Source organism: Dysidea avara, chromosome 4 (genome assembly GCF_963678975.1).
Source record: "Dysidea avara chromosome 4, odDysAvar1.4, whole genome shotgun sequence".
Classification (NCBI taxonomy): Eukaryota; Metazoa; Porifera; class Demospongiae; order Dictyoceratida; family Dysideidae; genus Dysidea; species Dysidea avara.
Genome location: NC_089275.1, coordinates 39646309 through 39765871, shown reverse-complemented (window position 1 = coordinate 39765871; position 119563 = coordinate 39646309). Strand labels below are relative to the sequence as shown.

General features: G+C 38.8%; 2 protein-coding genes and 5 long non-coding RNA genes across 10 annotated transcripts; 1 reads left to right on the top strand and 6 right to left on the bottom strand.

The window, feature by feature from the left end:
• Nucleotides 1-1615: 1615 nt before the first annotated feature.
• On the bottom strand, nucleotides 1616-83090 carry LOC136253982 (uncharacterized). The gene is made up of 3 exons (XR_010700228.1): nucleotides 83068-83090; nucleotides 4291-4455; nucleotides 1616-1791 (listed from the first exon to the last, which is right to left on the bottom strand). It is a non-coding gene; the product is annotated as an uncharacterized lncRNA (long non-coding RNA).
• On the bottom strand, nucleotides 29720-30807 carry LOC136254290 (uncharacterized). Of its 3 annotated transcripts, XR_010700420.1 has the most exons (6): nucleotides 30454-30807; nucleotides 30295-30405; nucleotides 30198-30245; nucleotides 30093-30143; nucleotides 29959-30043; nucleotides 29720-29902 (listed from the first exon to the last, which is right to left on the bottom strand). It is a non-coding gene; the product is annotated as an uncharacterized lncRNA (long non-coding RNA). The 3 variants fall into 3 exon arrangements; XR_010700419.1 differs by having other exon boundaries at nucleotides 30198-30405; XR_010700418.1 differs by having other exon boundaries at nucleotides 30093-30405.
• A 9592-nt stretch (nucleotides 83091-92682) lies between the features above and the next one.
• Nucleotides 92683-97370, top strand: LOC136252104 (uncharacterized). Of its 2 annotated transcripts, XM_066044477.1 has the most exons (10): nucleotides 92683-92786; nucleotides 92834-93023; nucleotides 93077-93340; nucleotides 93389-93509; nucleotides 93627-93758; nucleotides 93874-94110; nucleotides 94165-94335; nucleotides 96450-96602; nucleotides 96840-96901; nucleotides 96960-97370. In XM_066044477.1, exons 1-10 carry the CDS (start codon nucleotides 92698-92700, stop codon nucleotides 97170-97172), a joined length of 1632 nt encoding a protein of 543 aa, XP_065900549.1. In that variant the 5' UTR covers nucleotides 92683-92697; the 3' UTR covers nucleotides 97173-97370. The 2 variants fall into 2 exon arrangements, with proteins under 2 accessions (XP_065900549.1, XP_065900550.1); XM_066044478.1 differs by lacking the exon at nucleotides 92834-93023 and having other exon boundaries at nucleotides 92699-92786.
• A 3692-nt stretch (nucleotides 97371-101062) lies between these two features.
• LOC136252102 (MARCO-like protein) lies at nucleotides 101063-107464 on the bottom strand. Its single transcript, XM_066044476.1, has 14 exons — nucleotides 107447-107464; nucleotides 107369-107395; nucleotides 107289-107315; nucleotides 107209-107235; nucleotides 107129-107155; nucleotides 102187-102213; nucleotides 102107-102133; nucleotides 102027-102053; nucleotides 101947-101973; nucleotides 101860-101886; nucleotides 101783-101809; nucleotides 101703-101729; nucleotides 101624-101650; nucleotides 101063-101384 (listed from the first exon to the last, which is right to left on the bottom strand). Exons 3-14 carry the CDS (start codon nucleotides 107311-107313, stop codon nucleotides 101251-101253), a joined length of 429 nt encoding a protein of 142 aa, XP_065900548.1. The 5' UTR covers nucleotides 107314-107315; nucleotides 107369-107395; nucleotides 107447-107464; the 3' UTR covers nucleotides 101063-101250.
• Nucleotides 107465-108637: 1173 nt separating this feature from the next.
• Nucleotides 108638-110035, bottom strand: LOC136252296 (uncharacterized). Its single transcript, XR_010699452.1, has 4 exons — nucleotides 110007-110035; nucleotides 109847-109953; nucleotides 109767-109793; nucleotides 108638-108669 (listed from the first exon to the last, which is right to left on the bottom strand). It is a non-coding gene; the product is annotated as an uncharacterized lncRNA (long non-coding RNA).
• Nucleotides 110036-110799: 764 nt separating this feature from the next.
• On the bottom strand, nucleotides 110800-111151 carry LOC136253007 (uncharacterized). Its single transcript, XR_010699892.1, has 3 exons — nucleotides 111043-111151; nucleotides 110965-110991; nucleotides 110800-110911 (listed from the first exon to the last, which is right to left on the bottom strand). It is a non-coding gene; the product is annotated as an uncharacterized lncRNA (long non-coding RNA).
• Nucleotides 111152-111275: 124 nt separating this feature from the next.
• LOC136252103 (uncharacterized) lies at nucleotides 111276-112673 on the bottom strand. Its single transcript, XR_010699356.1, has 4 exons — nucleotides 112645-112673; nucleotides 112485-112591; nucleotides 112405-112431; nucleotides 111276-111307 (listed from the first exon to the last, which is right to left on the bottom strand). It is a non-coding gene; the product is annotated as an uncharacterized lncRNA (long non-coding RNA).
• Between the last annotated feature and the right edge of the window lie 6890 nt (nucleotides 112674-119563).

Genomic DNA, 119563 nt, shown 5'->3' with positions numbered 1-119563 from the left:
TCTAGGGGACATAACATGTGGCACACAATTCATCAATAAGACTGTCTTATAGGGCACTAAAACAACAATTCAGATATTAAAGTAAAATGGTCTTTGTAAAGAGGTGATCTTTGTTAGAAGGTAGTCTTTTAAAAGAGGTGACCACTAATTGAAATTACCTACGTACCATTCCATTCCACTATTCCATTCCATTCCACTATTCCATTCCATTCCACCATTCCAGTCCATTCCACCATTCCATTCCACTGAATCCAGACGCCCCTCCACTTTAGTTGTTTACCTTTATAAGTTGTTAGCTTGATGTTTTTACTTGCTTGAGATAGCCACTTACCTATGGGTATACACCATTGTATTGAGAAGTGTGCAGTAGGTGAAACATATTTGCTCACCACAAAGCATACAAAGATCGCTGAAATCCGATAACATCTGAAGTTACTCTCATTACCTGTAAAAACTTGCAGCTAGAAGCAACTGTAGTTTCAAGACATTCCAGATTGCTAGATGGCTTCCTGATTCAATTGTGCCATTTTTCCCTTTAAAATGTATGGGAAACCCCAGAGAAAAATGTACCTTTTTTCAGTTTTAAAGCACTGTGCATGCCAAAGTAGTTAATTCCAACCCAACTAACTATATATTTCTGAGATCGGCAATCAATACTGTATCTATTGAGCATATAAAAGTCCAAAATTTAAAAATCGGGCTGGAATGCCTAATAATAATAATTACAAAACGTAGTCATCTAGTATATACTGGTAAAGCTCCTCGTCCTCCTTATCAACATCTTTATCACTAGCATTGTATTCCTCTTCATCACCATCAAGCATTACCACATCACATTCTGACATACTTGTCTCCTATAACTTCTCTTGGACATTCATGTAGTGTGCTCTGCTGACCAAAACACTGCAGAGTGGACTGCTAGCCTACAAGAGATAATAGTTAGTTACCACTAAAGTGGTACACCCTCTCTAAGCAAGCCAGCCTTAGCCGCGCACCTGTATTGCAAGCTAGAATTAACATTAACTTACCAAATTTCCCAGTTTTCAATAAATAATATAATGCAAGAGCAATACGAAGAGTATGCGCAAGCAATTTCCCATACACAAAATTTGGCACTTGCCCAATTGTCTCGCACCTGGTCTGACTTTGATCGATTTGCAATGAGTGTTTCACAGCAATCCATATCCGCATGTGGAAGGCTTTCCTTGTAGTACCACTTACAGTAAGTCATTTTGGCAATGGATAACTAACATTTGTGGCTTGGACACTATGTCCACACAAAGTTATACATTTGCTAACATTGTAATATTGGTCGGAAATTGTCCAATATCCGACCGTAATTTCAAGCTCTGTATATGTACATACAACATGCATGATGTTGACTCACAAAAAAGTGACATAATCTGAATCAATTTTCAGTTGTGCTGGTGAATGCGGCTTAGGGATCATGAGATAGCTAATCATGTTGTGACTGACAGTGGCAGATCCAAGAGGTTAATTCATGGACAATGATGGAGCCGCGCCTTTTGGAAAGGCCCCTATAGCTAGCTATACTTAAAACTATGCTAGGAATTTTACAGTATTATGTACTCTTGGTAAACAAATAGTGCCAGTCAGTGCTATCATAATAGTATTTCAAAAGTTGCAAATACATAATCACAGTATAGTTACGTCATACATCTATATTTGACAACACTATTATACACGCATGCACAATAGCTTATTCTACACTACTAGAATAATTGTACAGTGTAGTGTGTGACTTCTAGAGGATGATGGACTATCGTCATGCTATACAATGACAATAACCACAGGATAACAAAACCACAAATACATTTGTCAAGAGTATAATGGGGACGGAGAGTGTTGAACTGCGCTACACACTGTGAAAAATAAGCCCATAAAGTCTTATGGCATGACTCCATGATTTGGTGACTAATTATAAGCACAGTGGGCACACTTTGCATACGTGACTACCAAGTGAAAGAATGTTAACGGTGTACTTGAGAAAAGTATGGCACAGAGGAACATACTTGCTGCACAAAAAGAAAGGCACAAGCAGTTAACCTGGAAAGCAAACATCAAGGTTTCATTATGGTCGCCATCTCCTGCCTCGACAGTTCTACTAGTGAAAGTGACACGTCTAGATGGAATTTCAGCCATTGTGATTCCATGCGGACCACCTGTCAAAAGTTTTAAGGTGTTAATTCTAAGCAATCAACAGTGGTCAGGTTTATGAGAAGAAACAAAGGCATGCGGGTTACTTTAAGGGCTCATTTTTCACAGTCTATAGCGCAGTTTGACACTCTCCCTCCCTATTATATACCCTTGACACAGTATATGAGTATGACAGGAATTTTGATGGAAGTAAAAGTCATCAACGTTGATGAAGTAAACTTTGAAAATAATAACAATAACAAAATAAAATCAAGAAAACTTACTTTTAACATTTTGATGAATTTAACTGATTCGTCAACTTTTTCTTTCATCAAAATTTCCTGCCATATGGCCATGGTAGCAGTGTGAAAAGCTTGTAAGCAAACATGAAACCAATGTTTTTGTGTAGTTACACCCTCTGCACAATCTAGTTTGAGGCAGGTGGAACACATAAACACAGGTAAGCCCAGCTCACACATAGCTCATGTTCCAGTTATCATTACCATGTTTTTTTCGCTGCACTTCCACATGCCCAATACTTTTGGCTCACTATGCCCCAGGAATACCTGTAAAGCAAACAGCTTAAAATTGCTGTACAGTGTTTTTGGACTGTTTCTTCCTAATAATGATACTGGCCTGATATAGAGCTTGCTTTACTCAAGAAAGTACTAAAAGCTCTATAAAAGTTCTTCATATAACTTGACCACCTCATTACAGTGCCCTAACAGGTGTATTTAATAGTCTCATTAATATGCTACCATAACTATAAGGCTTCATTATTAAGACCACTTCATTATAGTGACCATCACAAGTACCTTATAGGGGCACTCTGATATAGGGGGGAAGTTTTGATGGGTGAAACCTTTGTGGTAGAGGCCAAGCAATATTATTCTCAGTTAAACATTGTGGTAGAGCAAAGTATGACAATAAGAATAGGCTTAGCAATTTATGTGTGCAAGACACATTCCCAACAAGTGGGTGTGGCTTACAAAAGAAGCTGTACTGTTGCAAGGCATAGTCTATATGTGACCAGATTTGTGAAAACCCGACACAATTGCACAAGCCTAAAATTACAGTATAAAGCATTGAATACAATGGGTGAAAATACTTGTGTATTATTTTAAAAATCGAATCCGTAAAAATTTTGAACACTTTGCTCTTATGGCTGCATGAAGCTTCTTGAAAAAAAGCCACCGAAGTTTCGGAGCTTTGTTGATTATGTCATGTTAGTAATAATGATGGGTGTACACCCATATGGTCTCATGCTTTAATCTGTTACAGCTGTAGCACAGGCTCTAGTACAACTGCTTTAGACTACAAATATAATCATGATTTTATCAATGATTTTGTAAGAAGCACATGGCTTTTTGACTGATTACACATGGAAATATCCATGGTTACAAAGCTTTGGAGGGGTAAAACCACCTCCAAAGCTTCCTAACCTTTATTCCAGACCTAGAAGACAGGGATTTAGATATCATCTTTATTTGCCTACTCAAGAAGAGCATGAAAATCTTTGTTTTTGTTGCAGTAGACGAAAGAATATGGAAATTATGGGTGTTTGTTTATGTCACATCGAAACGATAGTAAGCAATTGATCTTTCTTCACTAATTTCACCTTTGTATGTAAAAGTAAAAGCTTACCCAGTAATCAATTCAGCTATTCATGGCGAACATGATGATGCAAATTTCAGCTCTGTGTGTCATTCTGTTTATAATTAAGTTACAACCATTTTAGTAAGCACCTGTTAATTATTTTCCCTATACTTGCTGTACAAATCAATTTTTCTGTTGTTGTTACTGTACCTCTCAAAGTTATTGGCATATCAGGGTGAAACTTTGCCAGAGCATGCGCTTGGCTAAGTATATTATAAATATTTAATGAGTTACAGAAATTCGAAAAATGCATGATTGTGTTGGGTTTTCATAGATCTGGTCACATATAATAAATAAAGTTTCACCATACAGTGGAGTTGTCCACTCTCCTACCTCAAATATCCAACTATAAAAAATTAATGACTGATTGTTACTGGTGCGTTCTAATATAATTATGATGAACTATATAATCTTAAAAACTTTACCAAACTCTGGGAACAGCCTTGAGACTTTATTGTATACATACTCACTACTCACCTTGTACTTATCATTCCGAGACTGCACCTCCCCTTCCTCCGGTCCCTTGATTGGGTCCTGCATATCTTGTTCAGCAGCACTCAGCCCCACCCCTCTTATCTCATCTTTTTCAGCAGCTGATGACTAACATTAGCCTTTTCAATATGATAATCCCAGCTGCGTCACCTAGAGTAGACAAGACACATTCATTATGTTCACTACACTGTATACAGTGTTGTGTAAATGATTCAGTAATATGAAGTTTGTAGAATGTACGTAGATACAATTCTAAAGCTGTCCTTAACATCCCATTTTATAATTGCACACTTTTTAAAGGTATTAAACTGTCCATAGCATCTAAGTGTTGTCCTATTATTCCCAAGGACAGACAGGATGGACAAATTGGGGTTGGAGTCTTTAGAATATAGGTGGTCATATAGTTAGTGGCATTCCCATTTATCTTGTACTCCCAATCTGTCCTTGAGTCAAAAATCAAGGAAGAAGTATCCTGTTTGTCAAAAAATATTGTTTGTATGTATACCACAATTGTACTTTAGTCACTATGATTTTACGGAAAAAAATTCAGCCAGATTTTTCAAGCACAAGTCAAGGGTCAAGGCAAGGACAAAGATCAAAGTACAATTATTATTTATTTATTACTTTGTCAACTTTGGAGTTTACTCAGGGGGAGAGGAATGTATTGGAATGCGACCCCCTTAACTTGTATACATGATGATGATGTCATAATTTGACAATAACATGTACAACATAATTACATTGGTCAGGAGTCTATATAGTCTCAGGGTTATTAAAAGTAATGATAACTGGAGCCCTGGAAAGACAAAAAAATCAAAAGCTACTTATCAAACTAAATAATTATATCAATTGTTCAACAGATAAACTACATCCCATGATGCTGAAGCCTGAGACTTAACCATCCTGTATGAACAGGAGATGACAACACAAGCTGCCTGCTGAAGTATGCAACGTATTGTACTCTTCAGTAGATGGCATAAATTGCTAAGTTTTGTAACGGTCACCAGCATGAAATGGCCAAGACAGCCAACTTCAACTGTTACAAGATCAACTGAAAATCTAGCATGTTGAAGGTCAAGCAGTAATGAACCATAGTGATCTTTACGGTTCCTTGCAGGCTACAAGTGATGCTGAGTATTAGTAACCACAGATAGTTCTAATAGGATGATGGAATCTGTGGAAACACGAGATCAGGGCTGCTAGATGTGAATCTGATATGGGGTGGAATAGTACTTGGGGGACTAACACTCGCCTGGTAGCCAGGAAGATCAACATAAAGCTTATTACAAGGTGGTAAATCCTTTGAGCAAAAACCTGCAAAACAGAGTCATGATGCCAAGTGTATCACTTTGATCAGAACGACCAGTTAAAATATGGTTGTTTGTAGGTTGAGTAAAGTGACAAGGGTAAATTCTGGACTAACGGTTATATTCCAGTGAGCCAGATTCAATGGTGTCGGTAAGGTGTCACAACTGGCTCACTGCAATAGGAAAGACAGTTGCTATTCAGGTAAACTATGCATTAATATATATTTTCCACTTTCTTGTTCTACAGTGACTGTATTCAGAAATTTATTCTGTATTATACAGTCAACGATTCGAGAGTAGAATTTCAAAGCTGCTCCGGTGTTATGGTAAGATGTGTCAGGTGTCACAACCGGCTCGCAATAGGAAAGAAAGTTGCTTTTCAGGTAAACTATACATCAAAGTTTTCCACATTCTTGTTCTAGAGTAACTGTATTCAGAAATTTATTCTGTAGCAATTCGAGAGTAGAATTTCAAAGCTGCTCTGGTGTTACAAAACTATGGTAGGGTGGGTGTGGTAATAAACGGACCACAGCTACGTATCTCTGGATCTACCTGAAAATGTATGGCTGGATTGAAGATCAAAAATTGTTGCTTTCTATTAGTTCTATTTGTGTTGGTGTTGTGTTTTGAAGTGGATTCCCCTAGAGATAGGGGTTGTTTAAACAAATATAGCGTTCGTAGTTTTTAATACTTGGGCATGCTTACTTCAGCTGTTTAGAATTTTCCTAATTATGCTTTGTCTACTCTTTTCAGTTTTATAAGCTCACAATACGTCTGGAAAGTCCTCAGTTAAGAAATATAATTGAGGTTTGGAAATGATGTCCGTGCATAAGTTATGAAGTCCGGAAATTGGCTGAAAGATAGCTACTGCTAATTACTTGGATACCGTCTGAAATCTGGACTCTTTTGTAGGCTTCCATGTTTTGCATTGCAATGTGTAGCTACCTATATAGCTAATATGAAACTTGTAGGTTAGTAGCTACGTATCACGTGTAATGTATAAGTTAGAGGTGCATTAATTCTTAAGTGTCCGACAACCCCCTCCCCCACCCTACAAATTTTAGAAGATACGTTAAACTGATTGCCTCTCCAATATCTGTGCTATACTAATTCCTGATAATTTTATTCCAAATAAAGAGCACCCAGTGGCAGAATTTCATTTGATTTGATACCGCGGATTTAAATGTTTCCACAGTCGAACCGGGGGGCTATGTAGGTGTACACCTAGCCCCCCAGTTGTAATTGTGTTATTTCATTGTATTGTACCTACGTATGATGTAAAGCCTAATAAATAAACGCCAAGTATTAAGGGCATTAGAGTAAGCACGACCAGTGAAGCCAGAGTTTTACCACTTAAACTACAATTTATAACAAAATACTTTCACCCTTTGTGATGCCAGGGTAAAAATTTTGAACATGTTATGCTTGACGTTTGTTTATTGGCAACAATTGATAGAAACAACACTTATCTAACCTAATATGCTGCTGTCATGTTTAGTACACTACACAGAAGGGGAGGATGATTCTGATGCTGTTGAACTACAGGAGAAGGAGACATATTCTAATGGTCGGCCAAGCTCTGAAGATGATGATGACATCAGTGATGGTGATGAGGTAGATGGAGAACAGTCCTCAGGTGTGCAAGATTGACCTTCCCATATTTCATGCATTGGATCAATGTTGTACAGCCAGGGTGCGTAACACAATGGCTATTTGCATCATCCTATACCATAAATGTACTATACTGGGTGGCAATTTTGTTTTCAGCCCACACATAATTAAGTTTGGTGGGCATCTATTTTAGTTTTGATAAGTACGCCATAAAGAACTTGTGTACCAAAAATGGTGCTTTTATCCACCCTGTAACAATAATTTTGCTAAGCTACCTCTATCTATGCCCAGATATTTTCTACGTACACTTCATTTTCAGTGACACAGATGGTCTTGAGAGCCCAATATTAAGGCTGATGATACCATATGACCCACTCAGCCATTTTCTGTTCATATATCAATCTACACACCACATTAAAAGAAAGAATGGTGGCAGGAATGTCAGAAAAGTAATTTTTGCATCAAAACGTATGCCTCCAACAATCAATTATGTAATGGAAGGGGAAGTGGCAATTGCACTTTGTTTTCAGCTATGTATGCTTCACCCGTTACACAGCGTTACAAATGAAGAACAGTATGAAAAGCGTCTCTGCAATCAATCCAGTTGCTATGGAAAATACAGGTGATAATCCAACGCAGCCACAGGGAAGGCATATTGTGCTATTGCAAATTGACACTTTGTGTTATCAGCGAAATGAACTGGAACACAAAGGAGGACAAACACAAGTCCATTGTTTGTGTATTGTAAAATACTACGGTTGGCAAAAAAGCACTTCTCGAGACAAAGCAAGATCGAACAGTGAAAAAATCAAGCCTTTAGCTTTATCCATTGTCGAACTGGAGGCAACAGTTAGTCAGCAGTGTAAAATTCTGTTAAGTAAAAACTTTTAAAAATTCCGTGAAAACTTTTTGAAGGGTTTGGGGTTGGTCTGTAGACATTTTAGGGCTTGGCTCTGCCTAACTAGTGCTGCCAAGTTGTCATGAAGGAAACTTGAGGCTGGTTTTAGGATGACATTTTTGGCTGGAAAAGCCCAGTGCTTCATGATCCCTAATATACAGTACAGTACTACAGTACAGTACTACACTCTACAGTACTGCATGATACACAAATTTTGACTCAAGCTATAGCTTATGCATGCAGTGCAGTTTGGTAATGAGTGTTTACGTTAGACCCGTAAAGAATAAAATATAATTTTACTGACTCATTTGACAAGTAGTACATATTGGATGCAAAATATAATTCAATTAGCTAAAATAGGAAAACTAACACTTCATATTCTAAATCAAGACACACGGTAGTGTGTCGTGCGGCCCAAAAAGCCGGCGCGTAACACCCGTGAGTATATTGACAGGAAGAAAGAAAACGCAATTTTCGCACCTCCGTAGCTCTGTGCTTCCTTGATGAAACAAGACGATTTTTGCTGTGGACATGCCCTCCAGCTTCAGCACTCCACATTCCAAATTTGAGCGAAATCACTTCAAGCGTTCCCGAGATATGCGACTTCACAAATTGGCTAAGTTTCATCGTTTTTTTTTCTTCTTATTTTTCTTCCTCTTGTCGCACACTTACAAAAACTGCTATAAAACGTGAACGCCATATCCGATTTCCTTGAAATTTGGCACACAGAAGGAGGATATAAAGGCGCATCTCGGTACCAACTTTGGCTGGAATACGATAAACAGGCAAAGAGTTATGAGCGATTATTCACGAAAAATAACACCAATATGTTGTCACGCCTACAGGGTAAACCGCGTATGGGAAGAAGCTGAAAATCGGTGGGTGAATAGGTTAACTATTGAACCTCAAACCTTTTGTGGTTTGAAAGAAATCGAGGTAAAAACCAGGAAGATACAACGAAAAAACCAACAGTGTGTAACAATTACGCAATCGAGATTAGTCAATAAAAAAACGACTGCTTGCCACGCCTACCAGATAAACCGCTTGGGGTAATGCTTTGAAAATCGTTGTACAGATGGAGTAATCATCTTAGAAAGGCTCATCAATGGTGTAGAAGTATCAGACGTAAAGCCACGGAGTTATAACACGAAATCCAACTTGGTGCAACAAGTGCGATACTCTAATAGAGCAGTCATCCTAATAGAGCAGTCACCCTGAAGAGAATTCAAGAGATCGGCTAGAAACAAGAAACCTGCATAGAGATCATCTACACACACGTCACCCTGTAGAGAGATCAGCTAGAAGAAGTTACCTTGTATGGAGTTCATGCAACTATGGAAAGAGATAGTTCAGCTAGAATAAATCACCTTGTAGAGTTCAGCTACAAAGAAACCACCATGTAGAGAGTCCAGCTACAAACAAATCGCCCTGTAGAGAGATCAATAAAAGAAGTTACCTTGCAGAGAGTTCAGCTACAAAGAAACCATCATGTAGAGAGTTCAGCTACAAACAAATCTACCTGTAGAGAGATCAGCTAAAAGAAGTTACCTTGTAGAGAGTTCAGCTACAAAGAAACCATCATGTAGAGAGTTCAGCTACAAACAAATCACCTGTACAGAATTCAGCTACAAACAAATCACCCTGTAGAGACATCAGCTAGAAGAAATTACCTTGTAGATAGTTCAGCTACAAACAAATCACCCTGTAGAAAGATCAGTTAGAAGAAGTTACCTTGTAGAGAGTTCAGCTACAAAGAAACCATTTTGTAAAGAGCTCAGCTGCAAACAAATCACCTGTACAGAATTCAGCTACAAACAAATCACCCTGTAGAGAGATCAGCTAGAAGATATCACCTTGTAGATAATTCAGCTACAAACAAATCACCCTGTAGAAGATCAGTTAGAAGAAGTTACCTTGTAGAGAGTTCAGCTACAAAGAAACCATTTTGTAAAGAGCTCAGCTGTAAACAAATCACCTGTACAGAATTCAGCTATGAACAAATCACCCTGTAGAGAGATCAGCTAGAAGAAGTTACCTTGTAGATACTGTAGTTCAGCTACAAACAAATCACCCTGTAGAGAGATCAGCTAGAAGAAATTACCTTGTAGATAGTTCAGCTACAAACAAATAACCCTGTAGAAAGATCAGTTAGAAGAAGTTACCTTGTAGAGAGTTCAGCTACAAAGAAACCATTTTGTAAAGAGTTCAGCTGCAAACAAATCACCTGTACAGAATTCAGCTACAAACAAATCACCCTGTAGAAAGATCAGCTAGAAGATATCACCTTGTAGATAGTTCAGCTACAAACAAATCACCCTGTAGAAAGATCAGTTAGAAGAAGTTACCTTGTAGAGAGTTCAGCTACAAAGAAACCATTTTGTAAAGAGCTCAGCTGTAAACAAATCACCTGTACAGAATTCAGCTACGAACAAATCACCCTGTAGAGAGATCAGCTAGAAGAAGTTACCTTGTAGATAGTTCAGCTACAAACAAATCTACCTGTAGAGAGATCAGCTAGAAGAAATTTCCTTGTAGAGAGTTCAGCTACAAAGAAACCATTCTTTAAAGAGCTCAGCTGCAAACAAATCACCTGTACAGAATTCAGCTACAAACAAATCACCCTGTAGAGAGATCAGCTAGAAGAAATTACCTTGTAGATAGTTCAGCTACAAACAAATCACCCTGTAGAAAGATCAGCTAGAAGAAGTTACCTTGTAGAGAGTTCAGCTACAAAGAAACCATTTTGTAAAGAGCTCAGCTGCAAACAAATCACCTGTACAGAATTCAGCTACGAACAAATCACCTGGTAGAGAGATCAGCTAGAAGAAGTTACCTTGTAGATAGTTCAGCTACAAACAAATCTCCCTGTAGAGAGATCAGCTAGAAGAAATTACCTTGTAGAGAGTTCAGCTACAAAGAAACCACCATGTAGAGAGTTCAGCTGCAAAGAAATCACCCTGTAGAAAATTCTGCCAGAAACAAATTGCCCTGTAGAAAGATCAGTTAGAAGAAGTTACCTTTTAGAGAGTTCAGCTACAAAGAAACCATTCTGTAAAGAGCTCAGCTGCAAACAAATCACCTGTACAGAATTCAGCTACAAACACATCACCCTGTAGCGAGATCAGCTAGAAGAAGTTACCTTGTAGATCGTTCAGCTACAAATAATTCACCCTGTAGATAGAGCATCTAGAAGAAGTCACCTTATAGAGTGTTCAGTTACAAAGAAACCACCATGGAGATTTCTGTAACTATGTATTATATATATAATTTGTACATTTACTGATAAAATATTTAAAGTACATCTACTTCATCTTTTCTTCTTCCTGTAGTAAAGAAAAAAAACATAGGTTAAAAAAGTTCCAAAGCTGGCCATAGGCCGTCTTTGGGGTATACAAATACAAAAATAAATGAAATCTAATCCAAAACAGCCAAGCTGTAAAAAAAGTGTGCGGCCCTCAGAAAGGCTATGGTGAAAAAAGATGTGAAATCCAAGGTGGCGGCCAAGAAATGGCTGTGATGGTAGTAGGTTAATGATAAAAATTTTAATAACGACAATTCAGGTGAATTTTTGTGCCGCTTGGTCTTGGCACAAAATTCACCTGAATTGTCATTATTAAAATTTTTACCATTAACCTACCATCACAGCCATTTCTTGGCCGCCACCTTGGATTTCACATCTTTTTTCACCATAGCCTTTCTGAGGGCCGCACACTTTTTTTACAGCTTGGCTGTTTTGGATTAGATAATAGTTATACGGGCACAATGTGGAGTCTATGAAATTTATAAACCCGAAGGGCTGGGCTGTAGCGCACGAGCGAAGCGAGGGTGCTACTAAGGGCCTGAGGGTTTATAAATTTCATAGACTCCACATTGTGCCCGTATAACTGCTTTAGACTCTATTTACATTAAACTCAGATCACTTACCTCATCCACGGCTGTTTCTACTGTAGGCTCAGCTAAAGCGGCTAGTTTTCTTATGATAATACTAGCGCCATGGCAACCATGCGTCCTCACGTGACTAAATAATCGCGCTTGTTAAATCACTGCACGTGAACAACGCATAGCGATTGGACAAACCCGATTTTGAGCATTGTGCTTGAATGCGTGGAGTATATTAGAAAACAAGGTGGAGTATATGAGATTTATTACCCACCCAAAACAGCCTAAATAGAGTCTAATGTATGATATACTAAGCTGGAGCTACTTGATAGCCATTTTGTTTTTGCCCCACACATAATAATATTAGACTTATGCATCTTTCCCATTACCTTTTCTAGTTTCCAGCAATGTGAAAGATTTAGTATTGCCTTTATAACGAGTTAGTTTAAAGATGCAAGGGTAGGTTGTTCAGCAAATGACATATAGCTGGAAACTTTAAAAGGTGTTGGGAAAGATGTATAAAATTGTTGAATCTAGACAGTTTTCTACTATAACTACACTTGCCACCAAATATACATTCTTACTTTTTTCCTTGAAAGGAAGTTAGGTTGTAATATTGGAAAATAGTCTGTAACATAGGCTTTTTTTCAAAATTGCCTCAATACTTCAGAAAATGTGACTGAATATGCGAAAAGGGATCTTCCACACACATCCAATTCTATGAACTTGGAAGACTGTAACTTTGTGTTCAAATAAAATACAAACCTGAAATTTTCCCCATCCAATAACCTGTGTTGATACTCACTACTGTCCAAAGTTCAAGGCAAAAACGTTTTCCAATCGGAAGTTATGAATTGCCAAAGTTCGTAAATTGGATGTGTGTGGATAAATCCATACTTCCTTTTAAAATTAAATTTTTTTATTACCTAGTGTTATAGCCATTCAAGTTTGGTATTGATTGGTATAGGTAGTACACTACGATTAACACCCATCATAATAAATGCTACGCTAGCAAAACTTGTGATACAACAGGCTGGAAAATCATATTCTAGCATAAAAGATGCATTATTTGCTTTGTTAAACATTAGCAACTGCAACTTATCATGTTTGCATGAAAAATTGAGATACTCTAATAGAACATTCACACACAAATGTGACCAGATTTTATAAAACCAATCCAAATTGCACATCAGGCAAAATCACACTATCACAGCCAGTGGATAGCTACGTACACTATCGTACTACTAGTTTGACTATCAGTACTACTCAAACTACTAGAAGCTGGTTTTAACAGACATATTTTCTGGGTGGTGTAGTGATCTCAAATGGCGGCTTCTGGCCTTGTGAAGGGTCTGGCTTGGCAAGAATCAGTGGTTTACTGGTGGATGGCCTGATAATGTTGGCCAGGCATTTTTTCTGTTGATTTTGCTACATATCAGCCACTAAGGAGCGAGCACAGCCCTGTAATTTCGTGTGTGGACTCCAGTCGTGGTCTGCCTCCATATTGAAGTCTATCGCTTGCCCACCCCGCCACCCTCCACTCCTTTGTGAGCACTCATGATATTACTTTGCTCCTCTAACTGCTCAGATTTTCTATCTTATTTGGCAGGAAACTCTACAAGCAGCTACAAGTACTGGAAGTGGTAATAGATTGATGCATCTTTTGTGTAAATTTCATATACATGCTTATATCTTTGGCAAGTTATGAGAACTTGATTTCTTTAAAACCATTTATCTCGAAAATTCTAATATGCAATTTGGATCGTTTTTCCAAAATCCAGTCACAGATAATTATAATCTAATCCAAAACAGCCAAGCTGTAAAAAAAAAGGGTGCAGTCTCCAAGAGAGAAAAAAATTGTGAAAAATTAAAAGTGGTGGCCAAGAAATGGCCGTGATGGGCAAAAAGGTTAATAACGAAAATTCAGGTGAATTTGTGCTGCATCCTCCCAAGTTTCACTAGAATTCAGCACGAAATTCACCTGAATTGTCATTATTTTTTTGGCATTAATCTACCACCACAGCTATTTCTTGGCTGTCACTTTTTGATTTGAAAACTTTTCACCCTGGCCTTTTTGAAAGTCACACCCTTTTTTACAGTATGGTTGTTTTGTTTTAGCTTTTTATATTGCAAGCCGCAAAACTGGCATTGGGGCTTCTTTTTAGCTTGTTATTTACTCTTCACTACAGACACATATACTTGTGTGTATAGCTTTGTGTCTAATATTTGTATATGTAAAACTGAATTATATCATTTAGGTAATAAGGTGACTTGTTACACAACTGAACTGTATAGCTGAACTCTCTACAGGGTTACTTGTTTGTAGCTGAACTCTCTACAGGGTAACTTGTTTGTATGTAGCTGAACTCTGCAGGATAACTTGTTTGGAGATGAACTCTACAGGGTGACTTGTTTGTAGCTGAACTCTCTACAAAGCGACTTGTTTCTATCTAATCATAGGCGGCGGAAAGGGGGGGGGGGCTAGGGGGCTAAAGCCCCCCCTAGGTCTGCTGAGGGGGGGCTTAGCCCCCCCTCAGAATGATATCACACCGAAATTATCTTTCTTGGAGTGGGGCTGAAAACCGTGATAAAGATCGAGATACTCTAATAGAGCAGTCACTCTAATAAAGTAGTCAGTGTGTAGCGAGCTATGTAAGGATTTTTATGTAGTTTATCAGCTAGAAATGGTAGCTGGTGAGGTGGAAAGCTCTTGTGAGTTGGTTGTGACCTTTCTTTTTTTTTTTTTTTTGGTCTCACCTTACCAAACTATAGAAATAAGTCTGGGTCAGCTCAGCGGAGCCCCCCCTCATATCAACTACTTCCTCCGCCGCTGATCTCTCTACAAGATAACTTATTTGTAACTGAACTCTCTACAGGATGCCTTGTTTGTAACTGAACTGACTTTTTCTAGCTGATCTCTCTACAAGGTGACTTGATTCCAGCTGTACTCATTACAGGGCGACTTGTTGTCTTGTTAGTAGCAGAACTTCCTGCATTGTCACTTGATTTTAGCTGAACTGACTTGCAGCTTACTAATCAATAGAATTTTTGGTTAACCCGGCAAAAGCCGTTCTGTTCTAACAGAGCACACACACTACAATAAATATAATACAAAATAGCTATAATTAAGTAAAGTTTGGTCTTATTGTGTATAACTAATTGATCATAACTCCATAAAATTAATGTTGTTCAGATTCTCACCAAAAATGGTACTAGAATTCGATTCGCTTTTATAACCCCTATTGTGCCAAATTTCAACTTGATTGAAGTACACGTTTGTGTTTTATAGTGGATTTTGCAAAATTGTAGGAAAAGAAGAAAACAAGTTGATGTTGTGCTACTTCTAAAACAGGCGCCATGCAGCCAACTAACTCATCTGGAATTAACCAACTATGTATTATTATTATTTTATTGCTATAACAAATAGGATTTTTGGTTGTGCAATAATACATTATTATTAGTGTGTAATTCTCGTATTTTGTAATTCATGAAATTTTCGTAATACTTTTAATTACATTGCTATGGACTGTTAAGGAAGCGCTTGTTAAAACCGCTTTTACCAACATATTACGCACAGAAGTATCTTCTAAACTGGTTAATTATAGTTTGACTATTGTGTTTTTTCCCACAAATTCTCTCAACAAAGCCTCAAAGCTGCTCTTCATTTTCGTTCACGTACGTATAAGGGTAAGGGGTATCTCCAAACTGATTTTGGTACGCTTAACGTCATAATGACGTTAGGGAGGGGGGGGGGGGGGGGGGGTCAGCCCGTGACGTTATAAATTTTTATTAAAGCAGTTATAGTGTAAACAGCTAGGAACAGAGAAAGTGACATGATTAAGCAGCAGTACTGTTTGTAGACTATGTTAGGGTCCGCAATCCGAAAAATCAACTTTTACAAATCGATCCCCCTACCATTGTGGGATGTTCATCGTGGTACCCCATTGCTAGATCCACCATGAAACCGGAGACACGATTGCTGTCTTCACAGAAATATCGATTTTAGTATTTCGTGAAATGCAAAAATTATTTTTAAAATTTCGTGCTCTGCACAAAGAACAGGATAGAACTTGCTGCTTAGCTAGATATTATCTAGAGTTAATGTAGTTAAAAAGTACGCACAGTAATAAGCAAATGATTCACTGGGTTCCCGGCACAGGGTTGCTTTCTCTCAAAAAGCAGAAAACGAAACACAAATTTTCGAATTCAAACTGCCCTACCGGCCAAGACAAGAAAAGCCAACTCTTCCTCATAGTGATGTGATAAGGTTGGATGCATAGTCTGTCTATGCTGTTAGTCTGGAAAGGATCTGAGACTTCTCACCATCTGGGTGAAGAGAGGCAAAATTTTCGTGCGTCATTTCAAGGGATTCTCTCAATGGTACCAAAGTGCTTTCCAGTACTTCTGATGCCACACTGGTCACTTAATTTTGTTTAGAATGATGATAAATGATGGATTAAAACGTTTGGTAGTAGTAGTAGTTGGTGTTTCTGTGATTTCATATGATGCAGTATACCAGCAGCTCACCAGGAGCTCCACCCAGCTCGAATCAAAAATGAAAGATTTTGTGCTTTTTTCGGTTTGTTTTTGGATGTTTTGCAGCATAATGGTGATGTAGGGTGATCTAGTGATGATTTGAAGTTGCTGTGGAGCGTGAGAGGTGAAGTCAAATTTGGACGATTTTGCTGCCTCCCTTGATGCATAGCTTAGAGCGAGACGTGGAAGCCGTGGATGAAATAATAATTGACAACCGCTGCTACCAAACGTTCAGGGACATCTTTTGCCATAGTTTTAGTTTATAATTGATGGTTGTTGTGGCTGCAGAAGCGCTGGAAATGGCTAGAAAGCGCGACACAATTCTTTGATGCTGCAGAAAATTTTGACGCTCGTCACCCAGATGGTGAGAAGTCTCAGATCTTTTCCAAACTAACAGCATAGACAGACTATGCACCCAACCGTATCGAAACACTATGAGGAAGAGTTAGTTTCTCTTGCCCTGGGTAGTAGGGCAGTTTGAATTCGAAACTTCGTATCTCTTTGTCTGTTTTTTCAAAGAAAGCAACCCTGTGCCGGGCACCCAGCAAATCATTTACTTATTTCTGTGCGTACTTTTCAACTACAACAACTCTGGATACGATTTGGCTAAGTAGCAAGTTTCATCCGGTCCTTTGTGTGGAGCACGAAATTTTAAAAATAAATTTTGCATCTTGCGAGATACTGAAAACGATATTTCTGTGAAGACAACAATCATGCCTCCGGTTTCATGGTGGATCAAGCAATGGGATACTACAATGAACATCCCACAATGGTAGGGGGATTGCTTTGTAGAAGTTGATTTTTCGGATTGCGGACCCTAACTATGTTATAACGTTTTGTGCTTCTATTGCCAATGCATTATTTTTATAGTGTGACGCTAGGGGGGGGGGGGGGCTGGAGTTAGCATCAGTATGACGTTAAGCGTACCAAAATCAGTTTGGAGATGCCCCCCTAAGCCCCCTTTCAACCAACTCGAAGGGATGAATATATATAAAGAACATATTGTTATAAAACACTGGTACAAATAAATAAGCAATAATATAGATGAACAAGTAAGCACAAAATTATACTGCAGGTTATTGCATAGATTCTTTTGCTTTGGTATCAAGACACACGGTAGTGTGTCGTGCGGCCCAAGAAGCCGGCGCGCAACACCCGTGAGTATATTGACAGGAAGGAAGAAAACGCAATTTTCGCACCTCCGTAGCTCTGTGCTGCCTTGATGAAACAAGACGATTTTTGCTGTGGACACTCCCCCCACTGTCAGCACTCCACATTTCAAATTTGAGCGAAATCGCTTCAAGCGTTCCCGAGATATGCGACTTCAAAAATTTGCTTAGTTTCTTCGTTTTTTTTTCCTTCTTATTTTTCTCTTTTCGCACACTTACAAAAACTGCTATAAAACGCGAACGCCAAATCCGATTACCTTGAAATTTGGCACATGAAGCGGGGTATAAAGGCGCATCTCTGTACCAACTTTGGCTAGGATACGATAAACAAGGAAAAGAGTTATGATCGATTATTCACGAAAAATAACACCAATATGTTGTCACGCCTACAGGGTAAACCGCGTATGGGAAGAAGCTGAAAATCGGTGGATGAATAGGTTAACTATTGAACCTCAAACCTTTTGTGGTTTGAAAGAAATCGAGCTAAAAACCAGGAAGATACAACGAAAAAACCAACAGTCTGTAACAATTACGCAATCGAGATTAGCTAATAAAAAACGATTACTTGCCACGCCTGCCAGATAAACCGCTTGGGGTAATGCTATGAAAATCGCTGTATAGATGGAGTAATCATCTTAGAAAAGCTCTTCAATGGTATAGAAGAATCAGACTTAAAGCCACGGAGTTATAACACGAAATCCAACTTTGTGCAGCAAGTGCGAGATCGAGATACTCTAATAGAGCAGTCATCCTAATAGAGCAGTCACCCTGAAGAGAATTCAAGAGATCAGCTAGAAACAGGTAACCTGTATAGAGATCAGCTACAAACAATTCACCCTGTAGAGTGATCAGCTACAAACAATTCACCCTGTAGAGAGATCAGCTAGAAGAAGTTACCTTGTAGGGAGTTCATGCAACTATGGAAAGAGATAGTTCAGCTAGAAGAAATCACCTTGTAGAGTTCAGCTACAAAGAAACTACCATGTAGAGAGTTCAACTACAAACAAATCGCCCTGTAGAGAGATCAATAGAAGAAGTTACCTTGTAGATAGTTCAGCTACAAAGAAACCATCATGTAGAGAAATCAGCTGCAAAAAAATCACCTGTAGAGAGTTCAATTATCCCTATAGAGAGATCAGCTAGAAGAAATTATCTTGTAGAGAGTTCATCTACAAACAAATCACCCTCTAGAAAGTTCAGCTCGAAGGAGTCACCTTGTAGAGAGTTCAGTTACAAAGAAACCATCATGTAGAGAGTTCAGCTGCAAACAAATCTCCCTGTAGAGAGATCAGCTAGAAGAAGTTTCCTTGTAGAGAGTTCAGCTACAAACAAATCATCCTGTAGAAAGATCAGCTAGAAGAAGTTACCTTGTAGAGAGTTCAGCTACAAAGAACCATCATGTAGAGAGCTCAGCTGCAAAGAAATCACCTGTAGAGAGTTCAGCTACAAACAAATCTCCTTGTAAAGAGATCAGCTAGAAGAAGTTTCCTTGTAGAGAGTTCAGCTACAAACAAATCATCCTGTAGAAAGATCAGCTAGAAGAAGTTACCTTGTGGAGAGTTCAGCTACAAAGAAACGTTCAGCTGCAAACAAATCACCTGTAGAGAGTTAAGGTACAAACAAATCTCCCTGTAGAGAGATCAGCTAGAAGAAGTTTCCTTGTAGAGAGTTCAGCTACAAACAAATCACCCTGTAGAAAGATCAGCTAGAAGAGGTCACCTTGTAGAGAGTTCAGTTACAAAGAAACCATCATGTAGAGAGTTCAGCTACAAACAAATCTCCCTGTAGAAAGATCAGCTAGAAGAAGTCACCTTGTAGAGAGTTCAGCTACAAGCAAATCACCCTGTAGAAAGATCAGCTAGAAGAAGTCACCTTGTAGAGAGTTAAGCTACAAAGAAACCATCATGTAGAGAGTTCAGCTACAAACAAATCTCCCTGTAGAAAGATCAGCTAGAAGAAGTCACCTTGTAGAGAGTTCAGCTACAAGCAAATCACCCTGTAGAAAGATCAGCTAGAAGAAGTCACCTTGTAGAGAGTTAAGCTACAAAGAACCATCATGTAGAGAGATCAGCTGCAAAGAAATCACCTGTAGAGAGTTCAGCTACAAACAAATCTCCCTGTAGAGAGATCAGCTAGAAGAAGTTTCCTTGTAGAGAGTTAACAAATCTCCCTGTAGAAAGATCAGCTAGAAGAAGTCACCTTGTAGAGAGTTCAGCTACAAAGAAAGCATCATGTAGAGAGTTCAGCTACAAACAAATCACCTGTAGAGAGTTCAGCTACAAACAAATCTCCCTGTAGAGAGATCAGCTAGAAGAAATTACCTTGTAGAGAGTTCAGTTACAAAGAAACCACCATGTAGAGAGTTCAGCTGCAAAGAAATCACCCTGTAGAAAATTCAGCCACAAACAAATTGCCCTGTAGAAAGATCAGTTAGAAGAAGTTACCTTGTAGAGAGTTCAGATACAAAGAAACCATTCTGTAAAGAGCTCAGCTGCAAACAAATCACCTGCACAGAATTCAGCTACAAACAAATCACCCTGTAGAGAGATCAGCTAAAAGAAGTTACCTTGTAGATAGTTCAGCTACAAACAAATCACCCTGTAGATAGATCAGCTAGAAGAAGTTACCTTGTAGATTATTCAGCTGCAAACATTCACCCTGTAGAGAGAGCAGCAAGAAGAAGTCACCTTGTAGAGTGTTCAGTTAAAGAAACCAACATGGAGAGTTCTATGATAAATATATGTATTATATATATAATTTGTACATTTACTGATAAAATCAGAAATATTTAAAGTACATCTGCTTCACCTTTTCTTCTTCCTGTAGTAAAGAAAAAAAAGACAGGTTAAAAAAGTCCCAAAGCTGGCCATAGGCCGGCTTTGGGGTATACAAATACAAAAAGAAATGAAATCTAATCCATAACAGCCAAGCTGTAAAAAAACAGTGCAGCCATCAAAAAGGCTATGGTGAATAAAGATGTGAAATCCAAGGTGGCGGCCAAGAAATGGCTGTGATGGTAGGTTAATGGTAAAAATTTTAATAACGGCAATTTAGGTGAATTTTTTTGCCAAGACCAAGTGGCACAAAAATTCACTTGAATTGTCGTTATTAAAATTTTTACCATTAACCTACCATCACAGCCATTTCTTGGCCGCCACCTTGGATTTCACATCTTTTTTCACCATAGCCTTTTTGAGGGCCGCACTGTTTTTTTACAGCTTGGCTGTTTTGGATTAGATTGAATTAGCAGGTATTTTTCTGAAGTTGTATAGCACTACTTTGTTTTAGCTATATGATCATCATTCTATCTGTAGATAAGAAGAAATTTGTTTAAAAACAAGCCTCAAAGCCAGTTTATGGTTGGTTTATTCATTGGATATAATGCAAAATGAAATGAAATCCATGCAAAAACAGCCAAGCAATATAAAAATGGTGTGGTCTTCAAAATCCTGGGTGAAAAAATGATATGAAATCAGAGGTGGCGACCATGTAGCCATTTTACCCAGGCTTTTGAAGGCCACACCCTTTTATACAGATTGACTGTTTTTGCATGGATTACATATACATGCCTGAAAATATTGATTATGGGTCAGTATCTGGTGCTTTTCAACTATGTTTGGCTATTATGAACTGATAAATCCATGCAGAATTTCAGTACGCAAATTTAATGTTGTAATCAATGCTTTGTATTTGAAATTTTTAATTAAGAAATAATTACACAGTTTACTAAAGGCCTAGATTGGGTAAGCTTGTTTGTAGAGTGTAATCAGTATTGTGGGTGTAGCCCATATTTGAAAACATGTGGAAGTGCTTGTGAATAAGCTGCAGCACTAGTTCTCACCTTATTAACATAGCATTTTTCAACTCATATAATATAGAACAGCTAAATGATTCCATCTGAGTGGTTTTAATGACAAAATCCAAATCATGCATACTAATCACCTAGTATTAACAAATTCTTACATGACAGACAACATATAAAGCCTTTGACATTACCCACAAAAAAATCTCAACACCTCTACAATAGAAATTGAGCACAAAGAAAGACAAAGGTATGCACGTAAGTCCATGGTGCATGCATGCATTGTACCTCCTGCGATATGCCAAATGGAATGTGTAGGCCCAAAGCAATATTTAACTGGAAAAACCAAGTGTTTATAGCATGAAGGTATCAGTTAGTAAGCCAGTCAGGACAAAGTTACATTAAAATTTTAGGAACTACTCATTTCAAGCCACTTTGAAGGCTTGACTATATCTATCTAAGGTGGGTTTTCAGTTGAGATTATTGGGGGAAAACCCAAACCCTACTATAGGTACCATACTAAATCTATATTATAAGACTGAAAAGCCGTCCGTCTGTCTGCATTCCATTTGATGTTAGGCATGTACTCTTGAACCGCTTCACGTTTCGAAGCGTCTTTGCGTCTAAATAAGCGCTCATTATCCAGCTCTACAATGACGGTTTCAAAAAGTTCGTGCGAGAGTTCGTGCAAGCTATCGTTTGTCCGTTACCGCTCTTTAAACGCGAAGGTGTAGAAGAAAAATGGCTTAAATTCTTTCTATAAACCGCAAGTAGACACCTATCTCAGTCCATTTGTACAGGTCTTTATAAGACAAAAATAAACATGTAGCCTCGGGTGTAGGACAGGTAGGTGAATGGGTTAGACAGCCGTCTTACTTGTAGACGTTGTGGGTTCAATTCCAGTTGGTGATAACTTTTTTCTTTCGATTTGGGCACCTTTTCAGTACACTTTTTTCGTTCAGGTACCTTTTCAGTGCACCTTTTAGTCACTCTGGGTACCTTTTGAACTATTGGCCATTGGAGTTTATTACGTAATTCTTAAATATAATTTGCACAATGCCGCTATTCACCTGGCGTCATCATTCGAATACATTGGAAGCAGTAAGCTTCCACATTCGAAAACATGTATAACCCCGATCGTCAGTACATAAATCTTCACGGAGTTTCAACTTGATGCAAGGAAAAACCAGAAACACGCGAATGTCTAAATGCAGTCTTCAAACCATGGATCAGGGAAGCCCCATGCTAAGCTGGCAGCTGTAAGGCAAGTAGTAGTATAACCTTAGGTGTCACTAAAGATTCATTCTTAGTTACATTTCTATTTTTTTTAATTAAATTAAGTATATCATTGACAATTATGCACTATCAGTATTTGCAAATTAAATTACAACAAAGTATGTGATTGTTTTGTTTATGGTGAAGTTTATGGTCTGCTAATGCTCTGGATGATTTCATCACTGCTGTAGTAAGTGGCAGTAAAAGGCCTTGCAGTAAGAAGTACAAAGGGCCTGTTTACAGCAGCTTCTGCTATTTCTTCCAAAACAGTAGTGAACGCTTTCAGTGTAACTCTTTTGTCACCACTTTTCACTATCAGCTGAGCAACCACTTCAGACTCACATTCCTCCATGCATTGTGCTGTGCTACATTTCCTACAAGTATCGTAATCATCGCTGCTGTCAATTTTCGCATTGCGCTTGATGCATTTCAAATAAGCTTCAAGTGACACCCAGCACTCCAATTACTTTAGCATTCTCAATGATACATGGGAAAAGATCTTGAGCTTCTTCACCAACATCCAAGTCAACATCTACGTACATCCTCAATTTCAGTGATAACAGTATTGCCCTGGACTGACAAGTACTTTTGTCCACGATATTCTTTGACAGACACCTTTTTAAATTGATAGGACTTGATAGCAGCAACTTTTTTCATGTCATCTTCCCAAAAGTTCATTTTGACAACACCACTTTGGTCAGCCACAATGACATTCTGTAGCATTTTACCACTGGATGTACATACAGGCTCATCCACTTGCAGTACTTTGACTTCACAGTTAATTTTATTGTACTCTGGTACATCATTCGGCTCACTTAGTGGCGTTATTGTAACATCTTCTTTCTCCAGGCCAACATTAAAAGTTTTATCAGTTTTCTCAACAGTTGTTCCTTTGCCAACTAACACCTATCACAGAACAAGGAGTATTATCTGTAATGTACCACTCTGCGTGGGCAGTTAAAAGGCACCGCCAGTGCCATAATTTGTATATTGCACTGCTGCAGACCGCAGCGAGTGCATTATAACTTATAACGCACTGGTTGCGGTTTTTTAGACCACAACGAGTGCATTATAAGTTATAATGCACCGACCGCAGTGCAATATACAGATATTGCACTGGCTGCGGTTTTGTGCAGCATAGCACAAGTGCCGGTGGCGAAGACCACTACGCCACCTCACCTAATAGGTGGAAAGACACTTCACGGATCACTCGAATTCTTTTATAGCCTGACATGTAAAGGTCGATTGTGGGCCATAACGTCACCAATACGTATAATGTTTACAAGCAGCCAATGGCGATCGAAAAAGCCAATACGGGTGGCCACAACTCTAGTCTACATATATATAAACGTACTTATACACCTTACTAGTCTGGTGTCATCTTAACCCAGATTAAACTATTGTCCACTTCGACAATGACTCAATAAAACAAATATATTCTAAATAATACTAACCTTTACGTTCGATTGTGGGAACCAGTTTTGTCATGCTACCAGATTCGAGTTTAGCCAGTGTGAATAGTAAGAATTAGACTAGTATCGTTTAGTAGTTAGGTTTTGTTTACTTAAAACGTCTATTTAGCTCCTTTTTTTCGCTCGAGGGAATCACTATGGCGATTAGTCTGGCGCTTAGTCTATATGGCGATTGAGTGATCACGCTGGCATGCTGAGCACTACATGATGAGAGTCGAACAGCGAATGCAGGTTAGTGATATAACCCATAGTGTACTAGCTTTCAATATCTCAGGTGGCTGCAGTACTGCAGGGGGAACGTCATCGCAACGTCCGGTTTGGTTACCCACAATCGATGTTAGAAACCTGGCCTTTATAAGTTACAGCTGTCTTGTGAGACTCTCCCCGCCTATTAGGTGAGTGGTACATAACAGTTATACAACGTGCACTCGTGCTCTGCCTGTATAAACGCACTTGCCTTCGGGCCTAACGGCCCTCAGGCTCATGCGTTTATATCAGGCAGAGCACTCGTGGCCGTTGTATAACTATATAATACATACTAACTCTACATATTTACCTCATAATCATTGCTGTAGCGTGCCTACTTTACTTGGCAGTTAGTCAGCACAACTGCATTCCCCATGTCTTCACTAAGTCTCTTTCTAATGGCTCCATCAAAACCATAAAGCCGTGCTCTTCGATTGTCATCCAGTATCTCTCCATGAGAATATGATGCCCCCCTTCCCTTTTTCATAGGAGAGATATCTCCCAAAACTCCAGTTATTTGAGCATCTAATGATTCATTCACAATACTGCTCACATCAATTTCTTTCGATGCCATCTCTGTGTCTTGACCAATAAAAATGCACACTACAACAGCTACGCTGCCTTTCATAGTGCAAAACTAGCTACGCTGGAGAGCTGGTGGAATTTCTACAACATCCTATTGTTGTTGACAAGTGTACTACATGAGAAAGTACCACCCATAGGAATAACTGAAACATCCTATTGTTAAAGTGTGTGTGTATGTGTGTGTGTAAACAACCCATACCAGTGGCCAGAAGTGTCAGAAAGTAAAGCCTATCATCCATGTAGAGTACTAAGGTATTGCTCCAACTTCCAATCTTACAAATTGTACTGTATGATAGTAAATGTAACATCTCCAACTGCATACGTACTATAAAGGGTTGCATTCATACTCTAGCCTATGTTTTCAAACTCCTTTGCCTATGGTAATGGTATGATCATAACTATCACATAATTACAAAGTCTTTAAGTAACACTATTCATTTGCCAGTTTGTTGACACTAATGCCTACTAAGCAATGCCAAAGATCAGAAGTTCTATGTAATGCTATATGATAAGTTGTACATACTAGCTATAAAAGTTCTAATGCAAATGACTTCAGGAATTCAAATTCACTTTCCAATTATACACTGCATATTACTTATTGCTTTAACCACACAATTTAAAGTTCTTTCATGCCAACAACACAAACCATCTACCACAGCACACCATCTGTTAGTGCTTAATAGCTTAGTCAGCATTGATATAGTATAATACTTAACATTGCAGTGCTGGTGTTAATACTTGATGGCACTGTGCTGGTGTAACATTGCAGTGCTGGTGTTAATACTTGATGACATTGTGCTGGTGTAGCATTGTGGTGCTGGTGGTAATTCTTAATGGCATTGTGCTGGTGTTAATTCTTGATGGCATTGTGCAGGTGTAGCATTATACTGCTGGTGTTAATACTTGATAGCATTATGGTGCTGGTGCTGGTGTTAATACTTGATAACAATGTAGTGCTGGTGTAGCATTGTACTGGTGTTAACACTTGATAGCATTTTAGTACTGGTATTAATACTTCATAGCTTAGTTAGCATTAATCCACCTATTGTTTCTTTATGTCTGAAGTATACATTCCCCTATAGCCATGTTTTTTCTGTGTCTTTGTCCCTGTGTGTTCAATTAGAGCATAAAGCTCACATGTATTGAATAGTAATGCTTGATTCCCTTTCATCTGTGAATTGTAGTTACTATAGAAATGATCCTGCACGTAGGGCAGGTATCAATGCTAGTGATGTTATATGTACAGCTCAGCAGTAATAGTGTATATGCCTATGTAAAAGATTACACACAATGTTATGTCAGTGATGCATGTGTAGTAGATATAGCTCCACACAAGATCTTCAAGGATAAAGGTATTCACACATCATTTGTTCTTTTACAAGATAGTTTTATCAAGACACTAGATCAGAATAATGTAAATATTTCCATAATTGGTTATGTTAAGATTTTTTTTGTGAGACACATTTTGGTGCTTCTCAAGAAAGTTATGATGTCAGTACACTTGCTAACTTTCTTACCTAGATGACATATCACAACTGTTTAAACTTGAATGTGTTGGAGAAATTAGCATTTGTTTGTGACATAATGTATCTTCATGAACTTTTACAAGAATATCAGGAGACATTTTTCACAACAAAACTTTTTGATCTATTTCCAAGTAGAGAATTCAGACAAATCAATGTGAAAAGTGCTGATGATGTTTTTGTAATTGAGTCACATGAATCCAATAATATCCTAAAGAAAGATGTGACTATTAAAGATCTTGATGATTTTATCATTGAATACTCTAATCTAATCCAAAACAGCCAAGCTGTAAAAAAAGTGTGCGGCCCTCAGAAAGGCTATGGTGAAAAAAGATGTGAAATCCAAGGTGGCGGCCAAGAAATGGCTGTGATGGTAGGTTAATGGTAAAAATTTTAATAATGACAATTCAGGTATATTTTGTGAAGTGGCACAAAAATTCACCTGAATTGTCGTTATTAAAATTTTTACCATTAACCTACCATCACAGCCATTTCTTGGCTGCCACCTTGGATTTCACATCTTTTTTCACCATAGTCTTTCTGAGGGCCGCACACTTTTTTTACAGCTTGGCTGTTTTGGATTAGATTTCATTTCTTTTTGTATTTGTATACCCCAAAGCCGGCCTATGGCCAGCTTTGGGACTTTTTAAACCTATGTTTTTGTTCTTTACTACAGGAAGAAGAAAAGATGAAGTAGATGTACTTTAAATATTTTATCAGTAAATGTACAATTATACATATAATACATATGTGACCGGATTTGCGAAAAGGGGCCTTCCACACATCCAATTTGTCAACTTTGACAATTGATAACTTCAGATTGGAAAGAGCTATTGCCTTGAAATTTGGGCAGTGGTGATTTCTTTGCAGCTGAGCTCTTTACAGAATGGTTTCTTTGTAGCTGAACTCTCTAAAAGGTAACTTCTTCTAACTGATCTTTCTACAGGGCAATTTGTTTCTAGCAGAATTTTCTACAGGGTGATTTCTTTGCAGCTGAACTCTCTACATAGTGGTTTCTTTGTAGCTGAACTCTCTACAATGTAATTTCTTCTAGATGATCTCTCTACAGGGAGATTTGTTTGTAGCTGAACCATCTACAAGGTAACTTCTTCTAGCTGATCTCTCTACAGGGTGATTTGTTTGTAGCTGACGATCTACAAGGTAACTTCTTCTAGCTGATCTCTCTACAGGGTGGTTTCTTTGTATGAACTCTCTAAAAGGTAACTTCTTCTAACTGATCTTTCTACAGGGCAATTTGTTTGTGGCTGCATTTTCTACAGGGTGATTTCTTTGCAGCTGAACTCTCTACATGCATGGTGGTTTCTTTGTAGCTGAACTCTCTACAAGGTAATTTCTTCTAGCTGATGTCTCTACAAGGTGGCTAGTTTGTAGCTGAACTCTCTACATGGTGGTTTCTTTGTAACTGAACTTTCTACAAGGTGACTTCTTCTAGCTGATCTTTCAATAGGGTGATTTGTTTGAAGCTGAACTCTCTACGAGGTAACTTCTTCTAGCTGATCTCTCTACAGGGAGATTTGTTTGTAGCTGAACTCTCTACATGATGGTTTCTTTGTAGCTGAACTCTCTACAAGGTAACTTCTTCTAGCTAATCTCTCTACAGGGAGATTTGTTTGTAGCTGAACTCTCTACATGATGGTTTCTTTGTAGCTGAACTCTCTGCAAGGTAACTTCTTCTATTGATCTCTCCACAGGGCGATTTTTTTGTAGCTGAACTCTCTACATGGTGATTTCTTTGTAGCTGAACTCTACAAGGTGATTTTTTCTAGCTGAACTATCCCTTTCCATAGTTGCATGAACTCCCTACAAGGTAACTTCTTCTAGCTGATCTCTTGAGTTCTCTTCAAGGTGACTGCTCTATTAGAGTATCTCGATCTCGCACTTGCTGCACCAAGTTGGATTTCGTGTTATAACTCCGTGGCTTTAAGTCTGATTCTTCTACACCATTGATGATCCTTTCTAAGATGATTACTCCATCTGTACAACGAGATGATTACTCCATCTGTACAACGATTTTCAAAGCATTACCCCAAGCGCTTTATCTGGTAGGCGTGGCGAGCAGTCGTTTTTTTATTAGCTAATCTCGATTGCGTAATTGTTACAGACTGTTGGTTTTTTCGTTGTATCTTCCTGTTTTTTAGCTCGATTTCTTTCAAACCACAAAAGGTTTTAGGTTCAATAGTTAACCTATTCACCCACCGATTTTCAGCTCCTTCCCATACGCGGTTTATCTTGTAGGCGTGACAACATATTGGTGTTATTTTTTGTGAATAATCGCTCATAACTCTTTGCCTGTTTATCGTATTCTAGCCAAAGTTGGTACCGAGATGCGTCTTTATATCCCCCTTCTGTGTGCCAATTTCAAGGTAATCGGATATGGCGTTCGAGTTTTATAGCAGTTTTTGTAAGTGTGCGACAAGAAAAAGAAAAATAAGAAGAAAAAAAAAAACCAAGAAACTGAGCCAATTTTTGAAGTCGCATATCTCGGGAACGCGTGAAGCGATTTCGCTCAAATTTGGAATGTGGAGTGCTGCAGTTGGAGGGCATGTCCACAGCAAAAATCGTCTTGTTTCATCAAGGAAGCACAGAGCTACGGAGGTGCGAAAATTGCGTTTTCTTTCTTCCTGTCAATATACTCACGGGTGTTACGCGCCGGCTTCTTGGGCCGCACGACACACTACCGTGTGTCTTGATCAAATTCTTACTCTTAATGCGCTATAGTAGCAAAACCACATGCTTTTATATTGGAAAGTACTGACTTGTCTGATAAGCTGGAAGCATGCAGTATATAATATTGTGTAATTGTTTAATGTTTCCCAATTTATGGCATGAAGTGTTGTCCCTATTCCCCTTTAGAAATTATTCATCTACACTGTTAAAAATAAGGAGTAACTGTTACTCCCCTAGGGGAGTTCCCAGTGTAGGGAGGATTTAACACCCCTATTTTTTTGTGGAGAGTAACTAACACCCCACAAAGGAGTAACAGGAACCCTTTGAAAAATCTATTGTAGGGAGTTCTAGTTACTCTAGGAGAGTTCACATAAGCATGTGAGGCGTTTCCTTTACTCCATGAAATTCTGCAAATAACTCCGTATAAAATTTCAAATGATGTTAAAGACATACAGCAAAACTGTAACAAAATATTTACAATATCCAGCTTTATAATATTGGAAAGTCACTGAAAAAAAGAGACCAGTAGCAAGGCTTCATCATCAGCAAACGATGCTTCACTGCCACTTCACTGGAGTTACTTCCTGCCACATGACATGTTATCAGCTGTAGTAAATATAGCAGTATACTAAAGAAATATTCAACAATCATATACTTGTTACCTTTATGGCTGAAGGTACGTCACACACAGTTGCCAACAAAGTTGTAAAAACAATTCTTCCAGACCAGCAGCATTGGTAGTGTAAACTAAAAAGGTAAACAGTTGCTATCATGCAAAACAGCACTTTTTTGCTACCTGGAGTTCATCATTTTGTTTGTCTGTTTGTTCACTGATTTCTTGTGGTACCTGTAATATATGTTTACAAATTGATGCACAGTCACTGTATGTTAACACACTTACTGGATGTTGTAAAAATTCTATGTTCTCAGTGACATTGAGACATCCATGCTAAAAAAGTAAATATGTGCTTACGTAACTATAAACATTATCTCCTTACAGGTCAAGAATAACTCGGAAAGTTGATGAAGTTGAAGACACACAATGTACATTGTATCAAAGATTCTTGTTAACTGCAGACGATACATCTTACTAGTTAATTCCAGTGAATCTGCATGTAATTATGTAAAAAGACAATGGTACAGGCTACTGACCTTACCAGGCAATATCATTGTGTCTGGCTGCTAACGTCAACTGAAGGCAGACGGACATGATATGTAAGCCATGTTTAAGCTAGGTGGCTTTCCTCTCCTCCCTCAAGTCTTCAACTTCTTACACACTGACTACTAGTAGCTAGCGGTGAGCTTGGATGGGCTGAATAGTGAATACTGTACGTACCAGTCAGTGCGGATACGACTGAGTCCACCGAATTTTATTCTCTTTCCCTGAGTCTTGAACTATTTCTGCCGTATCACAATAAGGCGCCTAAACCCTCACGAGCAGTGGTGACTTCTGTTGGAGCCAGTTTAATAAACCAGTGTGTCACACGAGACGACTCCGATATGAGCTCAAACGTACCTAAAGAAACAACTGATGGACGAGATAGACTCTAGTGAACTTCCAGTAATTATTCACGAACAAGCAAATCACCTTTCAAGTACTACAATTCCTCAGAGAAGCAAACCGCTTTCAACTACTCAACACGGCTCTGTTGTTAAAGAAGCCGTTTCTATGGTAATACTCTTCACTCTAAGTAATGCGCTTGTAATAGAAATGGTATTTGTGACTGGGCCTGCGATAATAGGGCATGTGGGCACAGACTACACCCTGTCACACAACGGATCATATCTCAGTGATGAAGTAGAATATCTGCATTCTATAACTTGCATTATAAGGCCAATTAAATGCATAAAAGATGCTGAAAATTTCATGGCCATACCTTAATGGTATCAAATGTTATGAGCCATGAAAGCTTGAAAAATTAGGCAAATTTTATGTGCCCACATGCCCTATTTTCGCAGGCCTGGTCACATTTAATAATTATACATACGTATTTCAAAATGTTCTTGAGTAACAATTCATCCTCCTGTTTTCGTACTGTCTGTTTCCTTCACTATGTCTTGGTTAGCCTGTAAAATAAAACATGAGTAAATGGCTGCCATTGAAAAGGAAGCCTAAATAATTACTTTCCTTTTTTACATTGAGTGGCTAGAATTGAACTGGTTAGTTAATGGAGAAAATAACATAGTGAGACAGCTATAACCTGCATGTGGCTCATTCATATGTGGCCTCAGCCATACTGGCTCACTGAGTTCACCTTAGCTACTAGCTAGCTGGTAATGGGAACTCTTCAGTTTGGTGCCTTCACTTACTTGGAGTTCTCTTTACCCTTAGTGGGTTACTGTTACTCTCCTAGTAATCCAAACTCCCCTTTCAGAGTAAAATATTTCACTCCCCTAGTTACTGTTACTCCCCTGTTTTAACAGTGTAGTCTGTGTACTTTGTATTAATCCATAAATGGATTTGTAATGTACAAGAAACTGATTAAATTGCAATGTGTATACAGAGTCTCTTTTTATGTTATGTATTCAGAAGTTTTTTAATCTGTATGTTTTATGAATATAGGAAATGCAACCATCTCAAGGCAGTGATGATGAATTAAGCAAATTTTTGAATCATATTGATGATCAAACAAAAATTAATTTCCAACATATTAAAAATTTTGTTACAGGATCTGCAGCTGCAGGAAAATCATGTTTTCGTCATTTGCTTTTGCAAAATAAGTTTAATAAAAGTATTCAAGTTCAAAAAACAAAACATGCTTATATTAGTAGTGCCAGTTTGTTAGAAACAAAAGAAAGTGGTGATATAGAATGGTTTACAATAAATGTACAAGAACTAATAGATCATTGTAAGTCCTTATTAGAGGATCATCTTGCTAAAAAAGTAGTTCAGTCTCAAGTCTCGGATGATCCACCTCCTTCTAGTGAGGAGAAGGAGAGTGTTGTGGACAGCTCAACTACACAACCATTATCTATTTCATCATCTGTATCATTGCCATCATTACCATCATTGTCAGAGTCACAAGTAAAAGAAAAAATTATACAAAGTAAAAGTCTGCCTAAAAAATTAAAAATAGGTAACAGAATGAAACTGATCACAATAGTAGACACTGGTGGTCAGCCAGGCTACATCCATTTACTACCTGTTCTTAATTGTCCTACTAGTGGTGTTGTGAAATGTCCTACTATTAACTTTGTTGTTCATGATATGACCAAAAGTCTTAGTGAACCAGTTCTGGTATGATACAAGAAGGAAGGTCAAGATGAAGTCAAGCCATATGAACTACCAGACACAAACAAAGAGTTAATAAAGCAACTAATGTTGATCACTACTGATTTATTGCACTCCTAAAGTGGGTCAAAGTCATTCATCGGTTTTGTCGGCACTTGTAAAGATCTGTTGGAAAATTTTGTCAAAACAACCACTGATCTCAATCAACAATTGACTCCAATCATAAAAGATCATAATTGTGAGAGGATAACTATACCAGGCCCTAATAATTTTGGTTACTTGTTTCCACAACTTCTGGAACTAAAAATGAAGGTGATGTGGTCAAAAATATTCGTCAGAAAATACAAAAAATAATGGGAGGTGATTCATACCCTTTACCCCTTGTGTGGATGATTTTGGAACTTGAAGTAAAGGAGTATTGTAGGCTTAAAAATCTAACTTACATCTCTTGGGCTCAATATTGTGATATTGCTAAAAGCAAGGTAGCAATTTTAGATGAAAAAAGTATTCAATTATCCCTACAATACTTCCACTAACTCGGAATATTTTCAAATTTTGCCGAGCTTCCAGGTTGTGTGATTGTAGATCATCAATGGTTTTATGACCAGCTGAGTATAATAGTGCATATCACTCCCTGACAACAATAAAACATTAAGCATTTTTCAAAGTCAAGGGATCATACCTGCGGATGAACTTAGTGTTAATATGGAGGGTGATCTAAAACTGTGTGATTTAGTCAAGCTATTATGTAACATGAAAGTTATAGCTAAATTTAAAAGAGAAGGTGAAGAGTTTTGCTACCTACTGTGTGTTCTTCCTTACTGGCAACCTCATGAAGACAAATACAGATTTCTCTTATTTGAACCACTTCTTATCAGATTTTCATCTGATTACCTTCCAAGAGGCTTTTTCTGTTGTCTGGTTGTACATTTAATTCAAGCCCTTCCTGAACATTGGGTGTTGCTACATAAAGAATCAAAACAGCATTGCAGAAATGTGATAAATTTCTTATACAAGGGTGAATTTTGTGTAAGACTGCGTGATAAAACATGTCACTTGGAAGTTCAAATAAGACATCACAAGTATTACCAGTTGGAGTCTATGCATCCAGTATTTACTTCACTTTACCAAAGCATGGATAGTGTGTGCAAAAATTGGCAATTTGACTCCAAAAACTTCAATATGGTTTTATTTGCAGTAACACACAGGGTGACAATGATCACATGATGGTTGTACCCTCCATAAAGAATCCAGAGTCATGTAGTCTAGATGGTGTGAAGAAGGTTTTGTGTGATCAATACCAACTACAAACTGAAATTGGAAAACTCCACAGAATGTGGTTCAATTGCACTGGTCAGTAGCACTATACTTAATGTATTGTGACATACTGTTCAATTTTATACATACCTACAATTACCCACCTTCTGCATGTGTATATGTGACCGGATTTGAGATAATCTGGCTTCCACACACGCAAAATCAAACTCACATTTTAACTACAAATAGATTGTTGGCCTAATACTACTATCATATTACACTCTATCTTTTCTTCAGAACAGGTTTCTGTAGCAGCTTATATCAGACCCTGTGAAAGCCACGAGTGGAGTTTTGGTGCCATTTTGTGGCCATGGAATTGTTGGTATCTGTTGTGTAGTGAGCTGGGAAGAGTTCACCATTTGTGTTCTCCTTCATTTGGGAGTGATTTGAGTGGAAGGAGGGTCAATGTAGTGCCCAAATTTCCATTCATCTTCCTCCATTTTATACTCCTGTATTAAGCCTACCTACCTCCACCCTCTGCCCCTATTACTACCACCTGTGATATTATTACCCTCATTAAAAAAAGATGTCCAAAATGGCATAGTTTGGGTATCAGAAACTTCTACCACCACACAGTGATAGCTAATAAATAGATGAATGATTGGTGTAAATTTTGTTTGCACATCTTTAGGCACTGTGAAGTTTCTACACACAGTGATTGCCTAAAATCGCCATATCTACTAAAAAAGCTTTGTGCGTCAAAGCCAGGTTTGCGAATTCAGTCACATATGTATATGTAGTAAGTACAAGTGATGTACTGTAAGTATGTAGAGTACGAGTAACTAATACACCAATGACAATACTATGATGTGCAGTACACCTTACATGTTAAAGTAACACTGAGAGAAGACTAATGTATGTATCTGCAATTGTTTGTCATGAAGTGTAGCTGAGAGGTCGTGTAATTAACCTATAACCTATTACATACTTTTAGAGTCAGCATTATCACCAAAACCATCAAAGATACCTCGATTAGATGAAACTGTAGGAGTTGGTGCACTCTCCAAGAATTGTAAGTAGCAAAAACAATATTATTTGTGCACATGCTATATAGAACATTGACCATGACTTATGCAGTGGAACCTCTCATAGCCAGTCACCTTCAGGCCAAATTTTTCGTGGCCTTAATAAATAGGTAGGTGGCTATTTTAGACAGGTGGATTATATATAAATTTCTCTTTTTTGAAGGGGTAATCTTTAGATTTAGCTGCTAATACCCCTAACTTGAGTACAACATGACACGGTTTGAAATGAGTAGCAGTGTGAATTGATCAAGCCATTCAGCAATTATAATCAGGACACACAATAGTGTGTCGTGCGGCCAACGAAAGCCAATGCATTTAGGCGTGCAACAGACAAGTGTAGTTTTAAGAAAACGTGTTTTCACGCATTCACATCTCTGTAATGGCTTTGCAACATCTGTCTGGGTGCTACATTTTCCAGGAAACTTCAAGCCTGCAGCCATCCAAATAACACTCGAACACTTACAGGAGCAGTCAGGATGTTTTCTTCTTGTCAATTCCATGTATATGTATCCATAGGAACTCTAGAGAGTGACTTTTCATCTCAAAGTGCCCCATGGGAACCAAATGGACAAGAGTTTATTTATTAAGGCTTTACAGCACACCTTAGATAATGCTCTCAGTGCTTTCAAATCACAAAAGTTTTTTGCTATGTACACTATAGTCAACCTACCTGCATACCGAATTTTAACTTATTTCTGTCATTAGTTTACTCTGGAGGCATGACAAAAATTGCTCTTGTAATTTTTGAAAATTGCTTTAATATTGTGCCACTTCTATCAGTCTATTAGATAAAATAATGTGCTATAATATGCTCTTTATACAATCTGAATCTGAAAATACTAAATTTGAGCTAAATCGATCCAGCTGCCTTTGATATATGCTCCTTCAACATTCATCTTATTTTTTCATTTTCCCTCGTTTTTGCTGTTGTTGTTTTCATTTTCTTCTGCATTGTTTTTCTGCTTGCAACCACTTACAAAACTTTACCATAACTAGTGCAAGCTTTATTTGGATTCCAGGTCCAGTCATGGATTTTGTCTCCTTTCTCCACCTTTTCAAACATACTTTATGTAACAACTTTAAACAGGCTGTAGGACCAGGAGTCCTACAGATCTTCAGCAAATAAATAGGTAAGTATAAAGTAAATACCAAACATGTGAATCAAGCGCAATCAAGATAATCCAATAGAACAGTCACCAAGAAGTAAAAAGAAAATGTGGACAAAATATCAGAAAAAAATATTGTTGAGATTTCAAGCCATGGACCTCCACATCTAGACACTTAAACCCTTTACCACTCTGGCACTGTTGTCAGTTGTTCATTTTACTTAATTTCTACCTTATAAGCTTCCAGAAGTTCTAGTGTACTCCACCAGAATATAATTTTATCAATCTAGCTATCCATGGAAACTCTAGAACAATCTATGTGCACAGTATTAGAAATTCTTTGAAAAAATGTGCACTCTATTAGAGTACTACAAAAATAATCAAATAAGATAGACCATACACCAAACATATACAACAGTCACACCATCAAGATACTCTAATAGAGCACTCAGCCTCAGTGCGATTTGTTGTCATGTATACTGGCTAGGCTGCTTATATAAACTAGTTGAATTTTCTAGTACATGTCAGGTAACTACAGTATCAAGGTACAAATCTTTAGTAATGTAACAGAAATCTGTTTAGTTATAGTGTGAATACCAATCTCACATACATGTACCAAGTGTGTTTCAAGATCTCTTATAGAGCAGTCATATACATGCACGTGCAGCAACTAATATGAAGTAAAATTAGTGCAAATTGTCTCTTAAAATCTATTTCTTCTGTTTACCTGTAGGAAAATAAAAAGATAGACAGAAGCCAAGAAATGATATCTAATCGAAAACAGCCAAGCTTTGAAAAAGGGTGCAGCCTTCACAAAATAGGCTAGTATGAACAGGATGTGATATTAAAGGGTGGCAGCCAAGGATTATATTCTATATTATCAAGTTAAAAATATTACTATTCTTCTGTTCACCACACAATAACTATAACAAGGGGATGTCACCCCAATAGGCATTTCACTGTCAGGGCCGCCAAGAAAATCCAAGAAAATTTAGGGGGCCAGGGGCAAATCAAGAATGTGGGGGCCCTACAGTTAATGTGGCTTTACCTTGTTCTTGCTATATTGTCATACATTACTTGCTCACATAACTATGACTATGGTGGGAAAACAGCGTGATTGTTCTCCATCATGTAAAATCATCCTTGTTCATTGACCTTTTGCTTTGACCACAGTGGCAGATCACAGTACACAGTGGCAGATCACAGTACACACTGCTTGAAATTTCTTTGTTTACTAGAGTGGTATATCCCCAGTATATGGAACAGTTAATTGTTTGTTATTTTAGTAGTTTTTCAGTAAACCTGCATTCACTGTTGTTTTACTGAGAGTTTAAAACTTAGTAAAACAATTATGTTCCATATACTAAAAGTTACTGACATTTTACTATGGGTACAACTACAGTAAAGCAGCTTAACATATTAGTAAACTAAGAATCTTCAAGCAGTGACAGTGACTATTGGAGTGACACATCCTTACTGTGACATACCACAAGGTATGCCATGCTGCTGGTAGGCTTCCAATTGGCAAAGGATGCACCTACTGCCTAAATATGGTGGCTATAACATAATACAGTCATACAGTTTAGTCTTCATGTTGTCGGTAGCTAGTACTAAGTACCTAAACAAACAAAAAGGCTTATTGTGCATTGTGCTCTGGTTTTAGTTCATTGTTAGTCATACATACAATAATTTTGGGAATAATCTGTGGTAAATAAAATCGGGATAATTATGAAATAAAAGGATGATCTTCAGGAATAATTAATTAGAATTTGTGTATTTTTCTTGCTGTATCACAGAAAATTTCATGAAGGCACATCATTAAACATTGCTGTAAAATCAGATCAGTAATAACGTAGTCACTTACCCTAATAAAATAGTTACCCAAATGTTGTGTGACTGCTTTATTAGAGTGTTTCAATCTTTACAGATTTTGTCCTGGAATAATTTTGGGAATACCATATACAACAAAAGTTTGGTGTGACTTGAGTTTGGTGAATACATGCCAAACAGAATGGTGGATAAAGTTTTGTGAATTTACCTTTCAGCCAATACTATAGTGAACAATATAAACTAGCCAATTGGCAAATATAGTTTTGGCGAACATTTTTCAATTTATTCACATTAAACATTCTTTATTTACAGTAATAGATAAATATAAAAAGAATTTCCAGAGAGAATTTTTGAACCAGTTAAAGTACCACAGCAAGTGCAATACAGAACATATAGCATGAAGGTATGGTCTTAACATAGTGTAAGACAAAGCTGAGTGCTATATTTGCATGGCTCAAGACCACACCAGAGTGCTATATTTTCCGTAGTGCATGAGCATACATGGTGCTTTAACCAGATGAATTTATGAACAAGAGTTGCAATCAAGAAGTATTATTTATCACAACCAAGAATGCCACAATGGTAGTGAGAAAACTTGTGCCTACTCACTCGTGATTAGCAGAATGTTAATTTGTAGTAATCATAATGCTTAATTATCACATGATCAGATTCAGAATTCACTTACCATAGTAATCAATGGGAAAGAAGAATGACTGAGGAAGACTAGCTATTCCATATACTCACTAGAACATTTTAGTAGCATTTGACTTCATTTTACAGAACTGTTACTATCAAGTTGTTGTCACACTATGATGCACACAGAATAGCATCATATTCAATTTTGATTTCCAAACTTAACAGCAAGCTGTAAATATTAAAAATTATGACAATGTTGTGATGAATTTCTATGTTTCCTTGAAATTCTTTCTAAACTTCATAGGAAACATTATCTTTTTGTGCAGTAAGCTATGTACTAAAGTGTCATCTATTATTCAGTGGCCACCACCTTAAACACCAAATGATTGTATAGAAATTACATGCCAGATAATGAGCCTTGTTATAAAGCTATTGACATAAAGCTTTTATACTATGTACTATGAAGACTATATACAACAGTGGACATATTAAGGATGAAGAATCCTAGCTTGTTTTTTTTCTGTGTTGTCCCCAGAGCAGACATATTACTCTGTATGCATGTATGCATACCTAGTGTGAACTAGGGAAGCAAATGCTCAACTGTCCTTTTCTCATTTAGCACGCGCAATGTTGGAGTTGTTGTGGAACTTTAGGTTTCATCCATGAGACTTGAACAACCCTAGCTCCTGGTGCTGCCCCGGGAGGATCTGCTAGCATGAGATTATCTGAGTGGTGCACAGGCATTTTTTACTGGGCAGCAATATGTCTGTTTCACATGGCTTTGGGGATTTGATGTACATATTGAACCAATTGGTGCTAAGATTGCTGAATATGGAAGGACTATCCTAAAAGCTTTTTGAATGTATTATACATGTATAATGTGTATAGTTAACACACCCCTAATGTGAATAATATTAGAATGTATGTGTTATCATAAAACTGAAAATGTTCCGCAAACAAAATTTGCAAAACTTTTTACAAAATGTTTCAAATCACACAATTCACAAAAATGAGTGCATGCAATTTTCTGGGTTAATACTTATGGCATGGAAGATAGTATCTCAGCACATAAGTCCTTGTTCTTATGCATATCTATAGGCTTAGAGAGTAGCAATGCTCATCCAGTCAAAAGGAATTTCAATCCATCTGGTGTTGATACTAATACTGGTGAGAACAACATGTAGCAGTTTTAGTGTATTGATGTAAGAATTTTGTATTTATCTAACCTGTAGAACCTGAAATGAGGCATTTAAATCGCTTTGTTGTTCCAAAGATTCAAACATACTGGAGAGATGTTGCTTTTGCTCTATGCTATAAAGTTCCCACAGTTAATAACATAGAGGTAAAACATAAAGAAGATCCATAGAAATGCTGTAAACAAATCTTTGAGGATTGGATAACAACAGAACATGGCGATAATGCTGGTCCTAAGACATGGTCAACTTTGTTATGTGCACTTGGGGAAGTTGAAGAACTTACTGCAGCTAGAGAAGAAATTTTGAAGGATCTAGCTATAAATATCACAACTTTATAGCTATTATAAGTACACACACACATACTAAATCCAAACAACTATATTTGCAGCTGAACTCTCTACATGATGGTTTCTTTGTAGCAGAACTCTCTACAAGGTAACTGTCTCTACAAGGTCACTAGTTTGTAGCTGAACTCTCTATATGCTGGTTTTTTTGTAACTGAACTCTCTACAAGGTGACTTCTTCTAGCTGATCTTTCTTCAGGGTGATTTGCTTGTAGCTGAACTCTCTACAAGGAAACTTCTTCTAGCTGATCTCTCTACAGGGAGATTTGTTTGTAGCTGAACTCTCTATATGCTGGTTTCTTTGTAACTGAACTCTCTACAAGGTGACTTCTTCTAGCTGATCTTTCTAGAGGGTGATTTGTTTGTAGCTGAACTCTCTACAAGGAAACTTCTTTTAGCTGGTCTCTCTACAGGGAGACTTGTTTGTAGCTGAACTCTCTACAGGTGATTTGTTTGCAGCTGAACTCTCTACATGATGCTTTCTTTGTAGCTGAACTCTCTACAAGGTGACTTCTTCTAGCTGATCTTTCTACAGGAAGATTTGTTTGTAGCTGAACTCTCTACAGGTGATTTGTTTGCAGCGGAACTCTCTACATGATGGTTTCTTTGTAGCAGAACTCTCTACAAGGTAACTGTCTCTACAAGGTCACTAGTTTGTAGCTGAACTCTCTATATGCTGGTTTCTTTGTAACTGAACTCTCTACAAGGTGACTTCTTCTAGCTGATCTTTCTACAGGGTGATTTGCTTGTAGCTGAACTCTCTACAAGGAAACTTCTTCTAGCTGATCTCTCTACAGGGAGGTTTGTTTGTAGCTGAACTCTCTATATGCTGGTTTCTTTGTAACTGAACTCTCTACAAGATGACTTCTTCTAGCTGATCTTTCTAGATGGTGATTTGTTTGTAGCTGAACTCTCTACAAGGAAACTTCTTCTAGCTGATCTCTCTACAGGGAGATTTGTTTGTAGCTGAACTCTCTACAGGTGATTTGTTTGCAGCTGAACTCTCTACATGATGCTTTCTTTGTAGCTGAACTCTCTACAAGGTGACTTCTTCTAGCTGATCTTTCTACAGGAAGATTTGCTTGTAGCTGAACTCTCTACAGGTGATTTGTTTGCAGCTGAACTCTCTACATGATGGTTTCTTTGTAGCAGAACTCTCTACAAGGTAACTGATGTCTCTACAAGGTCACTAGTTTGTAGCTGAACTCTCTATATGCTGGTTTCTTTGTAACTGAACTCTTTACAAGGTGACTTCTTCTAGCTGATCTTTCTACAGGGTGATTTGTTTGTAGCTGAACTCTCTACAAGGAAACTTCTTCTAGCTGACCTCTCTACAGGGAGATTTGTTTGTAGCTGAACTCTCTTCAGATGATTTGTTTGCAGCTGAACTCTCTACATGACGGTTTCTTTGTAGCTGAACTCTCTACAAGGTAACTCCTTCTAGCTGATCTCTCTACAGGGAGATTTGTTTGTAGCTTAACTCTCTACAGGTGATTTGTTTGCAGCTGAACTCTCTACATGATGGTTTCAGCAGAACTCTCCACAAGATAACTTCTTCTAGCTGATCTTTCTAGAGGATGATTTGTTTGTAGCTGAACTCTCTACAAGGAAACTTCTTCTAGTTGATCTCTCTACAGGGAGATTTGTTTGTAGCTTAACTCTCTACAGGTGATTTGTTTGCAGCTGAACTCTCTACATGATGGTTTCAGCAGAGCTCTCCACAAGGTAACTTCTTCTAGCTGATCTTTCTAGAGGATGATTTGTTTGTAGCTGAACTCTCTACAAGGAAACTTCTTCTAGCTAATCTCTATACAGGGAGATTTGTTTGCAGCTGAACTCTCTACATAATGGTTTCTTTGTAGCTGAACTCTCTACAAGGCGATTTCTTTTAGCTGATGTCTCTACAAGGTCACTAGTTTGTAGCTGAACTCTCTACATGATGGTTTCTTTGTAACTGAACTCTCTACAAGGTGACTCCTTCTAGCTGATCTTTCTACAGGGTGATTTGTTTGTAGCTGAACTCTCTACCAGATAATTTCTTCTAGCTGATCTCTCTACAGGGAGATTTGTTTGTAGCTGAACTCTCTACAGGTGATTTGTTTGCAGCTGAACTCTCTACATGATGGTTTCTTTGTAGCTGAACTCTCTACAAGGTAATTTCTTCTAGCTGATCTCTCTACAGGGAGATTTGTTTGTAACTGAACTCTCTATAAGGTAACTTCTATTAGCTGATGTCTCTACAAGGTCACTAATTTGTAGCTGAACTCTCAACATGATGGTTTCCTCTCTACAAGGTGACTTCTTCTAGCTGATCTCTCTACAGGTGATTTGTTTGCAGCTGATTTCTCTACATGATGGTTTCTTTGTAGCTGAACTCTCTACAAGGTAATTTCTTCTATTGATCTCTCTACAGGGCGATTTGTTTGTAGTTGAACTCTCTACATGGTAGTTTCTTTGTAGCTGAACACTACAAGGTGATTTCTTCTAGCTAAACTATCTCTTTACATAGTTGCATGAACTCCCTACAAGGTAACTTCTTCTAGCTGATCTCTCTACAGGGTGAATTGTTTGTAGCTGATCTCTCTACAGGGTGAATTGTTTGTAGCTGATTTCTATACAGGTTACCTGTTTCTAGCTGATCTCTTGAATTCTCTTCAGGGTGACTGCTCTATTAGGATGACTGCTCTATTAGAGTATCTCGATCTCGCACTTGCTGCACCAAGTTGGATTTCGTGTTATAACTCCGTGGCTTTAAGTCTGATTCTTCTACACCATTGAAGAGCCTTTCTAAGATGATTACTCCATCTATACAGCGATTTTCAAAGCATTAACCCAAGCGGTTTATCTGGTAGGCGTGGCAAGTAATCGTTTTTTATTAGCTCATCTCGATTGCGTAATTGTTACACACTGTTGGTTTTTTCGTTGTATCTTCCTGGTTTTTAGCTCGATTTCTTTCAAACTACAAAAGGTTTGAGGTTCAATAGTTAACCTATTCACCCACCGATTTTCAGCTTCTTCCCATACGCGGTTTACCCTGTAGGCGTGACAACATATTGGTGTTATTTTTCGTGAATAATCGATCATAACTCTTTTCCTGTTTATCGGATTCTAGCCAAAGTTGGTACAGCGATGCGCCTTTATATCCCCCTTCTGTGTGCCAAATTTCAAGGCAATCGGATATGGCGTTCGCGTTTTATAGCAGTTTTTGTAAGTGTGCGAAAAGAGGAAGAAAAATAAAAAGAAAAAAAAAACTAAGAAACTAAGCCAATTTTTGAAGTCGCATATCTCGGGAACGCTTGAAGCGATTTCGCTCAAATTTGGAATGTAGAGTGCTGAAGGTGGAGGGAGTATCCACAGCACAAATCGTCATGTTTCATCAAGGCAATACAGAGCTACGGAGGTGTGAAAATTGCGTTTTCTTTCTTCCTGTCAATATGCTCACGGGTGTTGCGCGCCGGCTTCTTGGGCCGCACGACACACTACCGTGTGTCTTGATATACGTATATATATATATATAGCAGTCTATTAAATGTGATATTATTCTGCTTCCATGTTGTAGCCTCATCATCAGATTTTTATGAAGATGCTCAAGATGTATGGTTTTCATCCAAACAGACAAAAGCAATTGCTTACATTCGTATTAATGATGATCATGTTGTTGAAAATAACAAGGCTTTTAAACTGGAAATATTGATATCACAAGAGAAATATAATAGCGGTGTAAAGTATGGTGGACAAACTGTGGCAACATTTTATATAAAAGATGGTGAGTACTCACTAACTGACCAGTAAATTGTATCTTTATAGTAAAGTGTTTATTCTGTGCGTATAACTCCTCCATCAAGCCCTCCACTACCAATAAGTCATTGAGTAATAATTATTGTGTTCATCCCAATACCAGATAGAAAATCACAAGTTATTTGCAGTTGTACTGTTGCTGTTGTCTTTGCCTACTGCTAATGCAACTAGCTAGGGTACATGATGATTTATTAATGGTTGTATACAGGCCATATACACTTATACAGTAAGATATTGGTTGCCACACCTTTCATACACTCAATCATTTCTGTTTTGCAGGCCAGGATATGCATGCCCCTACAAATACACAAGCATATTACACTCTTTTTTAAATGGCACTTTGCTAGTAACTGGTATAATTAAGTAACTTCAATTGATTACTGCCTGTAACTGCAATGGGAGTAATACATGTAAGTTTAGGAGAAATGATATGGGGGGGGGGGGGATCTCTACATAGGCATTAGTGGAAGGTACTCAACAGCTAAGTCACACATAATGCCTGCTACATTTGGTGTTTATGTCATTAGGTTTATGAGCTACGATGATAATCGTCATAATTATGGTACAGTGAATTACTGTACATCAATGGTACCAAATTATGCATTATCATAATGCACTCTGGTATGCATGCATGCTACCTTTCATTAGAGACTGAGTGGGAATGTTTATAGCTGGAATAATATTCATAGAACTATAGGTATAGTACATACTGGGAATTAAAAATGCTGTTGGTTTACATTATCCCTTCACCAATAATTTTTGCCTTAATGACTGAGATAATATTTATTTTTAGATGAATGAAAAAGCCTTATTCATAACATACATTTTTATTGAGTCAGTAACATCTAAGCACACTTTCCTTATAAGGATCTATTCAGTAGAGCAAGTTGTCTCATACTTTCCACATCTCCATCTTGACAGTATATTTTTGTTACAAAACCATGCATCATATAATAATCTTATGTCCTAAATTTTTTTCTGCTTGTGCCTAGGCACCAGCCTATTATGCTTTTAATTTTGCCTATTATGCTATGCTGCAGTGCTCAAATTTTTTGCCTATTATGCTCATAATTATGTTCAAAATTTTTGCAACAGTTCCAATGCTTTGTTACTTTCTATAGATAATGATAAATGTTGGCTTATGAACAACTGGTTAAATGTAAAAAGTACGTATACTCATTGTGCAAGCACTGTAAACTATAATAACAGTCGTGTTAGATAACTACTTAATGCCATATCAGTGGCATCAACTGTTCTATTATTGTAAGTCAACCTTTTTCTATGGCATGCATTTTTGCTTACAGTATGACAATTATTCTACCTATTATGCTAGCATTATGCTTGATGCTTTCAGGCACCTATTATGCTCAAAATTATGCCAGCATAATAGGCTGGTGTCTACTTGTGCCTAAAAGGTGTAGCAAGCCTAAGAGTTGTAAATAAACAGAGTGCATCTATTATGATAAAATCATACACATTGAGTTATCCATTTTGCAAACTTAATGACATCATAAATAAAATGTGACCAGATTTTACAAAACTGATCCAAATCGCACATCAGGCAAAATCAAACTATATACCACAGGGCCGTAGCCAGACTTTTATCTGGGTAGGTTCTTTTAGAAGAAAAGTGGACCTTTTTATATGACATGTTTCAGATTATATTATGGTGTGCACACCCAGCATGCAAAGCATGCTGAAACTAGGAGGGTCTGGGGGCATGCCCACCCAGGAAATTTTTGAAAATAGACACTAAAAGGTTGAATTTAGTGGCATTTCAGTCAATAAAAATAGCATTTTTTTAGGTAAGCTGAAGACCTAGCTGTATGGATGATATCTGCAAAAAATATCTCTACTGCTACTGTAATTAGCTATACCATCTGCACATGTATGTGTCTAAATACAATATATTGGGAATGTCACAGTGAATAAGAATGGGAAAGATTGAGCACTCTGCCATGATCAACAGGGGCAGTGGAGCAGAGCAAAGAGTGTCTTAAACAATGAAATTTACATATTGCATGGATGCTATTCGTGGGCAGGGCAGCTTTGTCCACCAAAATCTTATATTTTAATGAAAGCTCGGTTTAGACAATCTACATGTAAATTAAGTAGCTTTAAAAAGAAATGTAATTGTGGCTGTTCTATTAGAGTGATTGTTCTATTAGAGTGGCTGACTGCTCTATTAGAGTATCTCGATCTTGCATTGCATTTAATACAAGGCAGTGGTTACTGAACCGAAAGTTGGTTCAATAACGCTGGGGCTATTGAACCGACTGTCACGTGAATCCCACGGAATTGACTTATACGAGCTATGAGAAGGGCCAGATGATTCCAAACAGCAAATCGAAACACTAGAATGGATGATTATTGGATCTAGTCTACTTCAATAATCACGTGATTCGTGCACTTCATCGTTCCGTAAATTTGATTGTGGGACTCGACATGAGGCTGCTCCACTCGTGCATCAGGAAATCCGGTGGAACCATGGATGGTCACGTCAAGAATTACAAAGTAGAGAAGTTAGAACATTGCTAGTCAAGAAGCCTGGCCACTGGTAGGGCTATTTGTAGCTGCTCAGCTATAATTCGGAAAGATCGCAAAACTCTTGGTGGTGGAGTAATGTTTGCTGTTAAATCTTCTAAACCATATCAAGTGTTACAATCCCCTACCAACCTAGAGATGCTAACAATCAGTATTGGATCTACTTTACCAACTGTGTATTGCTTAGGATATATTCCTCCTGATTCATCGGTCGATTATTGCCAAGAATTTCTGAGCTACATTAACACCCTCAGAGATCTTACTGGCCATTTAATTCTACTGGGAGATTTCAATCTAGGAGATATCAACTGGGATTCCCTATGTGGTCAATCCCCCTTTTCATCGAATTTCTGTGACGTTGTATTTGACCTTAACCTTGTTCAAATGATAGATGAACCTACTCATATAGCTGGTAACATACTTGACCTAGTCCTAACCAATGCTCCTGACAATATTTCGAATCTAAGAATACACTGTGATCCTCCTTTACCTATCCCATCAGACCATTTTGTCATAACCTTTGACTCTCATTCATCATTGAACAATGACAGTGACCAAAGGGCTACACCAATTCTAAATTACTCTAAAGGTAACTACAATGACCTGTGTTACTTTTTATATAACTCTGATTTCACACCTTGTCTCATGTCTGAAGATATTGAATTTGTGTGGTCATACCTTAGCAACACCATTAAAGATGCTCTACCACATTTTATTCCCATAACTACAATTAAACCTAATAGTCAGCCCGTGTGGTTCAATTCCGACATTAGACACCACATCAACTGTCTACGCTCACTTAGACGTAAATTTAACAACAACTCTACTGAATACAATAAAAATAAGCTGGAAACCTCCCAAAACCTGCTTCAAGCAAAGATCAGCAATGCTAAAATGACATATGAATCCAATTTAGTCACTACATCTGACAATCCCAATATATCAGAGGGTTTACAAAATCCAAATCTATCCCCTCCACTATGTATCACAATTCTACGACATTTGACTGTGATAATGATAAAGCCAATACTTTCAACAATTACTTTTACTCAATTTTTAATAACACTTCCACTGATTTACCGCCTTCTTTTAACTCCTATTGTCCTGTATCACTCTGTCATATTACAATCACTGAAGCTGATGTCTATGAAGCATTGGTAAGCTTAGACACATCCAAGGCCATGGGCCCAGACGACATCCCACCCATTCTACTTTCTAAGTGTGCTTCGGTCCTCTATAAACCTCTTCACTATCTTTTCGATCTGACATTAAAATTTGGTTATCTTCCTTGTGAATGGAAAGTTCACAAAATAATTCCTGTGTTTAAATCTGGTGACCCTACCCATATCAACAACTACCGACCGATATCCTTACTCAGTAATACTTCTAAAGTGTTGGAACGAATACTGCACGATAAAATTATTGGACATGTTACTAGCAGAATAAATCCTGCCCAGTTTGGATTTATTCAGAATCATTCATCAGTACAACAACTCCTTTTAGTTTTATCTGACATTTTTACCTCTTGTCATCAGCTGGATATCATTTACCTGGATATCACCAAGGCTTTTGATACTATTTCTCATTCACATCTACTTCACAAACTTCGTATGTTCAATATTGGCGGTGAACTCTGGTCATGGTTTCTGGCATATGTTACTAATACAATGGCGGATCCAGGATGGGGCATTTGGGGCAAATGCCCCCCCCCCTTCAAGAAATTGCGTACAAGATCGAGATACTCTAATAGAGCAGTCTATTATTCTAATAAAGTAGTTACAATGTTCATGAGGTAGTGTAGCTTACCCATGAAGTTATAAATAGGATTTTATTTTACATAACATACGTGATATAATATATTTGGTAAAAGATCACTAGCTATTATTGTTGTGACCTTTTTTTTTTTGCTCTTCAACTTTTTTCAGCAAAATGCCCCCCCTTTTTCCAAACTCTGGATCCGCCCCTGTAATAGGTCTCAATTTGTATCAATTAATGGCTGTAATTCCAATCTTCTCCCTGTTGAATCAGGAGTACCTCAAGGTAGTATACTTGGTCCTTTATTATCAAGACACACGATAGTGTGTCGTGCGGCCCAAGAAGCCGGCGCGCCACACCGTGAGTATATTAGCAGGAAGAAAGAAAACGCAATTTTCACACCTATGTAGCTCTATGATCCCTTATCCGATTGGAACCAAATTTGGTAGAGACGTGCCGCCCAGTTAGGGGAGTCTACATACCAAATTTGAAGAAAATCGCTCCAGCCATTTCCGAGATATGAGCGAACACAATTTCGTTTTAATTTCTTCGTTTTTTCTTCATCTTCTTCATTTCGCACACTTCGCAAAATTCGCCATAAAACACGAATGCGTGCTCGGATTGGGCTGAAATTTGGCACACGTAAAGGGCTCATTAAGGCGGATCTCGGTACCAACTTTGGTAGGAATCCGATGAACATTCACGGAGTTATTACCGATTATTTGCGTAAAATAAGGTTGAAGGTCTGTCACGCCTACAGGGTAAACCCCTTGGAGGAATCAGTTGAAAATTGATATGTAGATGGAGCAACCATCGTAGGAGTGCCTTTTTGTAGTTTGAAAGGAATCGGGATAAAGACCATGGAGATATGACACAAAAACCGACCTGTGTCAAAATTACGCGATCGATTTTTATAAATAAAAAAACTATTAGTTTTCGTGTCTACCAGGCAAACCGCTTAGAGCAACGAGCTGAAAATCAGTATGTAGCTGGAATAATCATCATAGAAAGTTCTTGCAGTAGTACAGAAGAATCGGATTACAAATCACTGAGTTATCGTGCAGCAATTGCGAGACTGAGATACTCTAATAGAACAGTCACCCTAATAAAGCATTCAGCTGCATGTATAATTTACACAGTTATATTACATTGCAAGTTATTCTGTAGGGAATTCAGCTACAAAAAAATCACCCTGTAGTCAGATCAGCTAGAAGAAGGTACCTAATAGAAAGTTCAGCTACAAAGAAGCCATCATGTAGAGAGTTCAGCTCAAATAAATCACCCTGTAGAGAATTCAGCTACATACAAATTGCCCTGTAGAGAGATCAGCTACAAACAAATCACCCTGTAGAAAGATCAGCTAGAAGAAGTTACCTTGTAGAGGGTTCAGCTACAAACTAATCACCCTGTAGAGAGTTCAGCTAGAAACAAGTTACCCTGTAGAGAGTTCAGTTAGAAACAAGTCATCCTGTAGAGAGATCAGCTAGAAGAAGTTACCTTGTAGAGAGTTCAGCTACAAACAAATCACCCTGTAGAAAGTTAAGCTATGAACAGATCACACTGTAGAGAGTTCAGTTAGAAACAAGTCATCCTGTAGAGAGATCAGCTAGAAGAAGTTACCTTGTAGAGAGTTCAGTTAAAAAGAAACAATCATGCAAAGAGTTTAGCTGCAAACAAATCACCCAGTAGAAAGTTCCGCTATGAACAGATAACACTGTAGAGAGTTCAGTTAGAAACAAGTCATCCTGTAGATAGATCAGCTAGAAGAAGTCACTTTGTAGAGAGTTCAGCTACAAAAAAACCACCATGTAAGAGAGTTCAGATGCAAATAAATCACCTGTAGAGAGTTCAGCTAGGAACAAGTCACCCTGTACAGTGATCAGCTAGAAACAAGTCATCCTGTAGAGAGTTCAGCTAGAAGAAGTTACATTGTAGAGAGTTCAGCTACAAAGAAACTACCATGTAGAGAGTTCAGCTGCAAACAAATCGCCCTGTAGAGAATTCAGCTACAAAGAAATCACCCTGTAGAAAGATCAGCTAGAAGAAGTTACCTTGTAGAGAGTTCAGCTACAAACAAGTCACCCTGTAGAGAGTTCAGCTAGAAGAAGTTACATTGTAGAGAGTTCAGCTACAAAGAAACTACCATGTAGAGAGTTCAGCAGCAAACAAATTGCCCTGTACAGAATTCAGCTACAGACAAATCACCTTGTAGAAAGATCAGCTAGAAGAAGTTGCCTTGTAGAGAGTTCAGCTACAAACAAATCACCCTGTAGAGAGTTCAGCTAGAAACAAGTCACCCTGTAGAGAGATCAGCTAGAAACAAGTCACCCTGTAGAGAGTTCAGCTAGAAGAAGTTACATTGTAGAGAGTTCAGCTACAAAGAAACTGCCATGTAGAGAGTTCAGCTGCAAACAAATTGCCCTGTACAGAATTCAGCTACAAACAAATCACCCTGTAGAAAGATCATCTAGAAGAAGTTACCTTGTAGAGAGTTCAGCTACAAACAAATCACCCTGTAGAGAGTTCAGCTAGAAGAAGTTACATTGTAGAGAGTTCAGCTACAAAGAAACTACCATGTAGAGAGTTCAGCTGCAAACAAATTGCCCTGTAGAGACAAACAAATCACCCTGTAGAAAGATCAGCTAGAAGAAGTTACCTTGTAGAGAGTTCAGCTACAAACAAATCACCCTGTAGAGAGTTCAGCTAGAAACAAGTCACCCTGTAGAGAGATCAGCTAGAAACAAGTTACCCTGTAGAGATTTCAGCTAGAAGAAGTTACATTGTAGAGAGTTCAGCTACAAAGAAACTACCATGTAGAGAGTTCAGTTGCAAACAAATTGCCCTGTAGAGACAAACAGATCACCCTGTAGAAAGATCAGCTAGAAGAAGTTACCTTGTAGAGAGTTCAGCTACAAACAAATCACCCTGTAGAGAGTTCAGCTAGAAACAAGTTACCCTGTAGAATGTTCAGCTAGAAGAAGGTACATTTTAGAGAGTTCAGCTACAAAGAAACTACCATGTAGAGAGTTCAGCTGCAAACAAATTGCCCTGTAGAGACAAACAAATCACCCTGTAGAAAGATCAGCTAGAAGAAGGTACCTAATAGAAAGTTCAGCTACAAAGAAGCCATCATGTAGAGAGTTCAGCTCAAATAAATCACCCTGTAGAGAATTCAGCTACATACAAATTGCCCTGTAGAGAGATCAGCTACAAACAAATCACCCTGTAGAAAGATCAGCTAGAAGAAGTTACCTTGTAGAGGGTTCAGCTACAAACTAATCACCCTGTAGAGAGTTCAGCTAGAAACAAGTTACCCTGTAGAGAGTTCAGTTAGAAACAAGTCATCCTGTAGAGAGATCAGCTAGAAGAAGTTACCTTGTAGAGAGTTCAGTTAAAAAGAAACAATCATGCAAAGAGTTTAGCTGCAAACAAATCACCCAGTAGAAAGTTCCGCTATGAACAGATAACACTGTAGAGAGTTCAGTTAGAAACAAGTCATCCTGTAGATAGATTAGCTAGAAGAAGTTACAAAGAAACTACCATGTAGAGAGTTCAGCTGCAAACAAATTGCCCTGTAGAGACAAACAAATCACCCTGTAGAAAGATCAGCTAGAAGAAGTTACCTTGTAGAGAGTTCAGCTACAAACAAATCACCCTGTAGAGAGTTCAGCTAGAAACAAGTTACCGTGTAGAGAGTTCAGCTAGAAGAAGTTACATTGTAGAGAGTTCAGCTACAAAGAAACTACCATGTAGAGAGTTCAGCTGCAAACAAATTGCCCTGTACAGAATTCAGCTACAGACAAATCACCTTGTAGAAAGATCAGCTAGAAGAAGTTGCCTTGTAGAGAGTTCAGCTACAAACAAATCACCCTGTAGAGAGTTCAGCTAGAAACAAGTCACCCTGTAGAGAGATCAGCTAGAAACAAGTCACCCTGTAGAGAGTTCAGCTAGAAGAAGTTACATTGTAGAGAGTTCAGCTACAAAGAAACTGCCATGTAGAGAGTTCAGCTGCAAACAAATTGCCCTGTACAGAATTCAGCTACAAACAAATCACCCTGTAGAAAGATCATCTAGAAGAAGTTACCTTGTAGAGAGTTCAGCTACAAACAAATCACCCTGTAGAGAGTTCAGCTAGAAGAAGTTACATTGTAGAGAGTTCAGCTACAAAGAAACTACCATGTAGAGAGTTCAGCTGCAAACAAATTGCCCTGTAGAGACAAACAAATCACCCTGTAGAAAGATCAGCTAGAAGAAGTTACCTTGTAGAGAGTTCAGCTACAAACAAATCACCCTGTAGAGAGTTCAGCTAGAAACAAGTCACCCTGTAGAGAGATCAGCTAGAAACAAGTTACCCTGTAGAGATTTCAGCTAGAAGAAGTTACATTGTAGAGAGTTCAGCTACAAAGAAACTACCATGTAGAGAGTTCAGTTGCAAACAAATTGCCCTGTAGAGACAAACAGATCACCCTGTAGAAAGATCAGCTAGAAGAAGTTACCTTGTAGAGAGTTCAGCTACAAACAAATCACCCTGTAGAGAGTTCAGCTAGAAACAAGTTACCCTGTAGAATGTTCAGCTAGAAGAAGGTACATTTTAGAGAGTTCAGCTACAAAGAAACTACCATGTAGAGAGTTCAGCTGCAAACAAATTGCCCTGTAGAGACAAACAAATCACCCTGTAGAAAGATCAGCTAGAAGAAGGTACCTAATAGAAAGTTCAGCTACAAAGAAGCCATCATGTAGAGAGTTCAGCTCAAATAAATCACCCTGTAGAGAATTCAGCTACATACAAATTGCCCTGTAGAGAGATCAGCTACAAACAAATCACCCTGTAGAAAGATCAGCTAGAAGAAGTTACCTTGTAGAGGGTTCAGCTACAAACTAATCACCCTGTAGAGAGTTCAGCTAGAAACAAGTTACCCTGTAGAGAGTTCAGTTAGAAACAAGTCATCCTGTAGAGAGATCAGCTAGAAGAAGTTACCTTGTAGAGAGTTCAGTTAAAAAGAAACAATCATGCAAAGAGTTTAGCTGCAAACAAATCACCCAGTAGAAAGTTCCGCTATGAACAGATAACACTGTAGAGAGTTCAGTTAGAAACAAGTCATCCTGTAGATAGATTAGCTAGAAGAAGCTACAAAGAAACTACCATGTAGAGAGTTCAGCTGCAAACAAATTGCCCTGTAGAGACAAACAAATCACCCTGTAGAAAGATCTGCTAGAAGAAGTTACCTTGTAGAGAGTTCAGCTACAAACAAATCACCCTGTAGAGAGTTCAGCTAGAAACAAGTTACCGTGTAGAGAGTTCAGCTAGAAGAAGTTACATTGTAGAGAGTTCAGCTACAAAGAAACTACCATGTAGAGAGTTCAGCTGCAAACAAATTGCCCTGTAGAGACAAAGAAATCACCTTGTAGAAAGATCAGCTAGAAGAAGTTACCTTGTAGAGAATTCAGCTACAAACAAATCACCCTGTAGAGAGTTCAGCTAGAAACAAGTTACACTGTAGAGAGATCAGCTAGAAACACGTCACCCTGTAGAGAGTTCAGCTAGAAACAAGTTACACTGTAGAGAGATCAGCTAGAAACACGTCACCCTGTAGAGAGATCAGCTAGAAACAACTCACCCTGTAGAGAGTTCAGCTAGAAACAAGTCACCCTGTAGAGAGATCAGCTAGAAACAAGTTACCCTGTAGAGATTTCAGCTAGAAGAAGTTACATTGTAGAGAGTTCAGCTACAAAGAAACTACCATGTAGAGAGTTCAGCTGCAAACAAATTGCGCTGTAGAGACAAACAAATCACCCTGTAGAAAGATCAGCTAGAAGAAGTTACCTTGTAGAGAGTTCAGCTACAAACAAGTCACCCTGTAGAGAGTTCAGCTAGAAGAAGTTACATTGTAGAGAGTTCAGCTACAAAGAAACTACCATGTAGAGAGTTCAGCAGCAAACAAATTGCCCTGTACAGAATTCAGCTACAGACAAATCACCTTGTAGAAAGATCAGCTAGAAGAAGTTGCCTTGTAGAGAGTTCAGCTACAAACAAATCACCCTGTAGAGAGTTCAGCTAGAAACAAGTCACCCTGTAGAGAGATCAGCTAGAAACAAGTCACCCTGTAGAGAGTTCAGCTAGAAGAACTTACATTGTAGAGAGTTCAGCTACAAAGAAACTGCCATGTAGAGAGTTCAGCTGCAAACAAATTGCCCTGTACAGAATTCAGCTACAAACAAATCACCCTGTAGAAAGATCATCTAGAAGAAGTTACCTTGTAGAGAGTTCAGCTACAAACAAATCACCCTGTAGAGAGTTCAGCTAGAAGAAGTTACATTGTAGAGAGTTCAGCTACAAAGAAACTACCATGTAGAGAGTTCAGCTGCAAACAAATTGCCCTGTAGAGACAAACAAATCACCCTGTAGAAAGATCAGCTAGAAGAAGTTACCTTGTAGAGAGTTCAGCTACAAACAAATCACCCTGTAGAGAGTTCAGCTAGAAACAAGTCACCCTGTAGAGAGATCAGCTAGAAACAAGTTACCCTGTAGAGATTTCAGCTAGAAGAAGTTACATTGTAGAGAGTTCAGCTACAAAGAAACTACCATGTAGAGAGTTCAGTTGCAAACAAATTGCCCTGTAGAGACAAACAAATCACCCTGTAGAAAGATCAGCTAGAAGAAGTTACCTTGTAGAGAGTTCAGCTACAAACAAATCACCCTGTAGAGAGTTCAGCTAGAAACAAGTTACCCTGTAGAGTGTTCAGCTAGAAGAAGTTACATTTTAGAGAGTTCAGCTACAAAGAAACTACCATGTAGAGAGTTCAGCTGCAAACAAATTGCCCTGTAGAGACAAACAAATCACCCTGTAGAAAGATCAGCTAGAAGAAGTTACCTTGTAGAGAGTTCAGCTACAAACAAATCACCCTGTAGAGAGTTCAGCTAGAAACAAGTTACCGTGTAGAGAGTTCAGCTAGAAGAAGTTACATTGTAGAGAGTTCAGCTACAAAGAAACTACCATGTAGAGAGTTCAGCTGCAAACAAATTGCCCTGTAGAGACAAAGAAATCACCTTGTAGAAAGATCAGCTAGAAGAAGTTACCTTGTAGAGAATTCAGCTACAAACAAATCACCCTGTAGAGAGTTCAGCTAGAAACAAGTTACACTGTAGAGAGATCAGCTAGAAACACGTCACCCTGTAGAGAGTTCAGCTAGAAACAAGTTACACTGTAGAGAGATCAGCTAGAAACACGTCACCCTGTAGAGAGATCAGCTAGAAACAACTCACCCTGTAGAGAGTTCAGCTAGAAACAAGTCACCCTGTAGAGAGATCAGCTAGAAACAAATTACCCTGTAGAGATTTCAGCTAGAAGAAGTTACATTGTAGAGAGTTCAGCTACAAAGAAACTACCATGTAGAGAGTTCAGCTGCAAACAAATTGCGCTGTAGAGACAAACAAATCACCCTGTAGAAAGATCAGCTAGAAGAAGTTACCTTGTAGAGAGTTCAGCTACAAACAAATCACCCTGTAGAGAGTTCAGCTAGAAGAAGTTACATTGTAGAGAGTTCAGCTCCAAAGAAACTACCATGTAGAGTGTTCAGCTGCAAACAAATTGCCCTGTAGAGACAAACAAATCACCCTGTAGAAAGATCAACTAGAAGAAGTTACCTTGTAGAGAGTTCAGCTACAAACAAATCACCCTGTAGAGAGTTCAGCTAGAAACAAGTCACCCTGTAGAGAGATCAGCTAGAAACAAGTTACCCTGTAGAGATTTCAGCTAGAAGAAGTTACATTGTAGAGAGTTCAGCTACAAAGAAACTACCATGTAGAGAGTTCAGTTGCAAACAAATTGCCCTGTAGAGACAAACAAATCACCCTGTAGAAAGATCAGCTAGAAGAAGTTACCTTGTAGAGAGTTCAGCTACAAACAAATCACCCTGTAGAGAGTTCAGCTAGAAACAAGTTACCCTGTAGAGTGTTCAGCTAGAAGAAGTTACATTGTAGAGAGTTCAGCTACAAAGAAACTACCATGTAGAGAGTTCAGCTGCAAACAAATTGCCCTGTAGAGACAAAGAAATCACCCTGTAGAAAGATCAGCTAGAAGAAGTTACCTTGTAGAGAGTTCAGCTACAAACAAATCACCCTGTAGAGAGTTCAGCTAGAAACAAGTTACCGTGTAGAGAGTTCAGCTAGAAGAAGTTACATTGTAGAGAGTTCAGCTACAAAGAAACTACCATGTAGAGAGTTCAGCTGCAAACAAATTGCCCTGTAGAGACAAACAAATCACCCTGTAGAAAGATCAGCTAGAAGAAGTTACCTTGTAGAGAATTCAGCTACAAACAAATCACCCTGTAGAGAGTTCAGCTAGAAACAAGTTACACTGTAGAGAGATCAGCTAGAAACAAGTCACCCTGTAGAGAGTTCAGCTAGAAACAAGTCACCCTGTAGAGAGATCAGCTAGAAACAACTTACCCTGTAGAGAAATCAGCTAGAAACAAGTCACCCGTAGAGAGTTCAGCTAGAAGAAGTTACATTGTAGAGAGTTCAGCTACAAAGAAACTACCATGTAGAGAGTTCAGCAGCAAACAAATCTTCCTGTAGAGAATTCAGCTACAAACAAATCACCCTGTAGAAAGATCAGCTAGAAGAAGTTGCCTTGTAGAGAGTTCAGCTACAAACAAGTCACCCTATAGAGAGTTCAGCTAGAAGAAGTTACCTTGTAGAGAGTTCAGCTACAAACAAATCACCCTGTAGAGAGTTCAGCTAGAAACAAGTCACCCTGTAGAGAGATCAGCTAGAAACAAGTCACCCGTAGAGAGTTCAGCTAGAAGAAGTTACATTGTAGAGAGTTCAGCTACAAAGAAACTACCATGTAGAGAGTTCAGCAGCAAACAAATCTTCCTGTAGAGAATTCAGCTACAAACAAATAACTCTGTAGAAAGATCAGCTAGAAGAAGTTACCTTGTAGAGAGTTCAGCTACAAACAAATCACTCTGTAGAAAGATCAGCTAGAAGAAGTCACCCTGTAGAGAGTTCAGCTAGAAGAAGTTACATTGTAGAGAGTTCAGCTACAAAGAAACTACCATGTAGAGAGTTCAGCTGCAAACAAATTGCCCTGTAGAGACAAACAAATCACCCTGTAGAAAGATCAGCTAGAAGAAGTTACCTTGTATAGAATTCAGCTACAAACAAATCACCCTGTAGAGAGTTCAGCTAGAAACAAGTCACACTGTAGAGAGATCCGCTAGAAACAAGTCACCCTGTAGAGAGTTCAGCTAGAAACAAGTCACCCTGTAGAGAGATCAGCTAGAAACAACTCACCCTGTAGAGAGATCAGCATCACCTGTAGAGAGTTCAGCTAGAAGAAGTTACATTGTAGAGAGTTCAGCTACAAAGAAACTACCATGTAGAGAGTTCAGCAGCAAACAAATCTTCCTGTAGAGAATTCAGCTACAAACAAATCACCCTGTAGAAAGATCAGCTAGAAGAAGTTGCCTTGTAGAGAGTTCAGCTACAAACAAATCACCCTGTAGAGAGTTCAGCTAGAAACAAGTCACCCTGTAGAGAGATCAGCTAGAAACAAGTCACCCTGTAGAGACTTCAGCTAGAAGAAGTTACATTGTAGAGAGTTCTGCCACAAAGAAACTACCATGTAGAGAGTTCAGCTGCAAACAAATTGCCCTGTAGAGAATTCAGCTACAAACAAATCACCTTGTAGAAAGATCATCTAGAAGAAGTTACCTTGTAGAGAGTTCAGCTACAAACAAATCACCCTGTAGAGAGTTCAGCTAGAAACAAGTTACCCTGTAGAGAGTTCAGCTAGAAGATATTGCATTGTAGAGAGTTCAGCTACAAAGAAACTACCATGTAGAGAGTTCAGCTGCAAACAAATTGCCCTGTAGAGACAAACAAATCACCCTGTAGAAAGATCAGCTAGAAGAAGTTACCTTGTAGAGAGTTCAGCTACAAACAAATCACCCTGTAGAGAGTTCAGCTAGAAACAAGTTACCATGTAGAGAGTTCAGCTAGAAGAAGTTACATTGTAGAGAGTTCAGCTACAAAGAAACTACCATGTAGAGAGTTCAGCTGCAAACAAATTGCCCTGTAGAGACAAACAAATCACCCTGTAGAAAGATCAGCTAGACGAAGTTACCTTGTAGAGAATTCAGCTACAAACAAATCACCCTGTAGAGAGTTCAGCTAGAAACAAGTCACCCTGTAGAGAGATCAGCTAGAAACAAGTCACCCGTAGAGAGTTCAGCTAGAAGAAGTTACATTGTAGAGAGTTCAGCTACAAAGAAACAACCATGTAGAGAGTTCAGCAGCAAACAAATCTTCCTGTAGAGAATTTAGCTACAAACAAATCACCCTGTAGAAAGATCAGCTAGAAGAAGTTACCTTGTAGAGCGTTCAGCTACAAACAAGTCACCCTGTAGAGAGTTCAGCTAGAAGAAGTTACATTGTAGAGAGTTCAGCTACAAAGAAACTACCATGTAGAGAGTTCAGCAGCAAACAAATTGTCCTGTAGAGAATTCAGCTACAGACAAATCACCTTGTAGAAAGATCAGCTAGAAAAGTTGCCTTGTTGAGAGTTCAGCTACAAACAAATCACCCTGTAGAGAGTTCAGCTAGAAACAAATCACACTGTAGAGAGTTCAGCTAGAAACAAGTTACCCTGTAGAGAGTTCAGCTAGAAGAAGTTACATTGGAGAGAGTTCAGCTACGAAGAAACTACCATGTAGAGAGTTCAGCTGCAAACAAATTTCCCTGTAGAGACAAACAAATCACCCTGTAGAAAGATCAGCTAGAAGAAGTTACCTTGTAGAGAGTTCAGCTACAAACAAATCACCCTGTAGAGGGTTCAACTACAAACAAGTCACCCTGTAGAGAGTTCAGCTAGAAGAAGGTACATTGTAGAGAGTTCAGCTACAAAGAAACTACCATGTAGAGAGTTCAGCTGCAAACAAATTGCCCTGTAGAGAATTCAGCTACAAACAAATCACCCTGTACAAAGATCAGCTAGAAGAAGTTACCTTGTAGAGAGTTCAGCTACAAACAAATCACCCTGTAGAGAGTTCAGCTAGAAACAAGTCACCCTGTAGAGAGATCAGCTAGAAACAAGTTACCCTGTAGAGATTTCAGCTAGAAGAAGTTACATTGTAGAGAGTTCAGCTACAAAGAAACTACCATGTAGAGAGTTCAGCCGCAAACAAATTGCCCTGTAGAGACAAACAAATCACCCTGTAGAAAGATCAGCTAGAAGAAGTTACCTTGTAGAGAGTTCAGCTACAAACAAATCACCCTGTATAGAGTTCAGCTAGAAACAAGTCACCCTGCAATGGCGGATCCAGGATGGGGCATTTGGGGCAAATGCCCCCCCCCCCCCACCCTCCCTAACCTAGTGGAGGAGCCAGCCATACTTCTGATTAAAATAGCAACTAAACTTTGTCAGGCCAAGAAACTCATGAAAATATGCACATTTTACTAGCATTTATTACAATTTCACCTGAAATCAAAACGAACCAAAGTCAAACTAACCGTGAAATTGTCTTTCAGCACCTTCGTACGTACTAAGCGCCTCTAAAAATAATTATCGCGTCGCAGTTATTATTATTATTATTATTTATTATTTATTACAGGTAATTTATAAGGCTAAACAGCCTGTTACACCTGATCAACAGGTAAAAAAAGTACAAGTAGACTAATTACATACATTTATACATAGTGTTAGATGAATATTGGTCAATCAATTTCTTAAAATCATCAACTGATGCTGCACATGCTACTTCTTGGGGTAAATTATTCCATGGTTCAACAACTCTTCTTGTAAAAAAATATTTCCTGGCATCTGTTCTTGAAAAATATTTAAATAGCTTAAATTTATGACCTCTGGTATGGGTAATGGGTGAAAAAGTTAAAAAATCAGAATGGTCTATATCATACTTATCATGTAGCATATTGTAGACAGCAATCATGTCACCTCTATAATGTCTATAATGTAATGATGGCAAGTTAAGTACTTTCAATCGTTCCTCGTAGTCAAGATTTCTTTAAGACATTCAGGGCCTTTAAAACAACTTGTAAGACTTTACAACTATCTGAAAAGGCCAAAATGGTAAAAATCAACAGTGAGACACTACTAAGAGGTGATTATATGCTACTTCAAAAATGCAGCACTGAACTAGAGAATCTGGCTCTCCCCAACCACTTACAACTTAGCCTGTTTGTGCCCCTCCCCTTGCCAACTCCTGGATCCGCCCCTGCCCTGTAGAGAGATCAGCTAGAAACAAGTTACCCTGTAGAGATTTCAGCTAGAAGAAGTTACATTGTAGAGAGTTCAGCTACAAAGAAACTACCATGTAGAGAGTTCAGCTGCAAACAAATTGCCCTGTAGAGACAAACAAATCACCCTGTAGAAAGATCAGCTAGAAGAACTTACCTTGTAGAGAGTTCAGCTACAAACAAATCACCCTGTAGAGAGTTCAGCTAGAAACAAGTCACCCTGTAGAGAGTTCAGCTAGAAGAAGTTACATTGTAGAGAGTTCAGCTACAAAGAAACAACCATGTAGAGAGTTCAGCAGCAAACAAATCTTCCCGTAGAGAATTCAGCTACAAACAAATCACTCTAGAAATATCAGCTAGAAGAAGTTACCTTGTAGAGAGTTCAGCTACAAACAAGTCACCCTGTAGAGAGTTCAGCTAGAAGAAGTTACATTGTAGAGAGTTCAGCTACAAACAAATCACCCTGTAGAGAGTTCAGCTAGAAACAAGTTACCCTGTAGAGAGTTCAGCTAGAAGAAGTTACATTGTAGAGAGTTCAGCTACAAAGAAACTACCAAGTAGAGAGTTCAGCTGCAAACAAATTGCCCTGTAGAGACAAACAAATCACCCTGTAGAAAGATCAGATAGAAGAAGTAACCTTGTAGAGAATTCCGCTACAAACAAATCGCCCTGTAGAGAGTTCAGCTAGAAACAAGTTACACTGTAGAGAGATCAGCTAGAAACAAGTCACCCTGTAGAGAGTTCAGCTAGAAGAAGTCACATTGTAGAGAGTTCAGCTACAAAGAAACTACCATGTACAGAGTTCAGCTGCAAACAAATTGCCCTTTAGAGAATTCAGCTACAAACAAATCACCCTGTAGAAAGATCAGCTAGAAGAAGTTACCTTGTAGAGAGTTCAGCTAGAAACAAATCACCCTGTAGAGAGTTCAGCTAGAAACAAGTCACCCTGTAGAGAGATCAGCTAGAAACAGCCACCCGTAGAGAGTTCAGCTAGAAGAAGTTACATTGTAGAGAGTTCAGCAGTTTAGCTGCAAACAAATCGCCCTGTAGAGAATTCAGCTACAAACAAATCACCCTGTAGAAAGATCAGCTAGAAGAAGTTACCTTGTAGAGAATTCAGCTACAAACAAATCACCCTGTAGAGAGTTCAGCTACAAACAAGTCATCCGGTAGAGAGATCAGCTAGAAGGATCACCTTGCAGAGAGGTCAGCTACAAAGAAATCACCCTGCTTCATCTTTTCTTCTTCCTGTAGTAAAGAAAAAATGACAGGTTAAAAAGCCCTAAAGCCGGCCATAGGCCGGCTTTGGGGTGTACAAATACAAAAAGAAGTGTAATCTAATCCAAAACAGCCAAGCTGTAAAAAAAGAGTGCGGCCCTGAGAAAGGCTATGGTGAAAAAAGATGTGAAATCCAAGGTGGCGGCCAAGAAATGGCTGTGATGGTAGGTTAATGGTAAAAATTTTAATAACAAAAATTCACGTGAATTTGGTGCCGCTTGGTCTTGGCACAAAATTCACCTGAATTGTCGTTATTAAAATTTTTACCATTAACCTACCATCACAGCCATTTCTTGGCCGCCACCTTGGATTTCACATCTTTTTTCACCATAGCCTTTCTCAGGGCCGCACTCTTTTTTTACAGCTTGGCTGTTTTGGATTAGATTCATTATTTACATGAATGATATCTCCTGTGCCATCACTTACAGTAAAATCTTTCTTTTTGCAGATGATACAAAATGCTTTAAACATATCAAAGTACCAAGCAACATGCAGCTCTTACAACATGATTTAAACTGCTTATCAAATTGGAGCACAACATCTCTTTTGTCATTTCATTCCTCTAAAAGTAACCATCTGTCGTTTAAATGTAAATTTACATCCACTTATAACATCAATGGCAATCCTATAAACACTTCCCATTTGCATAAAGACCTAGGTGTCCTGATTAGTGACAATCTCAATTGGAACGAGCATCATGACTACATTCTAAAGAAAGCCTATAAGACTCTGGGACTTGTACGTAGAACCTTTTGTAAAACCATTGTGCCTTCGGTTACGCTCAAACTATATATATCCTTAGTAAGATCGCAGCTCCTATACTGTGCACCAGTGTGGCGACCTCATCTCTTAAAAGACATCTTCAAAATTGAACAACTTCAACGTAGGGCAACTAAATATATTTTACAAGACTTCTCCTCAGACTACAAAACACGGCTGACAAAACTCAATTTGCTTCCATTAATGTACATCTTTGAAATATCAGACATAATCTTTTTTGTCAACTCTCTGAAACATCCCACTCCAAGCTTCAATATCAACCTCTACATTTCATTTTCCCATAGTACTACAAGATCCAATTCAGTCAAGCTACACCACAACATATCCTTTACTAATAAAGAGCGTCATTTATATTTCAACCGAATCTGTCGTCTTTGGAATTCCCTACCAATCATTGATATAAGTTTGCCTATAGAAACCATCAAAAGATGCATCAAATCTTTTCTCTGGAATCATTTTATCACAAACTTCAATTCTACTGACCCACACAAATATCACTATCTCTGTCCATGTGGTAACTGTGTCAGCAATCATCATGTCATGAACTTTGATCTCTTGTAGTTACATACTAATTGATTTATAATTAAATAAATAAATAACTTACTGTAGTTAAGTAATTAATTTTTGTAACATACTCAGGCCACTAGCACAGGTTGCTAGTGGACCCTCAGCATGGACTAATATTGTTTTCATGAATGTATAACCACTGTATCTGTATGTAGTTGCACCCATGCTGAAAAGCCTTATAAATAAATAAATAAATAAATAATACATAAGAGACTCCAGGACATGCTAGTACAAGGGTATAGTGGAAAGGCTCAAGAATAGCCTTGTAAAATATTCCTGTATTCATGGAGCAGGACTGGAAAACAGTTGTTAAGGAGCCAGTCAGCAGCTGGTCTAGCACAACAGAATGTAAATGTTGTGTACTGAGACATGTACGGTGAGATCACTTATGGTGCAGTATTTTAGTGGGTGAAAATTGTACTGTGCATGGCACTGGTTTGGATTGGTATGAATGTGGTGTGTTTGCAGTGGCGTAGCCCCACATCACCAATTGTCCATCACCAATTCAACCATTGTTTGCCCTTCCATCACAAACTCACCATGTAACTACGTGTCTAGTGCATAATAGTAATAATTATCTAACTTTTGAAACTTTATGTGCCCTGGCCAGTAGCACTAGCACCAAAGGTAGCTGCAACATTGACTCACTCATGGCATGTGACAAAAATATTAGTCACACATGCTAATCACTATTCTTTAAATAACTTACTCACGTGATAATACATTTTCAAAATTTTGTCTAATCATCTGAGACTGTCATTCAATGATGCTGCAGACAGCACTATGAGGTGACAAAGTGTCGATATTGAGAGTTTAATGTAAGAGCTATGCTTAGTTTAGTCATTCTTAGTGGAAGTATGCCAAGGTGTGCTTGTGGCATCAAAGGAACCAGACATTTATCTACGTCTATTTATTGTACTTTAACAGTTTGACCATTATCAAACTGAAGGAAGCAAGTTCTGCTTACTAGAGGAGGATGGGGGTTAGAGCTAAGTGCGGACGGAATCAGTGTGGCCAGGAGTGCAGCAGAGGCTGTGTCTATTAACGTAAGTAGCTACATACATCAGTAATTCTACTACAAATGTTTAAAATTATACAGTTATACTTATACTTGATTGTGGACAAATGTGTTTTAATATGTGAGATGAAAAGGCTCAATGAATATTACCTGTTGTGATGATGTAGATTATTCATAATAAAGTAGCTACGTAGTTATGATTTATTATTAGCATAATGTAACACTGTATCTCGGCTTGCCCGTGTTTGTGTCATTAGCCCCAATCGTTTTGACAATCTTGAACATTTTGTGGGTATCTGCCCCCACTTTACCTTTGGGCTGGCTACACCACTGTATGTTTGTATATTAATTCTCGATGAGGTGTTTGACAATGAATTTATTAAATTTATGTCTCTTAAGGTATACTGGGATACCTGTACAAATAGAAATCTGTCATTTTCTATCACTTGTTGGAAAACATTTTAAAATTATATAGTTATACTTGATTGTGGACAAATTCTAGAAATGACCTATACATCTACAGCAGAGGCAATAGGTGTAGGGATAACGTAGCAATGAAACTGACACAGTATAGCTTCTTGAAGTATGTAGGCTAACCGGAACACATGCCATTCTGGGGTACAAGCAGCATTGTGATTTTAAAAGGTATAGTGGATCCTCTGTGAATAAAGCAGTTCATACATGAATTACTTGATGATTGTAAGTCCTCAAGATAATGAATCTTGGTACAGAATTGCAATCACAGCAGGTTGGTCACACGTCATAACCCTATGACGTGTGATTACATAACCAAGCATTGTTCCTTGTGTTAAACAGCTAGGAATACAGCACGTTGTACTAAGAAAGTTTGTAAGGGGACTAAGGGCTCTGGAATGCTCTGGTATGTGCATATAATTTGTCCTTCAGAATATTAAGAGGTGTCAAAGTTAATATAGGTATGTAATAATCTTGATTATAAAGATATCGCATATGATAAGTTTATTTACCTAAATAGTAAACTTCCTTAATTATACTTGTATACCTAATGGTGTAGACACCTCCTGGGTGTTCCAACTCTCCCTCTACTTGGCATAGTGTTAAAACTAATATAACATCTTTTATATATACTCTTCAAATTGTAATTTGCTCACTTTACTGGTTACATTGACAAATAACTAAAACACGTATTTATTTCAATTTTCTAGATACGTTAGATAATTGAGATAAGTTAAAAGGAAATTTTGAGATATGTCTAAGTTTGTCATCACACACCTCTAATGTTCACCTGAGATCACAAGATGAATGATGCGTGACCAACCTCGTCTGATTTGCAGCACTGCATGTATGCAGTTAGAGCTGTCATCAAATGTTCAAAGTCCACTGAAAGAGGATATGTGCTTGCAGTGACATGCAACATAGAGTAAATAACATTATTTGTACCACTTGATTCATTACAACTGCACTTTTTCCATATACTTTGCATGTAGTGCTGGAATGCTTTATATGTAACTTGCATTAATAACACTTTCAATTTCAAACTCTGGGATGATGGACTAATATTATTAAATTAATGAATCAGAGAATTAAGAAGGCTTGTTCAGGATTGCAGAACACAGGTTTCTAACTTATTTATATATGTGACCGGATTTAGCAAAATCAACCATATGGGCACAAAAGCCAAAAATGAGATAACACCAGCAAGAAGCCTTGGCAGCTACATGTATGGATTTTTCAGCAAAGATGGAGCAATTCACAACCTTTAAGAGTAGCTAGTGGCCAAGGTAATCCCTGCCACCATTTTAGATAGGTTTTTTCACCAGTGTTGCTGTATCACGAGTCCTCAAAAGGGGTGGAGGGGCGGGTAAGAGATAGACTACAAAATGGATGAGAATGGCAATTGAAGGCACCAGACCACAAAACAGCCCGTCAGAGGTAGGGTGAAATCTCACAAAACAGACATACATCACACACAGCTGCTCATCTGTCCAGAGTGTATGAACCCCCCAAAGCACTTCCATGTTGTTCACAGACCTGTACAGACGTCTGGTGTGGTTATACAGGCCATCAGAGAACAGTCCACCAAAAGCAGACTCGACAAGTTGAAGGCAAGTTTGATGTGGAATTGCTGGTGAGTAACAAAGCTTAAAATACGTTTTTCTTTGAATCAACAATGCGCCCATAAGGGTGATTTTCCAAAATCCAGCTACATATATTGTACAAGATGAGTATATTGATTGTGCTTCTGAAGCATCTGTTCCAGTGGCATCGGTGCATCATGGAAGTACAAGACACACAAAGTGTCAATGCCATAAGATGCTAAATTTGTCTGTGAACATTCATATTTGTACAATGTATCATCCATGCAGTGATTGACAAAATTATTACTGAACTAAGCAGTGTTATTAAGCTAAAATACATTACATTAAAATCATAGCTACTTTTACTAAACAAATCAACTAATATATTTTATGATAATGTGGTGAATATTATACAAGGGAATATGAACATTCCAGACATTCTCAGCTGTATACAAGCGATTGCAAGAATTATCATTGCACTAACATATAATTAAAGCCAGTACTTTGTCAGCAAGGCAGCTATGCATGGATAAGTGTTAAAAGGCATGCTTCATTTCTATAATAATAAGTCACAAACATGATGGCACATGAGATATTTAGCAATACATTTTAATGCATAAACTGACATGTATACTACAATGTAGTATAGCCAGGTCAGTCAAGAGCCACCTCAGCCCACCCTGGCCTATTTAAATCATTCAAACACAATAACTTTCAGTAGAGAACCCGAGATCTTAGAGCCTGATGTGAATGAACTCACAACTTTGTCCACCATGAATGTGACGGCAGATGATTTCTTGAGGAGTATTACTACATAAGTGGAGAATCAGCTTCAAGGTTCAGTCATCTTGTATCCTGCAATTAAATTGATGGTTGATGTGATTATTGAATAGAAGACTAGAGACTCTTATTTATATAGATTTGTTAATACTCCATTCCCATAATGTTTACTATTTTTGGATTTGGCTCTTAGTTCTCAAACAAGTCAACCTAGTAAGTATTACGTGACTGGGCATTGTTGAACCAACTTTTTTTTCAGTGCTAATTGCCTTTTATGGTATCTGCCACATGTAACCGGCTGAGCAAAAACCCGACTAGTTTACATTTTCTTGAGTAATTTCTTTATGCAGTAAGCTATTAAATTTTCAGCCTCACCTGTTGAATATGGTTGAACTTATAGTGATATATAGAGAGTAGGAACAGCAAAACCGTCATTTAGTAAAGTGACTATAATTTATATTTAATCAATAAGTCACTAGTGCAACAGTCTATGGGGTTAGGACTTGACTCCATGGACTGGCAGATCCACCAAGGAATAGTTTTCAACCTAAATCTACCCATGCTTGCAAGAAGGCTGTTCAAACTTGGAAATGAGGACAAAAAGGTTACGTTTTATAACATACAGGCTAACACAATGGCATATCACTTATCAATTTGTGCCTTGCTCCACTGTTTACTGAAGCAACTACAATCACAACATGCTTTTTTTTTTGAAGAATGCATTGTTTACCCAACGTATTTATTACAAAAAATGCAAACTAGTCAAACTTTTGTATAACAGGCTAATAGAGAAAACATTTTAGATATTATTATTCACTGCTTGAAGTTTCTTAGTTTACTAGAGTGGTATATCCCCAGTATATCGAACAGTTAATTGTTTGGTATTTTAGTAGTTTTTCAGTAAACCCGCATTCACTGATGTTTTACTGAGAGTTTAAAACTTAGTAAAACAATTATGTTCCATATACTTAAAGTTACTGACATTTTACTATCAGTATAACTGGATACAACTACAGTAAAGCAGCTTAACAAATTAGTAAACTAACAACCTTCAAGCAGTGATTATGATTTGTCAAAAGAGACAGGGTGACACCAACGGGCAGGGCCTGTACAAGGGTGTTTCCCTAGAATATACAAAACTAAAAACAGAAGGGACAAATACAGAGAAAACACAGCTACAAAAACCAAGAAAGAACACATACACATATAAATTAATTACAACAAAACAGCAGCTTGGTGAAACTTAGACGAGCTGAGATCAAATACATCACACGGTAGAGTGTTCCATAAAAAAAACAGTGTTCACAAAGAAAGAGTGTCTATAAGAGTTGATAGAAGACTGTAGCGGAACAAGGGAGAGAGGATGCACTTGGGTACAAGATGTATTGAAATTACAGTAATTTGATAGCTTCAAAGAATCGTATCTACCTTTTATGATGTCATAAAGTATAGCCACGCTCAAATTATTTCTTCGAGATGACAGTGTTGGCCAGTGTAACTCTTGTAGACAATTAGTAGAAGATTTATTCCAACACTTATGTAATGGTGACCAATGAGGATATTGAACTGACATTGAACGGTGGATATTGAACTGACATTTAGCTAGCTACTGTATCAGACAGAAATTCATTGAAAAGCACCTAAACTGAACATACAAACACCACATGTGCACCAATCCAAACCAGTACCATACAATACTGCACTATAAGTGATCTCACCATACCTGTCTTGGTACACAAACACTTACGTTCTGTTGTGCTAGACCAGCTGCTGACTGGCTCCTTAACAACTGTCTTCCAGTCCTGATCCATGAGTACAGGAATATTTTACAACGCTATTCTTGAGCCTTTCCACTATACCCTTGTACTTAGCATGCCTCTGATGTATTATAACTGAGCAGCTACAAACAGCCCTATCAGTGGCCAGGCTTCTTGACTAGCAATGTTTGACGTGATCATCCATGGTTCCACTGGATTTCCTGGAGGAGCCTCATGTCGAGTCCCACAATCAAATTCACGGAACGGTGAAGTGGACGAATCACGTGATTAGTAAAGTAGACTAGATTCAATGATCGTCCATTGTATAGTGTTTGTTTTGCTGTTTGGAATTATCTGGCCCTTCTTATAGCCCGTATAAGTCAATTCTGTGGGTTTCACGTGACTGTCGGTTCAATAGCCCCGGCGTTATTGAACCGACTTTCGGTTCAGTAACCACTGCCTTAATACAAGCACTGAATGAGTTACTTGGAGCACTTGATTTAGCTTTTTATTAGTAGTATCTAGTAAACTGCAGCTAGTGGACTCTTCAGTGATCCTAAAAAATTGGGACTTGTATACTAAAATTGTGGACCTTTTTGGTAAAATTGTGGACCTTTTTACTGAAATTGTGGACCTTTTTACTGAAATTGTGGAGCTTTTTACTGAAATTGTGGACCTTTTTTCCAAGAGGGCGGTTCTTCAGAACCCCTGGGCTACTGTAGCATATGGATATCATGGGACAGACACTTGTATATAATATTGTAGCAGTGTATGTAGTATTGTATGGTGTGGTTTGGTTGGAATATTATTATTGTTCACGTGATCAACTACGCCGTACGCCACATGGTGTCAGAACAATGAACCTACAGCCTCCGACTCCCTTTTCGTTTGGAAAGAGTGAAGAATGGCCGAAGTGGAAGCGTCGCTTCGAGCAGTACCGCGAGGCATTCGGGTTAGCTGAGAAAGGAGAACAACGCCAAGTCAGCACCCTCTTGTACTGCTTAGGAGAGGAAGCAGAGGACTCGGCAGAGGAAGTGCTGGACACTACCCGCATATCAGGAGATGACAGGAAGAAGTAGAGAAGGTTATAGACGAATTTGACAAATGTTTTAAATTAAAGTAAAGAAAAATGTGATCTACAAGCGCGCCAGATTTAATCAGCGTAGCCAGCTTCTGGATGAGTCAGTAGACCATTTCATCACGGAAATACACAGATTAGCAGATAACTGTGAGTTTGGTGATATGAAAGACCAGCTAATCCGTGACCGCCTCGTTGTGGGAATCCGAGATTGTGCATTATCAGAATGCCTACAATTAGAAGCAGATCTAACTCTCGACAAAGTAAAGAAGCTTATCCGTCAGAGAGAAGCAGTGAGAGTACACCAAGATTTTTTACATAAATCCCAGGTCAAAGATGACACCTCTCTGGATGCAGTGAGGCAGAATACCAATGTGAGAAGGAAATTGCCAGGCATACCCCACACTTCCGCTAAACCACCACCGAGCAACTGTCGTAGATGTGGTAGTGGAGCACACCCTAGACACCTATGCCCAGCAAAGGAGGCAACCTGCTACAGATGTAACAGACGGGGCCATTATAGCTCACAATGCCTATCCAACACAGTTGCAGTGATATCAGCCACCCCCCAACCACCCCGAGTAGAATCAGAGATCAGGTTCCTGGATACATTCAAGGCAACATTTGGGAAGTCAAAGTGATGATCAGAGACAAGGTGGTATTATTTAAAGTTGACACTGGAGCTGAGGTCACCGCAATATCAGAAGGAACATGGAAGAGCTTAAGTTTGACAGAGCCCTTACAGCAACCTAACACATTTCTCTGTGGACCAGATCACACCTGAATAACAGTTCTGGATAAGTTATTACTAACTCTTACACTAAATGAAGTATGCTGCAAACAACCAGTTTATGTTGTAAAGAACATTACTAAAAACTTGTTAGGATTCCCAGCTATAAAAGCACTGAGTTTGTTGTCACATGTAGAATCAGTTGATAAAAACATTGTTTCACAGTATCCATCACTGTTCACAGGTCTGGGTACATTTGCACAAGGGTATAGGATTCAACTAAAAGCAAACGTACAGCCATTTGCTCTATACACACCCAGGAACATACCTCTAGCCCTTAGGCCAAAAGTTCATTTAGAATTAGAATGAATGTAGGGCTTAGGAGAAATATCTCGTGTTAATGAGCCCACACCTTGGTGTGCAGCTATGGTAGTTGTGCCAAAGCCATTGGGAGCAGTTCATATATGTGTAGACATGAACCCCCTGAATGAGAATGTCCTGCGAGAGGTACATCCAATGCCAGAAGTAGATACTACCTTGGCACAGCTTACTGGTATAACTATCTTTAGCAAACTCGATGCAAACAGTGGGTTTTGGCAAATCCTACTGGCCAAGGAATCCAGATTGCTTACAACCTTTATTACACCATATGGCCAGTTCTGCTTTAATAAACTGCCATTTGGAATATCTAGCGCACCAGAAGTTTTTCAGCGCCACATGAATGAAATTTTATCTGGCCTTCCTGGGGTGTTATGCCACGTAGATGACATTCTAGTGTTTGGGGCCACCCCTAGTGAGCATGATGATAGACTTCGGGCAGTGCTTGAACGAATTAAAGGTGCAGGGATTACATTAAATGCAGAGAAATTCCAGTTTTCTCAAACCCGAATCACCTTTCTTGGCCATGTCATTGACCACCATGGTATTTCACCAGACCCACGAAAGACAGCAGCTATCTTGGCAATGAAACCACCATCTTCAGTGACAGAACTTCGAAGGATTATGGGTATGGTTAACCAAATGGGTAAGTTCTCCCCAAACATTGCCCAAATTTCCAAACCACTAAGGGAACTGTTAAGCACCAAGAATGCCTGGACATGGGAAGCTGCACGAGAAGATTCTTTTAACAAGCTTAAAGAAGAAATCTCGTTACACAGGGTATTGGGACTTTATGACCCATCAGCAACTACCAAAATTATGCAGATGCCTCCGCTTATGACCTAGGAGCCGTTCTTCTTCAGAAGCAACATGACCAGTGGCGCCCAATTGCTTTCAGTTCACGTGCGTCGAGTGAGACAGAATTTCGATATGCCCAAATCGAAAAGGAGGCTCTTGCTCTGAAATGGGCCTTGGAGAAGTTTTCCGAGTACACCCTTGGCAAAGTCATCATGTTCAAATCTGATCACAAGCCTCTTGTACCACTCTTAGGACAGAAGAGCTTGGATTTGCTACCTCCCAGAGTGTTACGATTTAGGCTGCGCCTTATGCAATTTCAGTACACAATTCAGCATGTGCCAGCGAAGTCCTTATACACTGCAGACACCCTGTCTAGAGCACCACTAAGGGAATCCTGTGATGCAACTGCTATTAGCTCCAGAGAAACAGAGCAGTTTGTCCAAGTCATAAGAACAGTGCTCCCAGCCAGTGCAGACCGTTTAGAGACTTATGCAAAGAAACAGATAATGATAGAATCTGCTCAAAACTGATAGAATTTTGCACATCTGGGTGGCCATCCAGAAATCAACTTAGCAGAGAGCTTAAAGAATACTGGAGATACCGAGGTTGTCTTACACTCAGCAAAAACCTACTGCTGTATCAAACACGAATTGTGGTACCCTCAGAGATGAGACAAGAAACTCTTTGAAAAATCCATCATGGTCATCAAGGCATACAGTGTTGCAAATTACGAATTGCTTCTTCGGTCTGGTGGCCAGGAGTTTCTACAGCCATAGAACACTTTGTACAGTCCTGCCCAACTTGTCAAAAATTGACAGTTTTACCCAGAGAGCCATTAATGACAATACCCTTGCCAAATTACCCATGGGAGCGAATAGCTGCAGATCTCTTTGAACTAAAAGGCTCTCACTACTTGCTGGTAGCAGACTATTACTCAAGATTTGTAGAGGTGCAAAAACTAACAACTACAACATCCTCCAACATTGTGACACAACTGAAAACCATTTTTACCAGATTTGGGATTTCTACTACTATGGTCACAGACAATGGACCCCAATACGACTCCCATGAAATGAAGGAATTTGCTCAAGCTTACAAATTTCAACATACCACAACAAGTCCTTATTTTCCTCAGTCTAACGAATTTGTAGAAAGAATGATCAAAATGGTAAAAAAAATGTTGGAGCACTCAGTTGACCCTTACAAGTCTGTCTATCCTCAGCTATAGAGCAACACCTTTACCCTGGTGTGGGCTTAGCCTAGCTGAGCTGCTGATGGGGAGGAGGATAAGAACAGATATTCCTCAAGTAAAAGACAACTTAATCCCCAAGTGGGAGCATAGTCAGAACTTCAGACAATTAGATGAAAAGACACGAAAGGACAACTATGATAGACACCACAGGGTTAGAACACTTCCCATGTTACCTGACAAACAAACTGTGTGGGTTGAAACCAGAGGGCATCAGGTTCCTGGGCAAGTAGTGCAAACAGCTAGCACACCTCGCTCATATGTACTTCAAACACCATCTGGTGAGCTCCGAAGAAATAGAGCACATCTACGAGTTTGAACTGATCCTCAACTTCCAGTGGATACTCCCACAGGAAGTGAACTTCCTCAACCTCCAACTATTTACTCAGGGCCAGTAACTCGCTCACAAACTGGAACAGTCCTCTATCCCCCAGACCGTTTACGATATTGAGTGAAGACTTAGAAGGGGGAGATGTAGCATATGGATATCATGGGACAGACACTTGTATATAATATTGTAGCAGTATATGCATGTATGTATATGTTGTATGGTGTGCTTTGGTTGGAATATTATTATTGTTCACGTGATCAACCACGCCATATGCCACAGCTACGGGCTTGCACCACCAATGGATAGCTACACCATCGTACTAGTAGTTTTGATACTCTACCACTCAAACTACTTGAGGCTGGTTTCAACAGACGTCTTTTCTGGGGGGTGTAGAGCTTGAATGGTGGTTTTAGGCCTTACTTGTGAAGGACCTGGCTAGGCAAGAATCAGTGGTTTACTGGTGGACAGCCTGACAAGTTGGCCAGATGTATTTTTCTGTGGATTTTGCTACATATCAACCACTAAGGAGCCAGAACAGCCTTGTAATCTAGTCTCTGGACTCCAATCGTGGTCTGCCTCCATTTTTAGGTCTAACCCTTGCACACCCCGCCACCCCTTTGTGAGCACTCGTGATACTACTTCGCTCGTCCAACAGCTCAGATTTTCTATCTTATTAGGCGGGAAACTCTACAAGCAGCTACAAGTACTGGAAGTGGTCTGAAAGGTAACAGATTGATGCATCTTTAGTGTAAATTTCATATGTTTGCTTGCTATCCATGGAGAGTTATGCTGGCTTGAATTCTTTAAAACCGTTTATCTCGAAACTTCTAATGTGCGATTTGGATGGTTTTTCCAAAATCCAGTCACAAATGACCATCCCATTGATACCACTATGTGCAGAATTTTATAGAGAAGTGCTGTTAAACATTTTGCAAGTATACAGGAGTATAGTTATGAGATTTAAAAACAAGGAGTGCATGTAATTGTAATGGTTAAAGGAATTTGTAATAATATTTGGGAAACCAAGGGTTATGCGGTGATCCGGAATGCATTCATACACTGTGTAAGAATCCTGCATGTTGGGCTCTAGTATATAAACAGTAACCAACCCTTATAAGGTTAATTATCTATTATAACCCAATACACACACTTTAATGTGCCATCAGCAAGAACATCTACAACTGCAAGGATTTAAAAACTCCCTTTGGTTATCAAACTCTACAATGTTCCGCCAACATACATTGCCAGCTTTATCATAAAGACAGTCATCACTACATCACCTCAAATTCCATGCACAAAATTGCTATGAATATAGTTATCTAGCTATTTGTTTCTTGTGAGATTTTTATGTGGGCAGATGATCATTAATACGCAGCCATCTATCTGTTAATATAAAGGTTACTCCTAAAAACTAAAATAATTAGTGAGGTCTATATAGTTGCTGATGTTTCATGAGCTACTTCACTGGTCAATCTTCTCAGCATCAAAATAGCTATATACATATCATGTGCATAGTCTGCCAGCCAAATCTAGCTAAATTCATTAATGTATGTGATGTAAGAAACCATGCCATATTTTCAATCCTTGTGTTAGGGTTGTACTCCATGCTGTAATTTGAACTATACATGTGACACTCTCTGTATTTAGATCTCTAGCTGTAACTGTAACTATATGTATTCTACTTCAAATTGCCAGCTACTGTACACCTTGAAGGCAACATTATAATTTATGTGTTTCTGTACTGTGTTATGCTAGCTATACAGTGCGTCTTTTATAAAAGGTATTTCCTCCTCTTCCTCACAATCATGGGCACTTTGAAACTCAGCTCTTTAAAGTTGTCAGTAAGATTGCACATAGGGGCATGTATGCACTGAAGAATATACTATAATATCTATGCATGGGTTATGTAACTTATGTTTCATTTAATATTGCAATCCCTTATTTGTATATAATTAGTATAGGTAATCACACACATTTGAGTGCAATTAGGGAATAATTGCACGAGGTGAAGCCGAGTGACCACCTTTCATGGTTTGTAGTACACTTCTATGTGGCCGTTAACTACCAGGTGATTGCACCATTCTTCTTTGTATTACATGATTTGTGTTGCACTTAAAAGGGGCTTCACATGTCAGCAATTTTGATTGGGTACTCAAAATGTCTACATATATTGCACTTGAAAGGTTTCTATTGTCAGCTTATTTGATAGGCTATTCATTATATCACTTTCTTGTTGTACTTAAAAGGCTTCTGTGATTCTGCTATTTTATTAGCTACTTTACAGTGCAATTACAGAAAAAAGGCCGTGCGATTTGAGATTAATTGCACTCCTATTATTGAGACTAAAGTATGACAAACTAAATCACTATGTGATTAGGTGCTAAATTGCTGTAAATTAACGTAGCTAGCTGTTGTAGAATAATTTTGGCTGCTCTTTTAGAGCACTGCCATCATGAGTGTCATGACTGCTTATCCACTAAGACCTCAACAAATATTGCTGAGAAAGTTGGATCCGTTTAAAGCTTGTAATAGAGTCAAGTTTATATTTTGCACTTCAATTTATTATATACTAGCATTGATACCTGCCCTGCGTGCAGGGATCACTTTATAATAACAACCAAGCATTAAACATCAGTGCTCATGCCCTGCAGCATGCATAGTGGTATCATTTTTAATACCAACATCTTGCCAAAATCATGGGAAGCACGCAGGTACCCCTGAACCTGCAGAATTACAGTAGCTAAACTACTGTGGTAATGTGTATGCTTATAACACATAGGTGTGAACAATGTGGACGGTTTGTAGTACCTGTCCTATTATACAGGCTATAGTTACATGTAGCATCATTTGATAAAAGATTGACCACAGAAGAGATTATTTATTGGTACCTATCCTATAATGTAGAAGTTGCCATATTGCGCATTATATTGTGGGCATGCACATCATGTAATGGAAACCATGCATTAAAATTCATGTAACTATGTTGCATGCATAATGAACGTCACTTTTAAAGACCATTAAATACCATTAGACCATCCTGCAAGTACACTGGAATGATGTGAGCATACAGATAATTTTAAACGGGAAAGCTGTGTGTAGCTAAATAAGCAAATTAATACAACTGTAATATTGTACTACCTGTCCATACCTATAATATTATGTCTACCACACAGGCGCAAACTACATATTATGTGATATTAGTATAGTACCTGTCATGTATGCCATAAATATGACAATTAACATACTGACAACAAAACGAAACTACATAATGTAGGGTGCAGTACATGCCTACAGTGCAGGCTGAGCTTTGTATGTTAACAATACTACAATATTCCCTCCTGTTCCCTTACTACACTACAACCTATTGTCATCACCTCTAACCTCCATGATCCCTACATTTACAGTACTGTATGAGTAAGCTACTACTGACTATTATCACCTGTTGTCATCACCTTTGTGCAGTAAAATTAGCTACCACAAACTATTATCAACCAATATAGTGGAACCTGTTAATCAGGACACTTGAAAATAAGGACACCTACATAATCTGGACACTTGGTAATGCTCCTAAAGTATCCCTAGCATGTAACTGGACTGAAAATTCAGGAAACTTTGATAATTAGGACACTCTTGGTCAGTCTAATACACAGCCTTCACTGTAGAGCACGTGAGAAAAACCTGTTACCAAAAAGGCTGCCAAAATGAAAAAAAAAGTTGTAGCAAAAAAGTTTGTTGAAGAAAAGTTGTAACCAAAAGGTTTGAAAAAGAAAAATAGAAGTGCTACAACTGGGATTCGAAGTCCCATCCTACCAGTTTCCAGCCTAACGCTCTACCACATGGACTAAATGTCACTTATGGTTACAGAGTCTTTAAAAGTTGTTTATAAAGGCATGCTTAAGTTGAATGGAATAAGTGTTTACTTGCGATTTGCATGCGGTTCACAGAAAGAATTCGAGTGAATTTTTGTCTACACCCTTGCACTAATCACGCTGTAAATGACAAATGACGGTGGTTAGAAGCTTCATTTAAAAGCAAGGTAATTCTTAGATGATGAGCGCTTAGTTTGGTACAAAAACGCTTCGATACGTGCATCAGCTGGCGAGAAAATCGTTGGACGCCATCGGAATTGTGGACGGACAGACGGCTTTTCAGCTTTATATAATAAGAGTCCATTCCAAGGGCAACTGCAGGGAGGAGTTCTTCAGAATACACTATGGCCAAGCAAGATAGGGATACCCTAATAGAGCACTCACCCTAATACAAAAGTCAAGTACATTTAACACAATAGTTGAAGTGTTCTTCACCCTCTCAAATTCAATCTCAGAGGATCTAACTTAAAAATTTCCTCAAATGGCAATGGAGAATGCCTCCAGACCCCTAAATTTGCATACTTTATATACGTGTTTCCGGTATATGGTGTGATTCAGCGTTGAAACTGGCACATTTTCTCCAGGTCATCCAGGTTTACAAATTATCCCGGATTGGATCACGTGAGAAACGAAATCTTTCGTTTGACGATGTGGAAACTTATAAACGCTATCGCGTAGCTCTTTCGTGAGCGGCGCCCACTTATCGCGTTACAAACATACGCTCAGCCACGTCCATTTATTAGTAAGTGCAGTCTATAGCACGAAACTGTGTCCATTGGCTGCCTGCAAGCTTACGTGGAGCCACGCTCACTAATCGATTATTGTAAGAGTTGTATAAAGTCAAGTCCTGGATAAGTACTTTTGTGAGCCATACCCACTTCAACATATCGGGAAATTGTAATACTGGGTATACACGAAGCCACACCCAATTGCTGTATGTAAACGCGCAGTAGCTACGTGGAACCAAAACCCACTGACTGATTTTATATTATAAACTTACCGGCTTAGTTATCACAAAACTACACACAAATAGAATGCTCAAAACGTAGTCTCGCTACGTTCGCTCGAGACTACCAGAAACATAGCTCTTATCGCATGCCTCGGCTTTAATTAATCCGGGTCACATCCAGATCAAATCCGGGTTTGTCAGTGCATAGATAACATATACCTCCGGTATAATAATTATTATGTTATCTATGGTCAGTAGGTCATCCGGGTCAGCAGTATAGTGACCCGGTTTCAACGTTGGTTGGGATACTTTCCTGATCACCTTGTTCAATGGTACGTACCAGGATTGGAATAGCAGATCACTAGCTCTAGTGGACTCTGTAGCTAGGTTCGTCTAGGAGTAACATATATATTAATGCCTCAATTTTTAGTGCTGCGCCACCATTTACAAGACCTACAGCTCAAAATTAATGGAGGGTATCTGAGTCATTTCTATATTCTAGTGAGGAACTAATTATTGGCATAGGCTACCCAGCCACACCTTCTACTTGATGTTGCCATAGATCATCGAGGCAGTCTATGATATCGCAGACAATGCCAATTAACACACCACTGGTTGTATCTTTGCTTATTAAGCAGTCCATTGCAGCTCAAGGGTTCAATATGCAGTAAAATTTAATGTGATTATGATCTTTATCCAATCTCTCCCTTATTAGAATATTTTATAAGAAGAGATTGAACTATATAAATTTATGGGAAGTCCTTACTGCAGCACAATCTCTAGCAAGGATTATGCAGGACATAGCTTTAGAATAGGGCAGTCACAACAGCTACTGGATTAGGGAAAACCCTACTATTCAGATCATTGCAGCTCCTCTTACCAGCAGTAACTAAACACTATAACTATCTCTAACCTGAGACCGGGGAGAAAAGGGTACACATAGTGTTTATTCTTTGTGCTACATATTGCCATGATTATCCGAACATTAAAAGTAAAGAGGGCTAGGGCTTGTGCCAGTAAAGAGAACAATTGTAGGAATTTCTAACAAATTAGTGGCCAGTCTCCCCCAGGGATTATCTAGAAATGTAAGTGAACCAAGATTGAATCTGGAAACAATTTTAGAGAAATGATTAAGATCTGAAGTAATTTGGAAGTTGAAGGCACGAAATTTAAAAATAAGAGCTACATAGATAATTACATACCTGCAAGCCACATTTTTAAGACAAATATATTTTATAGTGGACTGTAAGAAAGAAAATTAAAACTATAGCTAGTAGGCGATGTTTAGTCAAATAGTAGACTGTGAAATGGAAAATTTTTGAAAAAGGCTATCTCAAGACTGGACCTTAAGGTAGCTAGCTACTTTTAATCAAATCCCTGTAGTAAATTGTAAAAGAGTAAAGATGTACAACACATAAGTATATATAAGTTTGAGTTTATACTTTTCTGTGGTACAGCTGGCTATTTTTGTCTAAGTTCTACAACTGGTCCAATCACCATTTACAACTATCCAAAAGTCAATTTTACAGCTAGCTTTTGGCCACAACTAGGGCCCCCCCCCCCCCCCCCCCCTTTAGTCCCTGCCTACCAGCGATACATCTGGACCAGTCCTCATCATTTGCAGCAGTATTTCTGGTCCAGCTTTATCAATGTTTTTGTATAGTGAGTAGATCAGAAATGTACTTATATCAGGGTCGTACCGAGGAGAGTTTCCCAGGATTTCAGGAAACCTCTTTGAATTTTAGCTACACTACTTGAAACATTAAGAAATCGAAACTTCAGGTTTGCAGAATCTGAAATCTATTGTGAAACAGGACGCTTTTGAAACTTAATCTTGGTTATATAATAGTTTCCCACCTGATAGCAACACTTATAGCATTACTCTGAATTATGATTTTGGTGAAAAGATCGAGATACTCTAATAGAGCAGTCAGGTAATATAAACTACTCTAATATAACAGTCACTTTGCTTTAGTGGAAACCCCATTTCAATATTCCCGCGTATGCCCCTATATAATGTAATTGGACTATAACCACACGTCTCAACTGTATGTTGTAATATCTGAGCTTCTACAAGCAGCTATTTAAGGCTATCAAGTTCAAACCACATGATTTTTGGTCATTTGGTGGTGGTAATGATAATAAACGAGTATAAACCCCAGTAAAAGGGGTCCGTGAAGCACTCGTCCATTCACCCACACAAGCAATCACTGGTGATTGCACTTAGGTGTCCTAGTAAAATCACTTTTGGGACAAATGCTAGACCTCCTGTCTAGCTTGTATGGGTATGTAGGTCCCCGGGAAAACCCTGATCATTACTTTGGAATTAAGCCATGCATGACCTTGGTTACCACAGATTACCAAAGGTCTATTGTTCCAAAGTCCACAGCACATCATTCCATTCTCCCAACTACTGGTACATTATTCCCGACACTAGGGAGAAGTTGATATGAGTTTAATCAAAGGTTAATTTCAAAGTGGTGGTTGGTTACTGGTTGCTAGGGGTGCAAAATATGCATGCTGTACATTATTAGGCCCATGGGGAGGTGGAGAGAAACAGCCACATCAAGAAGTTTGCGGACATTTGCTATACCTTTGTCCATGGCAAAAATGCCAGCTGGAACAGGCATGTCCAATACATTTAGGCCTAGGTCTAGTCATGGATTTTTCTCCTTTTCAAACACACTTTCTGTAACAACTTTCAAGATTCTGTAGAACCAGGTGTCCTGCAGACCTTTAGCATTTGTACTTTAAAGCCTTAAAAAATTTTCAATTGAAAAACCATTAAATTAATTATCGTGTACAGACCTCTCAACTTGGAACTAGGGTTAACCTTGAGACACCCCGGCCTCATACAACAGTGGGGTTCATGCACACACACATTTTATTGATAAAAAATGTCAACTAGCATGAACTAGCTATACTGCATGTATACTGCTGTTATTTGCAGCTTATTTCTATGCTCTATGGTGTTATTCTACACACAGAATCTAAGCAACTTGGAATTCCAAGCACAGTGTTGAGTCATAAATCTGCTATTCAGCTTTATGCCTATCTTTGTGATGATTGTAGATATCACTAATCCTTTCACTAAGTCCGAATCTGGCCTCTGCCCTGGCACGTGATATATTTCCCGCCCTCTACATTCGTAACCAAGTCCATTTATAATTGATTAATGCTAGTTAATACTAAGAGAAGTCACCTTACCATGCTGTAATACGGCATTGGGCTATGGATTGGCTCTAGTCTTTTATGGACCTTATCCACAATGACATCAAAGGTTTAAATAGCGGCCGATAGTGTGGACACTTTGTACAGGGGATATTGGGAGAGATGGCGGTTCGCTATGTTAACATTCACATACTGCAGCAAGGGGCAAGATGAGGCATACATACTTAATTTCAAGACAAATGCGCATGGTTTTGTGTCGATACCAAAACTTAAGTCTGATTTCATCTGGGGGACTATTTTGCATTGCCATATCATGCTAACTTGCCTCTTACCTTTACTATCCAATAGTTACATGTCGTGAAATCCGCAAATAAAGTTCATTTTAGTGATTACATACGAAGTTCCCACACTATACACGGCCATTTTGTCAATTATGACATCATTGCAGATAAGGTCCATTGATTTTAGCACCATAAAATTTAAATATTTATCACGTGAGCACTATTTCAATATGAGCTGACAAAATGTTTTCTATTGTGGGTTTGAGTTTTGTTTACAAGCGAAAACCTTGAGATCCAGTGCATGACCTTGAGAAATTGGTACCTGACCGTGAGACCTTGAGAAGAGGCTAAAAAATTTGAGTCTCACGGTGAAACCATGAGAGTTGAGAGGTCTGCGTGTACCGCCTACTTTGAGTATGTTTAGTAACTTTCCGAATTTGATACATATAGAGAAACTCTCTGCGAGTACAATGATACCAAAAGAAGTCCAATTTATGGAAATTTTGGCAGGTCAAAAATGGCCTAAATCAATCAGGTGTAGCAAATTTCTCCATACATTTTGTATTGGGCATTTCGGGGGCATGCAATACAAGGCGTAATAACCCATGACACATGATAGATCCCTCAGATCCCAAACCAGATTTGGAAAGAGCAGTGAATAGCGATTAAGATGAGCTATAGTAGAAGGAAATTAGAGGAAATTTAAGCGTAAGGTTGAAAATCACTTACTTTTTCTATGGCGAATTGAATGGAGGATATTTGGAAGGGGAATGCTCTGAGGTACTTCGATGTCTTGACAGCCATTAACCTTCACTACATTAGTGTTACAATGAAACAAGGCACTGTGAATTAAATTACAGTGTTCTGCGATTAAGCCAAATTATGTCCGTGCCATGTAGAAAACTTCTTAATATGAAATAGTGTAAAAACTAAGTATAGTGAACCTGGGCACAAAACCAGTCAAACTGGCAAGACAGGCACTTAGTTGCAGCATTCTATAGCAGCAACAAGTAAACATTTCCAAAAATACATGATCATGGGACATGTGGAGAGACACTTTGAGAATATACTACAATCATATGGGATAAAAACTTTAACGTAACACTCCTGACAAGTATAGAGATCTTTTGTTTTACTATAGGGTAAAAATTGTCTGCTACATAGTAATTTTTAAGGCTTTGCAATAAAACTTAGTCAATGTCAGTCCTTTAATTTGGTTTTTCTCAATATAATAGGTTTAGCTTTTTCTATGTAGTTTTACATTGGCACGACTTCGTGATTGCGTCCTACACTGACGAAAGTAGTTAGCAAGTTTCTATACATATCAAACAAAGGAGAGCCATTTCAGTAGTGTGTAATTTGTTTGAGTTTGTAATGGTTTAAAGCGGTTTTTAATTAATTGGTATTTTTTCTCTCTATTAAATAATAAAAAAAATAGGTCAATAAAAATACCATTAATAATTCTACTCATTAAATGATTGGGACTCAAATCCGGTAAAACAGGGCGGGGCAGGGCAGGGCAGTGTTTGCATTCAATTTAACCACTTCACACACATGGAAAAACTGTACCATTTCGAACATAATAGCATATGACGTGCTTTTGTATACATGCTCATACGTACATACATTATTAAGCTGTATGCTCTACAGTATCTCACCATGAAATATCTTCACTACTACACAAAGCTGCTTCGAAACACCCTAAAATATTAGAATACAAATGTAAATAGTTTAACTCAGACTAAATTAAAAACAGAACACAACAAAATATAAATATAACAAGGGGAGAAAGGTATTAAATAGCCATGCTAACCAGTTGTAGGGCCTAACAAGAAACGTGGCATGTGACATGCGTGGGCGGGCGGAGAATTAATCTTACAGTAGGCGAATCACTAATGCTGGCTGATTGGACAATAAATACATGCACCATTAATTGAGCTATTTCATAAAGCTATTGTTGCTATTGGAGTGCGCGGTTACGTTTCATATCCCGGGTAACGACTATATAATCTATGATTATATAGTCGCGGGTAACGACTATATAATCTATGATTATATAGTCGTTACCCGGGATATGAAACGTAACCGCGCACTCCAATAGCAACAATCAACCTTATATCGTATGAGTTTATAGACGAATAGTCTATAGTACACCGTCGCCCGGTTATGGACTATATGTCTATAAACGCAATTCGCTACATATAGACTATTACTCTATACCCTCGATATAGAGTATTTCTCCATAGAAACTACGGGACCATGAGCGATGGCCGGTTTCACGTGGCAGTGGTGTGCTTATTTTGGGGAACAGGTTAATTGGTCAGTTTGATTTGATTAAGCAGCTTCTTCCTTCGCCTCGCCTTTGACTCAGAAATGGATCAAAGCTTTGTTTCTCGGGTAATTTTAATTAGCTACTGTATAATATGTATTGAAAGCTCTGGCAGCGCCCGCCCCTGTCGGGTGCTACCAGGATCGTCATTGTGTGCCTAGAGAGGGTACAGTCTCACCACGAGAACATTCAATACAGCTACTACCTAGATTTTATTGTCCATCAAAGTCATGGCCTAGAGAGAGCCTGTACGGTCTCACCACGAGAAATTCAGTATCTAGATTGTATTGTGCATCTGAAAGTTATGGTCTAACGTTCTCTCCTTCAGTCTTGTATTGATATAGTGCTGCACACAAGCTCTCTAGTTTTATGCAAAAACAACGGGTTCAGCAGCTATAGCTACCATATGGGTCAAAACTACGCAGGGTATTTGACAGATACTTCGTGATTCCTGGGATACTATGAGAAATCTGTCAATTTATATCCTAGTTGGGTTACTCAATCTACAGGCTATAGCTATACTCCAACTGAAATAAGGTATGGATAACAGCAGCCCCGACCAGATCCAGATAGCAACAGATTTCTGTGCATTGGTCCGCACACATTGCATTGGAAAGAGCAAGGGGTAGCTAATGTCTTGGGACTCTCGTACACCTATCTGAGAAATCCAATTATAAATACATGAAATATTTATTGAAATAATACAGTTTGAAATACTTAAATATTGGGACTCTCGTACACCTTGTTGGGTTTTTGTGTGGGCGCTGGCTAGAGCTACACCTTGGGAAAGAACAAGCCTGGTTTGCCATAATGAGGTTTGTACTCTGTCCTGGGGGCTTATAATGCCAGTGACACAATTAATTTCAAAATATTCTTTCCGTGAAGTAAAATATTAATGCATACTAAAAAAACAATGTAGCGAACATGAATGTATCCACTTCATGATGTATTTAACTCAAGACCATGCTCTAGATAGTACAATATATTGTCTGTAGCGAGGCCGGGTAAGCTCAGAGGATCCAGAGGTATGACACATGTTTCATTAATCTGGCTTTATGGCATTGTGGAGACCTTAAATACAATTTCCAGTGCTATTCTCTTCCATTATTTCTGTTTCATGAGGTATGTGCTATCTATCTACCCAACTCTACTGACAATTGACAATTATATTATAGCAAATATCTACATCATTGTAGATGTAACATGTATTGTGATTGTCTGCATCACAGACATTGTCTGCCTGTCCATTAAATCAATATAAACTTGAAATTCTGTGAAGACATTGCAGTTTTTACTTATTGTATACTGCATGGTCATGTTCAGCATATAGCTACTGATTAGCAGGCTACTCATGTGAACTATGAATTCAAATCTGAATTATGAATTTCAAATCTAGGCATTGTTTGCCACAAATAACCTTCTGCTAACTGTAGTAGTTTTCTCAGTCACTCTAGCATTCCAGGTTGCGGTAAACAGCATTTTAATGGGAAAATGTCTGATAGCAATAATTTAACGTTCAACTTGTCATCAAGTGGGGTATTGTCATTGTCTATAGTTGCATGTGCACACGGCTATATAGCTAACTACATATACTATGATGCGTGCATGTGTGTGTGCGTGTGTGTGTGTGTGTGTGTGTGTGCGTGTGTGTGTGTGTGTGTGTGTGTGCAGTCTTAAAAGTTGTCAATGATATACTGTACCATACAGCCTAAGTCAGATATGAGCTATCCATCCTATATTTTTATCTTGGTAATCTTAGTGCTATCATACAAAATCATGATCAGTATACGACTGATCAGTTCTTTCTGCCAGCCATAGCTAGCTACTTAATTGTACATATGTGTTAGGCCATACTTGCCTATTGTTGCTCTTACCCAGCTGACCCAATTTTGAAGAAAAGAAATTATGTTTGTAATCACTGCGAAAAGATTTAGATACTCTAACAGAACAGTCAGATGGTACAATTTTTATCTCAAAAGTAAAGGAGTAGATCACATAATACCAGCATTCCTCACCCCTGACTAAGAAAATCTACAATACGTCAGTGCCATGTATAGCTCATCGAGCTATATATGTAACTACTAGCTATGTTTATAATCATTTATGATAGTTATGTGACTAGGGATTTGACAGGTCTGCATACAGTACAGTATAAATGTTTCTTTAATCTGACTTACTAATCTATTATTTTTGTAATAGATGTAGCTTGTAACCCAAAATTATAAAGAAGTTTTTTGCCTATCAACCAACCCATTTTGTTGCAAAATTGATCCGAGCAACAACTTTTCAAATAGGTATGGCCTTAATTAGCTGGCCTATATATTAAGAATATACTACATTTATTAGATTTGCATTGTTGTTTCATGCTAGTTAATTATATTGTTGTACTTCTGCAGCATTACTGGGTGAGGAGTGTATAAGTGCTATAGAGTAAGCAGTGAACTCCAGCATACAGCAGCTTATTTTGCTGCTCAGATTTATATAGCAGGCTGCAAGTTCCCTAAAAGCTTTATAGCCAGCAAAACTCAACAAAACCAACCATAACATGTGTAAAAGATTAGTCCATATTCATGTAATGAGGTGGTCAAAATTATAGTACTCAGCATGTTTATTTTAAAGAGGTGGGTCCTTATACAGGTGGTCAGTACAAAACAATTATCATTGTTATGTACAAGCTATGATTGGTATTTAACTATACGACAGGTTCATTGTTACATGTGGTCCTTAGAAGCTGAGACCACCAAGTTGTACTCTAGCAAACCTTATGAAACCTTCAACCATTTCTGTTTTCTTTTTCTAAATAGAAGTTTAGGCACTAGGACTTTGTCCGTATCCATATGTGTGTGGCCAGCCACAAGTCATCTAATCTCTTTTTAAAGTCTGATATGGTGGGTGCTGAAACCACTTCAGTTGGTAAATAGTTCCAATGATTTCTCTGTGTAAAAAAGCTGGCTTTCAATTGTAATCTGCACTGCTGTTTGTAGAGTTTCAGATGGTGACCCCTTTTGTGGGAGATGGGATAAAGCATAAATTTGACCAGTCAATATCATGATTACCTTTTAGGAGTTCATATGTCTCTATGAGGTTGCCACATTGTCTTCGGCAATATAAAACAAATAATTTTTTAAGTTCCTTCAGTCTAAAAACTCATATAGCAGATCAGCTAAAACAGCTGCTAGGTTAGTTTACCATCTTTATACTCTCTCCAGGGTATCAATGTCCTTAGCTAAGCATGGACACCAAAGTTGCACACAATACTCTAGGTGAGGTCTTACATAAGTCTTGTACAAAAAATAAATAGTTCTTTAGAGAGATCTTTACAAATGTCCTTTTGAGAATTTCCAGAATTTGTGTCACACAAGCAGCAGCTTTATCACAATGCATGCAAGCAAGGATAATGTAGTCCAAACACCCAAGTCTTTTTCAAAGTCAACTTAATTCAATTGCAGTAGCTAGGGACCTTGGGTTAGTAGAAGTTCCCATTGTGTAAATTGTACTTAAAGTTTTACCAATGTGCATAACTTTACATTTCTCAAGGTTGAAATCAAGTTGAGAAGCCCGCAGAATCTTGACCATCCTTGCATGTTGTCCAAGTCTTGCTTCATTTTAACTATGGCAACGCCTCTTGTGAAATGGTGTTGATATTCACTGGACTCTATGGACTACTGGACTGAAACACTAGCTAGGATCAATTCTTTAGAGGACTTTGTTAGGGACTTAGTTTAATGGAAGCTATACATTTCTTGATGTCAATTGGCAGTCTGCTGGTAGATCAGTTTATGATGTGGAATTAATAGTTGGAGGTGGCTTTTAATACAGATGGTTTCTAAGATGAGCTCCACTGCTATGTAATTGCTCGTACAAAACACGTATATTATTATGTTGCATGAGTGCTTGTCAATGAGTGTACCATTAACTAGATTTCATTGTTCAAGTATCATTTTTAAAAACATTTTTGTGATCATCATATTTATTTAGCAAACTTGCGAATCAGTTGCAAAAGAGATTGAAGGAATATTAGTTAGCAAGTGTACAGGAAAGAAGCCCACGAAGGAACTTGTACTGAATGAACTGGAAAGTGCTGTAGAATCTCTTGCTTCCAATTCATGCAAGGCAAAGCGTCGTAAAAAGTTAAAACAGATTAGTGGACGGCAATACAATTATGAAGGCCACAGGAAAGTGAATTCATCAGCAACAAGGCCTCGTCGTAGAGATCGTCACAGCTCAGCCTCAAGAATGAATGTTGATCTTGATTCAAATACAGGTAACAGGCATGCAATGCATCATGATATTATGCCTATGTAAAGAGCTATGTACATTACTGGCAGACCTTTATCAAGAACTTGCATGATCAATCAAGACAACATGCAGTGATTTGTAAATAAAGCTGGCTGAGATACATTTGCATTTGTCTAGTTTTACATTTGCTAAACAAAATTCATGTGGTCAATTAACAATGTGAATTTCATGTATCGATGCATTCTCCATCTCCTCTAGTAAGGTATATGTGTGTACTATATACACCGTAATGTAGATGCCTGTTATCTTGATACTGTTAGTACATTTAACAAAGGGAAAATAGCACAGCCTTTCACAAATTAATAATCCCAACTTTTACATAAGAAGTAAGTTTGTGATTAATTATCATAAATTTTGGGCAGAAGCATACAAGTTCACAATTTACAATAATATAAATAGATTTGTTTTTTGCAGATGAGGTACCTATATCTAATGATTCAGTAGATATGACATGGTCAAGTGCAGTGACAGATGAATTGGACCAGGAGTATGGTGACAATATTGAATCAGAGAGTGATCCTAAATGTGAACTACAATAGTCCCTTGCAATGCAGACATGTTTTTTTTATTAATGCAGGTGAACTTGATGTATTGTGCATTGAAATTGAGCACAATCTAAAAGAATACCAAGCCAAGCAAAATGCAAGTGGATCTGCCTGGCGTCAACGCATAGAAAGAAGAGAGGAAGCATGGGAAGTCAATCGCAGAGCCATATTCGAACATGTGGTGAGAAATGAGACTCTGCCAGAACAAAACGTAATGAGAAGCATGCACAATGTGCATGCATGTATATTAAGTGTTTCAATAATGTAGGACTGTTCTTTGTGTGGGAAAAGGGCTTTTATACGCTGTTCCAATTGTGGTTCTGCCGTGCTGTTGTGTGCAGCCTGTGATGATGTCATTCATAGCAGTCATCCACTACATGACAGAGAAATCTGGTGTGGATCGCACTTTGTACCAGTGCCACCAACAACTAGTATTTGTGAAGAAAATCTAGAGTTTATCACCATAAGTAAGTATTTAAACTTGTGAATAATGCTTTGACACACAAGCAATTATGCATGGGTCTTTGGCTATCACCCTCATTAGATGTTTCTATTATCTGTATGACAGGAAGATTCTGGCCATTAAAGCAGCCATGGAGGTGCCCCAGTTGTGAAAGTGTAGGAACCTACAAAAGAATTCCTATTAATCAAGATAGGTGCATTGTGATAACACCAGAAGGTAATGTGTGTGGTATGGATGAATTCTTTTTTTAGTTTTATGCAACGAGGGCTTAAACATTTCAGAATGTCTAGAAAGAATCTTACTAAAAGTTATATAATTTCTTCATTATTCTCCTAGGGATTTGACACCAAGTGTAACACATTTAGAATTCCATGGAATTCTATGCGTAGAAGAAAAAAAATTGCCGAGTGAATATTTTAATTATTATTTTTCTGTAGCTATATTATTGCATACTCCTGTTTCATCAAAGTTAGTTAATTAAAAGTATTCTAAATGTATCTGAACTCATGCAGTTTTGAAATCCAAAATAGTGATAATTAAAAGCTAGTCAGAATCTGGTATCTTGTACAAAATTTGATTTGAAAATCTGAATCCTGCATAGGATTCTCAAGGATTCTCTGTGCTGTCAGACCCCTTTTTGTTCTTAAATTTAACAATCTGTGTATCAACTATATAACACATGTATACCGTATGCATTAAATTAGGACTGAACATAATTGTGAATATATCACCAATATATAATATTGCTCTATTCAAATAGTAAAACAGTGACTATATTGTATTCACTAGTAACATACAACTATTAACTTTACTGTAGTCAACTATTAACTTTACTGAGTACTACAATGTAAAAGTTGATTTATTGTATATAATAGTCTTATTTACTATTTACTTAACAGGAAAATTTGACTTGGATGTCTGTACTCTGGCATGTGAACATTGTTCATTTGTGCTAGAGGATATGTTACCCGCCATCATAGATTCTGGCTTTTGGCCTGGGAATGTAGCCAGAAGACATCAATACTTATTTTCTAAGAAGGTGTTTGATTTGTTTGATCTTCTTCATAAAGTACTTCCTGGTACTTCTGTGAGTGGATTCCTTCACACTCTAGAAGAGGTGTCAGCTCTTAATGGAAGGGTGCGTGTTGTTAACTGCACAATAATTTATCAATTGCATGTTCTTTGTGTTTTTCATAGCTCTCTCCCACACACACAAATCATTTATTATATATCTCTCCATAATACTGTGTGTTTGTGTGTGCGTGTGCATGCAGTGTGTGTGTGTGTGTGTGTGTGTGTGTGTGTGTGTGTGTGTGTGTGCATGCGCACGCATCGCGTGTGTGTGAATGTGCGTATACACCACAGAGAATTGGTCCTCTGTGATGTAGCTAATGGCAGCAGCCATGTCCCTAACTGTGTGGTGAAGACCATGGTACCCTAGAATTAGCTTTGAAACCCAAACAACAAGGCCATGCATATACACTTCATGCATTGCATACACTGGAGCATTGATAAGGATCAAGGAGAAGCTCAGGTCCCTGCTATTGTCTGTGGCCCATCCGTCCTCCATGAGGTCCGCCTAGCCTTGTAAATAGGTTAGTAAGCGGAATGTGTCTCATGGTTGGGATGAGGCCAGGATAAAGAGAATCCTGGGACAGGCAGTCAAGAAGTGTGTATGTGTGTGTGTGCGCGTGTGCATGTGTGTGTGTGAATGCGTATTTAATGTTATTTCTGTAAAATGTGCATGCATATGCAACATGAAATTATATAGCTACATGTGCATGCTTAAGTTGAAAAATCTAATTTATAGTAATTCCTTGCCAATCTATGTATGATTATTTTTTGTATAAAGAAAAGTTACCTTCCTATATATACTACTCTTTGTATACTCTATAATTTAGTACAAAATGACAATAATTTATTTCAACATTAAAGACTTCACCCATTAATCAAGAAACCTTTATGAAAGGCTTTGAAGAGTTCAGATACTGCCGGATGGAGATTCAGCAGCTGCAGCACACCTCACCATTTGAATGTCCTGCTTGTCACAGAAAGCAGTATTCAGCACATGTAGATGGCAACAAGAAGTTGTATAGATTTGACAAAGTTCCCAGGTATACTGTTTATCTACATATAAATGGGTGATGGTATGTGCAGCCTAAATGAACTCATAGAGGTATCCGAGACTCCTACTACAAGGGAACATTTTTTGTTAATAATGAAGAGGTTGATCATCATTTGGAATTAGTGAATTACCATGATGACACTGTAAGTAAACAACAATATGTTTTACTTTCCTTTAGATCAATTAGCTTGGCAATTAAATGTATCCATTGCAGTGAATAACTATTCTACATAAATAGTAACTTGTTATTGGCTCCCTGCTACACAGACTTTCTTGCGGGTCCCTATAGTGGATAGTGTTTAGTAATCGTTTTTACATATATAATTGAAAAGCACAAGAAAGCATGTAAAGGTTTACAATGGAGTATGTCAATCACTTTGGTGTTTACACACTTAACTATGTTTCACACATAAATACATAATGTGTCACTATTACACTTGATGGATGTTGTACAGCACAAACCCTATATATGCTATGATGATAATAACAACATATCTATTAGATGGTACAGTAGTACTGCTTTAGGCTTTCCTCAAAGTTGAAGGAGTAACAAAATGCTGTCATTGTAAATACACCTGTATTGCGCATGACGAAAAGCATCTTTACAAAAGGTGTTAATGTACAGTGTATATAGCAACAAATCCTGTGTGTTGACTTACAGAAGGTTGAATAGTGAATTTTAAACCAAATCATCATAACCCAATTTTTGGCCTGCTTTCACATGAATCTGCTACCCCACCCACCTGCCTGCCTGACTGCAGCTTGTTGGCCTGAATGTATGCAGTCACTAGGGTATGGCCATCATTTCACATCACGAAAAAGTCATGTGCCTAAAGTACACGGTCATTTTCTTCACGCATGGAAACCACACCAAGGTATTAATTGTCTGTATTAAGACTTTCCTTAGTGGAGATGTCACTAAATAAATTTAAATGCTTAAGAAGAAGAAGTGGATATCTGTTTTAAATCAATCATAGCAACCTGTAGGAAATCATGCAATCAGAGTACAGCTACATGTTTGGCCCCTTATCAATAGCTAAAAGCTATTAGTTGTTGTATGCACCTGACACCTACACACAATTCTGAAACACGTACGTACTGTTCAGGCACTAAGGCAAATTAGGAACTTGATGATTAGCACAACACAGGAAGATGTTTCACAGTTGGAAGATTTGGGCATCCAAAGTTTCAATTTATATTATCAGGAGCTATTATCATGTGACATACAGTAGTTTCCATTTGCTTTCTTAGTTAACTCCATGCCTAGCTGGATAGAATGAAAATACCAGAGCAACTAGGCATTAGTAAGCACCAGTCTGTGAAGGTAGTGCCCTAACTAATGCTATGATCTTCCTCTCTCTCTCTCTCTCTCTCTCTCTCTCTCTCTCTCTCTCACACACACACACACACACACACACACACATACACAAATTAATTCAGTATTTTGATCTGCATTTGCTATTTTTGTAGCAACCAGGTATGTGCGGTACGAGTAGATGGAAGGCAGCCAAATCTACTTCAAAGACAATGAGGGATTTGGATGAGACTGGAGTTGTTGTGGCTGGCTGTCGTCACATAATTGCCCAAAAAGCAGTCAACATGTTTCGTGGTGAAATGTACGTATGTGTGTTATTAACTTAATTGTAATCTTTATTTGATAAAGATATGGCTATACTCATTTTCTGCACATGAATTATCTCACTCATCGGAATCTGAGTTATCTAATTCATGATGTGATATGCAAATATTGGCCATGGACCAGCAGTGTCCACTATTCAGGCAACAGTAGTGGAAACGAAATGATTCCTTGCCTCCCTGTAATGCATGCAAAAGCTCATACTTGGCATTGTCAGGTAATAATTAGAGGTATAGCACACAGAATAATATGTTTAATTATGCTGTAAAGGTGCTATGGGGTGCTCGGTGGCAAGATGGAGCTGGCGCAGGATCTGGGGAGGATATGGAGCTGTTTTTCAGCTACATTTCAAGATGGAGTCCGTCAACTAAATACATGTTGGCTTATCGTATGTACTTGAAAAGCAATTTGTCTATTCACTTTCACTATACCTGCACTACAAGCAGAGAAGACTTTCTCACTGAAGCTGTGAGGTTTTGGAATCAACGAAAAATTGATTCTCTTCCTCAAACATTAATCCAGAGACTGAGAAAGGTGTAATCCTCTTTAAGTAACCAAAATATTTTATATACTTTTTTGTAGACAGATGAGAAGTTATTAACCCTGGAGGGAGAACTTAATACACTGCGGGTGACCTCAAGCATCAACACAACTGAAGACAGCCTACATTTATATAAAGCTAATATACAAGCAGTAGCAAGAGGTATATACTGTGTACATGTGTGTGTGTGTATATAATATTTTGTGAATTGTATAGTAGACACTATTTTGTGGTCTATTCACACAAACATGCTAATGATCTGATCCCTATGTGTTTCAGGTGAGCTGAACAAGGAATTTTCAGAGAGAGATAACCGAGAGCAGTACTTCAAACTCTGGAAGCATATGGGTATAGCTACCTCTCTCACAGAATTTAGTGCTAGCAGTGATATTGTTGATAGTATAATACTAGGTATGTATGATGTGTGTATGTAATAGAATTTGTGACGATACAAGCATATGTCAGAAAAGACTTTAAAAACGTCAACACCTACTTTTGTACAATACATATACATTCAATTCTCTAGAATCTGCTCAGCTCTATAAGGAAGCAACATCTGTGGTTTCAAGATCACAGACTAACACTGTAAGACTTCGGGAACTGGAAGAGTTATTATTGATCGTAGATGATGCTTCAAGAGAGCAGTGTTTGCAAGAAGGGAAACAATTGGCAATTAAGACCTGCTTAGAGCACTTCCAAGCTGATATGGAAATGCTATTTTTAAGTATAAAAAAGAAACAAGTCAATGTACAAAATTTAGCAAGTGCGTAAACTTGGAATAATGCATTTGTGATTATGCTAGTGTAAATTATTGTAGCATCTAGTAAGCAAAGAGCACACCTGAGGCACAGTGTAGCAACAGAGAAGAATAGGCTGGCAACCTGTGTAGATAAATACAATCAACTTTGTGGTGCTGCAGTAGATGAATACCACACAACATCAGTGGAGAGTATCTTAGATGGAGATTTTCCATGGTCACTGCTTACAGGTAAAGCTAGTAGAAAGTAAATTACCTAGCTTTATTATAATAGTGATGTGCATCTGACACATTGTCATCTAACATATTTGCATATACTAAATTGTTAGTAAACAAAGGGTATTTAACTAAAACAATAACATAAAAGTTTTGATAGAATGTACCGACTTGCTGTGTGTCAAGCATGGCGTGTTTGCTTATAAATCCATGAACATGCTATAGTATATACAGTGAAACCTCTATTAGTGCAGTACATAAGCCCTTAAAATTGACATAATCGTTCACTTTTTGATAAAAGCACCAATTTTTTTACAGAGTATATGGAGCGTGCACTAAGTGTTTTAAGAAGGGGAGGCACGTAAATAGTCCTCAGGAACACCCCTTTTTGCACCCTGACAAGAAAACTATTTGTTACTATTAAAGGTCAATCATGTTTCTATCAAGTTAACTGCTGGGCCTAGTATCATAGTAGTACGAAGCATACAGCTGGAGCATAATAGCCTATTAGTAATCTTTAAAATACAAATAGTTTTCTTACCTAGGCAGTAAACAAAATCACTAAAATTTCCATTTGCAGGGATTCTGTTAAAGAAATCATCAATGCTAACAATTGTGTAGTACTATGTACAAGGATCATCCTGATGTGTATCGTTTCTTTATTAAAGGGGTATAACAAAAGTTATTTAATGTTAAGTTTTAATAGGTCACAGGTGGATATCTCAACAGAAAACCATGAACTACAGCAGTTCAGTTATCAAGCACAGAGCTTGAACAAAAGGTCCCTTGTCCTTATACTGGGCACCATATGAAAGGTAATTAAATTTCTAGTTTAATGAAGGCAGTTGCAAGTTGTTTCAACATCTTGTTTTCAAGTTACAGTGCTTTCAATTCAGAGTAATATAGCATAAGCAAGAAAAGCACAAGGATGCGTCATAAGGTACTTCTTAGTGCTCAAAATCTCACTTCATTGGAACCCAGCTCCTTTATGCTTATTTTGAGCATTATCACAGCACTAAGAAATACCTTAATACTCACCTGTGTGTTTTTCTTGCTTATGCTATATTACACTGAATTGAAAGTGCTGTAACTTGAAAACAAGATGTTGAAACAACTTGCAACTGCCTTCATTAAACTAGAAATGTAATTATCTTTCATATGGTGCCCAGTATAAGGCCAATGGACCTTTTGTTCAAGCTCTGTGCTTGATAACTGAACTGCTGTAGTTCATGGTTTTCTGTTGAGATATCCACCTGTGACCTATTAAAACTTTGCATTAAATAACTTTTGTTATACCCATTTAATAAACAAACGATACACATCAGGATGATCCTTGTACATAGTACTACACAATTGTCAGCATTGATGGTCCAAAACTTTAACAGAATCCCTGCAAATGGAAATTTTAGTGATTTTGTTTACTGCCTAGGCGAGAAAACTATTTGTATTTTTATAGATTACTAATAGGCTATTATGCTCCAGCTGTATGCTTTGTACTACTATGATACTAGGCCCAGCAGTTAACTTGATAGAAACATGATTGATTTTTAATAGTAACAAATAGTTGCAAAAAGGGGTGCAAAAAGGGGTGTTCCTGAGGACTTTTTACATGCCTCCCCTTCTTAAAACACTTAGTGCATGCTCCATATACTCTGTAAAAAATTGGTGCTTTTATCAAATAGTGAATGAATATTTGGCTTAGGCGCTGGACTGTATAATCCGACGCTCATTGGGATAAGAAGATTGTGTTGGATTAGCAAGGATGTCGAATTATTGAGGTACATAGTATTACATAGAAAACGTCTTTTTGGTATACAAAACAATGTCTAATTATAGAGGTACAGGTGTCGGATTAGGGAGGTTTCATTGTTTAGTCATCCTGATACACTGAAGCCTCAACACTTCTGTAATCCAGAATACCTCTATAATCTGACATTGTTTTGTATACCAAAAAGACTTTTTGCATGTAATACAGTAATCCAACATCCTTGCTAATCCAATAAAATATTCTTATCCCAATGAACATCACATTATAGGGGTTTCACTGTACTGAAAAATTTACCTACATATACTAATGCACAATATAATATGGTTAAATGTTATTTAATATGCTTACATCATAATTACAGGCAAAAGGCGGAGTATTGAACTACAACAGCAAATAGAAGCTGTGGAGTTATTCAACAATTTTAAGCGTCATAAAGAAGAAAGAATTCTACTCATACGAGAAATGAAGGATTGCCTTCATTATTATGACAAAGTGATATTGCCTGCAATTTCAGGTTAGCTATATGATTATTTGCTTTAATTTACTTTTATCCAAGAAAGTAGCTTTCAAGTACACTAAGTGTTTAAAACTTGCGTAAAAGACAAGGCTATTTTACACAAAATTTATTATAGGATATAAACAATATTGTTTATACAATGGATTTGGTATGCTATAAACAACCAACAGACAATGTGTTACATTGCATTTATTTATGTATGTTCAACATGCACATAAGTTACAATTGCAACAGAATCTATAAGAGATGTTGAGGACAAGATGCAGCTGGTGATAAGAGACTCTGCAACTGATCAGGTCAGATATTAATTTTGTAGAGTTCATATCACACATATTGAAATGCTTAATTGTACAGATAAATCTACCTTGCAATTACAAGTATGCTTCTTATTCAATGGAGCGCATGTTTTTAGAGGGAAAATTGGCAACACTACTGAAAAGTAAAGCCAAGATAGTACACAAGCTGTGTACTATGGCAGAAGAATTTAGAACTCTAGAGGTGTTCAATGTTGTAGACGAGTGCCATATTACTGAACCTGATGAAAGTAGTGAAAGTGATATTGACTGATGGATGTATACAGCATTTTGCACCTTATCACACTGCAGCTATACTGTTCACTTACATAATCATTGTCAGCTGATATTTTTTATTCATTCCTGTATTTACACGTAATTTTTGTCTTCATAATTGCACCTATACATCTGTCTGGACTATGTATATCAACCTGTAGTACATAATATTAATGAGAACTGCAGTACAGAGTAAAAGTATATAGGAAAATGATAAAAAAGATGTGAAAAATAAAAGGCAGTTGAACATTTGTAGTACATTAGGTGTATGAATAATATTGCATGGTAAAACAATACTGTCCCTGACTGTGTGGTCAAGGAGAAGCTGAGGTCTCTGCTATTATCTGTGGCTCATTCATCCTCCATGAGGTCCACCTAGCCTAAATAAAAGGCTTGTAAATAGTGTCCCTTGGCTAAGTAGATGGGTGTGTCTTACGGGGGGTTGGGGCCTATACGAAGAGGATCCCCAGTCAAGGAGTGTGTGTGTGTGTGTGTGTGTGTGTGTGTGTGTGTGTGTGTGTGTGTGTGTGTGTGTGTGTGTGTGTGTGTGTGTGTGTGTGTGTGTGTGTGTGTGTGTGTGTGTGTGTGTGTGTGTGTGTGTGTGTGTGTGTGTGTGTGTGTGTGTGTGTGTGTGTGTGTGTGTGTGTGTGTGTGTGTGTGTGTGTGTGTGTGTGTGTGTGTGTGTGTGTGTGTGTGTGTGTGTGTGTGTGTGTGTGTGTGTGTGTGTGTGTGTGTGTGTGTGTGTGTGTGTGTGTGTGTGTGTGTGTGTGTGTGTGTGTGTGTGTGTGTGTGTGTGTGTGTGTGTGTGTGTGTGTGTGTGTGTGTGTGTGTGTGTGTGTGTGTGTGTGTGTGTGTGTGTGTGTGTGTGTGTGTGTGTGTGTGTGTGTGTGTGTGTGTGTGTGTGTGTGTGTGTGTGTGTGTGTGTGTGTGTGTGTGTGTGTGTGGCTAGAGTATCAGCATGGTATAATCAAGGAGTGCCAGGTTTGATGCCTAGTTTTTGCTGTTGTTTAATTTGTTTCCTTAAACAAGAAACTTTACTCCGCACATTTTTCCAGTATGCCAGACCGATGGCTTGGCATGGTGTCAGCTGGGGAAGCAGCCCACACCCAGCTGAAACATCAATGGGTACCTTAGTGGTGCTAATCAGCCAACTGTGTAAGACTACCTACAGGAGGCTGTACCGTGCACGTGCCTCACAGGTAAAGCTGTGGGCACTGGTAAAGCTGTGGGCACTGGTAATCCCACCTGGTCCTTCACCCCTTATGTGAGGCAGACCCCATGAGGATTTTCCTGTTCAGCACCTGAGTAAAACACTGGAGTCCCAGTGCATGCTGGTTCACTGGGTAGGCATGACTGTGTTAGCATGGCACCCAAAGGCTTTGTTTTACTTGAAGGCTTTGTTTTGTGTGTGTGTGCTTGTTTGTGTGTATGTGTTTGTGTGTGCATGTACGTGCGTGTGTGTGTGTGTGTTGACTACATCATGTATACAATAAGTTCTACAATTTGCAATTCTCTCCATTGGAAGAAATGTTAAAGCTGCCAAATTCAATGCATGGGTTAGATGAAAGCACAAGGAGGGAGCCCAAAGGTTGATATAGGTGGCTTGTTTATTCCACTAATAACCACTTGGTTGCTACGTAGGTACATGATAATACATTTCTTACAGCCCAGGGGAGTGGCCATGAATGTTCTGTATAGCCACTGCCTCTTCTGCCCATTTAGCACTAACTGATAGCAATAGCAATGTACATTACTTGTATTTAAGTCAGTTACTTTAGTGTATTTAGCATTATTAGTTGTGGATCATATTCTGAGATATGGACAGTAGTATGTACCAGACTGCCCAGATAAGAGAGGTTCCACTGCATTCGGTTTACAGTGAAACCTCTATAATCCGATACTCATGGTGTAAGACAAACTGTGTTGGATTAGCAAGGATGTCGGATTATTGAGGTAATATTATATAGAAAAAGTCTTTTTGGTATACAAGACAATGTCAGATTATAGAGCTATATATATATTCTGGATTACAGAGGTGTCGGATTAGAGAGGTTTCAGTGTGATCATAATAATATCAACTAGTATGAAACAGAGAAAATAGAGATTTGCAGCATGACTGTACATGTGCTATAAAGACCATGATAGTTTTTCAAGTCTTTCATCAACGTAATTTATCTACCCTGAACAGCAGGTGGAAAAAACTAAATTACAAAATTGATAATGTACAAGGTTTCAGTGTTCCAATTGTTTTTATTATCCAAGGTTACCAGTATCCCTTGCCGCCTTGCCACCACTCCTAGCACTAGGTGGTAAAGTGTTGGGAAAAGAAAGAAATCCAGTGTTCCAAATCATTGTGTGATTCTGATCCAGAGAATCAACTATATAACTTCATATGGTCAACATATCTAGATTACAAGCCACAAGACTATTTTGGGCTGTCCAGACAATGGAGATGCACAGATAATAGAGGTCCAGATAAGGGAGGTTCCACTCTAATAATTACAGTAAAAAGTCATGCAGTCTCACCTGTGGCCATTAATTTTAGGCAACAAGCAAAGTCCATAATTATGCATGGTTAAATGCATGGACACTAATTGTGGGCATGTGTAGCACTTTCACATCTCAGATCAAAGGAATTCCAGGATACATTTGCCATGTATACCTCAACACAGGCTAGGGAGACATCTAAATGTACACTGGTGTACATTGAAATGTATCCTGGGAAGTGGTTGCACTTCTAAAAGAGCAATCCACTTTCATCAAAGCAACTTGCATGTAGATGAGGTAGTGGTACCACCCTTTGTTTGTTTTATTAAAGCTCAGACCAAAATCGATTGTGGGAATAAATCAATGCTCTATGTTTGACCTGCACATGTACACAAAATTATTATACTGCTTGACAAGGTTACAACTTTTTGAAGATGGACACAGAACCTACGTGGATCCATTCAAATGCTCATAATTATTATGTTTGACCTTTAACTCTTCTAAGAGTCTGGATATGATGATGCGACCAATTGACCATTTGGGCATTATATACTACATACCACACAATCCACAGGGATTATTTCAGTATTGCAGCGAAATTTTGTGTTCTGTAACTTATGCATAATGAACAAATTATTTTTTTTATAATAACAAAGGTTGCCCTTGGATTCACCATAATTATATATAATTGCAACGGCCATAATAGAATGATATTCTGTTCACACCTGAAAATATTGCATGGTTTAGAGGTTATGAGCCACATATGAATGCTCTGCTTTTGCAGGGCCATTCACATACTACACATGTAGCTACCCAACGCTATATAAACTATGAATGCTGCGTTGTACATTCTAACACTAAGTAGCTATAGATGAACACAAAGCTTTCAGCCAACATGCTACCATGATTACACCTACGTATACCCAGTGAATCAGCAATAAGACACCTGTTCACTACTCAGGTACTGAGAGTCAATGCAAGCAAATCCTCCTGGGGCAGGTTGGACCATGCCTTACAGGTGACACACATGGATGTGATATACTATTACTGTTATATGACATTGTCATCAAGTTAATGTTATTTCACTGTAATTTCTGCTACCATTTTGGATTTCTGATTGCATTCAACGATGCTACTGAACTATGTTCAAGCATGTCTATACAAGCACACATTCAATCACACGTACCAACCTATTTGTATGCACTTAACTTTATATTTAATCTACATGTGGTTATTATCAACATTGCTTACATAACCATAACACACTACACTATACATCCCAAATTTGTGCACATCCATTTACATGCACAATCTCCCATAATACACATACACTGATTATATTATAACCCACTTGTGATCACATTACAACACACAATCATTTTATTGTACATGTACCCACCTGCATAAACTAAACACACATGCACCCACCCCAGGGTTATGCTTGCAATATGCAATCTTCACCCACATGTGCAATGCATTATTAATGCAAACAAGGTGCACATAGATATTTTCAACTGTCAGGTATCCGATTGCCATTGATGCATGGTATAAACATTTAGTGTGCACAAAGTATATGTTGATCAATAAAATTATTTCATAGAAAGACATAGTCTTTTAACACACGCTTGCTTAAGTGTGGGTTTTAAGCAGGACTTGCAGCGTCCACAGTTATCTGATCTGCAGCCAGCACAGGTTCCGCAGCGGCGTTTTCTTTTTTTTCTTGCTATAGACATAGTAATCGCATAATACATACTGTAGGAACAATACCCACTACTATGATAGGTTATGAAATTTACATAAAGCAACAGCATCTTCAATGAAACACAAGGAGAACTAATTAATAATGAGTCTATGTCTCAGAGTTGAGGGATCATGAATATTGTACAAATATGTATTATGTATATCTGGGCTTCTTATCACTCCCAAGAAACAGTAGGCAAGTTTATTTCCACACATACGTACCTGTACCCTGCTGACTTCCTCTCGCAACTAGTGGGGAAAATCTCTGTTGTAAATGGTCTAGCATTAACAGTTTACATACTTGTGCCCTGCTGACTTCCATTCACAACTATTGGGGAAAGATCTCTGTTGTAAACAGTCTAGTATAACTATCTCACATACCTGTACCCTGCCGACTTCTGCTACCAACTGGAAAATCTCTGTTGTAATGGTCTAGTATTACCATCTCACATACATACCTGTACCCTCCTGACTTCCATTCACAACTAGTGGGGGATGGGGGAAAATCTCTGTTGTTAACTGACTAGTATCACCATCTAACATACCTGTACCCTCTTGACTTCCGTTCACAACTAGTGGGGAAGTATCTCTGTTGTTAACTGACTAGTATCACCATCTAACATACCTGTACCCTCCTGACTTCCGTTCACAGCTAGTGGGGAAGTACTTCTGTTGTTAACTGACTAGTATCACCATCTAACATACCTATACCCTGCTGACTTCCGTTCACAACTAGTGGGGAAGTGTCTCTGTTGTTAACTGACTAGTATCACCATCTAACATACCTGTACCCTGCTGGCTTCCATTCACAACTAGTGGGGAAAAGTCTCTGTTGTTAACTGACTATTATCACCGTCTCACATACCTGTACCCTGCTGGCTTCCGTTCACAACTAGTGGGGAAAAATCTCTGTTATTAACTGACTAGTATCACCATCTAACATACCTGTACCCTGCTGACTTCCGTTCACAACTAGTGGGGAAAAATCTCTGTTGTTAACTGACTAGTATCACCATCTAACATACCTGTACCCTGCTGGCTTCCGTTCACAACTAGTGGGGAAAAATCTCTGTTATTAACTGACTAGTATCACCATTTAACATACCTGTACCCTGCTGACTTCTGTTCACAACTAGTGGGGAAGTGTCTCTGTTGTTAACTGACTAGTATCACCATCTAACATACCTGTACCCTGCTGGCTTCCGTTCACAACTAGTGGGGAAAAATCTGTTATTAACTGACTAGTATCACCATCTAACATACCTGTACCCTGGTGACTTCCGTTCACAACTAGTGGGGAAAAATCTCTGTTGTTAACTGACTAGTATCACCATCTAACATACCTGTACCCTGCTGACTTCCGTTCACAACTAGTGGGGAAAAATCTCTGTTGTTAACTGACTAGTGTGATAGACGCTACACGAAATACTTCGAATACAACAATTGTGTCACGTGTTACATATGCGCATGCGTATATTCTAATATGTTACATCTCCCTTGTTGTTTGAGTGTGCACTCATACGGTTACAACAAATTGTGCATTATGGTGTTTGCATATTAGAGTTCAATAATCTGTGTCGGTGTATCTTGATGGCTTCCGAATTGTTCTCTGTGATCTGCGAAGTTGTAAATGGGGTGATGGGTTACTGTCTTGTTCTGCTGGTATTTCCATCTCAGCAGTGTCATTGTAATCAGCAATACTGTCCTCATCCAGCCAGTTATCATAGCTCTGATTAGCTGTGTAGTGGTGAGATGCATCCAGACTGCGAGGTGCTGGTTTTAGATGGCGTCTGTTCCGACGGTACTTTTGTCCACTTGGAGTATTGACTATGTAGGAGCGAGGTCCATCTGCACTAATGGCAATAACTGTTGCTGGTTCCCATTTCCCTTTTGCTCTCATCATGACTGTGTCTCCTACTGTTAATGGTTTGAGAGTGGCTGTGTGGCGGTCATAGTAAATTTTTTGTCGTGTTTTCCTTTGTCTGAGTTCCTTACGAACAGTCTGTGGGTTGATGAGTTTAGGTTGCAGGAGTTTGGCAGTGGTTGGAAGTAGAGTCTTTGTCCTTCGGCCCATGAGCCTCTGTGCTGGTGATCCTAATGTATCGGAGATAGGTGTATTTCGATATTCAAGTAGAGCTAAGTATGGATCTCTTTTGCTTAGAATGGCTTTCTTAATAAGGTTCTTAGTTGTTTGGACAGCTTTCTCTGCCATGCCATTAGACTGTGGGTAGTGTGGACTTGATGTTAGGTGCTGGAATCCATAATCTTGTGCGAACTGCTTGAAAACGGCACTAGAAAATTGTGGACCGTTGTCTGTTATCAATTTGTCTGGGATTCCATGCCTGGAGAACTGTGATTTACAATGTGTAACAATGTGCTTACTGGTGGTTCCATTTTGGAGCAAATTCACTTCAATGAAACCCGAGTAATAATCAACCATAACTAGATACTTTTGGTTGTTGATTTCAAACAGGTCGGCACCAACCTGAGACCATGGCCTGGTTGGAATCTCATGCGATATCATTGGTTCCTTCATATTGTTTCGCTGGTGCGTACTACAGATATGGCAGTTTGCAACAATGTCTTGAATCTGGGCGGCCATCCCAGGCCAGAACATAACATCCCTTGCTCTTCTTTTGCATTTCTCCATCCCTAGATGTGAACTGTGAATATTGTGCAGCATCTCATGCCTCAAATTATTGGGAATTATGACTTTCTCACCTTTGAATATGATGTCATTGCAAATTGATAGTTCATCACGGTAGTTCCAGTAGGGTAAACAGTTTGCTGGCACTTCTTGCTTTGTCTCTGGCCAACCTGTGGCAATCACTGATGCTAGTTGTTGCAAGTGTGGGTCCTTTTTGGTTTCCTCTCTTAGTTGGTCTAGCTTTGTTTCGGAGATAGGCAAAGTTTGTAAAATGTTGATGTCAAATTTCTCTTCTATTGATTCTCCACATTCTGGTAGGAAAGCTCGTGATAGTGTGTCAGCTAATACAAGTTGCTTGCCTGGTCGGTAAGTAACGTTGAGTGAATACTTTTGTGTAGTCATTATCATCTTCTGTAGCCTTAATGGGGCTTGGTGGAGAGGTTTTCTTAGGATTGCTTCAAGTGGTTTGTGGTCGCTTTCTACCTCAACATCAGGCATGCCATAGATGTAGTCATGGAATTTTGTGCAGCCAAATACTATAGCGAGCATCTCTTTCTCAATCTGAGCATACCGTTGTTGAGTGTCTGTAAGGGCTCTTGAAGCATACGCTATAGGGTGGTCATTTTGGAGAAGGACAGCACCTAGACCCTTGGAGCTGGCATCAACTGAGAGTTTGACTGGTTGCCTGGGATTGAAGTATGCAAGAACAGGAGCACTGCTGGCTAGGCGTTTTAATGTCGAAAAGCTTTGTAGGTGTTCCGGATGCCACTGCCATTTTGCATCCTTTTCTAGCAGTGCTCTAAGAGGTGCTGCAGTTTGTGAGAGGTTAGGAATGAATTTGGATAAGTATGTGATCATGCCAAGGAAACGTTGTAGGGCCTCTTTGCTTGTTGGAGGTGTCATATCATTAATCGCCTGTGTTTTCTTGGGGTCTGGCTTCAATCCATCTTTAGTCAGGACATGTCCCAGGTAAGTGATTTCTTGTTTCTTGAATTGGCACTTAGCTTTGTTCAATTTCAGGTTTCGTAGGCGAGCTCTGTCGAGGACTTTAATCAGCCCAGCATCATGCTCAGCCTCAGTTGCTCCCCATACAAGAATGTCGTCAACCACAACCTCCACGCCATCAATGTCTTCAAACATTTCTGTCATCACTTTTTGGAATACATCTTGTGCAGATGATAAGCCAAATGGAAGGCGTTTGAACATGTAGCGACCAAATGGGCTGTTGAATGTGCAGAGCTTGGCACTTTCTTGGTCAAGGCTGATTTGCCAATAGCCTGAACTGGCATCTAGAACTGAGAAGTAGGTGGCATTTGGCATCCGCGTAGTTACTTCTTCTATAGTTTGCATGGGGTAGTGCTCCCGCTGAATGGCTTCATTAAGATTACGAGGGTCAATGCAGATACGTAAAGAGCCATTAGGTTTGATTATTGTCACCATGCTGTTCACCCAGCTTGTAGGTTCAGTGACCTTCTCTATTACGTCAAGGCTTTCCATACGTGCAAGCTCTTCTTGGATCTTTGGACGGAGTGTAATGGGCACACGGCGTGGTGGATGGATTACTGGTGTTTTTATTGGGTCAATCCTTATGTGGTAATGCACATCTGTGACACACCCCAGTCCCTCAAACACATCATAGTACTGTTCAAACAAATTAGCACGACTGTTACCAACAGTGTCTATGCGTTGTACAAGGTTCATTTCAATGCATGTAATGAGTCCTAGAATGTTTGGAACGTTGTGGTCCATGACTTCAAATTCGACAAGGTAATTCAGGTCTTTGTATTGGCATGGTATTTTAGCCTTGCCACAAGTGTGTAACTTATGGCCACCAAATGCTACTAGGCTAGCCGAGGATGGTTTGAGTGGGTCCTTGCACACTTGGTAATATAGCCACTGAGGTATCACATTGCATTGGGCGCCAGTGTCAATCTTGAAAGTGGTTTTCTGTTGGTTCATTAAGATAGTAACCGACCAGTCCTTTACTCCGTGAGCCTGTCCGAGTGTGCCGATAAACAGATCATCACTGTCAGGTGTCTCTCTTTGGATACTGTAGTTGTGTAGTGGTTGAGTTACCCTTGTGCGGCATACTTTGGCAAAATGGTTTCTTCGGCCACATTTTCGACATTCTGCTCCAAATGCAGGACAGATTTGTTGCTTGGTGTGCCAACCTCCACATCGGTCACAAGATACCTTTTGAACTTGTTTGCTCTGAGACCGTATTCCATGAATGGCAGGTAGACCATTAGTTTGGTCACCGGTGAACAGCTTCATTTGGGATGATGTCGTTTCATTTGCCCTACATATGTCAACTGCCTTCTGCAAAGTTAAATCAGGTTCTCTGAGGAGTCTGCTGCGTGTTTTGTCGCAGTGTATGCCACACACTATTCTGTCTCTTATTAAGCTGTCCTTAAGATCTTTAAACTCGCATGTTTGGGCTTTGGTCTTGAGGTCTGTGACATACTGGTCGATTGTTTCTCCGTCATGTTGGTCGCGCGTATTGAACATATGTCTTTCCCACGTGATGTTTCTCCGCGGCACACAATATGCTTCGAATTTCTCCAGTATTTTTGCTGCTTTATTTTTGTCACTTCCATCTTCCCACGAGAACGTATTGTAGACTTCTAGAGCATCGGGTCCGACCACGTGTAGTAGAGTCGCAGCTTGGATTCCTTCGTCTTTCGAGCTGAGGCCACTGGCAAGTGAGAAGAGTTCGAAACGTTGTTTCCACTTCCTCCAAGCATCAGAAACGTTACTGCCATCCAAGTCTAGCGGATCTGGTGGCGTTAGCTTGTCCATTCTGACACCATGTGATAGACGCTACACGAAATACTTCGAATACAACAATTGTGTCACGTGTTACATATGCGCATGCGTATATTCTAATATGTTACAACTAGTATCACCGTCTCACATACCTGTACCCTGCTGACTTCCGTTCACAACTAGTGGGGAAAAATCTCTGTTGTTAACTGACTAGTATCACCGTCTCACATACCTGTACCCTGCTGACTTCTGTTCACAACTAGTGGGGAAAAATCTCTGTTGTTAGCAGACTATAGTATCACCATCTCACATACCTGTACCCTCCTGGCTTCCGTTCACAACTAGTGGGGAAGTGTCTCTGTTGTTAACTGACTAGTATCACCATCTAACATACCTGTACCCTCCTGGCTTCCGTTCACAACTAGTAGGGAAGTATCTCTGTTGTCAACTGACTAGTATCACTATCTCACCCACCTGTACCCTCCTGACTTCCGTTCATAACTAGTGGGGAAAAGTCTCTGTTGTTAACTGACTATTATCACTGTCTCACATACCTGTACCCTGCTGGCTTCCATTCTCAACTAGTGGGGAAAAATCTGTTATTAACTGACTAGTATCACCGTCTTACATACCTGTACCCTGCTGACTTCCGTTCACAACTAGTGAGGGAAAATCTCTGTTGTTAACTGACTAGTATCACCATCTAGCACACCTGTACCCTGCTGGCTTCCGTTCACAACTAGTGGGGAAAAATCTCTGTTATTAACTGACTAGTATCACCATCTAACATACCTGTACCCTGCTGACTTCTGTTCGCAACTAGTGGGGAAGTGTCTCTGTTGTTAACTGACTAGTATCACCATCTAACATACCTGTACCCTGCTGGCTTCCGTTCACAACTAGTGGGGAAAAATCTGTTATTAACTGACTAGTATCACCATCTAACATACCTGTACCCTGCTGACTTCCGTTCACAACTAGTGGGGAAAAATCTCTGTTGTTAACTGACTAGTATCACCATCTAACATACCTGTACCCTGCTGACTTCCGTTCACAACTAGTGGGGAAAAATCTCTGTTGTTAACTGACTAGTATCACCGTCTCACATACCTGTACCCTGCTGACTTCCGTTCACAACTAGTGGGGAAAAATCTCTGTTGTTAACTGACTAGTATCACCGTCTCACATACCTGTACCCTGCTGACTTCCGTTCACAACTAGTGGGGAAAAATCTTTGTTGTTAGCAGACTATAGTATCACCATCTCACATACCTGTACCCTGCTGGCTTCCGTTCACAACTAGTGGGGAAGTGTCTCTGTTGTTAACTGACTAGTATCACCATCTAACATACCTGTACCCTCCTAGCTTCCGTTCACAACTAGTAGGGAAGTATCTCTGTTGTCAACTGACTAGTATCACTATCTCACCCACCTGTACCCTCCTGACTTCCGTTCATAACTAGTGGGGAAAAGTCTCTGTTGTTAACTGACTATTATCACTGTCTCACATACCTGTACCCTGCTGGCTTCCATTCTCAACTAGTGGGGAAAAATCTGTTATTAACTGACTAGTATCACCGTCTTACATACCTGTACCCTGCTGACTTCCGTTCACAACTAGTGAGGGAAAATCTCTGTTGTTAACTGACTAGTATCACCATCTAGCACACCTGTACCCTGCTGGCTTCCGTTCACAACTAGTGGGGAAAAATCTGTTCTTAACTGACTAGTATCACCATCTAACATACCTGTACCCTGCTGGCTTCCGTTCACAACTAGTGGGGAAAAATCTCTGTTGTTAACTGACTATCATCACCGTCTCACATACCTGTACCCTGCTGGCTTCCATTCACAACTAGTGGGGAAAAATCTGTTCTTAACTGACTAGTATCACCATCTAACATACCTGTACCCTGCTGGCTTCCGTTCACAACTAGTGGGGAAAAATCTCTGTTGTTAACTGACTATCATCACTGTCTCACATACCTGTACCCTGCTGGCTTCTGTTCACAACTATATAGTGGGGAAAAATCTGTTATTAACTGACTAGTATCACCGTCTCACATACCTGTACCCTGCTGATTTCCGTTCACAACTAGTGGGGAAAAATCTCTGTTGTTACCTGACTATAGTATCACCGTCTCACATACCTGTGCCCTGCTGACTTCTGTTCACAACTAGTGGGGGAAAATCTCTGTTGTTAACTGACTAGTATCACCATCTAGCATACCTGTACCCTGCTGGCTTCCGTTCACAACTAGTGGGGAAAAATCTGTTCTTAACTGACTAGTATCACCATCAAACATACCTGTACCCTCTTTACTTCCGTTCACATCTAGTGGGGAAAAGTCTCTGTTGTTAACTGATTATTATCACCGTCTCACATACCTGTACCCTGCTGACTTCCGTTCACAACTAGTGGGGAAAAATCTCTGTTATTACCTGACTATAGTATCACCGTCTCACATACCTGTACCCTGCTGATTTCCGTTCACAACTAGTGAAGAAAAATCTCTGTTGTTACCTGACTATAGTATCACCGTCTCACATACCTGTACACTGCTGACTTCCGTTCACAACTAGTGGGGAAAAATCTGTTATTAACTGACTAGTATCACCATCTAACATACCTGTACCCTGCTGACTTCCGTTCACAACTAGTGGGGAAAAATCTCTGTTGTTAACTGACTAGTATCACCATCTAACATACCTGTACCCTGCTGACTTCCGTTCACAACTAGTGGGGAAAAATCTCTGTTGTTAACTGACTAGTATCACCGTCTCACATACCTGTACCCTGCTGACTTCCGTTCACAACTAGTGGGGAAAAATCTCTGTTGTTAACTGACTAGTATCACCATCTAACATACCTGTACCCTGCTGACTTCTGTTCACAACTAGTGGGGAAAAATCTCTGTTGTTAGCAGACTATAGTATCACCGTCTCACATACCTGTACCCTCCTGGCTTCCGTTCACAACTAGTGGGGAAGTGTCTCTGTTGTTAACTGACTAGTATCACCATCTAACATACCTGTACCCTCCTGGCTTCCGTTCACAACTAGTAGGGAAGTATCTCTGTTGTCAACTGACTAGTATCACTATCTCACCCACCTGTACCCTCCTGACTTCCGTTCATAACTAGTGGGGAAAAGTCTCTGTTGTTAACTGACTATTATCACTGTCTCACATACCTGTACCCTGCTGGCTTCCATTCTCAACTAGTGGGGAAAAATCTGTTATTAACTGACTAGTATCACCGTCTTACATACCTGTACCCTGCTGACTTCCGTTCACAACTAGTGAGGGAAAATCTCTGTTGTTAACTGACTAGTATCACCATCTAGCACACCTGTACCCTGCTGGCTTCCGTTCACAACTAGTGGGGAAAAATCTCTGTTATTAACTGACTAGTATCACCATCTAACATACCTGTACCCTGCTGACTTCTGTTCGCAACTAGTGGGGAAGTGTCTCTGTTGTTAACTGACTAGTATCACCATCTAACATACCTGTACCCTGCTGGCTTCCGTTCACAACTAGTGGGGAAAAATCTGTTATTAACTGACTAGTATCACCATCTAACATACCTGTACCCTGCTGACTTCCGTTCACAACTAGTGGGGAAAAATCTCTGTTGTTAACTGACTAGTATCACCATCTAACATACCTGTACCCTGCTGACTTCCGTTCACAACTAGTGGGGAAAAATCTCTGTTGTTAACTGACTAGTATCACCGTCTCACATACCTGTACCCTGCTGACTTCCGTTCACAACTAGTGGGGAAAAATCTCTGTTGTTAACTGACTAGTATCACCGTCTCACATACCTGTACCCTGCTGACTTCCGTTCACAACTAGTGGGGAAAAATCTTTGTTGTTAGCAGACTATAGTATCACCATCTCACATACCTGTACCCTGCTGGCTTCCGTTCACAACTAGTGGGGAAGTGTCTCTGTTGTTAACTGACTAGTATCACCATCTAACATACCTGTACCCTCCTAGCTTCCGTTCACAACTAGTAGGGAAGTATCTCTGTTGTCAACTGACTAGTATCACTATCTCACCCACCTGTACCCTCCTGACTTCCGTTCATAACTAGTGGGGAAAAGTCTCTGTTGTTAACTGACTATTATCACTGTCTCACATACCTGTACCCTGCTGGCTTCCATTCTCAACTAGTGGGAAAAAATCTGTTATTAACTGACTAGTATCACCGTCTTACATACCTGTACCCTGCTGACTTCCGTTCACAACTAGTGAGGGAAAATCTCTGTTGTTAACTGACTAGTATCACCATCTAGCACACCTGTACCCTGCTGGCTTCCGTTCACAACTAGTGGGGAAAAATCTGTTCTTAACTGACTAGTATCACCATCTAACATACCTGTACCCTGCTGGCTTCCGTTCACAACTAGTGGGGAAAAATCTCTGTTGTTAACTGACTATCATCACCGTCTCACATACCTGTACCCTGCTGGCTTCCATTCACAACTAGTGGGGAAAAATCTGTTCTTAACTGACTAGTATCACCATCTAACATACCTGTACCCTGCTGGCTTCCGTTCACAACTAGTGGGGAAAAATCTCTGTTGTTAACTGACTATCATCACTGTCTCACATACCTGTACCCTGCTGGCTTCTGTTCACAACTATATAGTGGGGAAAAATCTGTTATTAACTGACTAGTATCACCGTCTCACATACCTGTACCCTGCTGATTTCCGTTCACAACTAGTGGGGAAAAATCTCTGTTGTTACCTGACTATAGTATCACCGTCTCACATACCTGTGCCCTGCTGACTTCTGTTCACAACTAGTGGGGGAAAATCTCTGTTGTTAACTGACTAGTATCACCATCTAGCATACCTGTACCCTGCTGGCTTCCGTTCACAACTAGTGGGGAAAAATCTGTTCTTAACTGACTAGTATCACCATCAAACATACCTGTACCCTCTTTACTTCCGTTCACAACTAGTGGGGAAAAGTCTCTGTTGTTAACTGATTATTATCACCGTCTCACATACCTGTACCCTGCTGACTTCCGTTCACAACTAGTGGGGAAAAATCTCTGTTATTACCTGACTATAGTATCACCGTCTCACATACCTGTACCCTGCTGATTTCCGTTCACAACTAGTGAAGAAAAATCTCTGTTGTTACCTGACTATAGTATCACCGTCTCACATACCTGTACACTGCTGACTTCCGTTCACAACTAGTGGGGAAAAATCTGTTATTAACTGACTAGTATCACCATCTAACATACCTGTACCCTGCTGACTTCCGTTCACAACTAGTGGGGAAAAATCTCTGTTGTTAACTGACTAGTATCACCATCTAACATACCTGTACCCTGCTGACTTCCGTTCACAACTAGTGGGGAAAAATCTCTGTTGTTAACTGACTAGTATCACCGTCTCACATACCTGTACCCTGCTGACTTCCGTTCACAACTAGTGGGGAAAAATCTCTGTTATTAACTGACTAGTATCACCATCTAACATACCTGTACCCTGCTGACTTCTGTTCACAACTAGTGGGGAAAAATCTCTGTTGTTAGCAGACTATAGTATCACCGTCTCACATACCTGTACCCTCCTGGCTTCCGTTCACAACTAGTGGGGAAGTGTCTCTGTTGTTAACTGACTAGTATCACCATCTAACATACCTGTACCCTCCTGGCTTCCGTTCACAACTAGTAGGGAAGTATCTCTGTTGTCAACTGACTAGTATCACTATCTCACCCACCTGTACCCTCCTGACTTCCGTTCATAACTAGTGGGGAAAAGTCTCTGTTGTTAACTGACTATTATCACTGTCTCACATACCTGTACCCTGCTGGCTTCCATTCTCAACTAGTGGGGAAAAATCTGTTATTAACTGACTAGTATCACCGTCTTACATACCTGTACCCTGCTGACTTCCGTTCACAACTAGTGAGGGAAAATCTCTGTTGTTAACTGACTAGTATCACCATCTAGCACACCTGTACCCTGCTGGCTTCCGTTCACAACTAGTGGGGAAAAATCTCTGTTATTAACTGACTAGTATCACCATCTAACATACCTGTACCCTGCTGACTTCTGTTCACAACTAGTGGGGAAGTGTCTCTGTTGTTAACTGACTAGTATCACCATCTAACATACCTGTACCCTGCTGGCTTCCGTTCACAACTAGTGGGGAAAAATCTGTTATTAACTGACTAGTATCACCATCTAACATACCTGTACCCTGCTGACTTCCGTTCACAACTAGTGGGGAAAAATCTCTGTTGTTAACTGACTAGTATCACCGTCTCACATACCTGTACCCTGCTGACTTCCGTTCACAACTAGTGGGGAAAAATCTCTGTTGTTAACTGACTAGTATCACCGTCTCACATACCTGTACCCTGCTGACTTCCGTTCACAACTAGTGGGGAAAAATCTTTGTTGTTAGCAGACTATAGTATCACCATCTCACATACCTGTACCCTGCTGGCTTCCGTTCACAACTAGTGGGGAAGTGTCTCTGTTGTTAACTGACTAGTATCACCATCTAACATACCTGTACCCTCCTGGCTTCCGTTCACAACTAGTAGGGAAGTATCTCTGTTGTCAACTGACTAGTATCACTATCTCACCCACCTGTACCCTCCTGACTTCCGTTCATAACTAGTGGGGAAAAGTCTCTGTTGTTAACTGACTATTATCACTGTCTCACATACCTGTACCCTGCTGGCTTCCATTCTCAACTAGTGGGGAAAAATCTGTTATTAACTGACTAGTATCACCGTCTTACATACCTGTACCCTGCTGACTTCCGTTCACAACTAGTGAGGGAAAATCTCTGTTGTTAACTGACTAGTATCACCATCTAGCACACCTGTACCCTGCTGGCTTCCGTTCACAACTAGTGGGGAAAAATCTGTTCTTAACTGACTAGTATCACCATCTAACATACCTGTACCCTGCTGGCTTCCGTTCACAACTAGTGGGGAAAAATCTCTGTTGTTAACTGACTATCATCACCGTCTCACATACCTGTACCCTGCTGGCTTCCATTCACAACTAGTGGGGAAAAATCTGTTATTAACTGACTATTATCACTGTCTCACATACCTGTACCCTGCTGGCTTCTGTTCACAACTATATAGTGGGGAAAAATCTGTTATTAACTGACTAGTATCACCGTCTCACATACCTGTACCCTGCTGATTTCCGTTCACAACTAGTGGGGAAAAATCTCTGTTGTTACCTGACTATAGTATCACCGTCTCACATACCTGTGCCCTGCTGACTTCTGTTCACAACTAGTGGGGGAAAATCTCTGTTGTTAACTGACTAGTATCACCATCTAGGATACCTGTACCCTGCTGGCTTCCGTTCACAACTAGTGGGGAAAAATCTGTTCTTAACTGACTAGTATCACCATCAAACATACCTGTACCCTCTTGACTTCCGTTCACAACTAGTGGGGAAAAGTCTCTGTTGTTAACTGATTATTATCACCGTCTCACATACCTGTACCCTGCTGACTTCCGTTCACAACTAGTGGGGAAAAATCTCTGTTATTACCTGACTATAGTATCACCGTCTCACATACCTGTACCCTGCTGATTTCCGTTCACAACTAGTGGGGAAAAATCTCTGTTGTTACCTGACTATAGTATCACCGTCTCACATACCTGTACACTGCTGACTTCCGTTCACAACTAGTGGGGAAAAATCTGTTATTAACTGACTAGTATCACCGTCTCACATACCTGTACCCTGCTGATTTCCGTTCACAACTAGTGGGGAAAAATCTCTGTTGTTACCTGACTATAGTATCACCGTCTCACATACCTGTACCCTGCTGACTTCCGTTCACAACTAGTGGGGGAAAATCTCTGTTGTTAACTGACTAGTATCACCATCAAACATACTTGTACTCTCTTGACTTCCGTTCACAACTAGTGGGGAAAAGTCTCTGTTGTTAACTGACTATTATCACCGTCTCACATACCTGTACCCTGCTGGCTTCCGTTCACAACTAGTGGGGGAAAATCTGTTATTAACTGACTAGTATCACCGTCTTACATACCTGTACCCTGCTGACTTCTGTTCACAACTAGTGGGGAAGTACCTCTGTTGTTAACTGACTATTATCACTATCTCACATACCTGTACTCTGATCATTATCTAAAAATTGATATATGTGATAGCTTTATTAATGTTATGGAAAATGTTGGTACATGGGAGGTACACATAAACCTGGCCAATGTGTACTTAAGGTAGGCAAGTAGACCTCTGGGATGGTAAATGATCCAAATAATTAATTTGGTTTATATACAATCATGATGAAAATATGTGACATGGACCCAGTTACTGATTTGTAAGGCCAAGTAAGACTGTCAATCTGTGGTCTATAACTGTAAGCTTATAACTATAACATAAAATTAGAAATTTCACAAATTAGAATAGGAATAAAAGCAATGAAACAAGGGAGGCTGCAGTTATACTACATTGAAATAGTCTAGGGATTACACATCCACTATTATAGCTGCAGGTGTCTGTGACCTGCTTTTTATTTCTATCATCCCTACTCTATACGGCTCAAAAATGCGGGCCTGGACTGGAATATGGAGTGGTCATTTTGCTTCGTTTTCAGCTATGTTCCACACATTATACAGTGTTAATGATGAAGAGCAGAATGAGAAGTGCCTCAAATGTACCTCTGACTAACAATTACTGCAATGCATTATCTGCGATTCTACTTCAATCTCAGCTACGTTCTGCCCGTTATACAGCATTACTGAGGACCATATGAGAAGCACGTACAAGGAAAAGTCTTTCTGCAGTCTATTAAAGCATTGAAATCATCTGAATTATTTATTTCAGGAAGTTTTTTTAGTGCAGATCATAATGCTAAAAATATATTAAGGGCTTTTATTACAATAGAGAAAACAAGTGATAGCCAGGTTGAATTTTGGGTGCCATACACCCTGTACTAACGCTATCAAGTACACTAGTCAACCCTCTCTTGCTCACTAAACATCATTCCACTGATGCCAAACCTTGTATTGTGGTATTCACAGTGTCAAAATAAATGCTGCTGCCCCCCTTCCACCTACCTTCCTAAAATTAAATAAGGTGTAGTCACTTTCGTATTGTTTCTTTAATTTATTTTTACCAAACTTAAAATTTCCTATTTTCCTTCTACTTGCTCGTTTACTTTTTGTCTGATGAACCAGCACATACATGGGTGTACCACATCAAAAGAAAGAGGGGAGTGGCCAGTACCACACTAAATATTTTTGTATGAATGTACACCCAAAATATCAATTAGCGTAAATGAATAACCCAATTCGCTTCATTTTCAGCTATGTTCAGCCCATTACACATTGTTGTTAATGAAGAATAGCAGAAACCCCTCTGTAATCAATACAGTCACTATGAAAAAGATGGAAATCCATCCACACAACTGTGAATTTACACCTTACACTGTCAGCCTTACACAATCGAATTTTGCATTATAAGACTTTCAATCTAACTTTAAAGTGTCAAGTGAGGTGTTGTAATGGTGTTGGTTGCCGGCACTTATGTAATGTTGTAAGAAACCACAAGCAGTGATATTATGTATAACGGACTCTCTGCAGTCTGTGCCATATACAAACTTTTGGCACTTTTGACACGGAGTGGTGCATCTCATGATATCAGAGACTAGTTAGAGTGACTTCTTAACTGAGTGATACATTATTACATGGTAATTTCCTAGTAGTAGAGGTACTCTATTCTGTTTCATACAGTATTTACAACTGTATACATAGAGAAGTGCCTAGTAGTGACAATTATGTTTAAAAATTCATAAAAACGTGATATTTTCTTATGTCACGATGGTGAACAATGTATTGTAGGTATGCATAGAAAGAATGAATCACAAAAAGTAGACCAGTTAGAAGAGTTTCTCCAGAGGGATTGATTCCTTTATGTGTATAACAGAGTAACTGGAAGAAGGAGCCCCATCTGTAGTTCATGTGGAGAGTTATAGTCCAAATTAGATTTGTTACCCGTACTTTTGTATGAGATTCATGATAATCATTTACCATCAAAAATTCTTGGCATGCCACTAATCTTATTATACTGATCATTTTCGTTCACATAATAATATGCACATATCCTATATACATAGGCGGCGGAAAGGGGGGGGGGCTAGGGGGCTAAAGCCCCCCTAAGTCTGCTGAGGGGGGGGCTTAGCCCCACCTCAGAATGATATCACACCGAAATTATCTTTCTTGGAGTGGGGCTGAAAACCGTGATAAAGATCGAGATACTCTAGTAAGGATTTTTATGTAGTTTATCAGCTAGAAATGGTAGCTGGTGAGGTGGAAAGCTCTTGTGAGTTGGTTGTGACCTTTTTTTTTTTTTTTTTTTGGTCTCACCTTACCAAACTATAGAAATAAGTCTGGGTCAGCTCAGCGGAGCCCCCTCTCATATCAACTACTTCCTCCGCCGCTGCCTATATATGATGAGTTTATTCTCAATCTGAAACACTCCAGCTCCTGCTTTGCAGTCCTAATATCAGCCAACAAGTAAATATTCTGCAGTGGTGAATAATTTATTTCAGTATGATTTTTATTCTGCCTTGACCCTCTCAATTTAAAGATCACCACTGCAACACGAGACTCACACACAAGCAAATAGGTGGAAATCAGTTTTACCACACATTCCCTACCCTGATTTTGCCTAACGTATTTAATATTTTCCTTCAGCTACAACCATATTATATTAATTCCCCGCCATAGTAGAAACTGACCTTCTATTGTCGCTTCGATCAGCATCTGAGGTTGAATGTCTAGTGCCTCGCCAGCCATTGTCTTTTACTGTGTTGACAATTATTCTAGGCCTCTTCTACCCCTTCTGCAGGCCTCGTGTTAGAATTTCCAATGAAAGTGCAGTGCGAGCTTCCAATGGTCCCGTAGTTTCTATGGAGAAATACTCTATATCGAGGGTATAGAGTAATAGTCTATATGTAGCGAATTGCGTTTATAGACATATAGTCCATAACCGGGCGACGGTGTATTATAGACTATTCGTCTATAAACTCATACGATATAAGGTTGCAACAATACATTCCAAATTCCGCATCCGTGTTGTTAATTATTTCTATGCGCTCCTCGTTCTTGCTAGGTGGTGAAGCAATACTACCGACTCTTCTTCATTGTTTGTTCCATATAATCATAGACTATATAGTCGATACCCGGGATATGAAACGTAACCGCGCACTCCAATAGCAACAGTACATTCCAAATTCGGCATCCGTGTTGTTAATTATTTCTATGCGCTCCTCGTTCTTGCTAGGTGGTGAAGCAATACTACCGACTCTTCTTCATTGTTTGTTCGTTTAAAAGTGAGTTTAAGTAATTGAAAGACCATGCTGCTAAAAAGAATCGGTCAATTCGGCCGTGTTTTGACGTTTCTATGGAATTTATGAGAAATCGGGGTGAAGCGGACCGTGCCTATTTTTGTGTACCAAATTCATTGCAATAACGCTTCTATTTAGACAGTCCGATGCTTTTCTACAGTCAAGAACTCACCCAAGATTAATAATAACTGATTATATTATTAATTCATCCTGGTACGTCTGGTTGTGGACTGCTGTTTGTAAGAGTTGTTAATAGCAGCAAGAAATTTTTGTGGACCTGCCAAGCTGAACTGCTGGTACTATTTCAATAATTTTTATATTGAAAGTTATCTACTGTTGTTATAGTTTGAGATGACCCATATAAAGTGTTGTGTTACTGGTGATTGTTTCTATGACTCACAGAATTCACTTATGTGTGATGTATTTTTACACTTCTATATGTGTTGTATTTATTACACTAAGTTGTTATACAGATAAATTTAGTAGAAAACAACCTGCCATTCCAATAAAGGAAGGTTGTGTAGCTACCACTGAAGCAATGGAGGTAGCTGCCTGCTTGGCCGGAAACTACTGAAGGTGATTTAGCACTACAAAAGATGTGAAACACCAATTGAGCTACTTTTAATAGAGCAACCAGGTTGCCTTCGTCTTCTAAAATTTAAATTGTCTAGTTACATTTTTGAGAGCTATTCAACAGTTTTAGTGGATCTCATCATATATATCTGACTTCAGCAAGTGATGAAATTTTTTGATTAGACTCCCCATTAGATGACACATACCTGACATCATAATACGATAGCACTATATGTTGTCAGTGGTGATGCTGTACTTTTTAATGGTCAGGCTAATGGTGGTCTCCACTGCTAACTACAGAGTGCCATCATGTACAACCTGGCCACGTGATAATATATATGCTGTTCAAATATGCATGTACATCATATACCAACGTTTACTGTGAAACACAACTTGTAAATCAGTAGTCAGTTGACCACATGCACATCTAGCAGTAAAATGGAAGTACTCATGTTGTATATGTAATTGTAGCACAATAATTGTGATGTAACACACTGTATGTAGAAAAACGTAATAAAATATGACTGTCCTTCAAATTATTTTTACATCAGCCACTTGGAGTTCAGTCATTCATTCAAGAAACTTTGCATGTCTATCTACCACTAGTGAATCTCAGAGGTATTCCATTTATGAGGTTGCATCCATGACCATGCGGCATCAATCGTTTGATCATGTCATTAATCGCATCTCTGGTACAATACATTTTCCACCAGTACCTTGTGAAAAGGCTTAATTGCAGAGGTTGGTTGAAAATGAATGCAATCCGGTACACTCTAGATGAAACAAATG

Bases quoted from the DNA above. Each gene is read 5' to 3' on its own strand.
- LOC136252104 (XM_066044477.1), top strand. From the start codon at position 92,698: ATGAGGGATTTGGATGAGACTGGAGTTGTTGTGGCTGGCTGTCGTCAC. The intron at 93,024-93,076 runs GTAATAATTAGA...TATGCTGTAAAG, and splicing joins CTCATACTTGGCATTGTCAG to GTGCTATGGGGTGCTCGGTG. The intron at 94,336-96,449 runs GTAAAGCTAGTA...TCATAATTACAG, and splicing joins TCCATGGTCACTGCTTACAG to GCAAAAGGCGGAGTATTGAA.
- LOC136252102 (XM_066044476.1), bottom strand. From the start codon at position 107,313: ATGAACGGAAGTCAGGAGGGTACAG. The intron at 107,236-107,288 runs GTGGGTGAGATA...CTTCCCTACTAG, and splicing joins CGGAAGTCAGGAGGGTACAG to TTGTGAACGGAAGCCAGGAG. The intron at 101,887-101,946 runs GTATGTTAGATG...ATCCCCCACTAG, and splicing joins CGGAAGTCAAGAGGGTACAG to TTGTGAATGGAAGTCAGGAG.